At 37.4% G+C, this 126,061-nt stretch overlaps 3 long non-coding RNA genes and 1 pseudogene across 6 annotated transcripts; 3 read left to right on the top strand and 1 right to left on the bottom strand.

Annotated features, from left to right (window-relative positions):
* Positions 1–17,174: 17,174 nt before the first annotated feature.
* Positions 17,175–67,584, top strand: LOC144305100 (uncharacterized). 4 transcript variants are annotated; one of them, XR_013372126.1, is made up of 10 exons: positions 17,175–17,375; positions 21,844–22,081; positions 23,030–23,308; positions 32,108–32,163; positions 33,832–34,231; positions 39,609–39,657; positions 52,624–52,743; positions 60,588–60,659; positions 62,417–66,217; positions 66,329–67,584. It is a non-coding gene; the product is annotated as an uncharacterized LOC144305100 (long non-coding RNA). The 4 variants fall into 4 exon arrangements; XR_013372128.1 differs by lacking the exon at positions 23,030–23,308; XR_013372127.1 differs by lacking the exon at positions 39,609–39,657.
* Positions 45,619–90,111, bottom strand: LOC144305103 (uncharacterized). Its single transcript, XR_013372131.1, has 4 exons — positions 89,253–90,111; positions 86,566–86,655; positions 50,770–50,812; positions 45,619–46,750 (listed from the first exon to the last, which is right to left on the bottom strand). It is a non-coding gene; the product is annotated as an uncharacterized LOC144305103 (long non-coding RNA).
* LOC144305080 (non-histone chromosomal protein HMG-14 pseudogene) lies at positions 67,598–69,502 on the top strand (annotated as a pseudogene).
* On the top strand, positions 89,747–110,947 carry LOC144305101 (uncharacterized). The gene is made up of 3 exons (XR_013372130.1): positions 89,747–90,025; positions 105,569–105,830; positions 110,669–110,947. It is a non-coding gene; the product is annotated as an uncharacterized LOC144305101 (long non-coding RNA).
* The last annotated feature ends 15,114 nt before the right edge of the window (positions 110,948–126,061 follow it).

The raw sequence follows: 126,061 nt of genomic DNA, 5'->3' as shown, positions 1-126,061 counted from the left end.
GATCAGGAAAGGAGTTAAGTCATCGGCCTCTCCAACAGCAATCCCAGGTGATTCTAATAGTGACGTCCATTAGAATAGTTGAAGAAACAATAATTCAGAGTCTAATCCATAGCTTATAGGCCTGGAAACTTCATCTTGCCAGTAACCCCAAAGGTGATCAGGATCAGAGCAACAAATTCACAGTAAACTTGACCATAATGACAATATATTACCTTAAAATGGAAAATAAAACTACAGAGAGACAAATCACCTAGTTGGTTAATTTTCTCCCATAAGGAAATTAACATGAACTATTATAAAATTATAACCAGAAAATTGCTTTGCGAACCAGGTGAGTTATGTGAGTGATGTTCCAATCAGTGGCAATGGCCTATTTGAACTTGCTTTAGAAATATAAAAAAAAGTGATATCATTCAGTATTGTTGTAATTATTTTTATTTATTTTTATTTTTATAAATTTCCTTCTAGCAAAGAAATGTAAAGTGTTAAGTCCTTTCGGCAAAGATGTTCTAATTTTCCTACCGAATTTCCTAGTTTGTTTCTATGGAGTTGCAATATTTGGGAAGGGTGCAGTGCATTTTCACTTGGCAGATGAAGGCATTTTATATGCTTATGTACACACTTACTAAAAACCATGCCAAAGTTTAGAAAAAATGAAGCAGGATGCCTTTACACATTGCAGGGGAAAATTCAGAAATACAGAAAGGAGGCTGCCTATCTAGCACCATCATCATCAGGAACTAATTGGACAATTCTAATCAAACATTCACTAGCAACAGATCAAAAGAGCAGTGAATTTCTGTCTATGAACAAAATAATACGCTTTCAGAAGAACTACTAAAAGGTGCCTGATATACCCAGAAATAAAGATAGAAACTTGATTTGGGTAAGAATAAAAGAGTAGAAAACCAGGAGGAGGTGGCCCCCCAAAAAGGCAGCTTCATTCCTTAGGGGGTTCACACAAATGAGCTTAGAAAACACCTGTCTATTCTCACCAACCCTCACCCTCAACCCAGTGTAAAATAGATGTATGGAGCCAAAGACGCTAGCGTTTCAACTTCTGCTTATTGATATTTAAAATGGATTTTCATGAGTAAAATATATTAAACAGCCAAACATTTGTGATATCTCTTTGACATTACAGGTTAATTTTCAGAAGACAAGGGTAAACAGCAATTCTTTCCTGTAGAACAAAATCAGTACAAAGAAAATTATCTGTGCAGTAGCTTTTTGTAGCATGTCTCTAGAACATCAGAGACTAAAACATTAGGAGATTTGGAGATGGAGAAAAGAACATGCAAAATTGAGAAAAGATTTCATTTGCACAAGAGTTACTGATGCACATAAACCAGAATCTTTAAAATGTCGTCCTGATAGAATTAAACATTCAGGTTACAGTCTTCACTTTACTCAATGTTACAGTCTTCACTTTACTCAGCAACTGGAGGATCTGCTGCTTAAAGAATTAAAGGATTTATATATGGCTCTTTCTGATTCTTTATCACTAATTTACTGAAAGACCTTGGTAACAAGTCTCTTAACTGCTCCAAGCCTCAGTTTCTTTTTCATTTCCAAAACATAAATCAATTCTACAAATCTGGTTAAAATAGTGAATGGTTGATTAAAGATGGTTGCAGAAGCTTTGCTATTCCTCCCATCAAGAGGCAGAGCCAAATTCCCTTCCAGGCAGATGTTTGCTGGTCTTAGGAATTGCTTGAGTAAGGAAACATAAGCCAGCCATGTGCTCGCATAAGGAAAGAGCCAGGCAATTCTAATATCTTGTAGTCAGCCCAGGCCATGGGCCAGATATGTACATAAAGAAACCTTCAAGTGACCCCAGCCCAGCCACCATTTGACTACAATCACATGAGAGATTTTTTTTTTAAGATTTTATTTATTTATTCATGAGAGACACACAGAGATAGAGGCAGAGACATAGGCAGAGGGAGAAACAGGCTCCATACAGGGAGCCCAATGTGGGACTCGATCTCAGGACCCCAGAATCACGCCCCTAGCCAAAGGCAGATGCTCAACCTCTGAGCCACTCAGGCATCCCTCACATGAAGGATCTTAAGCAAGAACTACCTTGCTGACCCAGTCACTCAAGCAATGTGAGAAATAATAATATATTTTTGTTTTAAGGCACTAAGTTTTAGAGTGGTTTATTATGTAGCCATAGATAACTAGAAATGTGTACAAGCTTTGCAACAGTCTGGTTTCCTAAACCAGGTTTCTCAGCTAGGTTCTGTGGAACTGTAGAGCACTATGTCATCTTGCTAGGGATTCTACAATAGATAGTAATTGTTTTGAAAAAGCCTGATTTTGGAGCTTTGAAACTGTGCAATGCTTGTGCTCACAGTAATGGATAGTGACTAGGCACTTCTGCTATGAATTTCATTATTGACCCCATATGGAAGCAAACAGTAGAATTGTGTTTGTTTGACAAATTCCATTCTCCATTTTTGGCATGAGGAGCTGCTGACAGTGTTTTCTGTTTGGAAGAAGGGGATGATGTAGGTTAATGACAATAACCTATCCTTCCCCAATTACCTTCCTCAATTTCCTAGTATACATCACCGACTGACTTAGGGGCACGAACAAGCTCTATTAGTATAATGGATTTTAAAGGGAAATTTTCACTATAAAGAAGAAATTATGATGTACTCAACTGCACTTACCTTTTTTCTGTTGTTGACCACGTTGTAATACAGAGATTGTATAAACTAGAAATTAATTGTAGTGGGATTATTTTTAATTTTGTTTTTGCAATTTTCCTATGTAGTTATTTTTTATGCCCTTTGATTTTATGTTTCGTTAATATTTTCTAATTTCTGAACATGTCTGCAGATCCAATGTGGTGTTTTTGAAGAGGAGGTATAAAGAGGAAAAGGAGAATTTTACACCTACCCTAACATAATTCTTATAAGGCTCATGATGAAAAAAATGGAAAAAATTCCAATTACAAACTGTATAATAAGTCAATTTAGCAATGACATGTCACATGATATTAAAAAGGTTTTGTGTAATAAACTAGAGACCAATAGCTTCTCTCAATAGGTTGAGTTGTCAACAGAATTTATCAGTAAATGTTATATTTCAGCATTTGTGAAATTTGAAAATGATAGTGAAATACTTTACTTTTCAGTTGCGAAAAGGTGTCCCCCAAAAGCAAAAGCCAAAATATTTTTTTCTTCATTTTGGGGGTAGAACTGTCTTGGTATCTGTACTGACGGTACTCCATTAGAGGTTTTTGTCTTTCTTAGGGGAAAAAAGGTAACATGAATGTGTTCACAAGATACTACTTTCTTCACACCAGAAAGGTGCTAATGTCGAATAATCTTAAAGATGAAATGACAGATATCCAGGATGATGGTCAAAAAATGGTTAGTTTTAGTAAACAAAAACTATTTCACTTAAGAATATTTTAGAAAACTGTGAAGACATCTAAATACGGTATTTAAAGGATAATTTCAGGGGTGCTGTCAAGAAATTAGTCAACCGGATTTGGTGGAAATGCTTTGAAAATGAAACATGTCTGCACAACATTAGTCTATGAACTTGGCAGACATTTTCATCACATGAAACATTTGTACATACCTCTTTAAGGTTCCAGAGAATATGTTTTGACTTCAAATGACATAACTCTTGGATATATCACGTTGTAAAAGAAATCATTAAATGTTTCCTTTGCTGCTTGGGCCAGAGAGTAAGGAAAGAGATTAACAAATCCCAAGTTCCTATTGCAAACTCTTATGGCAGGACTTTACCTAATAGTCTTTACAGATGACTGAATGAAGGGAACTCTCTCTGAATATTCTTCTCAGCCAAAGAATGTGAATTTGAGAGACAAGGTTGAACTTTGTGGAGCTATATCTGATCACACACTGGAAAGGAAATGGACTGATCTCCTCTAGACAAGGTCTGGATTTCTGGGGGGAAAATGTATCCTTTCATTATAAGAAAGTTATGAACATTTTGCTGTACTTTTCAACTTCTTACATGTTTATGTGAGCTTTTTCTGGCTGACCAAGCATCAAAAGCAAAGGTAGAAACTGTCTCCTCTTAACTACAAATGTTATCTGTGTGCCCTTATATCAGTTTTAATCATAAGTTGAGTATTTGCGCAGCAAAAACACAAAACAAGAAACATGTTTTTCATTAAAAGGTAAAATTTTATTTTTTAAAACCCATTTTCAAATCTTACAGCTTTATGACATGTAGATACATAAATAAGATCAAGCAACCAACTCATAACTAATATTTCTAAGTCTATATCTGAATCTTATCATGTCACTTATTAGAAAATGTATTTTCAAAATTTGTATGAAGCTTGTGTCATATGCTATATTTTTCCTCATAGTGCTTTGGTTACAGCTTTATGGTTTGATTATTCTATATTGCCAATAGATTTTCATATTGCAAATATCATTAATAGCCAGTTTGTAGCTTGCATTTAAATTAAATCTTCCAAGCACACATTTAGAAGAAATAAATATGATATTTGCTTGAGTCAGTGGTTTAACAGAAATTTATTATGTATACCTTATGTGTGTTTAAGCTTTAGAAAATAGGAAGAAAAAGATTAAGAAAGCTTAAGAAAAAGTGATTTGAGAGAAACCCAAAGCCACATCAAGCCCAAGAGAAATGCAAATATGTTTGTGTCTTATGAAGAAAGGAACTAGAGGTCAGGGGCCCTGTCCTTGCCATTTTAGGAACCATTGAGTAGGAGAGGAGTGAGTGAGCCAAGAGGTTAGAAGATCCAAATGGCAAAAAGAGGGAAATTGTCATGCTGCTGACTACTTCAGAGAAACGAGTTCAGAGAAAACATGAAAAAATAGGTGTGGGACAGTGGGAGAGAGTGACACAGAAGAAAGGAGGAGCTTTGAAGAGATGTTAGCTAAGGCTGAGCCAGGAAGGCAGGGGATACAGAAGTGGTGAGCAAAGTGGATCATCCCTGATCTGGGGGTTGGGGAGTGAGGTAGACAGGATGTAAAGATGATTCCCCGGAGGACTATTGTAAGGGAGTATTAGAGAGCCTCTTAGATTACCTGAGGGATGTTCTTATTTGAAGGAAAAAGTTCAGAAATCTTCTCTCTTCTGTCTTCTAAGAGCTAAGAAGCTCTTCTTGAGGCCACAGATGAGGCAGAGACACAGATGGTGAATAAAAAAAAGTGGAATTAGAGACCAGACCATATTCAAATCCAAATTAATGCATAAAGTAAGGAGGTTTTTTTTTTTTTTTTTTTTTTCACCTCCCTCCCTAAAGGAAGGAATTTAAAAGAAGCTGTGGGGCACATGTCATGAGTAGAATATTTTTATTACTGTTGGTAATAACTCTCACAGAAGGACTGGATATGTGCAGGATTAAAGGAATCCTGTAGATAGAACAAGAGAAACATGAAAATGGAACAGCCAAGGTCCCAAGACCAAGGACGAGGGAAAATAAGCTTATTTCTATTTCCTTTAGTGGTGGCATTCAGAGTTGCTCACTCAGGGAATGGGAAGAGACTCTGCTGGCCCTGTTGACCACACCTTTCATATAGATATATGAAAGCTATGGAGAGCCTTTTTTCTTTCTCTGTGGACACAAAGACCAACAGTACCTTGAAAATAGTAGATTTCTGATAAATATTGAGATGAATGAATAGGGAACAATCCTACCCAATTGGTATTTGTTTCTGCTACTTAATTCTGTTTGGGAGCAAAAAATACTGTAATCTAAAGTTTGGTTTAAGATGGATTTAGCATTATATTCTAGCCACTCAAATGTATTCTATACCTATTTTAAGGTAATAATTATAAACTTATGAGTATAAAAACTGAATTCCATTGATTACCATGTGAAAAAAGTCTTGATAGTAAAATATCCAACAATAATACATTAAATTGACTCCTTATGATAAGAATTAGCTATACTTGGCTGTTCCTTTTTCTATATATACTTCCATTTCTCTACTACAACATAATCACAGGAGTTCGAGCGATACAGCTTTCCAAAATAGCAAAATACCTTATTGATATTTTTTTTCCTTATTGATATTTTGTAAGTGCTCTAATTAACTCTGTTTTCTTAATTACTTCTATGTTTATAATTTTAGAACTCTGATAGTTCCTATATTAACTTATATCTGATGACAAAATGCTAGTGTTTTATCTTAAAAACATTCCTGAACCTGACAATATAAGCCACAGTGGACTAAAGAGTGCCTTCTTTAATTTTGTGTTATATCACTTATTCTGTGTCTCTTTGTCCCTCTGTCATCGCTCAGATTTGTGTAATATATACTTTCTAAGTTACCCTGGCAATCACCTTCTCTGAAGGGCCATGCCAGATCCGTTAATCTTTCCCAAAGCTTGCCTTTCCTCAGGCATAATTAAATGATAATTTAAAAACCCTACATGATCCCAGAGATGGGCAATAAAATGAATTTTTTTTGCTTCTGATATCTGAACTTCTTATTGGACTGCTTTTAATTTAATCTAACACCAAGAAGGAAAAACCTATCTTTTTTGTAGATAAATTAATAAAATATAGTGATCTAGAACAAAAGTTTTTATTATAATCACAGCTTTCCTACTTGTTTCTGAAGTTAAATTTTCATGAAGCAAAAAATTTTTTTGATAAGAGACATATAATCTTTATGTCTCTGGATGACTCATGTTTCACTTCTTGTAATTGTGACCCACTGGTTCTGGGTTCTTTTACTGAGGAATATTGGAGCAAGACATAGTGTTTCGAGGGGTCCAGACACATGCAAATTTTTAAAATCTTCATGACTCAGTTGAGCAATCTATGACCAAAGATCAAACAATACTTTGAGGACAGTGTCATCACCCTTTGATGATGCTATAAGTTGAGTAAATTTTGGGAAGTCCCTTGGGTTCTGAGGATTCTGACAGAATGACATGGAAAAGGCTTGACAGTGGAGATTGTGGGCTTCGGTAGAATCTGGGCTGTTTGGATTTTCACTTCTGTGGACTGTGGCACATGGCTGAGCTCTCCCAGTCCCTCCCAGACATTCCTTGAGGGTGACTCATCCAGTTTTGAGTATCACTGACTATACGCCTCACTGCTTCTTTTCATTTCTATACAGAAAGCCTATGGATCATTGAGGAAAATGAGAAATGAGTTTCAAAGGAGGTTTTAACAAGTGAAAGGCATAGAGTTTGCACCATGGAGGAAGAAAAGTGGTGAGGGAAATAATTAAAGTGTGCAGAGACTCATTGAATTTAACAAGCTAAATAAAGCTATGGGTTGGGCTGTGTCACGGCCAGCATTATGAAGGAACACCACTATTTTCTTTCATTCTTCTCTGGAAGTGAACTTGAATCATATTCCTCCAGTTACTCTGCAGAAGGTGGTGCTTGTGGGAAATTATGTGTCATTGAGATGTGGGACATTGTCGTTGAGATGTGCGATTTGAACTGAAGTAAGAAGCCCTCAGAGAGTTTACTACTTGGATTATGACCTAGTCATTCTGACAGGGGAGTCTTAAAGGTTGTGTAATTGGAGATGAGATATATTCCTCTTCTTGTTGGTCTGTTTATTGGCAAGGCTGTGCACACTGAGCTGTGGTCAGAGTGTTCTTTACTCCCTGTATATCTGGTCATATCCTTCAGTGTTTCTACTCCAGTTACTGGATAGAGTCCAAAGCCCTTAGCATGGCCCCACATGCCTTTCAAAACATGACTTCTGGTTCCTCCATTCAGCCTCATTTCTTGCCCCTAGTGTAGATCCCAGGCTTTGTCATTCAGAATACCTGTAGCTCCCGCAAAATTCTCACAGCACATAGTGGAAGGCGCGTTCTTTCCACCTGGTTCCTTTCCTTCAACACACAGCACAGGTGTTACCTCCTTATGAAGACAACATTTCTCACATCTTATAAAGTTCTTTCCGTTCCCACAACTCCTACAGTTTTTCTAGCACTGAGCATATTTACACAGCCCTACCTTTTGAGCAAGACCATAAGCTCCTGGCAGACAGGGACTGTGTCATATTTATCTTTCCATCCCTTAGAGCATAGCAGGGCCTGGAATAAGACAGGAGGTCCATTTATTTTTAAGTTTGAGATGTTTAATGATTCTTCATTTTGCCTGTAAGGGAAATGTTGTTGTTAGCCTCTAAGATAACCTCCAATAAACTTACCTTCTGCATTATACTCTTATGTAATTCCCTCCCCTTGGATTGAATTTGTTGACTCACTGTTAGTAAAGATAATGCAGCAGATGTAATGTGCTATCACTTCCAAGTTAGGCTACAAAATAACTGTGACTCCCACCTTGGTCACTCTCTCTTGCTCTCTCTCTTTCCTCACTCCCTCTAAACAAAGTCACACATTTTATGATTTTTGTGTATTTCCAGGGATTTAGTTCCTCATAATTGCATCTGGCTCTGAGCTGTTCCTTCTCTTTACTTCCTTATTTCAATCTCTCCTTTATTCCAGTGTCAATGTCTTCTCTACCTTCATTCTGACTCAGGTGTCAGACTCATTCTACACAACAGTTTTTCCTAGATTTCACTGAATCCACTCATCTAATGCAATTATGTGTGTAGAAGATTCTATCAAAATTTAGGTCAAGGAAGAATTTATTGTCCAATAAGATACATAATTAAAATTGAATGTTAGATCTTTATTTTCTTAAGTCCTTAAGGGTTGCCCACCCATGGATCTGTTCAGCAGCATTTGTTTCTATCAAGTATCAGCTGAAAATGTGTTTCCTGATTCTTTCTCTAATTTTCAATCTTTTTTCCCAGTTAAGCCTATCTTTATCTCTGAGGACTTATTTATATGCTTTCTAAACAGAAGTATATCTACTCCGGATCTTAAACTTAAGTAGCCCAGAAAAATAGGCAGAAACTGGACATCCCCTTCTGTCTTTTTTCTGTCTCCTATAACAGTCTAAAATCAAAAGGATGAAGATATTTTTCCGCGCTGGTATGCTTTGTGTCATCCCTCAGAAGCAAAAAGTTATAATAGTTAACTTTCTTTTTTAAATATAATTGCTTTCCCCTGAAATGCATATAAAAATTTTAGCACATAAAAGGCATTTAATTGTTTTTTTGTTGTTGTTGTTTTCTGTCTTTCTTTAATAACTATTGGTCAAATTATTTCATCTGCCTTGGCCATGCCACCCATCTTGGCAACAGTCAACATTTTTTAAAAAAGATTTTATTTATTTATTCATGAGAGACACACAGAAAGAGAGGCAGAGACACTGGCAGAGGGAGAAGCAGGCTCCATGCAGGGAGCCCGATGTGGGACTCGATTCTAGGACTCCAGGATCATGCCCTGAGCCCAAGGCAGATGCTCAGTTGCTGAGCCACCAAGGCATCCTAACAGTCAACATTTTTTGAACCCACATTATGTACCAGAAAAAAAATGATATAGTGATATATAAGGTAGCCTCTTCCCTCAAACTATTTATTTCTGACTATAAAACATACTGACTGTTCTTTCCATATACAGATATATACATTACTCTTTGTGTGTGTGTGTGTGTGTGTGTGTGTGTGTGTGTGTGTGCTTCTGTATTGTGTGTTTTCTCACACTAGTTCTGCTTCTGCATGCTCAGACTCTCTCCATCTTCAGGACTCAAGTCTATGGTTATCTCCCCCACAAAACAGTCTTTAATTCCCATTTCAAAGTTTTGTTCCTCAACTCCATAGCACTTTGTACTTCTTTTATGGACTCTCACTTTCAGCCATTGATTCCAAATCTATAAATGCTTCAGAACTCCTTTTGATTGTTGGCAATTTGATGGAAGCTTCCCCATTTTGTTTTTTTTTGTGTGTGTCCCTTACAGTCTCTGCTGAAATGCTTGCCCCTTATAGATATTCAGGAGACATTGACATTTTTATCATCTGCTTCCCCATTTGGAATCTAAGAATCTTCTTAGACTCTGTATCTGTTACTTATTGTATAATTTGAACCAAATTCCATGTTTATTTTTTCATAGAAGATTTACAATTCTACTTTTCCCCCTTGTACATGAATCGAATAGAAATTTTAGTCCCTCCCTGTTCTATCAACAGTATTTTCTGGAAACTTATACTAGATTCTATGGCCAAAATTTTTTTCCTTTGCTCTCTTAAAAACTTCAACTGGTTCCTTGAAATAAATCACTGTTTTCTTCTCAGTGTTTCCATAAAGAAAAAGAAATTCCTTACTTAAGCTACCTAGCCATCAGTCTCAGCTACAGAATTAAATACTGTTCCTTATTCTTATTTGTATAGATATAAACCACACAGTAAAATATGTTTTACTAATTACTTTTTAGATTAATTTTTATTTCTTTTATGTTTTGCTCTCTGAGCAGAGGGGAGAAAAGAAGGAAGAAGAAAATCTGAGGCTTTAAGATTATGATAGAGATATAAAATACCATAACCATTACTTTAAAAAATAAAAGAAAAATTAACAGTATACACTGGATAATTATGATTTTTTATGTTTAGTTAATGTTAAATAGTTACAGAATCATCAGGATCATATTTTAGAATTTGTATATAAATGTGTATCTGGTAAAGGCTCAAAAATGTGTATTAATTAATGGCATTTCTAAAGACGTTATCTGAATTGATAAAAATGACATCACATAAATATGATGAGATACAAATATGCAACGTCTCAGAAAATATGGTGAATAACTCCAAATTCTCTGGGTAATTTGGAATACCATGGAAATACTATGCCCTAAATGAAGAATAGCATTGTGAGAGGTAGTGACAAAACGAGAAAATAGCCTGAAATAATCTTTATGGGAATGGTTTATATCAGTTTATGTGGTTTTATATTAGACAAAAAAACAAAAAAACAAAGAAAAACTACTTCTAGACTCCCTAACAGTCAATTAGAATTCCCAGGAACTTCTTAGATCATTGCTTTTTCCCAGGGAACCAGAATTTCTGTATTTTTCTGATATTGGAAATAGAACAATCATATAGTCTAGACTGTATAGGACCATGTCTATTTTAAAGACATTTATATAGCTAGATCATGTATCAAAATATATGTTCCAAAATATAATTCTGAAAAAAAAAAGGGAACTCTAGAATTTTCTGAAGCACAATCTCAGAATTCTGGTGTTCTAGTTTTAGGTTTCCTCTTTGAGGCAACTCTCCCTTCTCTAAACACTAGTACTTCTACTAACAGCTTGGATAGGTTGGGTACATAGAACAAAACAATTCTTTACTTCCAGCCATTGGAATGACCAGAATCTTGGGGCCAATCCATTAGCTCAGTTATCAGATTCTGTATCTCAAATGTGAAGAGAGACATAAAGACCCCAGGAAAATAGTTTGGGTACTTGACTGAAACTGCATATAGAATCAGATTTGCTCCTTCATTTTTTTTTTTTTATAATTTTTTTTTTTTTTTTTTACATTTTTATTTATTTGTGATAGTCACAGAGAGAGAGAGAGGCAGAGACACAGGCAGAGGGAGAAGCAGGCTCCATGCACTGGGAGCCCGACGTGGGATTCGATCCCGGGTCTCCAGGATCGTGCCCTGGGCCAAAGGCAGGCGCCAAACCGCTGCGCCATCCAGGGATCCCTGCTCCTTCATTTTTGACCACATGTACAATGATGAGAATGAGACAAAGCTGGTCTCTTCTCTGGTCTGTTGAAGAAAACAACGGACATACCAAGAACAGCTCCAATCTTGAAGGCCTTCAGGTTTTCAAACGTCATCTCCAGTGAGGCTTGGCTAAGAATTGCTTCTTATTCTTCTATATAGCCTTCTATTAAAGGTAGCCTAAATGAGGTCCTTATTACCAAAGCCCCTTGACTAAAGCACCAGTGTTTGAGCTGTAAGTTGCTATTACTGGGGAAGGCACTGTACAATTGAAGCAGATTTCTGGGTCATCCCAATTGAAATGTACTTTAAAGGGAGATCCTCCATAGAAGATAGATTTTTTCCCTTGACAATATTACTTCTCTTCCTTGCCCACCAGAACAAATATTCTAAGCAGAGCTCTCCCTCTAAAAAATTGAAAAGAGTATTCAAATTACAATTATAAACAATCAAAGAGAACAGGGAAACAACCAGATTACCTTCTTTCATGGTAACTTTCAACAAGCTAGCTGTATGGCTATGGGCAGGTCACTTTCTCAAAGCCATAGTGGTAATTAGGGGCCAGCTCCCTCATCTAAACACAAAGATTAAATTAGATGCTTCGAAGATTTGTGCATGCATGAAAAACCTGTAGTTCTAAATTCATAGGAAGTGGTACCCCAGAAAAATTATGAATAAGCACAATTAGATTTTTCCAAGTTTTCAATTAACTTGCTCAGCTGTGAGCATTGTGATAAGACTGCAATGTAATTGTGATTAATGTTGTCATCATTATGATAATTTTTATCATAACAAATCAGGAGGAGATATCCCATAGCCACAAAGGCAACAGTTCAGTACAGGTGGTTGCTAATACTAACAATGCCTTTCATTGACATTGAGTTTTACAGCTTAAGAAAATATATACATTATCTCATTTGATCTCACACCTACTCTATGGAATGTGTTTTGATAACATATGCTCACAGAAATTTGAAGGTAGAACAATGGAAGCTCACAGAAAGAGGATTTCTAACGTGGAGGGGGGGATTGGTATAATATATAATACAGATAAAATTGTGATTTCCAACATTTTAAGTGGATATGTAAGTCAAAGACCAAAAAATGTGCATGCCTACAACTATTGACACTTAAAGTCTATAAATTGAACTCCCATAAGGTCATGGATCTGTTGTGATTTACCTCTAATTCTAAATCTAGAATGTTGGCCATTTTGGGAAATCATCAAAAGGAATAGAAAAAAAACTTCTCTGATGTCTATAAATGTAGGTAGAAGGAGGAAAGATATTTAAATGGATAATTCTTATCCCATTTAAGTCTAATAATAACTCTATATAGTAAGAATAATCTTCAGTTTATAGTTAAATTTCAGAGAGGTCCAGTAATTGTCACACAATTAGAAAGCAATAGGGCAATTTAAAGTTAAATGCCTTTGGTCTGAACCAAAGATGAATTAAAGCTTTAAAAGAATTTAACTTTAAAATAATTTAAGATTAAGTGTCTCTGGTCTGTAGGAAGGATTTATTCTTTCTACTACACCATACAAGCTAACATGTTGACATACTTTTCAAGAAAAGAAAGTGACTGCTTTTGTTTAACTGTTCTTGTAATTGTTGAACTTAAGAATTTAGGTGGCCATCTTTTAGAATTTAGATGAATTAGTTCTTTTAGAATTTAGATGGCATAACTACATTATTAAAGTTCTTAACAAAAGGGGAAGAGAGATGGTATATATAGTGTATGAAAGATGATAATGTTGTATTATGTGTGAGAAACTGTTCATATTGCAAGGATACATTTGAGGTAGAGAAGACTAGAGACATGGCAAGATTGGTAAGCACATCTCAGGGCAGGCAGAAAAGACGCTTCAGTTGTGGCATCAGAAGCAAGAAGAGATGTAAGCATTCCTACCAGAGTCAAATGTAGGAAATGATAGGGTCATAGCCGTCACCTGGTCTTTAGATATATAAGCACTGCTTCAGGCCTAGAGCTCTCCCCAACACATTTGGAAAGATCACTTCTTGGGTATCCTTGGAGATACACCCTTAACATGGTCACACCTTACCAAGGGTGTGATCGTTAGACCACGCTTACCGTGCCTTTATTGGACTGGTCCTGTAATTCCTACCCACCCTCCTTTAATGAACTTCACATTGTCCTTAGCACCTTTCAGGGTCATCAATAATAGTCCATGAGTAAAAACGAAGCTCTTTAGCTCTCTGTCTCTTGTTTCCCTTCAGCTCATCTGTTTGCCAATGGATGGAACCAGCACCCTATAGTAGCTTCTAACAGAACACTCCACCAACGCAATTCTTGTGGGAGCTTCTCCTGGGAATCGGATGCTGCCATTATTGGGCAAAGAGAGGATCATTTCTACAGGGACTAAGCCCCTAGAACCCTCAGTTCTCTGCTTCTTTTTGTTTGCCTGTGATAGGCTTCCTTCACAATCTCCACAACAATGCCACATAATTCTCCAACTTGGCCAAGTATCAAATCACCTGTTGATTTCAGGATTCTATGCCTAGGGCTTCTAATTTGACAAATTTGGGGGAGGGAGTCCAGAAATAAATCTATTCATTCATTCATTCATTTATTCATCTATTTATCTATCCATGCATGCATCCACCTTTTTTTTGTTAACTCCCTACATTACACTTGTAATCAGTTTGGAGTATCTCTGTGCTATAGAACACACAGGAGCAGGTACACAATTGAGATTTTTTTACTTGGAATATCACCCAGAAACAAATACTTCAAAAATAATTTGGAGTCTAGAATATGTTCTAATACATTTTAGGAGGCATGATAATTTTTATTAGGACAGCTCAGAATGAAGACTGCATGCATATTTACTAAGTATACAGTCATGTGTTTTTCATTAGGTTTGGTTCAAGTTGCATCTGCCAAAATGGCCCTGCTGCTTTCCCTTCTAGTGAACAGACCCACCTCCATGCTTGAGACCCACCTCAGACTGAATCTTCTCTCTTGGTGTCACAACATCCAGAGAGATCAAGGCACCCTTCTCCTTGAAATTCGGATTTATCATCTGAGCTTCACGTCCAAAACACCCTCCTCAAAGTCACTTGAGCTTCTACTCAACCAGATCTTCTCAGCTTTAATCTCAATCTTAATGAGCACACCTCACATTTACTCCTATTCTGAATCACCTTTTTCTGTTTATAGCCTTAATATTTGCATCCATTTATAGCCCCTGTTTGCCCAGGAGGTGCTACTGTAATAGGCTCTCATTCCAGCTATCTGCTTCAGGATGGTGATTTCTTCCAGCTTATGAGAGTTAAGTTACATTTTGTTTTTACTAAATGAACCCCGTGCAGTAGGGATACCCTAACTTGATCTGGAAGATGGAGTAGTTTCTATAAGCCTATAGAGTATAAAGAAATCGCTGGGCTTCTTAATTTAAAATCAGCTGTATGGCAAGCATCACCACAGTGTTTTCAAAACTCCAAATGAAAACTAAAGAATGAGGATTCTACAACTTGCTATTTTGAGTTCTCCTTGAAGATACAGGAGAGAAGGCAAAGAAACAAAGGAAGTAAAAAATAAATAAAATTGAGAAAGTAAAAAATTAAGGTCACTTAGAGGATAAAAAACTATAAACAAAAAGAACAAATAATGGAACGCTAAAGATCCAGGCAGTGATTCCAAATCTCAGTTAATTCAGTTTAGTTATCTCAGCAAGTGTTTATAAGGTTTAGCCCATCTGGCTTCATACGGATTACCACATGGAGCTTCTGCTGTTTTCCTCTGTGAGACCTCAAATCTGCTATTTCCTGATCTCACTAACACATTTTCTTTACATTTCTGCAATTCCCAGTGATTTCAACTTCAGTTTAGTGTAGGCAATAATTGACTTCTGGTTAATTCTGAGCTTCATTCACAGGAAAAAGATCGATATTGTGTACTGTAGTTTCTGAGAATCACTCTGATTGTGCTCAGAGGGAGCCAGATCTTGTGTCTTCAAGACAGAAGTCATGGGGTCTGGTGAACATAGGAAAGCAAGAGTCACAAAATACAAGTTGGAAGTAAGTGCAGTTCTTTAGAGTCTGAGGCAAAGTCCACAGGAACAGCATTTTTTTGACCCCTTCTGAAAATCTGTAATAGAATTTTATACATTTTTGTTTATTAAATAGTTATAATTCGTGCACAAGGGCACATTTTGACAGTGATTCAGGACAGTGTGTAGATTATTTTCTCAGATTTTGTGTAAAAAATAACATTTTATATTGAAGCATTAAAATAAACAACGTTCTAAAACATTTTAAATAATTATATATAATTCAATGTGTTTCCAAATATACTCCATTGTTTTATCTTCATGGCAGGAGCAACATAGATCTAATCCACTATATTTTAAAGTGGAGAAGGCAGTATTTAGAATAACAAAAGATCTTGCTACAAATCATTCAGCAAGGCCATGGTGAAGACAGGATCAGAAATTAGACCTCATCATTTTGAGTCCTTGGGTCATGTCATTATCTACTATTATCCCTACTTAATTTATAGCAGGATTTAAGATGTATTCTTAGATAAAAGCACCCCAGGACAAAATATACAGGCAATATAAACTATATAAAATAAGCAATATAAAATATATAAAACAAGTAAAATATATAAAATATGACCTATGACATATGAAAATTTATTAAATTTGAGAGACAATAGAGTCATGTTTAAGAACACAAATGGTAGGGATCCCTGGGTGGCGCAGCGGTTTAGCGCCTGCCTTTGGCCCAGGGCGCGATCCTGGAGACCCGGGATCGAATCCCACGTCGGGCTCCCGGTGAATGGAGCCTGCTTCTCCCTCTGCCTATGTCTCTGCCTCTCTCTCTCTCTCTCTCTCTGTGTGTGACTGTCATAAATAAATAAAAATTTAAAAAAAAAAGACTCCACTTCTAAAAAAAAAAAAAAAAGAACACAAATGGTAGCTCACAATCTGCAGTCTTGCACTATGCTTCCATTTCTGTGTCAATAAAATGGATGTAATGATAGTATTTACTTAACAAAGTTACTATGAGGATCAAGAGTTAATACACAAAAAGCAAAGAACAGCTTGTGCAATGGCATTTTGCTTATAAATGCTATTTGCATAAATGGTATTTGTGTAATTATAAAATATAACAATATGTTAATTAAAATTTAACCTTAAATTTTTAAATGAAACATTTTAAGCACAGAAAACAAGATAACAGATATCTATATGTCAAAAACTCAAATTTATCAAGTGTTAACATTTTGCTGTATTTTTTCCAGGTCACTCTTTATTAAAAATATGAAAATAAAACATTACAGATATAGCTATGACCCCACTCCCCATTCCTTCTCACTCTCATCTCAGAGGTAACAATTATTCTGATGTTGATGTCTGTCAATTTCAACTATATATCTTTTTAAATTGTCTACTATCATTTATAGATTTTTAATTTACATACACATCATCACCCTGCAAAATGTCCTTTTGTCATTCAACCTGTGACATTTTTAGATAAACATATATTTTGCTGCATGAATCTCTGGTTCATTCACTTTACTTACCATGCAATATTCTATGTTATCAACTAAAATTACCCACTGATTAATTTCCCTTTTAAGGGATGATTTAAATAGGTTGTTTTATTTTCTTCTATTACAAAAACACTGCACATTTGGGAGAGTTTTTCTAGAGTGGATGTCTGGATATTTGCTACTATAGATGTCAAGTAGAAGCCATGGACATCTTCGGCTTTGCTGAATCCTGACAAGTTGCTTTCCAAAGTTTTGGTAGGAACTCACTCTCCTACCAGCCAGGTGATTTCCCCACACCATATTATCAGATTCTACATTTTACCAATTAAGAGTGTGTGAAACGGTATCCTATTACTTTTCATTTGGATTGCTCTGATTACTAGAGGAGTCAAGTATCTTTGTAAAGTTTCTTTATTTTTACATTTTCTATCTTTTTGTTAGTTTTTGAGGAGGTATGGGTGTGGGTAAAGGCACTATTCTAAAGTGATCCCTACCTAGTTAGAGCCTGGAGACTCGCAGTAATTGAATTGACCTCAACAACAGCATTTATAAACAGAAAAATAATCTGTAATCGCTAACATTGACTCTGCTGTGTTTGTATTACAGCATCCATCTTCACAATTCTCATGTGTTTCTGCCCTTCTTAAAATAATTGGCAACTACAGAGAAAAACAAAATCATAAAATAAGAATAATTGGAAATAATGTGATCTATTCCTCTCAAAATGGAGATGAATGGGTAAACTCCCACATGCCTAGATGGTATAAAATGACCCTTTGGATATCTAAGTGAGTTATGACTATCTGAAAAATTCGATCAACGAACAAGTGAAAAACAAAGGCCAACATGACCAAAGTCTCTCGGCTATTTCTGAGACAGAAAGACTAACATGACTATGAAATAGATTCTTCTTTTTAATTAAGGTTCTATCAGATTTTTTAATTAAGGTTTTATCATATTTTTTTTATGTCAGATTTTCCTGTGGGGCATCTTTCTAGAACAAATCATCCATTGTATCTCATGGAAAGTTGGAAATGAAAAATCTTCGGTTTTCCATTCACTGGAAATGTATTTGCTATTAATTGTCGTAGATGTGGATACCTTGGGTGGGTTTCAGACAAGCACAATTACTACAACAGCTCTGCATTTTATGATATTTCGTATTTTTCTCTGATTTATATGCTTTTAGGTTGCCATTAACATGCTTTGTTACATTCCATATAAAATGAAATGAGATCAATGCACATCTTAAACTCATTATGCTGATATTACAAATGCAAATTGCCTGCTACCTACACGGTAGTTAAATATCATCTTGCAGTTTCCTGTTACTTATGAACAATTTAGAAATAACATCGGCAATTTTAAATATGTTTTCTTTGTCTCCTCAAACTTGCGTTGCTCCCAAATATATGCCCTATCTTGGAGAAAGACTTGCAAAGTCAAACTGACTATGATGACTTTCCTCCTAGATTAGTGGGTTAAAAATAAAATGCACTGTCACTTGTTTTCAAGGAAATTCTGAACTGCTTTATTGTACATCTGACATTTCCATACGTCTGTTGAAGTATCAACACAAACACCTCGCTGTCCACAGATGGGGCTACACTTTCAGGGAGGCGGTTTTCATTCATTAGAGCCTCTCATGATAACGTAGCAAGCACTGGGCACCCCAAAAGCAATGCATTGTGAAGCTTGTCCCATAAGCAGCATCACAGAATGGTACTAATCAGAAAATGAATACCCAGTTTGGCCTCAGTGTGTAACAATGTTTTCCAGGACAACGTAGGCTTCAAAAGGACTAACTCTCATTTGAAAATGTCATGAGAGAAGTCTGCACAATTAGTATGAGGAATATATTCAATTTTTTTAAAAATATTTTATTTATTTGCTTGAGATAGAGAGAGAGCGAGAGCACGGGCAAGGGAGGGACAGAGGGAGAAGGAGAAGCAGACTCACCACTGAGCAGGGATCCTGAAGTGGGGCTCGATCCCAAGACTCTGGGATCATGACCTGAGCCGAAGGCAGATGCTTAACCAGCTGGCACTCTCATAGAGATTTAATGTTAAACACCTTGCTGAATTTGTAAAATGTATGCCAGCTGTATTGTCCTCATCCATTTAGAGTAGTAATTAGGAAATGCTATAAACAAACAAACAAACAAACATTTAATTAATAGCTTGGTTTGATTTGTTCTCTGTGAAACCATGCTGATACCTAATAATCCTTCAATGAACTGTTTAGAACCTTTCCTGAACCCCTAAATCGCTTCTCTGTGCTCTTCTTCCCTTTATACCTTGGCCTATTCTATCTTTTCTTCTCGAAAGCCCTGTCTTTACCCCTCCCCAATTTGTTTGTCCTCCCTTCCCCCTACCTCACAAACACTCCTTCACATCTTGATCTCTTAGTGGACTTTCTGCTAAGAGATTAAAATCTTTCACTTCAGGCTCTTTTGAATTTTTTGTTGTTATTTGTATTAATTACATATTTACATTGTACATAATCTCCACTGAATTATAAACTCTTTCAAGTTATGGACAGTTTCCATTCATCTCTCTATCCTCAACACCGAATACCATGTCTGGCACATCAGGTTTCAATAAGTGACTGAGTGAAAGAATTTGTCCCTGTAGTACCCATTGGTGGTCATCAGTCACTAGCAGTCTCAAGTTTATGAAATCTTCCTACTTCCCCTTTGTGCATTCCACAGTAACATTGCTTTTTTGCAAACTTCTAGAATTTTTTCCAACCTCTGGAGAGCACTTCCAATTCCACGCCAAGGCAGTAGCCTTAAATTTATGTAAAGGGTCCTCAGGCTCCTCTATTTTTTTCTGGACTTAAGTTTCCTTTCACTAATATACTTAGTGAATATATTACTTCATATATTTTTATTCTCTATAAAACCCAATTTGGAATTCATATTTAATCAATCAAAATCATGAAAGTCATTGCTATAATTTAAACTCTTACAAAATGAATACTTGATTTAAAATTTTTTAGAGTGAAGTAATTTTTTAGAATTAATACACACGAAGCCTTTGAGTATTAGCATCTTGCAAACCAAAAGAAATTTGGCAAAGAAATTTATCAACTGATTCCTGATAAATATTGACCAGAAATAATTAAATGATAATAGCAATAATCAGAATCACAAAAGTAACCAAGTCTGGCTTCTCTTCTCACATTTAAATGCTCTCAACTGTAAAATTCATTACAGACTGTGAAATTGCAATTGTTTCCTAGCAGAAGTGATCATTTGTGCTTGTGACCAATCTCTAATTTAAATAGAATTTTAAAGATCTGCCTCTGATTCATGGTATATGGTGAAAAACAGACATACAAAACTGGAATTTTATTACGTGCGTTTTCCTGGCTCACAAATACTAGATTTTTTCCTCAAATAATTTACTTAACATGTCAACGTTGTCTAATAAGTATCAACCATTTTATTGCCCAGAGGTTATAAAGGGGCTTGTCTGACATTAGCTCCATTTGCCCTCACGATTCCAAAGACTTTTTCAAAGGAGATAATCAGCGTAGAGAGATGTTAGAAAGGAGCATGCAACGCAGAGGTGAATATGAGGTCGTGCTAATGACTTTCTGAAAAAAATAGTAAAAGCAAAAGGAAAAAAGATGACAAAAATTTTTTAAATAGTCTTTTAACACAAGACCAAAAAAAAAAAAAAAATATATATATATATATATCGCTTCCTTTCCAAAGACATGCTGTTTAACACTGCCTCTTTGGGAAGATCAAATGCCTAAATTCTGATCCATAAATCATGGTACATATGTCTTTATAATTTAAATATATAGTCCAGTTAGTTCTGAAACACAAATATGTAAAATTCCCTCAGAAGGTACCTAAAGAGTAAATACTTTCTTTGACCATGAAAAGAGCCCTGAGGGGCTTTTGTGAGCTGTAGAACGATACATCTTACTTTTATTTCCACACTAGGCAAGTCAGTAGAGTCCATAACAAAGAAAAACATTCTCAAAGCAACCAAACAAATATGAGTTTAATAGGATTACAATGTGATCATTTGTTCACTCCTTTGAGGGATTTTGCATAAAAGAATAACCAGTTGGGGTTATGGGTAACTAAATGTCCTATTTTAAACTTTTCTCTATTCTAACTTCTCACAATTTTGATGTGTTATGCTTGCAAATGAAAAACAAGATTTTGGGCAGCCTGGGTGGCTCAGCGGTTTAGCGCTGCCTTCAGCCCAGGGCATGATCCTAGAGACCCCGGATCGAGTCCCATGTTGGGCTCCCTGCATGGAGCCTGCGTCTCCCTCTCTCTCTCTCTCTCTCTCATGAATAAATAAATAAAATCTTAAAAAAAGAAAGAAAGAAAAACAAGATTTTGCTATGAGTGCTGAGGGTGGGATGGCACAGCTAGGCTGAGGTATAAAAGGATTGGATTAAATTACAAAAACTGAGTCACAGGGAGATTGGAGAAAGAAATATCATCGGTCAGGAAAAAAAAAAAAGTACCTGTTTTTTGTTTTTCCAAATGTGGCTTTTAAAAAGTCAATTACTGATAAGAATAATTGATCACTTCTAAGTGTGGCAAAGGTAAAGACTGGGCTTCTTCATGAATAATTCTGGGATCATTTTTATTTTAACATCTTATAAATGATCTCAAGCAGAAACGCAGAGTAAAATCTCACAGAGTACTGGTGGGTACATGAGTCTTTTTTCTTTCTTTCTTTTTTTCTTTTCTTTTTCTTTTTTCTTTTTTTTTTAGGAACCTCTACAAACCAACATGGGTTTGAACCCAGGACCCTAAATTCAAGAGTCACATGCTCTACTAACTGAGCCAGACAGGAGCCCCAAGGAGCATACAAGTCTTACAGAGAGTGAATGACAAGTGAATGAAGATAAGCAGGACTAGGTTTTTCTGCATCTATGCAAGTGGAGAGAGAGCCCTTTGAAGGAGAGACTACAACCTGACTCATCTGTGTACCTCCAGCCCCAGTCATAAGGTATGAACCCTATATATTTGTGTAACAAGAAGAAAGGTTTGTAAGGTAGACAACTAAGAAGTTAAGAAGTCAAATAGAACAAATCTAACATGCATGTATAAACTGTAAAAGTCAGGTGCTATTCACGACCCCGCAAAGGGATGTGGGAACGGTTGGAAGAAGTTGGCTCAATATGCCCTGGCAACAAAATCAATTCAGTTCAATTCGGCAAACATGGGACACAGAAAACGAGCCAGGCACACACACAGACCTGAAGTAAAAGCAGGCAGAGAGGCCTGGATTAAATCATTCTACTCCCAATTGGAGCATAATTTAATTCGTTACAACTTTAATTTTAGCTAGCCATTGGCTCTTAGTACATAATCTGATAAATCCCTGTATTTGTAGCAAAGCAACTATACCCAAGACAATGACCTAGATATGTGTGGCGACAGAGACATTAGAACAAGAGATAGCGTTGAAAGAATAAAATTTCCAAGAAAGAAGCCCTGGAGGATTTGGGTGCTGCCTGCAGAAGTGACAGCAGGAGCAGACAGCTATTGTGTCTCGGCCAGGAAATGTTTGCTGGTATTTATGAAGTCTCCCTCATGTGCCTAGCTCTGAGGATATGGAGGTGGAAGTAATAAAGGATGACCAAAAAAATTCATCTTGTTCAAAATACACCAGAAGTTTACATACAAATATATTTAATCCAATCCAAATTAGTCCCCTGTGATGGGAATGGGAAGAGAAAAGGGAAAGAGAAGTCCGATGCAGGGGAGGGGCTGTGGCATATTCAGTGTTGCTGTTTCTAATGCAGAGGGTATTTTTACAATTCTCTTTGGAAAATGCCTTCTGAGGTGGTGGGCATTGTATTAAGTATTTTCAATTATGGCAGAAAAAAAGTTATGGCATGCTCCCTTCATTTGAAGACATATTTATTATTCAAAATTTTCTTTTCTTTTTAAGATTTTTATTTGTTCATGAGAGAGAGAGAGAGGCAGACACATAGGCAGAGGGAGAAGCAGACTCCCTGTGGGGAGCCTGATGCAGGACTCGATTCCAGGACCCCGGGATCACGACCTGAACCGAAGGCAGACGCTCAACCGCTGAGCCACTGAGGCACCCCAACTATTTAAACTTTTCATTGAAAATTTCAAACATATACAAAAAATGAGAGAATCACATAATGAACCACCATGTATCCATCAGTCAGCTGCAGCAATGATAAACCCATCGGCAGTCTTGGTAGGTTTGCCCTCGACTTGCGTCTTCAACTTCAGATTACTTTGAATCCAATCCCATGCATCATATCATTTCATTTTTATTTTTATTTTTTTATTATTTTTTATTTTTTTAACTTTTATTTATTTATGATAGTCATACAGAGAGAGAGAGAGAGGGGCAGAAACATAGGCAGAGGGAGAAGCAGGCTCCATGCACCGGGACCCCGAGGTGGGATTCGATCCCGGGTCTCCAGGATCGCGCCCTGGGCCAAAGGCAGGCGCTAAACCGCTGCGCCACCCAGGGATCCCATCATTTCATTTTTAATTTAAACTTTTTCGAATCACTAAGACATATTCTTTATAAAAATATAACCACAATACCATATTAACGGCTTAAACATAATAATCATTTCTTAATATCATTAACTAATCAGTGCTCAAATGCATCTATTATCTTTTTTTTTTTTTTTATAGCTTGCTTATTCGAATCAGGAATCCAAAAGGTCTATACTTTCGAAATACTTGGTATGTTTCCTAAGATTTTAAAAAGTTCTTTGATTTATAGGTTCTATCACCATCACCTTTTATTTTTCCCTTGCAAATTATTTTTTGAGGAGTTAAGATTTTTTTTCTTTTGTTGTGAGACTTTCAGGCTGGATTTGGGGGCTTGCATTCCCATGGCAACATTTAACACATTTCTCTATCCCCTTGATTTCCTGTAGGGTGAAAGAGGCTCCAGCAGATTCTGGTTCAATTTTTAGAAAAAATAGTATTTGAGGATATATTTATTTTTAATAAACACTCAAATGTCTTTCAGAGTCCAGTGTGATGAGAAAGATGGGGTATCTGTTTGAATAATATAATTTAAGGGGTTTATCTTAAAAGAAATGACACAAGAACAAAAAGATTTGTTTACTCAGAAACAGACCCATAAATACAAAGAATAAACTACTGATTGAAGAGGGGAGAAGATGGGGTCTGGGCAAAATGGGTAAAGGGGAATAGGAAGTATAGGCTCCCAGTATGGGATGAAGTAGTCATGGGGATGAAAGGCACAGCATCGGGAATATAGTCAATAATACTGTAATAGTGCTGTTTAGCTCTATACTTGTGGTGAGCATAGTGTAACCTATAGAGTTGTCAGATCCCTATGTTGTACACCTGAAACTACTGTAATGCTGTGTGTCAACTATACTTCAGTTAAAAAATATTTCTTTATTCATTTTACTCAAAGTATTCTCTCCAAGCAATTCTGAGAATAGTTGCCAAGACTTTTATTTAAGCAATAGCAATATCATTGAAATAAATATAAAATGATCCCAAGATCTTGTTACCTTTTTTGTGAGGTATGAGTTCCGTGTATGTTTGAAAAATATTCTTATCATTGCTTTAATATACTTTATTACCCTGACTCTCAAGAACTTACAACCAAGTTCCCAACACATAGTAGATGTAACAAAATAATCCAGGGGTACAAACTAATGCCTGAGAATTATTATAATATGTCTTTGGAAGAGATATAAACATATTTTCTATCTTTGGGAAACATAAAATACTATAAAGAGCTTGATGGGCAGCCCGGGTGGCTCAGCGGTTTAGCGCCTGCCTTTGGCCCGGGGCATGATCTTGGGGACCCAGAATCAAGTCCCAAGTCGGGCTCCCAGCGTGGAGCCTGCTTCTCCCTCTGCCTGTGTCTCTGACTCTCTCTCTCTCTCTTTCTGTCTCTCAAGAATAAATAAATAAAATCTTAAAAAAAAAAAAGAGCTTGATAAGCCCACTTAGAAGACCTATAGGCAGGGGCAGGAAGAGATAATCTAAGGATAGAGTCATCTGATGACTTTTGATAGAAACAGAATGACAGGGGGAAAAAACTGTTGAAATATTTTGGTTTCCCCAAATTCAAATGTTTAAACAAGTTACGCCTGTGCTTAACTTTAGTTTTCTATAGGACAGAGTTCAAACAGGTATAATCCTGTTCTGTTCTGTCGCATGTAGCAAAATTAACAGCAAATAAGGTTTGCTTATATAGGCTGTGGATACACAAGTTGGTTGTGATTTTAATAACTTAAGAAAATAGGTTAGGAAGTAATGGGTTAGGAAACATCATTGTATGTTCACAGAATGTTCAGAGTGTGTGAAAATGTGTTTATAGAAGTTATCAGTGGACTAAGCTGATCAAAAATAATCAACAGAACTTATCTTCTAAAGACATTTCTCTATTGAGATTTCTATTTAGGAATTCTCACATAACACATTCTGAAAATAACAAAATATGCCTAATCATATCATATCCTGATCAATGGAATCGTAAATGTATCATATGGTAAAGTGTCAGGTGATTCTGCAGTAAGACTCAGCTTGGTGAGTGGAGATATATTAATGAATACAATGTAATCTGAAAATTGCCTGATAAAGGTTTTGCGTGGATAAAACACAAACAATGTTTGTGTTACCTCATTTCCCTCTCCCATCATAGATACTAGGAAAAGCCCCTAGATTTTGTCCACAGGATATCACCTTATATTAGAGCAAAAAGAGTTGAGTATCAACCTATAAGTAATCATGACATAAGAAGAAAACATGTGGATATGTTTATGTGTGTATGTTTGTATACATAATTGAGATGTAACTGTGACTAATAAATCTTATGCCCTCTGGGAATTTACCTAAACTTTGCTTTCTGACATGTCATGTGGCAAAAAGATAGCAGGTGATTAATTTACCCTCCTGATATTTGCTCAAACATATTTTCCAGTGATCAAGGCAATGCATTTCAGCTAATACATCTTATTTGACCAGCAGATTTTGACACAGTTAATTTGAAACTCTATTTATTGAAATTCTTATATCCTGGCTTCCAGGACACGAAACTTCTCACCTCCCTTTTCATTCTCTTTTTCCTGGCTTCTCCTTATCCCTCTGACCTCAAAACATCAAAGTGCCCCAGAGACTGATCAACCCTGTTTTTTTCTTTATCTCCAGTCATGCCCTTGGTGATCTCAATCTAGCAACTTTTTTTTAATGATTTTTTTTTTTTTTTAATTTTGAGAGAGAGAGAGAGTGAGCACACGGGGTGAGAGAGAGTGGGAGTGGGGGAGGGGCAGAGAATCTTAAGCAGACTCCAAGCCTGAGCTAGGGTTTGTCATGGGGGCTCCTCATCACAGGGGCTCATTGGGAGGGGACTCACCCAAGAGCTCAAGGGGGAGGGGCCTGGTGGTTCCACTTGGGACTCAAGCTCAGGGTCCTGAGCTTATGACCTGAGCTAAAACGAAGAATAGGAGGCTTAACCAACTAAGCCACCCAAGCGTCCTGTCGATCCAGCAACTTTCAATACTATTTATATGCAAAGACTCTCAAGTTTAGACAACCAATCCAGATGCTTCTCACATTGCCTCTTCAGTACCTTGTCTTGGTGCAACTTTATTCCTGGTTTCCAGCCCCCACCTGCTCCCCCTGGAGTCTTCTCCACCTATTAACTGTGGCACCACCTTTCCAATTGCTCAAAGGACCATTAGAGTCAGCCTTGGCTCTTCTGTTCCTCCCAAACCCTAAATCCAGTCTCTCAGTAAATCCTTTTGGTTCTAGTTTCAAAGTATGTCTAGATCTATTTATCTCCACTTCCTGGGCCCTAGTTTGGAAACACTCAGGTCCAAACCATTGTCATCTCTCACCTGAATTGATTCAGGAGCCCTCTAACTGGTATCCCTGGTATACATTTTGGCCACCTCTCCTCCCACCCCATCCCAGTCTGTCCTCAGTTCAGGGGCCAGAGAGACCCTTTTAAGCCTACATCCTGGCATGAAAATTGTTCACTTTTGATCTTACCCAGAGTACCATCATTCTGGAGGAGTGAGGAAAGAGATGAGTCAGTGAAAAATGGAGTTGGGAGCAGATCATGGGGGCTTTGAAGAGGACTCGGTAAGAGGTTGGGATTTTACTGCGGAAGGAGAAGGGAAGCTTCCCAGTGTTTGAATGGACAATACATTGTATGTCAGATGATGATAACAGCTTTAAGAAAATAGAAAGTAGGGAAGTGAGGAGGAGGTAGTGTTGACGAGAGAGACCAGTTGTGATATGATGCTGGCTGTGTCAGGAAAGTCTGAAAACTCATGAGGGAACAAGCTGTATGGATATCTGGGGAATTGTTCCAGGCAGGAAAAAAATAAGTATAAAGAGCCTGATTTATGAACATGCCTTGCTTATTCAAAGGAATTTTAAGGACAATGTTTCTTCAACCAGAAATCCAATCTTATACCCCTGTGGAATGTAGGTTTTATTAGGTTACAGTTTTTTTAAAAAAATTTCCCATTTCTATATCCTTAGATTCTAGAAAAATACCTCACATGATTCACATTTAATAAAAAATTGTTGACTAAATGGGAAGATAGCTCTAAAGTAAGGTATAATTACATATACTAACTTAAACTTGAAAATCATATCCAGTGGTCTGATTCCATAATTAATGAAGTCCCAGTCCATAGCCCAGAATGCCCTGGCTTTCCAATGGCCATAGCTGAAGAGAACAGAGAACTATCTGAGGACACATAATAAAATCCTTTCCTGCACACTCCAGTCCTCCCAGTCTGGATAGAGTGCCCTTTCTGTGCTATTAGTCTACTCTCTATTACACTTAATCTCAGCACTCATTATCCTGAATGTACTTGTCTCTATTCCTGCTACTGAGATTTCAGGGTTTAATAAAGAAATTCTTCTTCTTTGCCCAAAAAAGATAGATAGACATAGGAATCAAACAGATGGAGATTTTAAAATGTCAAGGTTATTACTGACTTAAAAAAACAACAACAACACTGGAATGAAGGATATGCCTAAGGTATTTGAGCAAATAGTCATGATATAATTCACCAAGTTAGATATATGGCACTCACTCTACTAGTTGTCACAGCTGGACAATTATTGGTTTCTACCTACATGGAAAATGTCCCTTTTACCACATGACAGAGAGCAAATCTGAGCATTTGCTTCCTGTAAGCCAGAAATACTATAATCTGGTGGTTCCAGAAGGGTAAATCAAGGCATGCCCAGTACCCGAGCCTAAGCTCTCCATCAGATAAATCTCTTACCCTCCTCTGGGGAAGATTGGTAAAAGGGTAGAGAAATTCAGGATCGGTCATTTTTCCTCTACTTGAAAATATGAAAACTAGGAGAAAATTGGCCCATCTAACCTCCAATACCCACTGACCTATAAATCATGGATTTAATCCTCAGTGCTTACGACAGAGTCTGGTATATAGAAAGTGAAAAAACAAATATTAGATAAACTAAATTGTTGAAAGATCATGTTTAAGAAGCTAATATTATATCCCCTTCAAAAATTTTTTTTAAAAATTTTAAAAGTAAAATAAAATAATATAAATAAACCAACCAAAAATCATCCAGAGGAGACCGGTAGCTAGAATATATGCTTAAACTTCTTGCTTGGTTTCTACTGGACTCAGAAAAAATTGCCAGAACTTACTTTTATGTCTAGTTCAAAATTAATCACTAGTATAGAATTTCTTATCAATACAGAATAACCACACACTGAAGACAATATCAGGACATATTCTCCTGGACGAGTAAGAACCAAAAACTGGCCAGAGGATGTGGAATGGGCCACCAGAGTGATCCAATACACCATAGACAAAAGGGATGTACCATCCAACTTAGGAGCCATTCTAAAGAAACCAGGCGGAGAGACAAATACAATTTTATTTTTTTATTTTTATTTTTTTTCTTCACAAATACAATTTTAAAACAACAATTTAAAAGCTAGGAATGCTAGAATACAGCACAAGAGAGGAGGCAAGAAGACTACGAGATGATGCCTGAAGGGGATCCCACTCAGATAATTCAGGAATTTGTCCCCTCAACCTTCTACACCCTTACTATCATAATTATCAAAGATTTAAATCCGTAGGTGCTTGCTCCTCCACAAGGAGAGAAAGATCCAAGAAAAATATCTTTCTTCTAAAGATCCTTCTTTTCTTTCTTCAAGAAAAAGATCCACAAAGAAGGACATGTTGTTTCAATTGAATGATTACCGACACACTGGGAATCATTTTACATGTCTATGCGTGACCTCCTTTCTACCATATGGGATCTTATTTATGACAGGATGGCATGGGTTGAACTCTTAGCTTTCTTGAGTTTTATTTTTAGTTTCCAGCATGTCTGCAACTAAGCGTGTTAAGAAGTAATTAGGTAATCATCTCCTGGCATTCTTATCATTGCTATCCTCTATGAAACATTCATTCTGCTTTCCTATCTCAGCAACTTTAAGTTTTTCTTTTCATATTTTCATGATTTTGACTATGATGCACTTTGGTGTGGTTTTCCTTGCATTTATTCTGCTTGAGGTCTCTAAGCTTGGTGGATAAGTCAGTTGATCTTTTCTGTCAAACATGGAAAAATTTTAGCTCAATGTTCCTTTAAGCTATGTTCACCCCATTGTATTACTCCTCTTCTGAAACTTGAATTACAGAAATGTTTTGAGTCTTAAAACTGTCTCACAAATCACTAAGGTTCTGTTTACTTTTTTCAGTCTTTTTCCCCCCATCTGTGTTTTAGTTTAAATGAATGCTACTTCCTGTTTTCAAACTTATTGATTTTTTTATCTGCTGTGTTCAATCTGCTTTTAATATCGTTCAGTATACTTTAAAAGTTTCAGATGGTGCATTTTTAGATCTTTGATTTCAGTTGATTATTTTTATGTTTTAAAAATATCTCCTGAAATGTCCCCTGAATTCACTCATCCTACAATTCTTCATTTCACATACTTCTGACAGCTGTTTCAAATTCCCTGATTGATCATTTCACCATCTGGGTTATCTCTCAGTCTCTTTCCATTGACATTTTTTGGATTTTTCTTTTTTCTTTTTTTTAAATTTTGGTCCTTAGTAGTGTATCCAGAAGAGCAATAAAGGTCTGGGCTATGGCACACAGGCTTCTAAGGTGACCCCTAATTATGTCAAATATCTGGCATCTTTGCCTTAGTATAATGATCTCCTGTTAAGTATGGGCTTGACTTACTGACTTGCTTCTAATCAATGGAATTTCTGAAGGTAATGGCATAGCAGTTCCATGGAAGGAGTTTGATTTCCATCTTAATAGCTGAATTTTTCTATTGACTTCTTGTCTTGCACACTTTGATGAAGTAAGCTATCATTTAGAAAAGGCTGTTTAAGAAAGGTGCATGTACATGGCAAGGATTATTTTGGTGTTTGGCAATATTCTAGACTCAAAATCAATATTCAGCACAAAGATTCATCAACAGTTTGGATGGTTTCTTCTTTGAACAATGTCAGATAGTCCTTCTCCCATCTCCTCTGTTCACCCTCTTCCAACATGAAAAACTGGATCCAAACACAAAAGCATCCAATGTTGCTTACCTATTAAGGAAAGGTTTGTTCCTCTTGGAGTTTAACTACTTTAGATTTATTTGTGCACATAATTCTTCAGTGACATTTTTAAATTTTTTTTTTTTTGAGGGGGCTTCTCTTTTGATTTTTACTGTGTCAGCAAGAATGAAGGTCTTTCATGTCCTTCTCCATTATACCCAAAAGCAAAACACTTTGTATTCATTTCTGAAGTTATACGTTTATTAAAGTAAGTTGATTCTCTTTTATCTATGTTAACTACCTATACAATCACTAATTAAAGTAGATATCCAGAACACTATGTTAAAATCTTAAAATTAACATAGTCTCAGCTTACTGGAATATGTATTAGGTATAATGTTCTATTCGGGCTCAGATTTTGTACTATTTTAGGCTAAATAAGGATTGAATGCAATTTATTTTTCCATTCTCTTAAAAAGCTCTAGAGAACCCAGCAGAAGCTTGTGACTGGGCTTTAAACATGGAAAAGGGTCATAAAATATCTTTTGTCTGATTAATTAATCTCACCTTCTATTTGCATAACAGGACTGAATCAAACATAAAATAAATTGCACTACCATAATCTAGTTTCAGAGGTTTTTTTTTTTTTTTAAGATTTTATTTATTTATTCATGAGAGACACAGAGAGAGAGAAAAACAGAGACGCAGGCAGAGGGAGAAGCAGGCTCCATGCAGGGAACCCGATGTGGGACTTGATCCCAGGACTCCAGGATCAGGCCTTAGGCTGAAGGCAAGGTCTAAACCGCTGAGCCACCCAGGGATCCCCTAGTTTCAGAGTTTTTAAGTATATTACATTCTCAAATCAAATTGAGAAAATCCATTTCTAAAATTTCTCTGTGGAATCCTGAAATTATTGTGAAACCAATTTAAGGTTATATTTTAAATTGTTTTCTCAGTTTCAGATATTTATATTTATAAAGATTTTATTTATTCATGAGATATACACAGAAGGGCTGACACACAGGCAGAGGGAGAAGCAGGCTCTCTGCAGTGAACCTGATGTGGGACTCAATCCCGGGACTCTGGGATGATGCCCTGAGCCAAAGGCAGATGCTCAACCACTGAGCCACCCAGGTGTCACCAGATATTTGTATTTATAAACAAGGAATACGTTTTACATTTATTTAGTGAGAGGCGAAGAAAATTATTATTTTGGATGAAATATATTTTCTTTTTTTAGTACAATATCTTAATACCCTTTAGTTTGATGTAATTATGGTGAACTTTCTTCTAAAATGTAGTTTCATTCCAGCTTTTTTTCTTCAAAGGACATAGTAAAAAGGTAGAGAAAGGTCATGATTATGTAACTTATTTTGGAAACTATTTAAATTTTAAATTAATTATAGTCTAACAGTGGTCAGTGTTCACAAGAAAAAAAATTCTGATAAAATATCACAACATGACATTGCTTTTTTCCCCCTTAGGAATAGTTATTCTGAAGGTCCTAAACAAGAAAGGAGTACACTCCTATGATTATCAGGTAATTTTACTACTTTTTAAATTGCAAATTAGAACTGAATTCCGTACTAAAAACCAGACACTCGGATTTGTCAATTTATAATAAAAAACAGTGATAGAGTTTATAATATATGTTTGCAAAACCTATACCAAAAAAATCCATTCAAAAGATCAGTTAAATGGTATCATAAAACATGACAGACATTTGAGAAATAGCAAAGAATAGAGAAGAAGGACTCTTTGAGAACATGTATTTCAATTTCTTGTGAATTCTGGGAGATTTACTCATAAAATTATTGAGGCCCATTTTATTATGATGTAGGTTTGAACTAAGCTAACAGTAATAGGGAATCATGCACAGCATTTCAAAGGTTTTTGACTGCTAAGTAAGTGATCTATTTACTTCTTTTTCATTTTAATTTTTCACCAAGTGAAATAATTTATTAGGACTTTATCAGAAAGCTCATAAATAGAGAATACAAATATTGTTATCTTCTTATATGTGTCATTTCCATGATGAAACTTAAAATGAATGCACCACACTGTTCACTTAGTTATATAAGTATTATGGAGAGGGAAAATCGCTATGGTGGTCCTAAGTTGATTCTCTGAATTGAGCTCAGTTCAGAGTTGGCCCATGTGACAATTTCATAAAATGGTCTATAAGGGCTTTAAACTAGGCAAGAGTGGTTCATTATTTCTGGGCCTCAGGTTGAGAGCAAACTTTTCAATCTTAGCCTTTTAACCTTCTCCTTATTCTAAAGGACGTAATCACGCTTCAGTTTCTCTATACTCTAAAAGCACTTCTAAACTTACATACCGGGATCCAATGCCTGGATAATTTTAGCCTCCGTCTACTATTATTTGTGGGTCAAAGAGCCTTTCACTCTCATTGTCTTCTTCTTCTTTAATCCTAAAACTTTCCCTCAATCCATTTCCAAATAAAGTCTAGCCCCAGAATGACTTTACAGAAGGCTTCCAATTTTTTTAAAAGGTGAATAAACATCACCTTTGATCACAAAAACATCTGGATCACAAAACATATGGGGAGTTTTAGATCGAGGATTTAATTTCTAATACATCTGAGACACAGGCCTTCCTTAAAAAGTTAATCAGGGAAAAGAAAATGAGAAACTAGAATACACATTTGCATGTCACAATAATAAAAGCAATAAAATGTTTTCAAGCATCTCAGCATACATACCTCCTGTATTTAAAATGAAGCCCTGTAACACAGACAGCAGGAAATGTAAATTTTGCCACTGTGTATTGACAGCCTTGATGTTGGAAGCTACAATTTTTCTTAATAGCCTCAGATTCTGATTTCATGTGTCCCCCACATCAACAGCAACAGAGTGTGCACTGGTGAACTCAGAGGGCGATTTTCTTTCTAAATCAGCGATGCCCTCGGATGCATTGTCTACTACCTACTTCCATCTGTAAAGGCTCTCGAAATCCCGAAAAAAAAAAGCCTATATGCTTCATTTTCTACCAATAAGTTTTTAAAAGATAAAATCACATTCACTAAAAAGGACAGCCACTAAGGAATCCAAAATTTACAAATTGGTCATCTGAGGGGCTTTCGTACTGATAAGACTTATTTATACATAGCTTTATGCTATGGCATTGGTATGGCATTAAGTTTAATGCCTCAATTAGCATGTTTGAAGCTTCCTCTGTCTTTTTCTAGCTGATAAATCCTTCCTCTATCCTACACATTTAAGTCGGTGTGGTGGAATTTCAGCTAAACCCAACAGAAAAATATTGAACATCCAATGTATGCTGCAGCTACAGAAAAGCATGATACTGTTCTTGTCTCAAAAATACATACTATTTAGGAAGACACGAAATATTATGTATAAGGGAGACTTCAAGGCAGATTCAAAAACTGTGGAGATTCATCAACCAAGAGAGAGCCTCGTCTTTGTATTGGTTGACAAAGATCCTACTGGATTAATTCCCTGCTGACAACTACCATAAAATTTGGACATAATGCAAAAAGCAGCTCCTGGAAGGTACTGGAGGCAAACAGAAACAGGTTGTCTTACAAGTGCATAATAACCCGAGGAAGAAGGATAGAAGCTATACTGGTAAGTAAGTCTACAAGGCTTTTAACCTTGAACTAAATTCAATCCACGCTGCCTACACAGTGGCAACCAGGAAACACATGTTAAAACTCACGGTTCTTCTAACCTGAGAAACCAGAATACTGAAGCCAGAAAACCATAAATGTTGAAGGGGTTTGTGGAGGATCCCAAAGGGAGAGGTGATGTGAATTCTTAGTATTCTAAAACTCTTCTCTTTGATACCTGTCACTTGACTTTTCAACATTCCATTTCTATGAACACCTTATGGGTGAAAGTAGGGGCGGAACTGTAAAGCTGGGTTGCTATATCACACTTTACAATTGGGGGCTGACCTCTGATATTCCAAGCAGTAATTTTCTTAAACATGAGGCTTCTGATACCAAGATTTAAGACTGTCTTGGGAAAGATATAATTTTGTTAAGTATTGGGATATAAAGCTCAAGATAAGCATGTTAGATGGGATGACTAAGAGTTTTACAGTGCTACATAAACAGTCACTGGCCATTTATATATATCATACATTTTCCTAATTCCTCCAGAATCTTGACAGAATACAATCTGAGACAAAAAGGAATCATTTTTCAGCTGGTTCCCTGGTGATATCTCGTGTGTCATGAGTTACTTTATTAAAATTAAACCACTCATTGTTACGAGGATTAAGATGACTTGAAATTAAAATTAACCTCCAAGAATCTGCTGTTAGTTGTATTTATAGGCACTGGAAATCCTGGGAGCTTGCTAAAACCCACACAATAATACAGAATTTAAACCAACAAACATATCTCTGAAGTTACAACTCACATTTAAAGCTCCGTGGCTGACAGAAAATTTAATAGAATTGATTTTTTGTAATCCATTACAGGCAAGGAGCAAGGGCCCAGAGTCTGCTCTCTGCCCAAAACATACCTGGCTCTGTAGCTCACAAGAGCTATATATCCCCATTTGTACAAGAAAGGATCTGTACAAAAATGCCAGAACTAGAAGGTAGTTTTTTTCTTGTCCAGAGCATGTTGGAAGTTTCATGAGTCAAATATCTACGTTTTAAGATTAAAATTTGGCATCTAGGAACTTCCTAGGATGTGAATGATCTCCCTCAGGTAAGGGAAGGTACACGTATAGATGGGAGCAGACACCCTTGCAAACAGTGCTAAGTGGACACACAGCAGGTATTCAGTAAATTTTTGCTTATTGACGTATTCCATGCACAAAAAGCATTCAAATGAAGATGGAAAAGATACAATTCCACATCTTGAAAATACCTCACTTTACCGTAATATTTGCAAATAGCTATAAGGATGTGTATATAATATGGAAACATTTGCAAATTAGAAACTTTATTTAGTAATGCTTTTCTTAATTCTTTGTATAACTCCTCAGTGGCTTTCTAAAAAACTTGTATTTATAGCTGCTCATGAGGCCATTCCTTGTCACTACAGATTATAGAACATTTTAGAGACAGTTAAGGGGTTTAGTTTTAGAAGGAAAAGAAAAACCCACAGTACTTCAAATACTAATCAATTATATTTTAAAATAATTTGTTTTAAAGGTAAGCTATTGTTTCCCCTGGTGCCCCCAGCAAATGTTAGCAAAATAAATTATTTTTTTAAAAATAAGATACCCTGTCTTCCACTTGACACCATTGCTACCCCAACTATAGTGAAGAATATAATTTTCAGTGCGTTTTGAGTGAATCAATGCACTTAATCCTTCCATGCATAGTACTGAACACCTGCTCTGTGCCAGGCACCTTAATAGGGTGTATGACATTAATTATAAACCATTTTAAATTATGTATTAAAAGATATGCCCACGCGATTTTCTAGGCAACACTTTGTTAACTAATTATTAGAAAGGCAATACACTAATAATAAAGTGGAATTTATTTTGTAATAGTTTAAATTCTTCTAGGTCTTGCTCCTACCAGGGTGAAAACATGAAAGTATCTGACATCTCATGTCTTTCTCAGGGTCAGGGCTCCTTGGCCCACCTTCAATTCAATTCCAGTTTTTCAGGGCATCATCTTTGACAAAGTGTAGCATGATAACCTACTCTCAGCTCTAGCTGAATTTCTCACCTCTGTTCTTGGGCTTCTCTGACTCAGCAGCAAGCGCTCACACAAATGCAAGGGAGTTCATACCCCAAGGAGCAGTTAGGAATCAGAGGTCCCCTCCTCCATCCCTTGGGTGAGCATTTGGTGAGACAGCTCCTCTGACAGCTCCTCCTTCCAGCCTGACCCACCTCTGCTACCTTCTGAGGGACTGCTTGTACTGCACCCTGAATCGCCTTGTCCTTCTTTCCTATTCCCTGTCATCTCACCCCAGCTCTCCCAGTTCCTAGGGTGACTCCTCCACATCAACTACCTCCCTGGAAACCATTATCACAGCTTCTGTTTTCCTAGGGGAACTAGGCTAGGATAGACAGTGAGGGTTCTCTAAAATCACAAAGTGCAAATCCATGCACTGTGGCAACAGTTCACCTCTCCCCCAAAAGCTTTCATGAATACATTTTTCTATTCACAATTTACCCAATAAAAACCTAAACTTCCTGCCTAATGTTAAAGGTGCCTGATAATCTGCACCTTCACCCCAGCCTCCTCCACTCTCAATATCCAAGCTTATTTTCACCTTTTTGCTCAGCTTGAACCTCCTTCTAAATGTATTCCCACCACTAGTCAAGCATATCCTGCCTTCACCTCATCTCTATACTACCAAGTTTAAAACAATGGCATTGTCTCAAAATCTTATTAATTATTTGGAGGCTTTTTTTTTTTTACTCTCTCCAATTATATTTTAGCAACTTGAGGGTAGAGACACTAGTTATATTCTGCTTTTACATTTCCCAGCACTGAGCAAAATGTCCTTAATAAATGTGTAGTGTTGATTGATTCACCTTCCAGCATACTTGACAGGATACTAAAAGCTATTCCAATATCAATTGGCCAAGAAAGATAGCCTAGGTTTTCCCCAAGGTAAGACTCATCACTCTGCTTTTGCAAAAGATCAAGGATATGACCAAATCTGATAGAAATTAGCATGCACACAGGCAAAAATAACTACTAAGCTTCTGCTTCAAGTTAAAATGTCCTTATTTTTTTCCACAAGAAGTTTTTAATCAGTATCAGTAACTCAAACTGTTAGGGAGATATAACTTTTTAACTTTCTTGGGGGGTTTAGAGTACAAAGAAAACTGTATCTGTAAGGAATCACTACCCATGGGTCATGCCCAGACTCTAGTTATGGTGCTGTTACTGAACTCCCTTGGGCAGTAGCTGGAACTTGGTAGTATATCATGTAGTTTGGGGGATGACAATTTCTAAAGTGCTGAAAGTTCCCGACAGGCTCAGGCAACAAGGTCAAGATAAGTTTGCTTGCTGTAGCCTATAGTCATTGCCCTCAGACCAAGCCCTTACTACTCATTTTCTGGATTAGTAATGTTAAACCACTTGGGGAATGTCCACTGAGTAAAATCCAGTCCCCTTATTATGACCTCCACAGTCCTTCCTGGTTTGTTCTCTGTATTCTCTTCTAATCTGATCCTTCATGCGCCTCCACCCATCCACAACCTTAATTCCAATTGTTCAAAATTAATTGCAACTTTCTCTTAACTCTGCCTTATACATTCTGTTTCCTCATTCTGAAATGCACCATTTTTTTTCACTTGATTAACTCGTTTTTGGTGTTCAATGCTCAACTAAGTCACTATTTCCTCCAGGGAGAGACTCCCTGATGATTCTACTCTACAATTTATCGATGTGTGTCTATTGTAATTTTCATATCACACTGAATTGGATTTAGCAGTTTTTCCATAGCTAAGTCCCATTAGCCTACAAGTTTCCTAAGGGTTTGGACTAGTTCATATTTATATTAGTTTCCTCAACATATAATAAGCCTTCAAAAAATTTTGAAAGAGTAAATAAATTTATATTAAAAGATATTGAAAAAAATAAAAAATCAAAGATATTGAAATAATAGTATGTCATTACTGTTTAAAAAGAAAATTATAAAACAAAGTTCTTAATTATAAAGAGAAATTTGGCGGGGAGGGAAGAGACTAAAATGAAGTGAAAAAAAATACAGAGCAACAATGTGGGACTAAGGTAATCACATGAATCCATGACTGGTGATCCCCAAGATGGGCTGACCATAATGTCCCATGGAGGGACAAAAAGTCTCAGACAGAGATTAAGATAAAGGGCTCCATATATGTGTCTTGCTATATGATTTACAGAACTGAAATTCCTTAACCTGGGAAGCACCTCTTATATACTAGCTGACTCAATGATGACTGAACTTTAACTACATTGACAGGGGCATATTCTGGATCCAACATTCTGGGTACGGAGATCTTGCTGTATATGCCCAACATTTACGAATCTGTTTCTTCATCTAGAATGTAGGATGACCTGAATGAGTGGGTTGTAGTGAGGGTTAAGAATGATGCATACAAAGAATGTAATGCAGATCCTAACAGAGTATTTATTTGATAAATGGCAGCTGTGTTGGTCAGGGTCCTCCAGAGAAGCAGAACCAATAGGAGATACATATATATGTATGTATGTACACACACACACACACACACACACTACCAGCTGGAAACCCAGAGAAGCTAGTGGTGCAGTCTGAAGGCCTGACAACCAGGAGCACCAAAGGCAGGAGAAGATCAGTTTCCCAGCTCAAACAGTGGGTCAGAGACATCAACCTTTCTTTGCCTTTCTCTTCTCTTCAGGTCCTCAGTAGATTACATCATCTGGGGATGTAATCCATATAGACCTCCCACTGGGGAGTGCCAGTCCATAACTTCAGTTCTAATCTCTTCCAGAAACACTGTCTCTGACACACCCCAAAATAATGTTTAACCAGCTATCTGGGCATCCCCTGTCAAATTGACACATAAAATTAACTACCACTATTAGCAGTAGTCATAGCAGTGGTTATTGTTTTCATTTTAGTAGTAATAATAATACTAACTAAAGAGAAAAATCCTTAATTCTTTGGGTGTCTATAGCAGAACCAGCTGGAGACAAAGAGTGGACCCTTCTACTCTGCATTTTCATCACTGGATCTGGGTCATTTCCTCCTTTTCCAAATGTGCTGCTTTCAATCATCTGGGCTAGCTCAGGCATACCAAATTGTTGTATTACGGATGAAGACAAAGAGGCTCTGGCTTATGACTAAGCCATATGACTTATGACCATATGACTAATGAGATGCTTGAGTAATCCTCCTTCATTATGACCATTCCAGCAATTGAGCATCTTCTCACCCCTCCATTTTGTGACCACTTTAAGACTACTAGAAAAAGAAAGAGAAAGAAGTCACAGTAGATTGGATATACAACTACTTTTCATTTTTCTTCTACCATGTTTTACATTCTCCCTCAGCCAGTCTTCCTGCCAGCAGCTCCGGACACCTCTAAATCCCTGAGGCTGGGTGAGTGTATTTTCTAAATTGCCTGAAGAGCAAATTATTTTTAATAGCACTTCCCATCTCTCCTTCCAAGCAGAGCATCTGACTTAGAAACCACCTTCTCTCCTGCTGACAGCCATCCCTCCCTCATCTCAGGGTAAATAGGCCACTTTAGTGTTGATAACACTCCATTTATCTTGGGACTGCCAAATTAAAGGAGCACTCTTGATGTTTGTGGGGGTCCAATTAGCTATTACTAACAAACATGAGATTCTTTTTGAGTTTGATGTGCTATAAGAGTTTATACACAAGTAATATCATTGCTTTGCCAGGATCCTTCTTGTAACTCTCTTTTAATCCAAGTTTGAAGCAAAATATAATAATGAGACGCAAGGCTACTGAACAACATTCAAGTACCTATCTGATAGCAAAACTCATTAAAAGCCACAGGGCTCTTATGATGAACCAGTACTTTCCGCTTGACACCAAAACAGTATGTGCATGACCTTCTTAAAGAACTAGTTGGAAAGATACCTTATCAAAAACCAGGGTCAGATTATGAATTGGCCTACAAAGTACACACAAAAATCACTAGCATTCTGGGAGAGCCAAGAAACAACAAACCAACTGCCTGCAGTAGCATCCATTTAATGATTTATAATGATTAAAAAGAAAACACTGTGGTAATCCATCCTGACAGCTTTTCCAGCTCCCTAATCCTAAACCAACAGCTAGCGAATTCCAAAAATATAAAAGAAATAAATTTTATCTTTAAATTTATGCTGGATATCCTTTCCATTTTACTATGTTACTCTAGTAAACAGTAGCAATATTTAGAAATAAATATAACAGGGATATCTTCCCAATGATGCATTTGAATGTAGTATGTATATTCACAGAGAGAGGGCACTTTATAGAATTACACTCACTACTGTACAAATTAAAGCCCAAAATAGGACAACATATTATCAAAGACCTATACTTATTACTCTATATAATTCATAACATAGCAGCTTTCAGGAAAATTACATGTTTCTATAAAAAGTCAGCCCACAGTCTTTGCCTGAGAGTATTCCTTTGAAGCTGCCTGTTCTAAACTAAGGAATTTGGAGCTTTAGAATACTATACCTGTAAAATCAGATTCTGTTTTTCTTTTTTTTTTTTTAAGATTTTACTTATTTATTTGACAGAGAGAGCACAAGCAGGTGAGGGACAGAGGGAACCTGACATGGGGCTCGATCCCAGAACCCTGGGATCACCCAAACTGAAGGCAGATGTCCAACTGACTGAGCTACCCATGCGCCCCTCAGATACTGTTTTTTGTTTTGTTTTGTTTTGTTTTTTGATACTGTCCTTGATGCTACTGGCCAACGAGGATCTTGAATAATCTTCTTACCTTAAATTCCATGTATATAGCAGCATATTTTTCCTTTCATTAAGTATAATCATGATTATAACACTGACAAAAAATGTGTATTTTTTTCTCATAAGGACATTGAAACATTTATAGATGCATGTATTGTCCCATTGACTTGGTAAAATAGGCTGAAGCAGATTATTCATACTTTTCACCTGGAGAAATGGAGGTAAAAGGATTTTCCTGAGATTAGCTTTAGTATGACTATGTCATGGGTTTTTATTTATCCACACGTTAAATTCTTATAGTTTCTCTATCTGTTCCTCTCTCTATAATGGTAAACGTCCAATCAGAAAAAAAATTTCATACATGTACCTATACTTCTAATATCTATGGTTCTTATCCATGGTTCCAAAACACCCTCAAATCACAATGAGTTTTTCTAACTTAATATCTACTAGTGTTTTTCCTAACCACTTAATAACACCCACTACTTTCGTCTATCACATTTTTTCAAGCCATAGCATTTCCACTTGAGAGTCTCTCTAAGATGTCTTCAGTATGGAAGAGACACCAAAAGAAGGATGCTTAGAACACCAGGAGGGGCACCTGGATGGCTCAGTGGCTGAGCATCTGCCTTTGGCTCAGATCATGATCCCGGGGTCGTGGGATTGAGTCCTGGCATCAGGCTCCCCACAGAGAGTCCGCTTCTCCCTCTGCCTATGTCTCTGCCTCTCTCTCTGTATCTCTCATGAATAAATAAATAAAACCTTAAAAAGAAGAAAAAAGAAAATAAGGAAATTCTCCTCCTAAATACTAAGTATAGAAATATAGAGTCACATGTGGGTGAAGGTAACACTGGCTATCACAATGAGCTATAGTCTTTGGATTGTATTGAAAGGAAAACATGTCTAATTACGGGGCTAGCTAACAGATGGCAGTTGGAAGTACTCGGTGTGGTTTACAGATAAAAAGTTCACCATGCCTTTACCTAATTTTTTCTTCCCATTCTCTGACAACCTTTTTAATGGAATGTTGAGAATAACAGCCTTCAGAAGTGAGTGAGCACATAGCAGGCTTAACTTTTCCTAATGACCTTTCAGTGCAAAGCAAAAGGTCAACAGTTAGTGTTACTCACCGTGAGGCTAACAAAGGATGTGACTAAAACCCAAATGACAAAGCCTTACTGTTGGGGGTCACTTCTTAATTGACTTTCCTGACATTAATGCTTGTGATAACCCAGGCAACTAGTTTTAAAGCTGTGGTTCTCTCTTCAGAGCACTTCTTATTATAGGTTTTTGTTAAAGACACAGGTCACTGCTTACTCAGCTACATGGATAGTCTATAGACCTAAACCTCCAAATGTTGCTCATTCTTTCCTATTTTGGTACATTTTCTTTAAACTAAATGGGAGTGTCAAGGGACACTTCTGGAAACTTAGGTCATTGACCTCCCTCGGTGTGTCAGCTATGTTAATGCCCTGGGTGTGTCCACAGGGCCTTCTGGATTCCCGGGCTTTTTCAGAGGGTACTGCGGTGCCATAGATATGTACTGGGCACTCAGCTGACCAGTGCCCACTCTAACAGTCACCATTTTTAAAATTGGCATTGAGAAGATGCTTTGAAACTTCTGGGCTGCCTAAAAGTTTATATGGGAGTCTAGTAGACATGGGCCCTGTCACTCATTCTGTTGGCATCTCAAATTTTCAAATTTATAAATGTGGGATTTGCATAAATAATCTGTAATTGCAGCTCCACTGGGATTGTCGTGCCAGCATGTTGGTCCTCTGTCTCCTTATAACATCTCAAATATTCAGTAGCTGCTGGATATTCATAGTAGATTGAACACTTTGCTCTCCACCACTCTTTCAAATATGGCACACATGTTTTTAAAGTATTGTGGACAATCCAGGGCATGCTCATCAGGCTTTTCCCATCAGGGTGTCTCTCTTTCCTATGCCCCACAGAAGAAAGAACTATCCCGTAAGTTCAAGTTGAAAGATTAAACAACCTTAGGCTAGAACACAGCGTCACATACCTCCGCTATGTTACTCACTAACCATTCAAACAGTTGTGTCCCTGCCCAGGGAGGGGTCTGCTAGACCTGCGCTGTCCCATAGGGAGTCACTAGCCACATGTGGAGGTTTACATTTAAATTAATGACACTAAAATAAAATAAGTGTCCATTTCTTCAGTTGTGTTAGCCATATTTCAAGTGCTCATAAGCTGCTCCATGTGGCTAGCGGCTCCCATATTGGACAGTAGAAGTATGGAGCATTTATGTCACCATGGAAAATTCTATTAAACAGTGCCAATGTAAACTAAGCTATAATGCTCTCATTACAGCAAACTCACTACCTCCTAAGAGTATCTGTGATAGTTTTGGAATACTAATTCATGAGGAATTTTTTTTCCATATGTGTAACCAAACTTCTACCCATTTCTCCTTGCTCCCCCTAATATGAGCCTACAAATCATATGCTCTTCTACATAGTATTCTTTCAAAGATTTCAGGAAAGTTGTCCTGGACCTCCTCTTCCATTTTGTGTCCTCCCACATGGCTATCGCCTGTATTTTAGGTGCATGATAAAATGTGATGACTTGGCCCTAAAATTTGATGACCAGAGCCACGAATTTGCAAACCCAGGTGACAAGTATATAAATGAATAAACACTTTACATGAAAAGAAACAATTATGTGTCCTCCAGGTCCTCCTTCTCCACCCTGACTGCCAGGCATAAAATGGGTAATCAACACATATCAGTTAAATTAATAAAAGAACAAATTTAACCAGTGCCTGTTGCTTAATGCTTGCTTTTCACATGTAATCTTCTCCATATAGAACATTAAAAACTCTTCTGCTTATAAAATAAAAATATGCATTAAAGATAACCTTGAATATATCCAAGAAAAAATAACGAAGATGCTACTATTTAGAGTTAACTACTGTTAATCTTTCTCTTGCTTAGGTTTTTTTAAACAAAGTAGGAATCTATATTCATATTTTGTATATTTTCACCTAAATATCATGTGCGTTGTCCCATGTCATTGAGGAAAATTCTAATGTCTATATCTTTATTAGCTGTATTATATTAGATAATCTTATATTATTTCATTATGGATTATTTAACATTTACTTTGTGGACTGAATTGTGTCCCCTCCAAATTCATATGTTGAATGACTAACCTCCAGTACCTTAGAATGTGACTGTATTTGGAGTTAGGGCTTTTAAAGCAGTAATTAAGTTAAAATGAGACCCCTGGTATAGACCCTAATACAATTTGACTTGTGTTCTTATCAGAAGTGGAAATTAGGATACAGAAGACCAGGCACTGGAGGGATAACCATTGAGGATGTAGTGAGAAGGCAACATCTGAAAATCTGCAAGTCATTGAGAAGGACCTCAGAAAAAAACTAAACCTACTGATATCTTGATTTTGAACTAGCTTCCAGAATTTTGAGACAATTTCTCTTTTTTAAGCTACCCAATCTGATAGTTTCTTATGGCAGCCCTGGTGAATATACTTTATTTCCAATTTTTCATTTTATAAATAAATTAGTTTCAAAAAAAGTTATGCAAAAAAGTTGTACATATCTTTGATGAATTTCTCACATAAACTTTTTACAAAAAATTGTTTTTGAAAATCAATGAAAAAATCTTTAATATATATTTTTAAATTGTCTCGTTAAAAGTCATAATTTGCGAACATGCAGAATTTTTCTCAATGCAATAAGTGAAGAAAAAATTTATATTGCTTTATGTGTTTAATCGTACATTTTTTAAAAATTCAAGTGAAGTAGAACTGTTTTTTAAGAAGTTATTGGCCATTGTCTTTTGTGGCAGTGTGATATGCAAACTTTATAGACTTTTTTTTGGTGGAGGAGGGGCAGAAGGAGAGGGAGAGAGACAATCTTAAGCAGGCTCCATGCCCAGCATGGGACTTGATCCCACAACTCTGAGATCATGACTTGAGCTGAAATCAAGTGTCGGACACATACCTAACTGAGCCACCCATGTTTCTCTCAAACTTTATAGTCTTAATGCACATATAAATATATACTGATTAGTTTTGTATGTATTTGAACATATATGTTTTTACATGATGTATGTTCTCTGCCCTTTTATCATTCAACATTACTTTGATATTGATTCGAATGGTACAGTTAAACAGTTTTCACTATTTTATACTATGATTTTGAATGCTTATATCTCAATTATTCATCCATTCTCTTATCAATGGATTTTTGGGTTGTCTTAAATTTTTTTTTATTATCAACATAATTGCTGTAAGCATACTCATCTCTTTAGATTATGGGCAAAATTACACTATGGGATATGTCAGTAAGTGAAATTACGGGATTCACTAGTTGGAAGGGTCAGCATGATACAACAGTTAAGATGAACTCTGAAGCTAGACTGCCTGAATTCAGTGTTGGTTGTACCAATTAGCTGTTTTTTATTTATTTATTTATTTATTTTTTATTTTGGCCAAGGTACCCAACTTCTCTGCATCAGTTCCTTCATATATAAAATTAAAATGACAGTACATACCTTAACTTTTAAAGATAAAATGAATTAGTATTTGTATAGTTAGGAAAACAACTGGTACATAGTAAACACACTGCAATGTTTATTATATTTCCAACAGTATCAGATAATAATAAACTATTTTCTAAAATCGTCATATGAATTGATACGTCCACAGAGGTACGTATGAGTTCATACATGAAAAATGTTGGACATATGTCCAAGATAAATGCAAATGGTGATAGTTTTCACTGTCACTGTTGTGTAGTACTCAATTGTATCCATTTGTCTCAGTTTCATCATTCTCCTTTCAAAGGACTTTTAGATTGGTCTCAATCTAATGTTGTTATCATAAACATCACTGCTGTGAACATTCCTGTATGTGACTCCTGGTGTCCATTGACAAGAGTTTCCCCTTGGTATATGCAAAAATCTAAATATCTCAAAGAAAAGAAGGTACCTGAAATTTGAGAGCAAATCAATTACCAAGACCAAGGTGATGTAGCTATAAGGTTTAGACTCTAATACCCAATTCCCTAAGATTTCTAAAATTTCAGGTCCCACCCCCCAAATCAGCTTTGATACATACAGTATTCCCAAGACAGAAAAAGTGATTCATTTTCTCTCCTTAGAAGGGATTTGATTGTGGCTGAATTGTGGAAAGGAGGAATAAAGGGTTTGAGAGAAGAACTTCAGAAATGGAGGAATAAGTGCCACAGCATATACCCATAAAATATATATGTCATTATAGATAAATATGTTCAATAGCCTCAGGTTTGCAGAGATGGAATTGCCCTCCACCAGACATAGCCTCTGTTCATTGGACAGCAGCACAAAAGCACCACGGAATAAAGCAAATATTCTAAGCTTATTCCGGGTCAGGTACATGTAGCATTTGAGACTGAGAATAAAAAGATATTGTTGTCTGCCTTCCTTCCCTGCTGGGATGACACCAATCATCCTCAATTTCTTGCCCTTTTATTTAGTCACTTCTTTAGTATTCATCTCTAATAATATGTAACCACAACCTGTCATTATAATCAAAGGACAAAATCAAACATAAAAATGTGAATAAAGGCTACATAAAAAAAGAATCCATTTGCTCATCACAGAACCCCTGGCAGCTGCCTTAGTTCACAGTTGGCTCCATCATCCCATTGGCTCTTCCTCAGCCTGGGGCTCTCATTCTTTCTTCTGCAATGACCAGTCATTGGCTTCTTCCATCTTGTCACCTGCAAAGTGGGGAAAGAACATTCATGGGTACAAATGACCTTTCAATAATCACTAACTCTAACAAAACAAGATAGTAAGAATCTCCACTGGATTAGAGACTAAAGTCTGTCTTGCAAATTAATTCAGACCTAGGCAGAAATAAAGCCAGAATAAAAATGCCAATGTAACGTTCTTACACATATGATGAAAATGTAATGCAAAGTTAGTTCTCGTTTACAAAGTACTTGAACTCACTGCTTTCAAATTTCTCATGGTTATCATGCTGGCAGTTGTTTTAGAGATAAGCCCTCTCAGTTCATGTTAACATGGCTTAAAGCAATATGGAAAAGTGAACTGAGCACAAGAATGGAAATCAGGAGGCATGACTGATCTTTTCCAGGCTGTGTTACTTTGTCACTAAATTCTCTGATTTTATATTCCCACCTTGGTAATAATAAGCGTGCAACTCAATAATTATTTTCATTCAATAATTTGAACAGTTGCCTCCTTTATCCTTGTAGGAGGGCAAATGAGTAGAAGTCTGGAATGCTCCTCTCCGTGTTATCCAGAGCTAGTTTGATGTGTTCCATATATTGGATTAGATGATCTCTAAGGTGCTTTGCATGGTCTGTAAATCACCTTAGAAAACATAGCTATTGTTCTCAACCCTGGGTGCAAATTGGAATCTTCTTGGGAGCTAAGACAATCCCAGGGCCCAAAACACATCCTCAGAGATTGTGACTTAATTGGCCATGGCGGGGCCATGCCAGAAATATTTAAAAGCTCCCCAGGGGATTCTTTGCAACTAGGGTCAAGAACCCTGCTCCCAGCGTTTGTGATTACATGACTGGATTGGGACTCCTTCTGCTTTGTCCCTTTACATTAGTTCACATGCCAAGCACCCAAAATTATTCAGTCGGCAAGAAATGAGGCAGCAGACTTGAAAGAAATTGAATAAATATTTCCTCTATTTTTTAATCTCTCTGGCTAGACTTTTCACAGAGATAGATTGTTATAAAGTGAGTCTAAGCAGCAGAAGCTGGTGTATTCCTAGGCCACTGAGATGGTGAACAAGGGACTGACTGTCTGGGAAAAGCTTGAGTAGGATGAATAGATTCAATGAACTTCAGTGCACTTGCTGGAAATTTGGTAAGCCTTTCAGAAAACCTGCAGACTCCCTAAATCAATACCCCAGGGCAGGTTTCAGCAATAACCATGCCAATTTTTCCCACCATGTGTGGGTGAAACAGCAAGAATCCACGTATTAGTGGCATTTCCATTCTCATTCAATATACACCTAGTCTGCCCCAGTTCAACAGCTGTGGCCACTTAGCTGAGTCCTGTTGGCTCTTTTTAGCTCCAAACTTTGTGACCTGGAAAATCTATCTTCTGTAGATGCACAGCGGCCTGTTCATTAGTTCTACTAACATTCTTTCCAAGACATGGGATCAAGCTACATTTCATATTTTACAGAGATACTCCTTGCAAAATTTGTATCAGAGAGCCGAGTTAATTCCATTTATATTGCCAACAATGCAAAAATTTATTAATCTATTTTAGACAAAAATGAGAAAAACTATGAAAATTTCTTTGTAATATTATTAATATTATTAAAACAAGCTTGATTAAATGAAAAGTTGGCTTTTTATTATAATATGACAGCATACTGATAAGTGATGAATGGGAATAATAATTTATTATTATTAATATATCTGACAATATCTTAATTATCCATAACCTTATGTATATAATATGAAAAATAGCTTAATAAAAGTAGATCAATGATAGCTAGTGATTGATAGGTATTCATAAATGGGGTGAAATGGCATATATACTAAAATTGAATAGTTTGGCCATGGAAAAAACAAGAATTATATCAGACAACCAGTGCAAACATCCTTACTTTAAATCATAAGTGGCTTTAGGGTGGTGATTGGGCCTGATTCAGGCTGCTAAATACAGTGTCATTTTTTTTACTTAACACCTAAATGCTCAAATTTTAGGGTATATTGTGGAGGTTGGAGGAAAAAGTGGTTTCTCCTGTTTGAGAACAGAAGTAGGAGAAAGCATTAAAATGTAATAAGTAAATATAACAATAATAATGGCTGTTATTTAACATCACTGGGTGTCAGGCAATAATAGATGCTTCACATGCTTGATCTCATTGAATCATGGAAGATGCATGTTATTATCCTTGTGTTACAGGTGAAGAAACTGCCTCTTAGATGTGAAATAACTAGCCCAAGAGCATAGGACTCCTCTATGACAGAAATAAATTCAGACCCACTCTGTTTTTACTCTCCATAGGTGCCAATGCACACAGCTGTTGGAATGTATTGCAATTGATACACGAAGCTAGGAACTTCATGTATCAATTGGTGCCACGAATGGCACCAATATCCACTTACCTAGATACATGGAAGTCATCCTGGTCTCATACCTATGTCCAATTAGGTCATCAAGTCCAACCATTTGCCCTCCAAATAGCTCTCATATCTATCTCTTAATTTCTATCTCACCTACATGCATAAGTTTAAGTCTTCATCAATTCTCACTTAGATTATTCTCACCACTATTTCATCCATTCTTTTCATTACTATGAGAAAGATCTATCTAAAAGGCTAGTTTGATCAGTTACATTCTTGTGATTCTATGGAATTTCTATGCTACTATGTCTATAGTAATATAATCAATCGCCAGTTGATAATCTGGCAACTCAAGTTCTGTGAATATAACCAACAGAAATGCATTCATATGTTCACCAAATGACATATATTAGAATGCTTATAATAGTTCTGTGCAAAATAGCTAAAAATTAGAGATCACCTAAATGTCTACCTTTTGGATGGATGAAAACATTGTGGCATATTCACACAATGCAATATTATATATAGCAATGGGAAAAAACAAACTAAACTTTAGATAGCAATAAAATGTTTGTATGTATAAACATTCAAATGAAATTCAAAAACATGTAAAACTAAGCTATGCTCTTGGAAGTCAACTGTGGTTACTCATGGGAATTGGAGATAGTATGAGACAGAGGGTGATGGTAATGTCCCATTTTTCTATCTAGGTCCTGATTGAGTGTACATGTTCATGTGAATTTCTACAAAGAGAATTAACATTTATAATAGTTTACTTTTTTTAATGTGTATTATATGTCAGTGAAAAATAAAAAGAACAAAAGAACAAAAATCCTTTAATCATACTCTCTTGCCTTTCATCTTTTGTTTCTCTCCTATGTGTATCTGTACCAGTCAATCTGTTTCTCCAGAGAAATAGAACCAATAGGATGTTTAGGGAAAAAGAGATTTATGTCAAAAAAACTGACTCATGCAATTATGGAGTCTTGGCAAATCCAAAATCTTCAGGGTAGGCTGGCAGGATGGAAACCAGAAAGAGTTGCCATTCGGGTCTAAAGATGGTTTGTGGTAGGATTCCCTCTTCTTCAAGAGAGGTCAGTCTTTTTAAAAATTAGGGCCTTCAACTGATTGGACAAGGCCCACCCACATTGTGGAGAGTAATCTTCTTTGCTCAGAGTCTGCTGATTTAAATGTTGATCACATCTAAAAAGTACCTTCACAGAAGAATAATGTCTGACCAAAAATCTGAGTACTGCAGCCTAGGCAAGCTGACACATCAAATTAGTAGTGTCCCTACTATCTTCTAAGCCATATTGAATTCCTCAGAATTTGTCAAATGTACCCATCTCTGTAATAGCTTTTAATTAGCACATTTTTCCTCCCTAAGAATTTCTCCTAAAGCCTTTGCTTTATGAGTTTCTTATTCCCTTTTTCTGCTTCATTTATTTCCACTCATTCTTCAAGTCATAGTTCAGCCATTACTTCCCCTTTTGCCTTTCTAATGCTCCATCTTTTGTTTAGTCTTACCTCTGCCATAAAACTTACCACCACAGAGCAATATTTCATTGAATGGTCTAGTTCTTTCTTCCTCCCTCTAGATCATGGAGTTTTGTAGAGACTAAGGTAGCACATGCAACCTTAATTAAAATCAGAGTCACCTAGGAGAGAGTTACCTTGGGGTCCAGCATGCTTTGCAGACACTGAAGATGATTAGGTCTGGTTAAATGAAAGTGAAGAAATATATAAATAGAATTTGTATGCTGTAATACAGATTTTGTGCACTCTTATTGCTGTACAGAGTTTGGCTTCACCACCACCCCATGCTTGCCCATGCTATCTGACAATACAGCAAATGTCTAAGGCTACCCTCATATAGTACCAGAACCATCGCTGGATTCAGTCATCAGTAAAATCAAATGCAAACATCCGGATCACTTGTTTGTAAGATGATTGTATTAATTGTTACTTAAAATAACTGATTACTCCATTGAAGTTTTAACTTAAATTTCCAGTTACTCCAGCACATGTCCAGTTAAACTGGGAAGTAATTGGCATAAATTCATATCATTGGAGTTTTTATGTCCAAGATGGAATTACATCACACGTTAAGAATAGATGGAACAACCACTCTCTCCAGGATATTTTTTCCCCAAATAGGAGTAACTACTGGTTTGTACCCCATTCATTCCTCACAATTTCTGAACAAGTTAAGTTGCCTTAGGTCTTCCTGTCCCTCTACGAGCACCTCATTAATGATATCTTTGTTTTTGTGTTTAATATAAAATGTAGTCCGTAGGCATTAATGAGGAATTTGTTCGAAAAGTCAAAAGGTCATATTTAATAGCGATATTGCTTTTGTAAATTGCTGCTTCATGCAAATTATGCTCTGCTCTGAAAATGCTCAAATTGAAGAAAATATTCATTTGCTTGCTGAATAAAATCTAATATTTCACTGCTTAAAAATACAGCTTGTTAACAGTTTTTAAATCCATTTACTTTTATAAATTAATTTAAACTTTTCAAAGTCCAAGAAAGTGCTTACCAAAAAGGAATTCTGTGCTCAAATACCCTTAATGAGTGCTACATGCCACAGCTATCAACTCGATGAGATACACAGCACATGTTTCTTCTTAAAATCTTTGAAAAGTCATGCTGTAAGGAAATCTGTTTAACCTAGTATTTTCTAAACCTAGCCTGACCACAGCATTCCCCAGTTTTAGCCCAAATTGGCCATGGTTTTCATTTATTCACTTTTAAAATTCTATCATATTAATTAGCACTACTTTTCACTAATTTTTATTAGCTATTATAATGGGGTTACTCTATGCAGAGCACTCACCTAAACACAGACAATACGAAGAGGGAGAAGGCATGAAGCCTAAACTCAGTTGCAATAAATAGTAGAAGGGAGAGAGAAGATGCATGATAACACTGCAAACTGCAGAGTCAGACTAGAGTTTAAACTTCAGCTCTGCCACTTAAGAATTTTGCAACCTTGGACTCAATACTTAAATGATTTTTATATTAATGTCTTCATCTATAAAATAAGGGTAGTAATGTGTACTTCATATCGCTGTTGTAAGGATTATGTATTGTGTATCACATATTTTTTTTGTATCACATATTTAATACAGTATATACTATATAGTAGTGTTCAATAAATGGCACTGATAATGACAATAAAATGGAGAAAGAGGACAAAAGAAAGAGGGCAATTGGATGGAGACAAAGGGATAACATAACAGATTTTGTTAAAGGCCAAATTAATTATGTAGTTATTCTGATCACCTGTGGGAAAGATCAACTAAGATGGATGAAATAAATTAACCAAAAAAACCAACTTAGAAGTTATGCAGAAATTTGTGGTTGTATTAACAGTCTGCCATCTATATCTTTTCCTGTTTGAATGCAAAGCTAATGCTAATAATATTCAATTGCTACAATGTTTACATTTATTATCATATAATTTGTGATATGATGTGACCCTTGAAATAATCAGGCACTGAAATTTAATTTCTATTACATAGATGAAGAAGCTCCAGAGAAGAAAATAGCCAGTCAAAAACACAGAATCTCCTAGTCCCTGACATGGATTTACCCATTAGACTTCACTAATTCCAGGATCTAGTACTAGCCCCAGAACACAGGTACAGTACTATACTTGATTCTCTTATCTATAGACAAAATGGCATGACTTTCAATCCATTAGGTAATAGAATTTGCTTTAAAGCATTACAACTAATTAGCTTTGTAAATAGTAAGAATATCTACAGGGGTCAGCAAATGTTTTCTATAAAGAGCTAGATAGTAAATATTTTAAGCTTTGCAGGCCATATGGTCTCTGTCACAAATACTGAACTCTGCCATTTTAGCAAAAGAGCACACACGCACATGCACATACACTCACACATACACACACCACAAGCTGTTGTTATCATCTTAAGCTTTTAAAAAATGATTTAACTGCTCAATGCCTTTATTTCTTTCAAGGAATATGTTGTTGATATATTGTTGCGTTTTTGAAGTTAATGAATATTCACTGCCCCTATGACTACATGAATGATCTTCCTTGTTTTAATTTCAGTTTTTTTATTATAATACATCTAAGAAGGCTTTATGTATATATATATAAAATCTAATATTATTATATTATAATATATATATATATATATATATATATATATATATATATATATATATATTAGTCCTTCCTGGATTTACTAAACTTCTTACACTGTGGATTGATGTCTTTCATTAGTTTTGGAAAATTCTTGGCTATTCTTTCCTCAAAAATTGCTTCTTTCCATTTTCTTTTTATCTCTTCTTCACCTAGGATTCTACTTACACATATGTTGGACCTTTTCACATATCCTATAGTCTCTTACCTTTTCTTTTGTGTTTTCTACCTTTCAATCCCTCTTTAAGTTTGGTACTTTTTCTGGTCCTGTATTTCTGTTTTCTAAAACTCTCTTCTTTTATACCAAATGTACAGTTATATCACTTTTTAAATATCAATGCCCAATAATAATAATAAACTGATAATCTATGGATCTATTTATGTTGTTTTTCTCTATTGGTTTTCAGTCTATTCATTCTTCCTTCCCAGACTGCATGACTATTTTGAATAAATAATAGAAGAAGAGAGAAAATGGAATAATGTAGGGACTTTGGGGTTTTTATCTTTTTTCAAAGGGAATTTAATCGTTTTCTGAAAGGCATATTTTTTTTTGAAAGGCATATTATGATCTAAAACTATGGACAATATAGATTAAGACTCAGAGATATGTTAGCCAAACAAAACACAAGCCAAGTTAATTATATACTAACTCCCTAGCCATCACTAGATGAGGTTGCTTTGGGAGATTTGAATATTCAGAGCTCACAGTTTCCCCACACATGAGACAAATGCATTCCCTCAGGAAGACGAAGACTCTCAGGCAGAAAGCCATAATATATATATTCTCAACATGTAGAAGTGAGTGCACTGGGTAATTGGTGTCACAACAAAGGTGTATGCTATGACTTCTTTCTAAGAGCTTGGGTCCTCAAGTAGTTCTTTTTATTTAGAACCTACTTCCTTCCTGGACTTTCAAAAGTGTATTGTTTTCTTATGCCTTATGTTATCTATTCATGTATTTATTCCTACTTTAATAATTTTCTTGGTAGGAAAAGAAAAAATGCAGCCATAATAACCAGAAGTAGAAGCCAGGTATTCCTTTTGTGCTTAATTTAAAATAGAAACAGTGAAACAGAAACTTTAGGACACCACGAGATGTGTCTATGATGCCTTCTATAAAGTAATCCTCAAAACACTATGTTTGAGGTTCAAAGAAATGAAAAATTGGAGAAAATTCCAAATACTTTTAAATCAGCCAGCACACTTCTAGGTAACAAATGGGCTAGGGAAGGAATCAAGAAGGAAATTGGAAAGCAGTTTGAGTCAAATAAGAATGAAGATGAATTAAAATTTGTAGAATGCAGGGATGGCTGGGTGGCTCAGCAGTTGAGTGTCTGCCTTTAGCTCAGGTCATGAACCCAGGGTCCTAGGATCAAGTCCCACATTGGGCTTCCCACAAGGAGAAGCCTGCTTCTCCCTCTGCCCGTGTCTCTGCCTCTCTCTCTGTGTCTCTCATGAATAAATAAATAAAATCTAAAAAAAAAATTAGAATGCTGTTAAAGCATTGCTTAGAAGGAAAATTATAGCGCCTAATGATTATATAAGAGAAGAGGAAACATTTCAAATCAATCCTTAAGATTAGAAAATTAAAGCAAAAGAAACATCGGAGGATAAGTAAATGATTAGAAAGCAGAAAAACAATAGAGAGTACCAAAAATATAAACAAACAAAAAACTGCTTTTTTGGAAAGATCAGTAAAACTGATAAATACCAGACTGACTAAATAGAAAAAAATTAAAAAATATATATTACTAATATCAGGAATAAGAGAGGCAATATCATTACAGATTCTATATATGCTGAAAATAAAATCATGAGATTTCACATACAACTTTATGCTCATAAATTTAACTTACAAGAAATGGAAAAATTCTTTGAAATAAACATATAAAAAATTAAGCCAAATAGCCGCCTGTCTACTAAATAGATTTTTTTACAGAAAAAAAAAACTTGTCCACAAAGAAAACTGCACTCAGATGACCTTATTAATTAATTCTCTAAATAATTAAGAAGGAAACAATAGAAATTCTACAATAAGAACAGAATCCTCTGATATCCAACCAGACAAAGACAGTAAGGGGAAGGAAAACTATAAGACCAATATTTTTCATGTGTATAAGTATTTAAATTATTTTTAAAATTTAGTAAATCAAACCCTGCAATATATAAATCTTATGCAACTAGGGTTTATCCTGAGAATGCAAAATTGATTTAACATTTAAAAATTAGTCAATAAAAGTAATCAGATTTACAAGCTAATCAAAGAAAAAACATTTGATCCTTTAATGAAATGCAGAATAACTATTTGACAACCTCAAACATCCATTCCTAACAAAAACTCCCAGCACAAAAAGAATACAAGGAATCCTCCCTAATTTAGTATGGATATCTATGAAAAACATGTAACTAGGGATACCTGGGTGGCTCAGTTGGTTAAGTGTCTGCCTTTGGCTCAGGCCCGGCTCTCATGGTCCTCAGGTCTAGCTGGGTCAGGCTCCATGCTCAGCAGGGAGCTTTCTTCTCCCTCTCCCTCTTCCCATCTCCCCCCAGCCCCACTCATGTTCTTTCTCTCTCTCTCAAATAGCTAGAAAATAAATAAATAAATAAAATCTTTAAAAACAAAAACCATGGAGCTAATACCATACTTAATCTTGAAACACTGAATACTTTTCCCCTATGATGAGGAAAAATAGAAGAATGTTTTTTCTTACCAGTCCTATTCAACACTGTCCTAGCCAGTACAATAAGGCAGAAACAAAGGCAAACAGACAGATAGATAACACATATAGATAAATGGCATCCAGGTTGGAAAGCAGAATAAGATTGTCTTTATTCACAGACAACATGATTGTCTATGCAGAAAATTCTATGGTATGTACAAAAGCACTACGAGAAATAATAAGTGAGTTTATCAAGTTTGCAGAATAAAATGTTATAAAAAAATCAATTATTTTCCTACGTACTAGTAAAAAATTAGAAATTTCAATTTTAAAATACCATTTACAGTAGTATCAAAAATATATGAAATACTTAAGGATAGATCAAACAAAATATATTTAAGACCTGTTCATTGCAAACTATAATATACTGTTGAGAGAAATTAAAGAAATAAAGGGAACTATACCATGTTCCTGTGTCAAAAAACTGAATGTTTTTATTACCAATATTTGAAAAATTGAACTATAGATGCAACACAATCCCATCCTAAACCCCAACAGCATTTTCTAAGAAACTGACAAGCTAGTTTTAAAATTCATGTGGCAATGCAAAAAAGTAGAGAATAATTAAAATAACTTTAAAAGGACTTTCTGGTATTAAGACTTCTTCAAGTTATATAATCAAGACAGTGCAGAATTGCCATGAAAATAGATCAGTGGAACAAAATAGAGTCCAGAAATAGTCACACTCCTATAAAGAAAACTGATTTTTGACAAACGCAAGATCAATTGAATGGAGAATGAATAGCCTTTCAACAAACAGTGCTTGGATAATTAGATATGCTTATGCCAAAATGAAAACAAACAAGCAAAATAGGACGAAACCAAAAGCAACAGAAAAAAACTTTATACCTATACGTAAAAAATAAACTAAAAAATAAACCTAAGTGCAAAACTTAAAATATAAAACTCCTGAAAGAAGACACAGAAGAAAATGTCTATGAATTTGGATTAGGCTCAGACTTTTTCAAAATGACATTGAAAGTATCATTGACAGAACACAATAATACATAAATTAGATTTTATCACAATAAAAACTTCTGTTTTCTGGAAGGTGCAGTTAACAGAATGAGAATGTAAGCCACAGACTGGGAGAAAGTATTTGCAAATCATACATTTGCTAAAGGACTTGTATCCAGAATATATTTATAAAAGCTCCAAACTTAATAATAAGAAAACAAATGGCTCAATAAAAAATGAACCAAAGATTTGAACAGACACTTCACCAAAGCAAAAAACACATGAAAAGATGTTCATTTTTTCTCACCTTAACTTGTCATTAAGGAAATACAAATTAAAACCAGAGTAATATACCACTGTTCACTTACTAGATTGGCTAAATTAAAACAGTGACCCTATCAAGTATTGGCAAGCATGTAGAGGAACTGGAGCTATTATATATTACAGTATAAAATTGTTTAATCACTTTGGAAAATAGTTTTGACATTTCTTAAAACGTTGGGCATACACTTAGCATATCATCGTGGCGTTCCAAGCCTAGATATGTAACCAAGAGAAATAAAGGACTTTCCATACAGACTTAAGAGTGAATGCTCATGCATTCATGTATCTGTAATTGTAGTTGTAATACTCACGTGTGTATAATTTACAAAAACTAGAAATCGCTCAAATATCTGTCACAGGTGAATAGATGAACAAGGTATTGTATATTGGTACTATGAAATACTAATCAGTGATAAAAAGAGTGAACTGTTTATATATGCAATAACATGGATGAATCTCAATATAATTATACTGAATGACAGAAACAATTCTAAAATAGGCAAATGGAAGATCAGTTGTTGCCTGAAGACTGAGAGATGGGAAGAACGGAAGTAATGACAAAAGGGCATGAGGGAACTTTTGCAGGTGATGGGTAGGTTGGCTATCCTGATCGTACTGGTGGTTTCATGGGCGTATTCATATGTCTAAACTTATAAAATTGAATGTTTTAAATGTGTGTAGTTCACTTTGTACCTATTATCCTTCAATAAAACTGCTTCATGAATGGAATAACAAATGTAATTAACAAATTGCATATCATACATATACATATATATATTATACATACACACCACACACATGCACCCTAGAATATTATTCAGCTTTGAAATAGATGGACGTTCTGACACATGCTGCAATATGGATGAATCTTGAGGACTTTATGCAAAGAAAAAAAAAAGCCAGTCACAAAAAGATAAATACTGTTTAAATGTACTTATATTAGGTATCTAGAGTAGTCAAATTCATAGAAATAGGAAGTAGAATGGCGGTTGCCATGGCTGAGGGGAGAGGGAAATGGGGAGTCATTGTTTAATGGGTAGAATTTCAGTTTTGTGAAATGAAGGAGTTCTAGAGACCAGTTGTACAACAATGTGAATATATTTAACACTACTGAGCCATATACACTTAGAAATGGTTAAGATAATAAATTTTGTTATGTGGTATTTTGTACCAAAATTTTTAAAAACTGCCTTAAGAAAAGTTGAGGGAGTTCAAGGCATCCATTCACGCATCCTTGGGGACAGATGTGAGGCTCTACCTGCCACACTCACCATGGGTCTGTAATGAATACCCATGGAGGCATAATGGGAAGTAATCTCATTTAAGGCAGTTGCAGTGGGCTAGACTTTTTCTAGACTTTAATATAAGCATTAACAAATGAAGGAAGAATAATTTCTGTGCAAAGAAAACCTTTACAAAAATGTTGCTTGGACAACTTACTATATTTTGTACACAGCCCCATGCAATCCATTTCATTGTCATATTTATTTGTTGTCTTTCCCAAGATAGAAAAAAAGTTAGTAGGTGCATAGTGAAAGTTAAGAGAGGGATCTTTAGACTCAAAATGGGGGCCTTTACTTTTTACCCAAGATCATACCAAGAACCAAGGTGTATTATGAACTGGACTTTAAATGCTAAAATTTGACAAGGGACAGGATATTGTAGGTGTAGGAAGCAATGGTCAAATAATGGCTTTAAAATAAGAATAGCAAAAAATACAATATTTTTTTCAAATATCTACATTATTAGTTTTCCAACTTTTCAGATCTCTGCTGAAATGTCATCTCGTCAGGCAAGACTCCTGATGTCATCCTGCATGATGTTTATCCCTAACCCTCTTGCTCTATCACCTTACCCAACTTTGCTTTTTCCTTGGAGCTTTGTCAGCACCTGATTTACATTATGCAATAATGGAGTGTTTGTTTGTTTACCATGTTGCCCGTAGTAAAACAATATCCACGAGTGCAGAGACATTGTCCAGATGTCTTATTCACACAATGTCTTCCTAGGCTAAAACAATGCTTGGCATATAGAACCGACTGAAAAAGTATATATTTGTTGAATGACTAGAGTAGCAAAAAGACATTGGATTTGTACATCTCTCTTGTTACCACTGTGCTATGAGGGGGCTTAAGAGCCAATCAATGAACTCAATCCTATCCTGCCATTTCTCACCCCAAACCCAGAGCATCTTATGGGTAACAGACACGATCTAACATGATCATTCGGAGTCAAGCCCATACTTCATTTTTGTTCTTTTTATGTGTTCTCTATCCCAGGCAGATGAAAATGTCCCTTAAAATTCACATCCTAGAAAGATTCCCCATTATAGGCACTCTGGATATTCTTGTAACTAAAAAAAGACATCAGTGGAAAATAATTAAATTTGCATCACTGGACCAATAGACTTGTTTTAACTTCTATCATAAAAGTAGCTCCTGGAAAAAAAAATCCACTAGGACTTATGCAAGTCACTACAAGGAAACTTCACACTGAATAAAATTCTTAGATAAAATAAAGTCTTCATTAGGATGGCCAGGGAGCTGACAAAGCTCTATAATGCTTAGTGTATAGACAGAGATATGATATCTGCTAGGTGGATTTCCTGAATTATGGCACAAACAGGCACCAAGCACCCTCCCCTTGCCTTTCCTCTGGCCCATCCCTGGGATCTCTCCTCCACTCTGGACAAGCAGGGTGATTGTTCCAGCCTCCAGACTTCCAGGTAGCTCGGAGTTGAAGAACTTATGTGAGCCCCATAAGCATGAGTCTGATAGTGATATCTTGGTCTCATAAAATTTTGATAAAATCTGTGATCACCTCTATAAACCATAGAAGAAGGTAGTCTTGGAGCCACTTCTCATAACTTAGTTGAGTATAAAGCAATTAGAAGGAACGTGTGCTTATACCACTTCACAGCCACACCTCAAAATGTTGCTAACCTGGAATTAACCACAGCTCACCATGCTCAGTCATCCCCTAATATTATAGGTGCCAGAGATTTAAAATTCCTTAAGAGACAACAACAAATAGGAGGACAGATAAGAATCAATTTGTCGGGGCAAAATGCACCTTCGAATGCAGATATCACAGTGCACAGGAGCCGAAAGGACTAAAATTAATGAGGTGCTTATATCCTGGTCCAAATGACAAGGAGAAAGGGAAGTTCTAGAGGTTACATGATTCTCCCATTTTCTGGAAGGAGACAGAGCTAGAATAAACTTGTGTCCCCAAACCCCTATTTCAGTGCTTTTTCTACAGCTACAAAGAACATTCTGGATTTGTGGTGTTTAAATGTTTTTATCTTTTGCAGAAGAACCCCTTCCTCAAGCAAATTCCAATTCAAGGCTTGATGTCAGCAACAGAGGGGAGAGCTGATGACCCAGTAAGAGAACTGAGGAGCTGTACTCCCAGGGCCCCAGCTCTGATTTTCCTATGCACAGTTGAAGATCGGAGGGAACATCTAGGAAAGAATTGTGAAGTTGTTGACATCTGTCTTTAGTGCCTACAGCTCTATTGTTCAATTTTTCCTTTTCTCTCCTCAGAGTCTAGCCTGTCCCTGTTGTAATGACCTGAGCCCCTCTGCATATTCATATTCTCTCTCTCATTTGCAGCTGAAAGCAGTCCTTGGTACATTGTTTTAAAACTTTTCACACCAATATTTACCCAATCACAGTTCAATTTGCTTTCTGTTGGCTTCATTTTCTCTGAAATTGAAGATAGAAGCTCCCCTCCCATTGAACATTTCCAACAATTGGGAACGGGTTGGGGTAATCATTTAGGCAATGAGGTCTGAGTTCCTGGGTGAAGGCGAGCTGTCTAACGAGCTTCTGTTATTGGAGGCTTCCTGGGTAGCAATCAAGACATACTCTATAATATTTTTTCAGCTCTCCCTGCCTGGGTTGTAAAGCTCACTCTACTACTTACTTACTATGCGATGTTAAGTAGATTGCTGAACTGCTCTTAATATCAATTTTCTAATCTGCCACTTAAGCTTAAGAGTTCTACCTCAGAGGTGCCCGGCAGGCTCAGTGGGTTGAGCGTGAGACTCTTGGTCTCAGGGTCACAAGTTTAAGTCTCCCATGTTGGGGCTAGAATTAACTAAAAATAAAGTAAAACTACATGCAAAAAAGAAAAAAAGACTTCTACCTCGGACGCCTGTTAAGAAACATGAAAGGTGATAAAGATTACAGTATATCTTGCAATTGTTAGGGCAGCAAACATTGATTCCATTCTCCACTCCCTTCTCCCCTTTGGGAGAAGTTGATGGAGGTGAAATTGGCCGTGACTTCTGATGATTTATTCCTAGCAGCTGATGGAAGGGAAGGTGCTGCCAGCTTTTGGAAGTGAAAACTATTCTTCCCAAACAAAGACTCATCCACCCTGCTAGGCCCTTCCCAGGTCTTCCCAGTATTTGCTCTGCTTCTGCTTTGCCTTCTAGTGCAGAGTGGTTTATTCATTCAACAAATGCATAGTACCGGTTACACACACACACACACACACACACACACACACTGAATAAAATACAGGTTCATCCCCCAAGAAATCTATAGTTCAGTTACGATTCTGAATAGAAAAAAGCTACACACTTTTCCCTTAACCACACCTATGTAAGGGTTTCACAAATACTTACAGGGTCAGGGGTCAGGGAGCTGTTGATTAGTAGAAGGTCACAGTATGACAGTAGAATTATATCAATAATCACAGATTTGTCTGTAAAAGAGGTAGGTGCATATCATGTTCATCTTAGTTTAATGAACAGCAGCATACAGTTCATCCTGTAAAAAGGACATTTATTCTTATCCTTTTTGTGTTCTAAAATAACTTTTCAGAAATTGAAAAGAAAAAACTATGATAGATGGAAGCCTGGGACCAATGCAGGGATTTCAGTGTCCAGAATAGACAAATAAAGCTACAAATTTTCCTGTATCGGTCGTACATCACCTGAAAAGAGGGTGCCTATTAGTCTCCTACCTAATACCTTTTCCCCTTCCCTGACTCTGCTTTGTTCTGTGAGAAATATTTTCGAGGTTCTTCTGCCCCCAAGCTTCTGGGTAAACTCAGCCAATTGGAAGGCATTGGCCAAGGACTGAAGGACAGTACAAGCAGGTAAGCTGTCGTGTTTCTCTTCCTTCTCCATAGCATGTGGCGCCTTTGGCAGTGGCTACGTCTCCTCTGTGACAGCATCACCAACTGCATTCCAGTTGCTGTAGGACCACAGTCCACCTCCTTGTCTGGCTAGCAGGTGACGGGAGCTCCCTGCTGCCACTAAACCTCTCCGTTGTCTTGCCATCTGCCTTTTGGCTTCCTAGAGATTCTATCATCTGTGTAACCAATTCCTGATATTAAATTTCTTGTTTGAAATGTTTACAGTGATAGCTGTGTTCCTGTTTTGAGGAACATAATACAGAGGGCTTATACAGAGGGCTCGTCCTAATGTAAATAGGCCATACATTCAGATGTGCATTGTGTGTGTTTATATATTGTAGAAACAAAAATTAACTTATGTATGATACCCAACATTAACTGGTATACAGTAGCTATTAATGTGAATTGCTTGCAAATTAACTGGTCATGCTATTAGGGGAAATAACATAAAAGGTAATTCAAATATGGAAAATTCATAGTAACTATACATATTTTATGACTTAAAAACCATTTATGCCCTTCGCTGTTTTTGACAGTAATACACATTATACATGTATCAGAAAAACAATGTTCAAAGTTTCGTTTGACAAAGTATATAAGCTAAACATAGATATTTCCCTTCATTCTTCATGAATGAAGATAGTAATCTTCTCACTACTTAAATATCTATATATCACTTGTCATGCAGGAGCTCCCTTCCCACAAAATCCTGGCCCTAACCCTAATCCTAGATCTAAGAAGTGGCTTCTGGAACACTCAATAAGAGAAGTTGAGAAGCAGCCTAATTATCCTGGAGAAGACCCCAAACATTTATGAATTGATAGTATTTCTGAAAATTAGTGTGAAGGTAGAGACAAACAAAGAAGGACCAATTGAAATAATAAATACATGAATAAGTAGATAGATAATAAAATGTTATTCATATTTTGTTTAGCAATAGTTAATATTTTCATGGCATTATATCAGCACTCCTAAGAGTTTATAAAGCAAGTGAGAAAAAAAATTTGTCAAAAAGACATCATGATATTTAATAAAATGCACAGTGACTAGAGGGAGTTCATAGCAGTAGAAGCTGGAGAGATCTGGGAAGCTTCAGGAAGGAAGTGATCCTTCAGCTGGGTCTTGGTGAATGGCTGGCAGGTTGACCTCTCCCACATGCTATTCTCCCCTTCCCACTGAACTACCGTGTTTCTGCTTTTATCGGCCTGATATGCTGAGCTTTTACCTAAGATTTATTATGTATCTAAGAGCAGGTGGATTCTTTGATATGCAACATCCCTGTGAAATACAAGCACTCTGATTCATGGAAACAATTAGAAAATAAAACTTTAAAATACCTTACAATGGAAGAGAGTAGGAAAAGAAGTTAGAGAAACAGTTTTAGCAAAGTGCTTAGAATAAAAAACCCATATTTTGGGGAGGATTAATCAGTGATACGGTAAGGTAAATGAAAAACATACATTAGGAGGCTGTTACAAGAATTAACATGTGAGATAAAAACACACATGACAGTGGTCACCATGCAAAGAAGCAATGATGGGCACTTGACACCTAGTAAAGAACACATTTTTACAAAGCAATGGAGTCTTGATTAAGAACACGAATAATGCTGGGGCCCCTGGGTGGGGCAGTAGGTTAAATATCCAACTCTTTATTTTGGTTCAGGTCACGATTTCAGGGTTTGTGATATCGAGTCCCGCATCGAGTTCTGCATTCAGTGCAGAGTCAGCTTGTCCCTCTCCCTGCTCCTCCCGCCACTCACTCTCTCTCTCTAAAATAAATTAAAACAAATCTTTCAAGTTTCTCCCTCTGTCTCTGCTCCTCCCCATGCTCACTTTCTGTCTCTAATATATATAAATAAATCTTTAAAAAAAGAATATAAATAATACTAACATACATTAATGTTTTAAAAGAAAATAAGGCTACCACAATCACTCCAAAGTTTCCAGTCAGGACACCTAGAGAGATAGTCACAGCACTTACAGAAACAGTTAAGGTAGAACAAGGAAGGAAGTTAGAGAAACGATTGACTTGGTAGGTACATAGACTCTGAGATAACAGCAAATACCTCAATCAAATGCCCAGCAAGATGGGAAATTTCAAGCCTATAAAAACTTCAGACTGGATTGAGTATTTGCCAAAGGTACATTAAACCTAATTAGAGGTATATCACATTCTTGTCCAGCTAATTAGTTTGTCAAATAACTTAGATGGAGGAAAAAATAATTCACATAAAAATGTCCATTTAAAATTGTTTCTAATACACCAATGAGGAGGAAGCTCAAAATTTTGATTTATTCATATAATTGAAGGTAATGAAATGATTTTGTTCAGATAAGGTGAAGAAATTTAGGATTTCCAGAGCAGTAGCCAAGTAAGATTTGTTGGCTTCATCCATAATCTTCTACATGGGAGTCTCTTTTGGAGAAAACTTATGCTTCTTCCTCCTAATGCCTTTATAAAAGACTGGGGTTCATTTCACTACTTCCCCTTTGGCAGATTTAATTTTATTTTGTAGTTAACAATAACTAGTTTGGGAATTATACTGTGGTGTCTCTTGGTTTTGAATTTTCATTGAGTCTTTTTATGAAAAATTACAAACTCCTCAGAGGGACCGCTGTGGTTTGTTGCCATGGATAATTGTCTCTAAATAAACTCAGGGTAGTTAAGTGGATATGAACAGATGGAAATAAATTGATGGAAGTTAACTATTGTGCCTCTTGGCTCCTGTTGATTTGTCACCAGCAGCACATCTTTTTGTCTTGTCATGCCTGACATTTTACGCATTTGAACTTTAACAAAGTCATCCAGATTCCTCCTCATAGCCTGCATAAAAGTGAGCTCAAGGGTAGAGCCCTCTACCAACCTGACCAGAGCCATGGTAGAGACCAGTGGCCTAATCACAGTTCTTGAAGCCCTACAGAAAGGAAGTTAACCCACATTGGTATAGCTGCCTATCCTTGGCTGTGTTCAACTAACTTCAGTTGGAAATGCAAGCAAACTCTGTTTAGCATCACCATTTCTCCACGTTGACTTTACACACGGGGAGCATAAAGCCAGGGCAAAGGAGATGATTCCGCTTAGTGTCTAGTCATTCACTGAACTAATTCCACAACTAGTTATTAAGTGCCAACCATAAGCTAACGAGTGTTCTGGACACTGGGAAGATCATAGTGACAAGGCACAGGCTCTGCCCCAGTGAATCTCACAACTTAGTAGGGGAGAGAGACAAGTCATCAGGAAATTAAAATGCAACATGATAAGCATAAGGTCAGAGTAATAATATGGGAGCTCATAGGAGGGGCACTTAAAGCAGTCTTGGTGAGTGGCAAAATAGTTTCCTAAAGAAGAAACATCTCCATTGTGATTTGAAAGATGAGTAGATGATTGGTCAGGAAAACAACTCTCTGTCAAACTTACTGGCTATCCAATCAAGCTTGGTCCTTGGGTAGTTTCAGTATAAACCAATAAATGTTTCTAACACCATGATAGAAGTTTCAGGAGGATACCAGAGAAATAAAAATACCAAGATGCCTGCCCTCAAAAGATGGCAGTTTTGTTGGAGAATATGGAATCAAAGCAATCAGAACCAATAAGGAAATAATTTAGAAGAATATTTGATTACAAACAAGATACCTGATATAATAATATTGTTATAGGAGAAATCCTCAGAGTTGTTCAACAGCCTTCGGTAAGAAGGTGGAATTAAGCTGAGGCTTGAAAGATGGACAGGCGATACAGCTGAGGCTTTGCATCTTCTCTTTCGGATATCACAAATCTCATCTCAAGTTACAGGTAGGTTCTACTGTAATGCTAATTCTGAATTTTTTTTTTTTTCAGATTGGTTCTTTGCGAAGCCATTTTTTTCCCTCCAATCAATGCTTCTGCATTTATTGTGTTTTTCAGAAAGATAAGCTGAAGCCCTAATCCTTGGTACTTGTGAATGTCACCTTATTTATAATAGGGTCCGTGCAGATCAGGTTAAAATGGGATCGCACTGAATTAGAGTGCATCCTAATTCAATATGACCAGTGTCCTCGTAAGAAGAGAAGGGACACAGAGACATGCACAGAGGGAAGGTGATGTGAAGACACACAGGGAGAATGTCATGTGCCAACAGAGGCAGATGTTAGAATGGTGTGTCTGCAAACCGAGGAACGCCAAGGAGTGCCTGCAGGACCAGAAGCTAAGAAAGAGGCTTAGAGCAGACTCTCCTCTAGAGCTGTTGGAAAAAGCATGATCTTACTGACATCTTGATTTCAGACTTCCAGCTTCCAGAACTGTGAGAGAATACATTTCTGTTGTTTTAAGCCAGTTTGTGGTACTTGTTTATGGCAGCCTGCGGAAACTAATATAGACACTAAACAGGGCGCTTGAAAGAAATTTGGTATTTGTGAACCCTGCACATGAAAAATAGCTTTAAGATTGCTTGAAATATAGGGGCACCTGTGTGGCTCAGCGGTTGAGCTTCTGCCTTTGGCTCAGTTCATGATCCCGGGGTCCTGAGATCGAGTCCTGCAAGGGAGCCTGCTTCTCCCTCTGCCGGTGTCTCTGCCTCTCTCTGTGTGTCTCTCATGGCTAAATAAATAAAATCTTTAAAAAAAAAAAAGATTGCTTGAAATATCAAATGATGTGGGAAGACCAAGAATTCAGCAGCAAGATTCAGTTGAAAATCACCCAGAGTGGCTGCTGCAGATGGTGAGCTTCCCACATGAAGGGTTGAGCCCTCTGCCGCACGGGCTCACCCATGATGACTCATGGAGCCAGAGGACACCAGCCACGGCAGCTCCGGCTTGGTTCCTTGGGGTTCTGACCCTCTCTACCTGGGAATATCATTTTAGAATTAAAAAACCATAATATTTAAGTGTTAATATTTTGCTCAATGCATACCAAAACTGAAATAGTATTTTGTGTACTGTTGATCAGTTGATCAGTTTTACAGTAGTACCACATGGTTATTTTACAGCTTATTTTGAAAATGAGAAACAAAGAGCTGGCGTGGACAGGTATTATATAATCCACAATGTTTGCAAGTACTATAAGTAAAATATGTTTTGTTATTTTAATATAAAAAGATCTTGGGGATCCCTGGGTGGCTCAGTGGTTTAGCACCTGCCTTGGGCCCAGGGAGTAATCCTGGAGTCCCGGGATCGAGTCCCGCATCGGGCTCCCCACATGGAGCCTGCTTCTCCTTCAGCCTGTGTCTCTGCCTCTCTCTCTCTCTCTCTCTCTCTCTCTGTTTGTCTGTCTCTCATGAATAAACAAATAAAATCTTTTAGAAAAAAAAATATATAAAGATCTTCCGGGGCTGGAAGGACAGCAGAGGCCAGGCACCTGCATGCACCCACTGCCAGGCGGCCCAGGAGGAAGGTCTACTCCTTTGAGGAGGCCACAGAGGAGGAGGCCAAGAGGGAATCCATGAGGTTGTCAGTACCTGCTTCTGCAAAAGTGGAAATGAAACCCAAAAAGGGAGCAGGAAAGGACGAATCTTCAGACAAAAAAGTGCAAAAGGGTAAGGGGGAGCAGAGGGCAAACAGGAGGAAGTGACTAACCAAAAAATGAAAAGAGACTTCTCTGCAGAAAACGGAGAAGCTCAAAAGGAGAGTCAGCCTCTGATGAAGCAGAAGAGAAAGAAGCCAAGTCTGACTAACGTCATATTTCATGTCTTATCGGTGCTCCCTGTTTCAGGAATATTTTTATCAACTGGTTTGTAAATGCAGGTTTTAGTAGCTCAAGATACTTTTTTAAGAAGCAGAGAATCCAACCTCATCCCATTGTTTAAGTGTAAATGCTTTTTTTTTTTTTTAAAGAGGTAAATCATTTGCTGGCTGTTTATTTTGTTTGTACAACCAGAAAATTGTAGGATATGGAATACCAGAGGTTTTTGATTGTCTTGGGTGTCAGCTTAACATTCCATAGATGGGGGTAGTTTTTTATCCTGTAACACAAAGCATACTAACTGGCGATTCAGAGCCAGTCGTGCATTTAATATGTCTTGAATATTTTAAATTACTTTTATTCCTGTGTTATTTTTGGTAGATCGTTTCCTAAAGAAAACCACTCCTTGATCTTGGCTCTCCCTGTGAGAATTTCGTGCACTCTGTAACATCTTTGATCGGTGGCCCGCTTTTCCCAGTGACTTTGTTCGTGTGCTGGAAAAGGTTGAAAATTTGAACATGTAGTATATGTGATAATAAATAGTGAATTAGTGGGGCTTATAATGTACCAGCGTATCAACACTTGGCAGTATTGATGCTCGATGTCCTGTTAGGGAAGATTTGCCTCCAAATTTTAAGTTAGAAAGTCACTGGACTAACTGTTAAGAAAAGAATCACAGCCACATGGTTCTTTTGATGTAAGCACGGATGTTAAACATTGTGCACAAATTGAAATCTCTGCGTTCCGATCCTTAGAATGACCAATAACACCTCAATTATGAAAGAAAAAAACAACAAAAAAGATCTGAAGTTTACTGCGATGCCTGTGAAATTAGCTAAATGAGCCAAGTAAGATGGAAGAGACCATCTATACAAGAGGTAATATTACTAAATATGTGGGAGAATAATCGGATTTGTTCACGAAAGTAAAAGTAAACTTTGGAATCATTTTAAAAGTATTAGTATTTTTTTTTGGAAAAAACACATCGCACTACATATTTAGGAAGTATACATTTGTATTGATGGTGGCACTGTAAACATCCTCTTCCAGCTCTACTTTCAAATATCCATGTGGAATCCGACCACTTGCCATAAACCTCTCAGCTACCACCATGGTCCAAGCCACTGCCACCTCTTTCCTGTGATATTACAACCCTTCCTAACTGGTCCTTCTGCCTTAATTCTTACCCCATCACAGCCAACGCAGTAGCAAGACTAATTCTGTTAACAAGTCAATCCATATCGTTTCTCTGTTTAAGACTCTCCAGTAGGGGCGCCTGGTGGCTCAGTGGGCTAAGGAGTGGCCTTGGATTCAGGTCATGATCTCAGGGTCCTGGGACGGAGCCTCTGCATCACATAGGGCCCCTGCCCAGCGGGGAGGCTGCTTCTCCCTCTCCCTCTGCCCCTCCCCTGCTGGTGAGCTGTCTCCCTCTCTCTCTCAAATAAGTAAATAAATAAATAAAACCTTTAAAAAATAAAAATCAAAATAAATCTCTCCAAGGGCTCCCTATTTCATCTAGAGTTAAAAAATTCAGAGGCCTTACCAAATTTGTCAAAGCTGTAGAAGACCTGGACTCTGTTACCTGTCTAATCTCTCTGCTGTTCCACCCACACGGACTGCTTGCTCTTCCCAGGACCAGAACTGTGCTGGGCATGTCTCTACCCAAGGCCAGCTATTCCCTCACCTTTCCAAGTCTTTGTTCAAATGTCACCTTCTCATAGGACCTCTTAGACCATCCCTATCATGACATCTGCCACCCTCTACATTCTCCAGGCTCTTCCCTGCTTTACTTTTCTTCAATGCACTCATCACTTTCAAGATCCAACATAATTTGTTCATTTAATTTATTTTCTGTGTTCTTTCCCTGTGGATATAAGCTGGTGAGGGCAGGAATTTCCATCTGTTGATGCCTATATTTTATTGCCTAGAATAGTGCCTGAGATATAGTAGGCACTCCATAAATATTTATTCAGTAATGGGATAAGCTATTTATCTTAGCATTATTTGAAAGAGTGAAAGATTGAAAACCACTTACAGGTTCAACAAAGGATTAGCTAAATGAATAATGACACTTTGCAATAGAATATCAAATGCCCATTACAATAATTATATTAACTGCTTCCTTTGTATAAATGTTTACAGTACAGGAGGGGGGAGCCCCTGGGGGGCTCAATCAGTTACGCCTCTGACTCTTGATTTAGGCTCAGGTCATGATCTCAGAGTCTGCACTGTGTGTGGGGCCTGCTTAAGATCCTCTCTCTCCCTCTCTCTCTGCCCCTCTCCATATGTTTGCATACAGGTGCCCCCCCAAAATGAGATAAATGTTTATAATAAAATAATTTTAAAAGTAGAAGACAAAACAATCAGAACAACCACATCAAATTGCCTCTGAATATGTTAATATGATGGGTACATTTTGGGTTTTTAAATAATAATGTCTTGATGACCATGAAATGTTTTAAAATAAAATTGAGCTGTATTGAAATACTGAAAACAGTACTAGAGTTATATTTTTATCTAGTTGGATTCATTGTCACTTCTTGGAATTTAAAATAATAAAAAATCCAATTATATTCCGTTGATTAAAACTAACAGCTTCATTTCTGAGAGATGAAAATTAATTGATTTATTCAAAATACATTGATGAAATAAAATTTCTCTGTCCTGGGATACTGAGTTCAACTACTATGAAGTTTAATTTTACTCTGTAAATTATGAACATAGAGTTTTCCTATTGATACAAAAGTAGGAAGGTGCCATTATGTTGATAGTACATTTACATTCTTTGAATTTAAAGTAGCTTAGGGAAATTCAGGATTTTCAAATATCTTGATGTAAAACCTTATGTAACAAAGCCTGAACATCAACAAGGGAGTTCAGGGCTTTAGAAGAAACACTGCTCATGAGAAAAAAGTTCCCAGGATGGAGAAAGGCTGATATATTGCCAGGTAAATTTATGTTTAACACATAGGTGAAGATATTTTTTGGCTTTGTTACAATTACTGCCATATCCTCAATCTTCTCTAAAAGACTGCAACACCTGCAGTCTTGTATTAACACCATTGCAGAACCAGGTGCATCCTTGGAGCAACACAGGGCAGAAAGCAGAAAACAATCATGGGAGGCACACTGGACCTGTGGCTGTACATACTCCCGCACACCTCAGGAAGGTGACCTTTGGACAGGAAAGACCTGAGGGACCCTGGACCCTCCTCCCATGTGGGCAGAGACGATGCAGGTATGGACACTTCAGTCATACATAGTTCCTTTCTGATCCTCAAGGTTAGATCTTATTATGGTTAATACAAATTCATGAGACATCACACATGGCAGTTAGTTTTTTTTTTTTTTAATTTGTATTTACTTATGATAGGCACACAGTGAGAGAGAGAGAGGCAGAGACACAGGCAGAGGGAGAAGCAGGCTCCATGCACTGGGAGCCCGACGTGGGATTCGATCCTGGGTCTCCAGGATCGCACCCTGGGCCAAAGGCAGGCGCTAAACCACTGCGCCACCCAGGGATCCCAGCAGTTAGTTTTTTATACACACAAAAAAAGTACAAATAAGTAATTGCATCACCTGGGTGGCTCGGTTGGTTGAGTGTCAGTCAGACTGATTTTTGGCTCAGTCATGATCTCAGAGTTGTGAGATGTGGCCCTGCATCAGACTCTGCATAGGATGTGGAACCTGCTTGAGATTCTTTCTCTCTCTCTCCCTCTGACCCTTTCCCAACTCTCCTTAACTAGAAAAAAAAAATTTTTAAGTGAGTAATTAATATAATTAAATGAGTGAAAAAATAGATGAGAAAATGAGAAAGCAAAGAGGAGGGAACAAAAAGCAAAGAAAAGAAGTAATACTATCCCTATATTTGAAAATAAGGAAAAAGAAAATAAATGACTGTAAAATATTGGAATGAAATAGGTAGATAAAAAGGATTTTGGAAAGGGGAAAAATTGAACGAAGCTGGGTGTCTGGGAATGGAAACCAAAGGGGACAAAAGAAAAAGCCCGGGGGCACCTGGTTGGCTCAGTAGGTAAAGCATGCAGCTCTTGATCTCAGAGGTGGGAGTTCAAGCCCCACATTGGGCATAGAGCTTACTTATAAAAAAAAAAAAAAAAAAAGTCTAGTTGTTGGAAGATATCTAGTTCCCCCAACAACAGCATGTCTAGGTTTTCTCAAAATTATGGAGGAATCACACATGCAGAGGGACGGATGTCTTCAGCCTAGAGGGGATAAGAGAGCTGTCAGTGGGAAGAAAAACATAAAATATTGCTTTTAAAGGTATCCAGTGATACTTGTTCTCTTAACACTTTGTATATTTAGGGACAATCTTGCTGAAAGAATACTTCACTAATATTATATGCTGTACAACAAAACACGACTTCATATTTTAAAAATCACATATTACATCTTGAGGCAGATATCAAAGAATTCAACTCTTTTATGAAGGGTATTATTATTTTTCCATTTAAAGGCTAATATTTAAACTGACTAGTTTTAGGGGCACCTGGGTGGCTCAGTCAGTTGAGTGCTCAGATCATGATCTCAGAGTCCTGAGATTCAGTCCTGTGTTGGGCTCCATGCCCAGCAAGGGATCTGCTGGAGAGTCTCTTTCTCCCTCTGCCTATCCCCTCCCTATTCTAAAATAAATAAGTAAAACTAAAAAATAAAAAACAAAAACAAACAGACTCATTTTAAAGAGGTTACATCCTTTGAATGGAGGTTAAAAGTCTTGTTCTAAAAAAAATTCTTGAGATTAGTTGCATAACATTGTGATCATACCTAACCCTGATGAACTATATACTTCAAAATGTCTAAAATGGGGGCACCTGGGTGGCTCAGTGGTTGAGTGTCTGTCTTGGCTCAGGTCGTGATCTCGGAGTCCTGGGATCAAGTCCTGCATCAGGTTCCCCATGGGGAGCCTGCTTCTCCCTCTGCCTCTCTCTCTATGTCTCTCATGAATAAATAAATAAAATCTTTAAAAAGTAAGTGTATAAAATAAAACGTTTAAAATGGTACATTCTGTTATATATATTTTATAATTTTTTAAATAAAAAAAAATCTTAGATCATAGACCAAGATGGTAATGGTTCAGAGAGCAAGCACTTGCTTATACAAATTTGTTATAAATTTAAGTTGCAAAATCTAAACACCTCTCCTAAAGCAATGCTTTTACATTTGTAAATACCTTAAAATTAGGCAATATAGGGAATTGTGAATGTAATAAGATAGTTGCCTAGGAGATCAAATTCTGTAAGCCAAAACAGAGCCTGCATCTAGAAGCCACTAACTACTGGTAGCTTGATAAATAAATGTCCACAAGACTTCAAACCTTAAAAATTCTTGATTTTTGTGGTTTATCTCTAAGACCCAAATGCTAGAAATTCTGTGCATGCATATTTTGTATTCTACTCTCTATCCCCAGCGCTTTTTATTCCCTTTTTGTTAACCTATAACATCCAGGCATCTCCTACTTCTCTTCTCAAGGGCCTAGGCAAGTAAGTACCTACAGCTCTTTGCTTCTTTTTGCCTTCATCAATCATTGGGTCTCAGTTTAACTTCTCTGTTGTTTAAAAACATGTCACCAGTCAAATACTTAATTGGCAAAATGCAGCAGAAGCTTAATTGTGGAGAAAAAAAAAATGATACGCTGAACTTCAGAGCAAATCAGTACGTTATATGGACTGAACATAGGAAAATTCTCCTTTATAGAGCCCCCCTAGGACAATTGAGGTCTTGATGCTACCTATACACCAGGGCATGAAAAGGTTCAGCACCAATGAGGGAGAATTTCACATCATGAGATAGGACGTTTGGCAGATTTATACAGAAAATAGGCAACTGTCAGTCCTGTCTCGCTCCCTTTCAGGGAGCCCTGCCCTGACTAGCCCAGGGAGTAGTAATAGATGCACCCATCGGGGAGAGAGCAGAGGCCTCTAATCTGTATCACGTAGATTATAAAGGGCAGGCACTTGCACTTTGTGTTGGTTTATATGTGATGGAAACATTTAAATTATAAGGACTTATATTTGCCCTATCTCAGCCTTTTAAGAAATACAGGCTCACGAGTATCTCATTTATATATCATTGAGTGTGGTGGTTTGCAAGTGAAAGAAGCAAAATCCAGCCTGGCCCTCTTTATTACAAAAGCTGCCAATTCCAATGTCTAAGAAGGGGCTAAGTGGGGACCACTAACTCTTAAAGCATAGAGTGGGAAGTGCCATATGGGGAGAAAGTCTAGGGTCGGCAGATCTTCTGGCTTGCCAGGGGAAGCAGAGATATCTGGTTGTAACATGACATATTCTGACTTTCAAAGGTTGGCAACTAATTCAAATTTTTCAACACTCTATGAAGGCCAAACTCCAAATAGCCACGGGCTATATTCAGCTTGCGGGTCCTCAAGTGGTGACCTCAGCTTTACATACCAAAGATTGAACAGCCAAGGAGGGGCTGGGAGGGCAAGATAAGAAAGGAGCTTTGGATATCTGTCCTATGGAATGGAAATTTGGAAAGAGATGCTTAAGGGGAAATTTTAGGAACGCTTCCAGGGTGATGAGTGGTATGACCGCATTGTAAACTGAAACACCTTCAGTGCTTTAAAAATCGGATTTGTACTTCTTTTTCTTTGGGATGTGGTAACATGCTAGTATTGGCTGTAAAGTAAAAGGGAACCAGCCTGGCTATATATGCTTATATTTATAAATGATAAATATTGTATAGCCAAGTTTTTTGTGAAAAGATCATATTGGATTTCATGTCAGAGTTTATGATAAAATCACAGCTCTCAGGATTTAGTGAGGCCTTCAAAGCCATTTAAATGCAGCAGAAAGATGTAATGCATCGCCAGGTTATTACCATTTCCAGCCAGCACCTTAACCCCAATGCAGAGGATAAGTGCAAAAAGATGGACTGAAACAATTCCAAAACACCTGCCGGTTTTCTGATGTCCGCCAGACACACATGTGCATACGTGTGTCACCGAAAAGGTATGTGCAACCGGAGTCTTCAATTTACCTCCAAACAGGGGCAGAAATCTTTATCATCTAATCAAACCACTAGAATAGATTTTTTTAATAATAAATTTATTTTTTATTGGTGTTCAACTTGCCAACATACAGAATAACACCCAGTGCTCATCCCGTCAAGTGCCCCCCTAGAATAGATTTTAAAATCGGTCCTTAAATAGAGTGTCGTCAGAGAAGGCCACAACTGACACTGTCAGCTAGTTTACTCATTTAAATGCAGTTTTTAAATTTAGTTCTAGCAGTCTCCATAACACTATAAATATTGCTTGTAAAATCTGCAATCTACATCATGTTAAGTGAGAGAATGTAGTTTACAGAGGACAGGCTTTGAAGTTAGCCAGACCAAGGTTAGATGGTGACCCTACCACCTACTTACTCACTGTGTGGCATCAGGTACCTAATTTAACCTACCTAGGAAAGGCATTTCCAGCTCTCTGAAACGGGGATACTACTCCCTACCTGATTAAGTTGTTAAAAATATTAAAGTACATCTTAAAGTATCCAGCAGAGTGGAAACAATGAAATGTCTTCTGCCATTTTCTCTTAAAAATTAAGCTATTGCTTAAATCCAGCTTCACTGATTTCTAGAATCAGCCTTGGGTAGCTAGCTGTGAGGGGCTGAGTGTTCCCTAGGGGCAACAGCTTATTCAGGAAGAGAGAGTTAAACGCTAATAAGCTGATCAGAACTAACGGGACCAAGGGGACAAAAATAAAAAGATTGGACTCCAGGGCCTGCACAAGTGAAGATCTCTTAAAAGCTCCAAGCTTCAGGTTAGAACAATGAAGGACCACCCATTAAGTAGGAATGGACCAGAAGTAGATCAATTCTTGATGTAACTAAAGCCTATCACTAAATTAACTCAATTCCTGAGAATAGGTTAAGGGAATCTTAGCTTTCTATTATCCGAAACAGATTTTTTTGTGTGTGGATAGATAGATGATAGATAGATAGATAGATAGATAGATAGATAGATAGATGATAGATAGATAATCTCCTCTATGGATGTGGTTATCATTACTCTAGTTTGCAAATTTCTAGTTTTTCACGTGTACTATCTAGCACTCAATCAAAAATAATCATGGGTATGAAGAATCAGAATCCTATGAAAGAAAAAAGGCAAAGGGTAGCAATGATCTACAAGGGCTTAAGAGAGAAAGTTAAGTAACTTGGGAACAGTTTGATCCTTTCTGGTCTTGTTTTTAAAGCAGGGTTGCCTCATGGGCATGTGACCTGATCAATGACTCGAGGCCCCGGGCTTATAGAGGCCCTAGAAGTGTACTCCAGTACCCCAGTGCCCTGTGAATAATCAAATTTTCCAGTCAAATTTTCCAATCAGGACTTCGCCCATCCCTGTGTGAGTAACAGGCTTTGCTCCCTCTAATATACTCAGATGATTATCTCTCCAGCTTTAGGTAGTTTACTTGCATGCATGTACTACTATTCTTCTGTGTACTCAAAGGGAACCTTCAAGATTCCCAGGGTTCGGGGGATCCCTGGGTGGCTCAGCGGTTTAACACCTGCCTTTGGCCCTAGGCATGATCTTGGGGTTCCGGGATCGAATCCCACATCAGGCTTCCTGCGTGGAACCTGCTTCTCCCTCTGCCTGTGTCTCTGCCTCTGTGTGTGTGTGTGTGTGTGTGTGTGTGTGTGTGTGTATGTGTCTCATGGATTAATAAATAAAATCTTAAAAAAAATAAAAGATTCCCAGAGTTCTCTCCCTGTGCAACTCTCTCCTGTTCCATGCCCACCTTACAAACTCAGGGAGTCTATCTGGGCTCCCCATCCTGTGTCATGGCCTGGAAACTCTCAAGGAATCCGGAGTAATCATAGGGTCACCTTTCGTGTTTCACATCTTATAGGAAGCATCTTCCCTGTCCTTCATTGCCTGATGCCCAGGGTCTTAAAAACAATTACATATCTTGTCTAGTTTTGTTGTTATTTCAAGTGGAATGATTTATCCCATCCTGTTAGTCCATTTTGGTTCCAGGCAGGAGTTCATAGTATTTTTTATAATAGCCCCCAGATTGACACATCCCCAGTGTTCATCAGCAATAAATCCATAAATAAACTGTGATATGCTTATGAAATTAAATGCTATTACTGAAATAAAAATAAATGAAATATAATCACATTCAGCAATAAGGATGCTGAGTTTCACAGTGTTGAACAAAAGAAATCAGACATAAAATAATGTATGCTGTGTGACTCCAAAAACAAGCAAAACTAAGCCATTCTATCAGAAGTCAGGATAGTGGTTAATCTGCAAAAAGAAGGCTGGGCGGGTTGTGATCTGGAGGGGACTCACAGGAAGCTCTGTGCCCTGCTATGTTCTCTACTTGGGTGATGATTATGAGGTGATTCTTTGTATTAATTACTGCTGTGCAATGTTTAGTGCACTTTTCTGTATTCATGATAAAGCATAGCACAGATGATATGAAAGTTACAGTAAAAGGAAACACATAACAAACAACAATAGTATGTATTACTTTCACAAAATTCCGAATCCCAATGAGCACATTTGGAAAACATTTTTGTCAAGAGGTGTGTAACATCTTTGCCAGGAATATTCTAAAATTCCTGAGACGAAAGCTGTAAAATGACTTATTGAAGCAGAGTGGTTTTTGACATTGATATACATTGTTATGAAGTATGTTATATGTCAAGAAATCTCTCTGCTAAAACAAGCGACATTTCACCAAATTGTTTCCTTGTTTATGGAGATTTTAAAGTGTATTTATTTGCAATCATTTCCATTAGAATATTTTATGATGTATGGGTCCATTAAAATATTTAGTAAATGAACTAATACCTTACTTCTGGATTATTGATAGGTAGTTTGACATTCCCTTTGAAGTTCACAGGTACTGCTAAGAATAATTCCGTAGCCAGTTCAGCTCTGATGCCCAGATCCATCCACATCTGCAGCTTATGTGGCAGGGCTGGCGGCTAATAGAAAACATCGGCTCCGGCTTTATTCTACTATCAAATCATATGTGATAATGTCATGACCAGTAAGTTTTTGTTTTCAGATATGTGTTTGTACTGACAGTGCACCTAAAAAGTGAAATAGATATGAAGAACAAGAGAAATTCTAAATTCTCACCCTTCAGGAGTTTTGATATTATCAATTTGCCTTTGTCGCGCCTATAAAAAAAAATCATACAAAAATAAATCTCTTTTTTTTATTACCATTATCCTTTGCATATAGAAGATGAAAACAGATCCTACACAAGCAAATTAGTGACAATACTAACTCAAATTATTTTGGTCTTGATAAGATGAGATATTTGGATTTGTATTATTTTGGGTTTTCAAAAAGATAACGTGTAATCCCCACTGTCTTTCCACTACAGATAATGAAACAGTTTGAGATGAGAGTAAAGGGAGGATATTTGAAACTAGAAACTCAGAATTGGACCATTCACCCCACCTCTTCTAGGTGTCACCTTAATTAAATCGCTAAATTTATTTAATGCTATCATTATTTCCATCTATGAAATGATGAGAATTTTGACAACTATCTCACTGGGCAGTTAGGACTATAAGATGAGATGTTCTGTGGCTGAAAATGTGTGAATAGCACCTGTCCACAAGCCCCTTATGTTACGAAGTGTAAACTGAGACTCAGAGAAGTTAAGCGACCCACCCAAGGTCATGATTGATCAAATCCCTGGCATTTGTGTTCCCTTTTACTAAGTAAATTAAATCCCTCCTTCACATTCCATCATTGTACTGTCCCTGCCCCATGCCCTGCAGACTCCGGCTCCTGAGCTCAGAGAATAAGGTATTCTGAGTGGTGTGAGTGGAGGAGGCTTTCTGATGGGAAGGCAAGAGTCATTAACAGCACGGTTTGAATTTTCACTAAATAATGGGGCTGGATCGATGCCGGCAAACATCATATTCATTCTGAGTCTTCACAGACTTTAATCATAACTGACTTATCATGAGCAAAATCTCTTCAATCACATTCTGTCACACAATTTACTCATATTTACTTGATGTGATTCTCAGCAATAAGAGGCAAACAACCTATTTTTTAACATAGATGGTGGAATTTTATTTATGTATGTATGTATTTATTTATTTATTTATTTATTTATTTATTCATTTATTTATATTTCAGTATGGTTGACACATAATGTTACATTAGTTTCAGGTGTACAACATAGTGATTCAACAGCTCTATACGTTATGCTATGCTTGCCACAGGTATAGCGATTGTAGAATTTGAATTGTCAGTTTCCAAATGCCCATTGGGGTTTAGATCTACTGGAAGCTCCATCCCAGCTTTTCATCCCAAGAGTCTTTACTTATTCACAATAAACAATAAACTTACTTCACAACTCACTCTCCCAACCCCCAAACACACACACTTCACATGTGGAAATATTTTTGGGTAATGAAGTAAGGCCACCAGGTGGAATGAAAAGGAGATCAGCATTGATTAAAAATATATATGAGAGCTCTTTACAAGTTATGAGGTGTTGTATAAATTTAAGCATCTATTGAAATGGGGAAAGAAATCTATTGATTTGGATTATAAAACATTGTGTTGACTGTCTACTTCTATACTGTAGGCTATGGGAGGTGAAAAAAACTAAAGTTCCATAAGAGAGAGGCTCTAACTTCATAGAACTCATAATCTCATTATGGAGAAATATGTATATCCATAAAATATCAGCAATTCTAGGCATTTTATGATCAAAGATGGACTTACTTACTATAGGAACTTAAGGAATTATGGGCTGGAGGAAATGTGACTTGAACTGGAATTATGCTTATGGCTCTGTTCTCTGACTCATGGAGGAAATCTGACTTGCAAGAAGAGAATATAAGACCAACAACCAGAGAAAAGCAGAGAGGCAAAATGGCAACAAAGAGAGAACCCTGACAGCAGTCAAGTCCCCATTTCTAATCCCCAGATTAGATTTGTCTCACCCTTTGTCTCACCCTTTTGTCCTCACCCAACATTTTTTTCTCATTACTTATGTTCCCATAAGACTTTTTTGTTGGATTTTAATAACCAAGAGCGCTGAGTTGGGTTTTGGTAGCCAGGAGTGCTGTTCTTCATATACTTTCTCACTCCAAATTTTCTAACATGATATCCACCATTTTTTCCTCTTGAAGCCTAACTAAAAATAGCAAAATCTTTTTTCTTTTTAAAATTTTATTTATTTATTCATGAGAGACACACAGAGATAGGCAGAGACAAAGGCAGAGGAAGAAGCAGGCTCCTTGCAGAGAGCCCAATGTGGGACTTGATTCTGGAACTCCAGGATCACGACGTGGGCCAAAGGCTGATGCTCAGCCACTTGAGCCACCCAGGTGTCCCAAAAAGGCAGAACCTTTGCTGTTATAACATATTCTTTTGACTTATCAAGTAAGAGAAGAGTAGAAACAATAGTCAATTCTTAAATAAAATGAAAGAAAATGGACACAGAGGCATGTGTTCAATAAAGCTTTCTTTCTTGTTCACTCCCCACAGTCAGATTCTTGTCAGGAAAACTATTGCTCTTTTGAGTACGAATTTCAAATTTCTCAAATTGATGATGTCATGACCCCAAAATAAAAATACCATTCCCTCTGGGCTGCCTGTTGGGAATGAAGTCATACAGACAAAGGGTGACCAAGGTACTGAATCAATATAGACAGCTTCCAATGAAAAAACTATAAAATAATTTCAGAAATATGTGCTGAGTCCTTATTAAACCTGCACTTGAGGATTCTGTGACACTGTGGAGTTTGATACTTCTGTGGTTAGCTAACTCATCCCAGGACACACTTACCTATAACCATAGCCCTAAATCCTCCTTGGTAATAATAAGGCCATGATCTTCAGATTGTGATGGTCTCAATATGGTCCTATAAAGTCCCAGACCTATTAAAACAGAAGTGGTCTCTCTGCAAGAGCAAGGCAAATAGAGCTAAGAGGCACACCTTTTATTTTAGACCAGCTGCTAACTTTGATTCTCATCTCAGTGTTGTAGTTACTAGATGTCAAAAACATTTGCTCCATGTTTGCTTCCTTCCCACCACTAAAATTTGAAAAGGAAATTCATGTTTTTCTTATCCAGACTTGGAAAAAAGGGTATAGAAATAAAGAAATATGACTGCCTTTCCCTATTAAGAGTAAAGTAAGGGAGTGAAACAGTGATTACATCTTCTAATCCTTGTGCAGGGCCCATCTGAGAGTCTATCATCCTGAACTCGGTTGCTGATCCCCAGGGAAATGATCAGCAGTGGCACCCAGTAAAGATTTGCTCTATTTAAGTGGCAAAAATGCTGATGAGAAGAAAATTTTTATGACTAAATACAATAATTTGATTTAATAATTATTTTTGAAGGAAAATTATTAACTGAGTGGTGTGAGGAAATGGAAAAGTCTGAAACATGGTCTCTACCCTCGAACATAATATAACTGGGAGAAAGGAAAAAGCCAAAACATCTAAGGAATAATAAGAGATAGTGTATAATCAGCCTCATGGAAAAGCTGAATACATAATCATGAATAAACACTGGCAATATACATTTTATAATTTTTAACTTCTCTGGGTTTCAGTGATTTCACTGATAAGATGCCAGCAATAACCTGCCCAAAGTCAGGATTAAATGGGCTAAGGTATAAACTGCTGATGACGTTTCAATATACAACAGATCCTCAATATGTGTACTATTATTGCTCATTGACTTTGTAACACACTATGCTATCACCCCTAAGCAATTGAATGTGAAAACTCTAAATCTGTTAAAGTAAGATTATTGTTCAATAGAGTAAAGATTATTGCACTGGACAATCTATGTTAAAAGAAATAAGACACAGACTCAGAAACTTAAATGTAGTCGAATAAATTTCTGACTGTAGAGAAGAGAACAGAGAGTGAGTTGATCCATATTTCAGGGTTTAAAGAACCTGAAAGAAGTCAATTAACTGATCAGAAACAGATTAACTAGGATATGCTTAAAATGAACACAGCTGGTGTTCAATAAATATTTGTTGTGGGAATAAAACAAAGAATGGGACAAGAGACCTTCCTGAATGTGGAACCAATGATTTGAGGGGCTACTTGAATTTCAGTCCAGGCAAATAACAAACCAGTAGCTGCAGCCCCTCACATTTGATGGCTGAGGTTGCCCCTGAGAAATACACGAAGTAAGGAAGAGAATGCACTAGCTTAGGCAACATCGCTTCAGAAGACATAACCTGGTTCATCTTCAAAACAGGTGACAAATCTAAGACACTTCTCTAAAAATTCTGGCATCATCACTGTCTGTGTGTGGGGCTACAGAGCCCAGCCAGGAGGTATAGGGCTTGTCTCAGTCACTAAACAGAGAGAGTAGACCTTAGATTTGTATGTAGAAAGATCTTATGAGAGGAGATATTGGAAATGGAATGAGAAGTCTAATCATTATTTTAAGCTCAGTGAAGCAGAAAGGGATAACAAGACTGGAATTTGTCATTTTAGAGGTTTGTCTTTGCAAGATTTTTTTAGATTCACAACGTTATTTATGACAATGTAAGCAATTCTTACCAGTCGAGCCTTAATCTGAACTACGGATCAACGATACAGATGTAACCATGAATTTTCCTCTCAGTATCTTTTTTAAATGAAATTAGAAAACTTGATTGAAGCTGCTTGGAAAAATAGACGAAGTAGTATTTTTAGATGGTAAATTTGGGTGAGATGAGATTTTAAAAATATGAATCTGGCATTGTTATGTAATCATTTAATTCAGGAGAGTTCAACCTTCCTTGTTTACTTCCTTTTTATTTTGCCTGTAAGTCAGTAAGTAAAAAAAAAAAAAAAAAAAAAGTAAAAAGATAAGGAAGTGAGAGAAAAAACATTTAAATAGTAAGATAATTCCATTCTCCATTACACCCTTGTAATCTGTGCTAGTTAAATACAGTGAAAACAAAAACTATGAAATGTGTGGCTTGCTAATCTCCGTTATCTAACGTATAGTCCAAGATCTCCCAGTTAGTCGGAAGGCAAGGGCAGAGAGATGGAAGGACAAGCAGTGGGATCAAACTAAAATCAAGTCAAGAAGGGCAGTGCTGTGGGTAGCTCTGCAAACTGGAGGCAGACCTTTCACACCCACCTGACCCTTTGTGGGAGATATGGTCACAGACATGTCTCAACTAAAGATTCAGGCCTTCTAAGCAAACTCCAACCTGCCAACTAGCAGCAATTTATCCTCATAGAGAAGAGGTACAAAGTCTTGTAAAATGAGCACCTTTTCTTTTTTCTTTAAGAAAATATTTTCGATTCAATAATGGACAAATGCCAAGGAAGTCACTAAATTCCTTTCATCTAGTTAAAGTGTTTAGAACCTCAATTACCCTATGACGTGGAAGTCTCAAATTTTAGAATCAAACCAATACAGATTATGTGAGACTTTTGCAATTTTGTGTCAAGTCCCTGAGCTTCAGTTGCTTCATCTCTACATGGAGGATAAAAACTAGCCAGCTTGAAGATATGCTGAGAGTTTGAAATGAGATAACACGTGTACCTTCTAAGAATACCGTCTGCCAAAAAGTAAGGACTCAGTAGAGGTAACTGTAATTATTATTTATACTTCTCTTAAAATATGTATTTTTAAGCTTTGTTTCTAGATCTCATCTGAAGCTAGTACAGGTTGTAGCAGAGACACAGACTTTCACATCCACAGCTTCAATTATCAAGGAACTAATTACATATTTCTAGACCTACATGGCACATCGCCTTTACTTACTACCACCTTGAATTTTAAAGGTATTACATTAACATGAGCAAAGCAACATTGATTTCTAACAAGTTTACTATAATCACACACTTGAGTCCTATGTAAACACAAGTAAATATGTAAATGATGTGTTATTATCCCAAAGGGAAAAATAAGAAGTGATAGATTGAATTTTCAAGTACTTGTTTATTTTCAAATAACAAAAAAATTAAGCCACAATATTTAAATAACTGTTAAAAAAAAGAAGAAGGCCAAATCATTCAATCATTCGACATCAAGCTGGATACTGTTAGACAAAATCCAAGGACATATTTTCAAGTCATAAATATTAATAAGCCAGGTTTGACTTCAATTTTTAACGTGAGTGAATCAGCCAGATGTTCTTCCATTTATTTCTGTTATTTTGATTTCTGCACAGGTATTCATTCTACCATAAAAAAATGCTTTCAAAGATTGTGAAAATATCACTAGAAATTGAAAGATAGAAATAAATGGAATGCAGAATGATTCCTGATCCTTTTATTGGCTCCCATCTACTTTGGCTCTATTAATAATCCCATCCAGATGTCAACATTTAATTTTGAGAAGGTATGCGAAACAGTAGGTCAGGTAAAGGAACCACTGAAGGACCTAATGATATTCAGTCTCCATTACTGTACTGTCTTGTCTCTCTCCAGCAAGCATAGAGAATCAGCAGCCCTGGCTAAATATTGCACCTCACTCCCACAGCCCCCGCCGCCACCCCAACATCCATACACAGCATGAAGGGAAAGAATGTCATTTTGGTATTTGTTGAAATGCAACACAACTTTCAAAACTCGGTGTTGAAAGATGCAGTAATTACTGACCAAGCATGTCTCCTATGTTTGGTTTTTCTTGTTCCTTTATGTGCAGGAACTCATCTCTCTGTGCTGGGCCTTGACTGTGTTTGTCTTCTTTACCTCTCTCTCTATATCCAGACAAATTAACAAGAGAAGAACAAACAGAAGTACAGTAACATATACATGGGAGACACTCAGGGAAATGAGTGACTCTCAGGGAAGTGGCTTAGAATTCTGTGTTGAATGCCATCTTCAGCTAAATCAAAGAAAGAAGGAGTTATGGAAAGGTGATCGGGAAAATGTATGGCAACCAGGAGCAAGGCTGTGCATGCAGATTTAAGCTGCTGCCTTCTCTGACTCTAAGATCTTGTGATTGGCAATCATCCTTCTCTTCCATATCCTTACAAATGAAGAGCCTTACAAAGGGGAGAGAGCCTTATGAAAGGGTGACTTCTATTCTGTTTGCAGAGCTTCTCCTGCGTCTGTTCTTTCTCAAAATATTCCTTCTGCCAAAAATGTATATTTGGGGGTGGCATACTCTAGTCCCCTACACTCGGAGTTTGGGATGGCCTATTCTGGTCTCCTACATTTTCATGAGATAAAAATCAAAACATGACAGATGGGGAAAGGCAGTGACCGGAAGAAAAAATATTGATTACAGGCAGGATAAGTACCAAAAGCAAATGGTTACAACAGAAACAAGTACACATTACAAGGACTCAATATATAGTTATAGAATGGATATTTCATTTTAATCTCACTAGTAACCCAATAAAATATGGCTTTTTATTCCTCATAAATAAACAGAAAAATTGATCTTGGAATAGGTTGTGTAAATTGTCCCGCAGCAGAAAAGTAGCAAATTGGAATGAAAACTAACATCGATTTGGAAACAAAGCACACATTCTTGCCAGGATGTCACACCTGCCTTCCCACTGGTCTCTTTCTGTGTATGTATAGTTTGCTCACTCAGTCACTCTCTCTCTCCATTTTAACATTATTTCTATCTCCTTTGTCTCTTACTCCCTTAAAAAGAAAAAAAACACTATGCAAATGTTTAAAAATTTGCTGTGATTATAATAACTTTTTATGTTCTTTGGTTCTTATTTTAAAAAGAGATTGAAGGGCATAGGAGAAAATGTTAAATTTCTTTTATGAAAGAAATAGAGTAAGACCAAGACTCTATAATTTTTTTTTCTCCCCTGTGGATCAAGTCAATGAAAAAAAAAAAATGTCTAACCCTTCCTCTAACCTAAAACAATGTCTCACATTTTACTGCTACCAGCACTTCAAATCAAAGCAGCTCACATGTTTGAATGTTTATACTCAAGTAACTAACAATATAAAAGGAAATACAACAGATGTAGGAACAGACAAGATAAAGCCATTTTTAGCTAATTACATTTTTAAGTGGACACTTATTTTTAAGCCCATTCTGCTGCATTTATCCTGGTCACCCCAAAGGCAAGGAAAGAAGGAAGAAAAAAGGAAGCAGGAGCCATCAGAGGAGAGACAGCAGATAAAAGTCTTAGGTCAGATGAGGATGGGGCGGGGGGTGGGGGGAGTCGAGAATGGACTTGAGAAAATAATACTTTATATAAGGAGGATTCAGATATATACTTTTTTTTTTCTCAGAAAGATGTAAGGGGAGAACACAGAGCCCCAAAGCATCATAAGTCTCCTGCCTCCGCAGGAAATCCATTTCTGTCGGCAGAGCTTCCTCTTTACCATTTACCCTTGGTGACGAAGGTCTGCACATCTGAGCCAGACTTCACCTGTACTTTTCTGCTTCCTCTACTTCCCGCAGGTGAGAGATACATGAAAGGATGAAAACCATAGAGACGGTTCAGCTCGCCTTTACTCTAGTTTGTAATGCTTCCCTTCACTTCTTCCTTCGAAACTGTATTAGGAACTCACCTCTTTCCAGAAGTTTTCCTTGATGAGGTACACTCCATTCTAGTCTGTCCTTCTGCACGTCCTCCCTCACATTCGAGTAGTCCATTTGTGCTAGATAATTTAGAATGTTTTAATATAGGATGGTAACACCAACAGGGCACTTAGGGTGGGATTTAAGTTCCTTTCTGGTAATCTTTCTTATTTTGATCAAATAGGGACTGGAGAGGGTAGGCAGCTTGGAATAGTCACACAGTCAATTAAAGGAAAATTTATGCGGCCCAATCCCCATGCGAGGACTCCTTCTACTACGTTACATTGTTTGACTTATTTATTCTTCTGAAATAATTAACGACTGCATTATATTTTGGAGATTTGAAAAGAATCCTTTCATCATTTTTTTAAGATTTTATTTATTTAGGGATCCCTGGGTGGCGCAGCGGTTTAGCGCCTGCCTTTGGCCCAGGGCGCGATCCTGGAGACCCGGGATCGAATCCCATGTCAGGCTCCCGGTGCATGGAGCCTGCTTCTCCCTCTGCCTGTGTCTCTGCCTCTCTCTCTCTCTCTGTGACTATCATAAATAAATAAATAAAATAAATAAAAAATAAAATAAAATATATTTTAAAAAAGATTTTATTTATTTATGCATGAGAGATACACATAGAGAAGCAGAGACATAGGCAGAGGGAAAAGCAGGCTCGTTGTGGGGAGCCCAATGTGGGACTCGATCCCAGTACCCTGGGATGATGACCTGAGCAGACACCCAAACACTGAGCCACCCAGGTGCCCCTCCTTTTGTCATTATTAAGCTTTGTGCACTTAAATAGCCCCACATTCTATTTGGTATAAAATTTCATACTTAATGCAAAATTCCATGTTTCAAGTATAGCTGAGAATCCTAGCATCCACAAAGCCAAAAATTCCAATAACACTATTTCCTCCAAACTCTCATTAGAAGAAAACATTCAAGACATATATTTGTCTTAGATAAAATAACACATACACATACAGAATTAAAGGACCTTACACCCTCCCCAATCTGAAAAAAATCCTAAATTGAAATATTCTTTACCTTGACTTCACCAAAAGACCATTCTCAGCCCTTTGCCAACAACCATAGCTATGACTACCAAAATTTATAGAGCACTCCTGTGTGCTGCTATGCACTATGCTAGTCATTGAGGGAAGAAGGGGAAAAGAGAGATGAGGGTGGGGGAAGAGAGGAAAGAGGAGGAGGAAAGGGAGGAAAAAGAAAGATGTAGATTTGCTGGTTAGTGGACAGAGGGACATATAATCAGGTTTTTCATAGAATACGGAAAGCAGGGATGCCTGGGTGGCTCAGCAGTTGAGCGTCTGCCTTTGGCTCAGGTCATGATCCTGGGGTCCTGGGATTGAGTCCTGCATCAGGTTCTTTGCGAGGAGCCTACTTCTCCCTCTGCCTGTGTCTCTGCCTCTCTCTGGGTGTATCTCACGAATAAATAAAAAAAATCTTAAAAAAAAAAAAAAAACGAATACGGAAAGTGATGCATTGAGTCATGCTAGGGTACCCTCAGTGCCGTTGATATGTCAGTAGAGCACTCAGTCCAATCTGAGTAGTCAGAGAGAGGGGCATTCTGGAGGACTGCGCAGAAGTCTTAAAGGAAAAGGGAAAGAAAAGTAGGAAGGGCATCCTACACCAAGCAAAGAACTAGAATAACATGTCATATGCAGCGAGCCAGCAGCGATTTGAAGTTACTGGAATATAGCATGTAAGAGCAGTGGTTTGAGGTTTGGGAAACAGAAAGAGCAAGTTCTAGAGGGCCCTTCCTTAGCATTGAGAGAATTACCTGGAATTAATGGGAATATCTGCACTCATCTCTTTGTTACCTTATAATTATTGTATAAAGAGTTGTTTCTATTTCCCCAGCTTTCCATCACCATCAGCATTTCTCATAAAAAAATTCAAATGAAAAAAAATTAAAGTGAACATATAGGAGACGTGGCTAATCTTCAGATTCTTTCAAAGACAGCTGTCATTAAATGCATGCATTAAATGTTTTTATTTTTAATTAATTAATTAATTAATTTTTTGCATTAAATGTTTTTAGATGGAAGACTTAACCCAGAAAGATACGGAAACCCAACTGACTATTCCTAACAGCCAAAGTGACTATTTATATGTCTCCCACAGAGAAACCAATTTCGACCTTGTAAACATAGTGGTCAATACTTCTTTTGGTCACAATGAAACCTGGAAATGTCTTGCTTTTTCAGGTGCTTTTTTTTAATGAACAAATCTCAGCTAAAGCTTTTGGAAAGTTAGAGAGGTCCCTCCCAACTATGAGGCAGCCGTGTAGGCCTGGAGCCCTCCGTTTTTTTTTGTTTGTTTGTTTGTTTTTTGTCTGTTTGTTTTGTTATTTATTTATTTATTTATTTATTTATTTATTTATTATTTTATTGGAGTTCAATTTGCCAACATATAACACCCAGTACTCATCCCACCAAGTGCCCCCCTCAGTGCCCATCACCCAGTCACCCCAACCCCCCGCCCACCTCCCCTTCCACTACCCCTTGTTCGTTTCCCAGAGTTAGGAGTCTCTCATGGTCTGTCTGTCACTCTCACTGATATTTTCACTCATTTTCTCTCCTTTCCCTTTATTCCCTTTCACTAATTTGTATATTCCCCAAACGAATGAGACCATATAATGTTTGTCCTTCTCCGATTGACTTACTTCACTCAGCATAGTATCCTCCAATTCCAACCACGTCGAAGCAAATGGTGGGTATTTGTCATTTCTAATGGCTGAGGAATATTCCATTGTATACATAGACCACAGCTTCTTTATCCATCATCTGTCGATGGACACCGAGGCTCCTTCCACAGATGGGCTATTGTGGACATTGCTGCTAGAAACATCGGGGTGCAGGTGTCCCGGCGTTTCACTGCATCTGTATCCTTGGGGTAAATCCGCAGCAGTGCAATTGCTGGGTCGTAGGAGCCCTCTGTTCTTGATCCTCTTCCAGGCCCAATGACTTTTTCAGCCTTTGTAAAATGTGCAATCAACAAAACCCAAATCAAGAGACTCCACAGCAAGCACCTGATCTCGAGGGGTCTACGATTTCTTTCCACTCCACAAAGAGGACTCCTTTCAAATCCTCTATTCCGTGTCACACGTGCAATCTCAGGCCTCCTCGTGTGTTCACTTCTTTGGCTTTCCTGAGGAACATGCCCTGCTCCCGCCACACTGGGATAACTAAACACATTTTCCTTCCAAAGGCCACTTTTTTCTAAGCTCCAAGATTTATCCCAATCAGCACCCATCGACTTTTGAGTATTTCTGGATGTTGAGGCCTGGGCTGGTGGGACCCACCAATGCAAGAAGGGATCGCGGCCCGGCTCCCACCGAGGTCCTGATCGGGTTCGGGGAGACCAGACTAACGGACGTGCAACGGCTGGAAGCAGTGGGAGACGGGGTGTAATTAAGTGAGGAATGTAATACTGACTGTGAGTGCACAGTTCTTCACTAATTACCAATTGCTTTAAGGAATTAATACTTAACTTCGGGGATTTCAATCACAATTTCTTTATAAGGCGTTAATTCTTGTAACCAGCAATTCGATTCATTTCAAACCCTAGTTTTAGCGCATTATCAGCATTGTTCTCAGAAATGTGGCTCTTTGTTTTTTTTTTTTTTTTTTCTTTTTTCCATTAAGCAATTAATTTAAATCCTGATTGTTCTGACCTCCAGGGCCTGTTCGGGGGTGCTTACTCCTCAGACATAATTTAATTTTTCAAATGAATTTTATTTTTATTTTTTTGGCTGGTGTGGGATTCTGAGGGGAAGAAATCTGCTTTCTCCTCAGAAGCAGGAAAACAGGAGACCCTTGGGTTCCTTGTAGACCCACTCTCCCCTCCAGTGCTGGGCTACTTGCCAGGCTTCTTACCCTGTTTTCCTTTTTTTTTTTTTTTTTTTTAAGATTTTATTTATTTATTCATGAGAGAGAGAGAGAGAAGCAGAGACACAGGCAGAGGGAGAAGCAGACTCCATGCAGGGAGCCCGACGTGGGACTCGATCCCAGGTCTCCAGGATCATGCCCTGGGCCAAAGGCAGGTACTGAACCACCAAGCCACCCAGGGATCCCCCTATGCTGTTTTCCTTAATTCTCTTTTATCTCCTGTCCTTTCCCTCTTCCTGCCTCCCTTGCTCCCCCCCCCAACCCCTTCTCCTAACTTGTGTTGGTCTGGCGGTACCATCTGCAGAGAGGGTTTCCTCAGCTGGCACCCCTTCGGATGATGGGGAATGCTAACCCTGCCTCTCCTGCCAGCAGGTTGGAGATGGGCCCAGCAGGGATTACAGCCTCCGAGCACAAACTCAGTTCATCTTTTGAGGCAGCCAGCAGGTGCGCTAGAAGGATTGCAAACATATTTTTCAAATGTGCTTCCAGACAGAGGCCTCACTGGCTCCTCAGATCTTCCCTGAGCTTTCCTGGGCATTTACCCGCTTCCCTGGGACGGCATGCAGGGCCCTGGCAAGCGACCGCAGGCAGGCATAACCGCATCCAAACCTGCTTTTTGCTTCCCTCTAACCCATGAAGAACTGGCCGCTAATGTGCATGACATGACACTTACCTCCTTATCTGCAGGTGGTAGGGAGTCGGAGGCAAGTGCGAGTTACTTCCCTTCCTGAGTTCCAAGCCCTCCTCTATGAGAAAGCGACCCCCCCCCCATGGCTGCCTGTAGGGATTCACATGGCATGAAGGCCTGGACTTCCTGGCTTCCAGTCCCTGTTCTGCCTCTTGGCTGGAGGGCCGAAGCAGTTTGTCTAACTTCTCTGTGTTTCAAGTCCCTCTTCTGTGAAACTGGAATAATAAGAGTAGTTCCCTCCCAGACTTTGTATCTCAATCGGTTGAATCATGTAATCCATATACCTAACACTCCAAGGGTGTTGACGTTTGTTGGTTTGTTGTTTGCACAGTCCAAAAGAGGTTACATATATTATCTCACCGAATCCTCTCAAATGACCTCATTGAATCCTATTACAACCTTAATGAGCAGAAACTATATTTCTTTCCATTTCACGAAAGAAGTTATTCAGAAAGTTAAGGAACAAGCAGCCAGAAGGGTGATCCCTGCTAGTAAGAAGGCTTACGATGCAAATCCAAAAACACTTTGCAATGAACTTTGAAAGCAATTGAGTTAGGTCAGATTTTGTCGGTAGCTGGAGTTGCCTGTAATATAAAAGTCTGAACACTCATTAATTTTTATGGTAGTGGTAGTGAACTTAAATACCAACTACCTCCTTATTTGCAAAGTCATATAATTCTGCTCTGAGGAGCCAAAGACTAAGAAAACTCATGCGCTGCCACAAACAACCAGTTTCATTTATGCTGCACCAGATCCTTCCAATCCAATTTTAAACCAGGAATCCTTTCGCAATAGACAAGATCAGCATACAATTTAATCATTCCTTTCCTTTTATTAAAAAAACAAGTGACCAGGCTACTGGCCAGTTTACACAACAGGTACCATGGCCTTCAAATTCCTCACTGCCTTCTGGTTATCAAGAGAGTTAATTATTATCAAACCCCTAGCTCTCAGAAGGAGGCCAAAAGTCACCTTTCTCCAAAGCCCTGGCACAGAAAATAATGTAGGAGAAAAGTGGAAGTTTTGTTCTGACCCAACTCCTGAGGCTGTAGAAGTATAGATACACTTAGGAAACCAGATAAAACTTATAAGAAAAGTTGCTACATGGGGCTTGAGTGGGGAGGAAGGACATGATAGTAAATTACTTAAGAACCACAAAGGAAGATCATTCCGAGTAGATGATCAGCTATTTCTAAGGCCAAATGATAGAGCTTGAGTAATGTGTGTTAGAACATTGCTTAATGAAGAGCTAATCTAATAAGATCGATTGCTCTCTTACTGTGCCTAGAATCTTAAAAGATACCCTGGCAGTGACTGAAGGAGAAATGTCCATAAAAGATCTGAATGCTTCGGAATTAATGTCTTACGGAATCCCTTCCATGCCCAGACTGCTCGAGAGCATAGAATAAGGGCAAAGTGCACCTGTCCACATATGCAAGGATATGAAGAGAGAAAGTAGAGAGGGAAAGAGATGATAAAATAATGCATTTCAAAGGAAAGCCAATAGTCAAAATATTTTTTACTTTATAGAATCATTTGATTTTTTTTCCCTAAAGCCAAATGGAGAGTGAATTGTGATTTCACAAAGATTAAAGTAAAAGTAATCATGGTGGCCTATATCATTCTCACAGATGGCTCTCCTGACTCTGAACATATGGACTGATGTGGATTTAATAGATTGCAGGGGAATTCTAATTTATAAGCCCAATTTGTTCAGATGAATTAGGGGGAAAAAAAAGAAACTTGTGCAGAAATATCTCTCAGTGTAGTGGAGTCAAAAAATAAAGAACTTTGTGGTGAAGCTGATAACATTTATAAAGATTTTACTATAAAGTACTGATTCCATAAGCTACGCTCAAAAAAAAAAAAAAGGCAAAGAAAAAAACCATTTTAATTCATGAACAGAGGCGTATCTAACATAAAAGCACAATAGTATCACATACAACTTAAAATTCCAAAGTGAGGCAGCCCTGGTGGCTCAGCGGTTTAGTGCCACCTTCGGCCCAGGGTGTGATCCTGGAGACCCAGGATTGAGTCCCACGTCGGGCTCCCTGCATGGAGCCTGCTTCTCCCTCTGCCTGTGCCTCTCTCTCTCTCTGTGTCTCTCATGAATAAATAAATAAATAAAAATAAATCTTTAAAATAAAATAAAATAAAATAAAATAAAATAAAATAAAATAAAATAAAATAAAATAAAATAAAATAAAATAAAATTCCAAAGCGCGGTAAGAATTGTTTTCTGGCAAGAAGAGCCACAGAGTGTGGACTGGGTTTGCCACAAGCCCAGTTGCCTGCATGACCTGGAAAGCCTATGTATCCCATACCAGACTCTGAGAAAAAGGAAAAGCTTCTCTTAAATCGACAACTTCCCATTATCTCCTTTTGCAACGGTGATTACATTCGGTTTATACGTTATGAGTGTGATGAAGCTGAGATTTACTGCCTGAATAATAGATCAAAGCAAATCAGTAAATAATTAGTTGATTCAGCAAAGGGCTGCTTATCTGAATGACTTGGTTTATGGCACGTTAAGGAACAAAAAACCTTTGACTTAAGCTTTTGAAATAAAGAAAAGGAAAACTATACTGAGTGCAGTGTATCAGTAGAAAGGAAGTCAACTACTTCTAGTCTTTTTTCTTGCAAAATACTCCTCTTTCTGCCTTAGTATGAAACTTCCTAATCTGAGAATCTATTGCCCCTTTCTGCATATGTTCCTCTGGAGGCTGCATATTCATTTTCTGGGTATTAGATACCCTATTTACCACAGCCTGTAGCCCGGAGACATTATCTGTGCAGGGTGGTTCCCCTCCCCTTTCAGTGAAGAATTTTATAGTGAAAATTACTGGTAAAGCAAGTGAGTGACAGACCCCTGTTGGGCAGCCAGTGATCCCTACACATTTAGATTTTGTATTATTATTATTTAGCATATTAAGTGCCCGGTCTATCATCATCGTGGGTGACGTCTCAGGGGGTAGCAGGGCATTCGGCTTTGGAGGACAGAGTTTAATATCAGGTTGAAAATGGTTAACAACAGGCTGAAGGTCTAACGAAAACACATTTAAAAAGTCAACCAGAGGGATTTTTATTTTAATGAAAAAGAATAATGAAAAGCCCTCTGCAGGGAGAGCAAATTTGACAAGGTTATTTAAACATATATGTGGGCTTTAATGTTTCAAAAGTGGTTTTTAAAAATAATGGGATTTAATCTAATTTGTGAGTTTGGGCCGGAGTCTCTGGGTGGCTATAAGGTAGTCTTGGAAAGCGAGACTCCCTTGCCCAAAAATGAGAGTTAGGGATAGGTGCGAGGATGCTGGCTAGGGACTTAGGTTCTCTAACCTGACCCCTTCATTCATTGGACAAGACACTGAAGCCCAGAAATGTGAAATGAGTTCCCCAAGGCCATGGGGTTACGTGACAGCTGCACGGAGAGGGACCATATGAGCACTGATGCCTCCACATCTGTTAGTAACTTCATGGTCTCTATCTGTGATCCTCACAATGGACTGCGAGCAAGTATTGTCAGTTTATAGGCAAAGAAATGGAAACTCAGAGGAAATACATAATTTGCCAAAGGCCACAGAAGTAGGACAAGGTGAAGCGCAGACTGAACTTGTATGATCCTAGGCCACGTCTCCACTGTTCACTGGGGCAGAAGGCTGCGTTCTCTGCTGCTTTCCACAGGCCTTCGCGGAGTCTCAGCAGATCTACCAGGTTCTGTCCACCAAACTGGTCCTGTTTGCAGTTACTGCCAAGCCCTTGATGTAATATCTTAAACTTACTCTGGTTTCCAATTCAGCCCTAACTCTCCAGATATTAGATCCTCCTCCCTCCAACTCCTGTCGGGATGACTCCCATCCCTTTCCTCGTTCAGGTCCAGCTCCTGAGACCCCCTGTCAGGCCAGTGCCCCCGGCTCAGACTCAACTGAGGGCCAGGTCCCATGGAAATAAAATCTACCCAAACCAAATGGGAGAGGTCATGGAAAACAAAGTGTGACCTAAACCACGCTGTCTGGGGCTGGTCAGATCTTCAGCCATGACCCATCTGATAAGTAATTTAAGAACCAAAGAGAAAGAACCAAGGCTAGTTTTTCAAAGTGAGTTACTAAAGAAAAGACAAAGAGGCAACTATAAGTACCCTAGGAAGAGAATCAGGGAGAAAGGAAGGATCTGGGACAGATCTGGCAATCCAGGGACTCAGCTATCAATTGTATCAGCAGATCCTAGGCTGAGTAATAGAACAGAATCCAAAACCCTGTCCTGGGGGCAGAGTGGGGCAGAAGGTCCTGACCCCAGGATCATGCCCTGAGCCTAAGGCAGATGCTCAACCACTGAGCCACCCTGATGCCCCAGAAGCTCCTACTTTGAGGAGGGCAGCTTCAGGGAAATGGCAGCAGGGACCCTCGCTGGCCCCAGCAGTGAGGAGCTGGAGCAAGTAGAGTCAGGGGACCCGAGGCCTGGCTTGACACATCACTCCCCACCCCCTCTCATGATGGCATGGAGGGACAAGAGTGAGGGAGTCCCTTACGTTTATCAGTTGCAGTTGTTTCTGTGATTGACTTAGTCAATTAACTTAGAGGCTTAATCTTTTGTTTTGGTTACAGTTAATCTCTTTTGCTTCTAACCACGTTCATATTTCCTGCAGACGCTGAACAAGTCATGGCAGAGTTACCTTGGCCCCTGAGCCCCTTTCCTGGGCCATGTGGTATCTGTGTACTGAATATGGCCTCCCACTCCTCCTGCCTTTGTATTAATGGGAAATACCCGAAGGAAGCTGTGGGCATGGTTAATCATTGCACTTAGCTGCATAAAAGCCTAGAATTCGGGGTAGCCTGGGTGGCTCAGCAGTTAGCACCACTTTTGGCCCAGAGCATGATCCTGGGGACCCGGGATCAAGTCCCATGTCGGGCTCCCTGCATGGAGCCTGCTTCTCCCTCTGCCTGTGTCTCTGCCTCTTTCTCTCTGTGTGTCTCTCATGAATAAATAAATAAATAAATAAAGAATCTTAAAAAAAAAAAAAAAAAAAAAAAAAGCCTAGAGTTCCCTGTGGCTCTATGGATAATGCTCTCCAGAGCCCTGTTTCAATTCTTCTTCTCCTTCTCTTCTCTTTCTCTTTCTCTATCTCTTTCTCTTTCTCCTCTTTCTTCTTCTTCTTCTTCTTCTTCTTCTTCTTCTTCTTCTTCTTCTTCTTCTTCTTCTTCTTCTTCAATTTTTATCTATTTGTTGAGAGAGAGAGAGAGACAGGAGACAGAGAGAGCATAAGCAGGGCAGAGGGAGAGAAGGATCCCAGGACCATGACTCAAGCTGAAGGCAGATGCTTAACCAACAGCCACCCAGGCACCCCTTGATTCTTCTTTTATATTGCAATGTTGAACTGAGTATCATCTCCCTCATTACTTGAAAAGGCACCGGGACAGCATGTTGCATTGTCAGATGTGGATTACCTGACCTAGTTTACATTCAAGCAAATCTAGTCCATGATCCATCCCTCATAGTGCCATCTCAGTCCAGGCACAGCTCATGTGATTGCCTCTCCCATCTGCAGGTGAGACCAGTTGCAGATGGTCAGAGCTGAAAGGACCAGCTCCCCCACTTTCTCTCCTTATCAGCACCATTTGTGTAAGGGAGAATCATAGTTTTTGAATTTTCCCCCATTATAGCCTGAACCCACCCTTTTCTATCACTGTTATATTGCAAGAGCCTTTTCACCTTGTTCAGCCTCAGGTTTGTTACCTCCTAAAAGATGTGTGTGTATGTGTATATATATACATACACATCTCAAAACGTTGTTGTGAAGAACAAATAAGAATTTGTTTGCAGCTGTGGTTTCAGCTCTGAGTTTCCCTAGTGTAATGGCGTCACTAATAAGTCAGGGTTCTCCAGGAAAACAGAGCCAACAAAATGTTTATACACATTATATTTCTTAATTTGTTATAAAGATTATTATTATAGAGGCCAGTGAGCCCCAATATCTACAAAGTGAGTCAGCGAGCAGGAGATTCAGGAGAGCTGATGGTTCTGGGTTAAAGGCCTGGAACCCAGAGAGATGATGACAGGGTTCCAGTCCCAAGGCCGGTAGGCTCAAGGCTCAGGAAGAGATGGGATTCCAGTTCAAATCTGAAAGCAGGAAAAAGCCGATGCCCCAGTTCAAAGGCAGTCAGGCAGAAAAGATTTTTTGTTGCTCAGGGGAGGGTCAGCCTTTTTATTTCTATTCAGGTTTTCAACTGATTACATGAAGCTCATTCATGTTAGGGAGGGCCAACAGCTACTCCAATGTTAATCTCACCCAGAAACATTTTCACAGAAACACTCAGAATAAAGTTGGATCAAATACGTGGGCACTCTGTGGCCCAGTTAAGCAGACACATAAAATTAACCATCACACCTAGTCAAACATACTAAATGTGAGCCAACTTAGCCCAACAAGTACATGGCAATAAGTTTACATGTGTATTTCTGGTCTTTATGATGAATTTTTATGTCAGGTAGATCATACAATATAATTTGTAATTAAAATACACAATCAATGTGCCTGAAAACCACCATTAATATGGCATATATCATAAAAATATGAGAGCTTCCAATAGACTTCAAGAAGCCAGATCTTAATAAAACTAGTTTTCATTCTTAGATAAGTAGATCGAGAATTAAATTAAGGGCAAAACAATATTCCTGTAGTACAAAGTTTACAGAATCAAAGAAACAACTCTAAAAATAAATAAACAAACAAATAAATAAATAGCTTTGTCTCTAATCTATTAAATTCCCCCTATTTTTAATAAGATCTACTTATAGCATATTGCATAAGTGACCCAGGAACTATAATTTGCTCAGTTTTTCAAAAAGCTTTTTGATAAGTTTTCTTACAATAGATAACTAAGGGATCCCTGGGTGGCGCAGCGGTTTGGCGCCTGCCTTTGGCCCAGGGCATGATCCTGGAGACCTGGGATCGAATCCCACGTCAGGCTCCCGATGCATGGAGCCTGCTTCTCCATCTGCCTGTGTCTCTGCCTCTCTCTCTCTCTCTTTCTCTCTGTGACTATCATAAATAAATACAAAATTTAAAAAAAAAAAGAAAAAAAGAAGTCATCAGAGGATAAAGGACAAGCTCCTGCCAAAAGTTGCCATGAAAAGTCATAGCAGCAGTCTTCATGAACAGCTCTGACCGAGAAAGAGTAATTAGACACCAGGGGTCTAGCATTGTTCAATACAACATGTTTAATGCAAAGGAGGAGAAACTAGGAGGTGAGTTGGTAGAGATATAATCTGACTGCCAAATCTACCAATGACTCTTCTTTTGGTAAGTGACGGTAACCGGCCAAGAGCCATAAAAGTTATCACATGGATTTAGCACTTCAGGATTTCAGCAAAATTGAAAGCACTAGAAAGTCAACTTATACCAATAGTCAGGCCAGCCTAAGGTAGGTCAAACTGCTCTGAAATCTCTTTTGAGAAATGAACTGGTTAAAAGAATATCTAATATCTACATGAACAGACAAGAGATAAGACAAGAATGCAGTTGTAACATAAACCAGTTGTTCAGATAAGAAATGTAACGAGTTATTCATGAATTTCTTTGAAATTATGGTAACAAAGACAACCACTTGTTGATTTTGGAAGGATTCAGTACTTCCTGGTTTCAATTTGAAGAAGGAGTAGGGGATCCCTGGGTGGCTCAGCAGTTTAGAGCCTGCCTTTGGCCCAGAGCATGATCCTGGAGACCTGGGATCAAGTCCCATGTTGGGCTCCCTGCATGGAGCCTGCTTCTCCCTCTGCCTGTGTCTCTGCCTCTCTCTGTCTCTCATAAATAAATAAAATCCTTAAAAAAAAAAAAAAAGAAGAAGGAGTCACTTTAGAGATGGATTCACAAAGAAGGAAAATAATTTTTCGATATCAAGAAACAAAATCTCTGCTGTAAAACTGTACTGTAGGAAAGTTACTCAGTGCTTGTTGGATATTCTAATTAGCCTGCACTGCTCTAGGCCTTACCAGCCTATGACCCCAAAGAATTCACCTTAGCACTGATACACGATTTTTCATGGCTAATAATTGTCACTCACCTAACTGCCTCAAAATTTCAAGGTTTCTTAGGGTGCTGGATATAAGACTTGCATCATTCCTTTCTTGTTTTCTTATCTGGCTCCCCCATGATATCTTTGCCTAAGAGCCAGTAGACGTGCACACTTCACCCCCAGGACTGGTGCCTGGATGCTGCAGGAGAACCCTACATGGCTAATGTCTCCTTGGCACTTCTCAAACTGCTTAACCCTAATGAACTTCTACAATCTCATGAGTCTTTAGGGAAGGTTGCATTTTCCAAAACTACCATTACCTCTGGTCCCACGTGCTCTTCCATGATTTTGCCACTCCCCCATCAAGAAGTAGATTCTTTATTTATTTATTTATTTATTTATTTATTTATTTATTTATTTATTTATTTATTTTAGATTCTTTTTTCCATCTCCTTGAACCTGAGTGGCTTATGGATGTTTCAAACAATAGAGGGAGGCAGCAGTGATGCTATGTGACTTTGAAGACTAGATCACAGATAGGACATAGCTTTCTCCTGGCTCTTGGCTCTTTAGACCTGGGCACTTGGAACCCAGCCATCATGTTGTGAGGAAGCACAAGCCACATGAAGAGGCCATGTGCTTCCACCAACAGCCCTAGCTGAGCTGTCAATCTACAACCAGGATCAATTGCTAGATGAGCAAAAAGAGAGACCTTTAGGGCCATTCCAACTCTCAGATGCTCCAGCTGAGAGGTAGTTGAGCAGCAATGAGTTATTCCTGCCAAACTCTGCCCAAATTGCCAAGAAAGTGAGCAAAAGAAATGCCATCACTGCTTTAAGCCACTATTTTGGGGCAGTTTGTCATTCAGTGCTCCATGGCTAAAACAATCACAGAACTGAGGCAAATACCAATGTCCTCAACTCTATGTGGACATTTGGACATAAATTCTAAGCCTACCCAATATGCCTAACCCAAATACTAAAACTCCCTTCATGATCGTATGCTTCTCAGCTTCTACTGTAGACACTTCTAAATAAGACGCAGCTGACCTTCCTTGGCCAGGTACCACACTGCCTTCCTCATCTCGCTATGTCTTCCCATGGAAACATTAACCTTACATTTTCTCCTAGCATATTCCTCTCCTACATGCAATTTGACTCACGTAAATAGTTGCCTGGAGATTGGAGGTAGGGGTGAGGAACTGTTCCATAATTTCAGATGAAATAATCAGATGATTCAAAACCCCCCACTTCAGGCCCAAACTTACTTCTGCTATTTTGTACAAAACACCTCTGAAAAAGAAATCTTCTAAGAGGCTGTGATTTCATTTTCCACTGTAGTAACATCATTTTACATGGGGTAAAGTGACCAGGAAATACAATATGAAAAAAAAGAGATCTTGGAGAGAGAAAACTTTCTGGTGAGAAATGTACATTATGAAAATTATGGGCTATGATAGAAGAAAACTCAGAAATTTTATTGGCACTTAGGAAGCTCCCATGCTACCACTTAGTGAGTTGATGTGGGAGAGTTATAGAACAAACTTGTTATGCTTTAAGAAAAAGCACCAGTAAGAGGATCCTACAGTAGACAATTAAAGAAGAGCTGAAAGAGTATTTCAAATAAGGGAGCAGGAAGTGAACAAATCTCTTGCTAAGCAATGAACGGCATCTAAAATCAAGTGAAAAGCTGCGTGTAAACCTTCATCCTACCCCATAAGACTGTGCATGCCCTTTATAGCAAAGGACTCTTCAACACAAAAGTCACATTTCAAGGTAGTTAGCTGAGATAGTAAGAATTTGAGGTAGGCACAATAATTTTATATATTCCTTTTTGTTACCCTTATTATGCTAAGTATTAGAAAATTATAGATTTATATTCTAAATGAATACAAATTTGAAAAACATACGTAAATGCAATGCTTTCTGATGTCTTATAAGTCCATTTTAATAGTTCCATTTGAGGCTATGTTTGGCTTTTTTATTTCTAAAAAAATTATGTTTTAATTTTAATATCTAATTACAGCTAATCATAACTGTAGCTTCCAGCTATTTAGAGCTCAATGGAGCAAGTTGCTCTACAAATTGCTAACAGTATCTTACTTCAACTTCAAATAACCCTTTGAGGTAAATATTATTATTTATTGTCTCTGCACCAAACATCTTAAATAACTTGCTCAATACCCACAGCTGGTAGAACCAATCCCACAAGGCAGGTGTGCCTGGTCCACAAACCTATATTCTGGAGTCCTGTGACAATATTCTCCTGCATACAATCCTGTGAACTGCAGTATCAAAACTTCTTCTTTTAAAATGTCCTTCACACCTCAGTTTTTTAGGGCTAAGAAGACACTATGGCTGAATCCAATTCTGACTTTTCAATTCTTCTCTGTCCCTCTCCGAGAAGCAGCCAGCTCTCTTCTCTCTCCCTTGTAAAAACCACACAGCCTTCTGCCTCAATGGTCTTGATCTTCCTGGGTTATAGGAGTGTGATCTGGGACTCAGGATTCAAGGAGTATCAGGAAAAGGAATTTATTACTGAGGGGAAAAAAATATATTACTTCCATGCCAACTCTTACCACAGCCACATGCCTCAAAACTCTACCAACCTCCAAACTTCTCTTGCTTTATTTATTTTCTTAAGAAAATATTCAAAATATGTGCAAGCCAGTGCAATGGCACTGCATTTTACTTTCCTCTTATTTAGAAGTTCAGGGAATTTGGCTTTTAGAAAGGGAAGTAATGGTAGGCACATTCCGAACATAGAAACATCTAACTGGTTTGGGCAGAAAAGACATTCTAGTCTGTTGAATACTCAGCTACAGAATCACTGAGAGCCAGCCTTACGAGATCAGCAGTGCCAGAGACTTGAAATTAATGCAAATGTACATTTTACACATTATCAGGGTGACCACTGGGTCTTTATCTTATCTATTAGCCAGAACAATTCATCCTTAATATGCTGTATATTTTTACGATTGAAAATTATATTATTTAATGCACTCTCAGGTAACATTTGTAGAATGGCTACTTTAATCATTAAGATATAACTAAGAATGGAAATTCACACATAGAATAATATTAATATTATCAAGCAACCTGTTCAGATTTTCATGTCAAGAATAGCCTCTCAAATTAATAGACTTGTTTATGTTGACCTGTCAATCAGCATTCTTGTTCAATGTCAGATATAGACGAGATATTAGTTTTCACTCTCATCAATAATTAATAAAGAAATAACATTGTTACTCTAGTTCTATATTGATTGTCTTGACTAAAAGAATTAGTCTATTGCTTAACACCATGTTTTGGCTTTGGCGAAAATTATTTTTTTCTCTGAAACACGAATGTCAGATTTCCCCACATCCTTCCAGTAGATGAAAGGGAGATCCTTTATCCTTCTAAATCCCATCCTAAGTCTAAAAGCTTTAACTCAAACTCCAAGGGGGGTGGGTTTCAAAATTCAAAACCTTTAAAATAAATCCATGTTTCATGAGAAAGACAATAAATACTTGAGGGAAAAAAAAAAGAAACCTTCCACTGAATCTAATTTACAATCCAGTCACACATGAACTGCCAGTGTCACTTAGTTAAGAACTAAACACGACCTTGAGGGGTCACTGGTTTAGTGTTTTTTAAATGCTGTTTCTAATCCACTGATTTTTCCCCCTTCTCTTATGCCTTATTTTTCCCAATATCAAAAAAAGCCAAAGAATTCCCCAGCTTAATAATGACTTGGTTAAGAAGTATTTTATTCAAATATTCAAAATTTTGAGTGGGAGGAAATTTTACTTTTCTTTCATGTAATCTTTTGCAGTTGGTGTCCTGGCAAATGTTTAACGAGCAGCTCTCAGGAAAAAGAAATGTGTGCATATACATGTGCACATAATTTCACTACACATTTTAATGATATAAAAGATGTGTAGCACATAATTTACAAAAAATAAGAACATATGAAATACTATTGATTATAAATTCCATTTAGCCAATTGATCCTCAGAAAATGCTTTCATTGATTTTCATCCATTATTTTTATTATTTTTTTATTTTTTAAATGATTTTCACTCATTTTTATCCATAGCCAACCTATAGTGCAATTCAACCATGATTGGACAAATGGGATTGCATCCCGATCTGGGAATTCTTTTCTCAAAAACCTTATTGTCATTAAATGTGATATGTGATGTGCGATTAAGCCAATTCTCACTTTTGTACAAATGCTAACCATTAAATGGAAACCTCTTTCAGCCTCAGCACCAGACATGACATACTTTTAACTTTAGTCCTCATTATTAACATTTTCTTCCTCCCTTTCTTAAATCTAGACAATCAATGAAACAGTAAATCAGACCTTTATCATAGCATATGCTGATTTCCATGGGATAAATACTCTCACTGCAACTGGCCTCCAGCTACCAACATGACATCATTAATTCAGATTGGAAAGATGTGTGCAGTGGCACACTGTTAGGTAGCATTTCCCCACTCAAAGGTATAAATGACCGTAAGATGTCAGTAAAATAATTAGAAAGTTATGTGGCTTGAGAATTTATTACCTTTGTTTTTGCTATGATTTATTTAATTTTAACTATATAATTCCATTTTGAGTAATGAAATTATGATCAACAGCTGGTCTGTAAAAACTGGTAAACCTGTATCAGCTGGGGTCAGCATACATTGTTTAAATGCAGTTGCCTGGAGACTGTTCTTTTTGTTTTAGTTTTTAAAGAAACAAATCATTATCATTAAGGCCACCTCTACACCAAAGTCAGGCCAAAGCAGAAAGGAACTGCCAGGAGACTAAATTTAGTGAACAAAAAGTCACAGCCTTGTATGTGGTTATGAATTTTTTTTTTACCTTAATCTCTTAGAGTCCTTTTCCCTTATTCAGTTCTTTGTGGATATGAAAAATAAACGAATTTTGACATATATATATAAAAAATCTGTTCCTTACTAAGCTAATATCTGTTTGGCTCTGATAGGTAGAGTTCTTCAAATATGGTTTTATTTGTCATTCTCCAATGTGAAAAATCCTAAAAGAAGAAGATACAGATAAGCAATTTGAATTTCAGAAGATGAATGATATTTGAAAGGGAGTCGGGGAGAATGTTTAATGCATTTAACAGGAAAACATCTTCATTTCGATCTAATCACAGCGTGGATGCAGGCAGTGCTCATTCCTCAGAAACAAGCAGCCTCCAGGCTGACAGACCCACAATTCCAGAAACCCTTGTACTCTTCTCCTGCTACCTGATCCGATAAAAGCCCTCCAGATTCCCGGGACTCTGCTCCATGAGACAGGGAGTTGAGATGACTGCCTTTTAAACTCTAGCGCTGCAGCTATGCTCAGAAGAACTTCGGAAGGACTCGTTAACACATCAGGTTAACATCCCATCTGGCTGCTAAGGTATGCAGAGAATGCTCTTCTGTATTTACTGTGCAGACTCTCAGAACCTCCATTAAGAAAGTACATACTCAAGACTGAATTTTCACACTTAACTCTGGCCAAGTTCCTGGGCGATAAGCTAAGCACTAATTTTAGGTAAATTCCTTTATTTCTTTGACTTTATTTGACTGCAGGTACATGGTTTCTCTGGGACCTTCTTTGCATGTAAAATGCTGTCTCTGTTTGCAAGCCTTTTCTAGTCTTTACCTTAACTTTCTGTGTTTTGGTCTTTGTGTATGTGGCCAATCCCTCTTCCTTGACTGTAATCTCTTTGAGCTCAGGAGGGACGGTGCCTTATTCTTCCTCATAAGATCTGCCTCTAGTGGTCTTAGTGAAGCGTATTGTGCAAATCATGTTCAATGTTCTGTCAAATATCTTATAGGACCCACATAAGGCAAAGCGTGAGGTCTTTGTCTTCTATTTTAAAAGTGCACAAGAGGGAGCCTGGGTGGCTCAGTGGTTGAACATCTGCCCTCAGCTCAGGGTGCGATGCTGTAGTCTTGGGATCGAGTCCCACATCGGGCTCCCCACAGGGAGACTGCTTCTCCCTCTGCCTGTGTCTTTGCCTCTCTCTCTGTGCCTCTCATTAATAAATAAATAAAATCTTAAAAAAAAAAAGTGCACAAGACTGAAGAATACCAGACTCATTAGCTCCTTTTATGCCTAGGTAAAACAAGTACACCAATCAAGCAAATAAATTTTGTGTTTATGTAAAGGAATTTTCCCCATAACGAATAGACTTTTTTTTTCCTTTTAACTTGATAAGAAGGTGGAGCACAGTATCAAGAACCAGAAATTTCCAGCAGGTCAGTTACAAGTCTCACAAAGTTATAGGAAAACATAAATCACCCTTATAATTTAAGAGAGTGAATTTTCTTTTTTAGATGGTAAGTATTGCCACTGATTAATTCAGGAGGTGTTTTAGAGACGTTTACTTCTTTTCTTTTAGCTTATATTCTGAAGAAAAGGGTGCTTTCTGAAGAAAAATTGTTAACACAAGCTCTTGACGGTTCTCCATGTGTCTTACATGAAGCGCTGAGGACACAAAGATTAGGAAAATATTGGACCTACCTTTAATGAATGAACCACGGCCAAATGGAAAAAGAACTTTGTCTCTGACTGGGAAGAAGCCACCAACATTTCTGGGTCAATTTGGTAGAAAAGCAACCCACAGTGTATTGAACATTTATTCTGTGCTTGACACTGGCCAGGTACCGTGGACATATTTTCTCATTTCCTACTGTGCTTATTGTCTGCTATACCATTACCGTGTTAGCTCACATGGCTGTGGGTCTTACCTTCCCAGGGAGCTTATAAATCTCGGTCTTTAAATTCTTTAATGCTGCCATGGTACCTTTGCAAAGTATGTAAAATCTGGATGGAACATTTTCCAAACTGAATTTTATTTTTTACTGTTCAAGAATTGCTTCCTTTACTTCCTTTAGTTTTCTTTTTTTTTCTTTTTTTTTTTTTGGTCTGGTGTCTATTTTTATTTGGCTCTATAGTCTCCTTATCAATTCTATGCCGGAGTCTCCTTCTAAAGCCTCAATATCCCACCCACTTCCTCTATGCCACTAATACCTGTGCATTCATATGCACTGTCATGTTGTGTCCACCAGCATTCCTATAATATCAGATATACATTTTTTGATACCTATTTGACCTTCTCTCTATATTTTTTATATTTTATTTTATTTTATTTTTTTATATTTTAAATTCAAAGAATACTAAATAAAATATTTTAGGGGCAATCTAATAGTTGTGTGAGCCTACTACATCAGAAGTATTACATAATAAATTAGCTTTTGCTACTATAATAAACTTGCATATAAAACTACTCCAAACTCAGTGACTTATGAGTATTTATTTAATTTTCTTGCCACTGGATCTGCAAGTTGGCTGGGCCATCCCTGATTCAAGGTAGTTTGGATTTTTTTAAGACTTCCCCACATATATTCACTCCGGATCATTCTAGGTTGAGAGACAATGGCTTCCCAGGGCATGTTCTTTTTATGACAGTTCATAGCAGTGAAAGAGTAAACTCCAAGATCTCTTAAGGCCTTAGCTGAAACTGGCACACTACTACATCTGCCCATATTCCATCCACCAAAATGATCCACATGATGAAGCCCAGATCAATGGGAAGGAAGTATATGTCACTTACCCTTAGGCAATGCAAGACCACATGGTAGAAGAGAATAAAGACTGGGGAACAATCTAATCCACAATACATGGTTTATCTCATTTATTCTCCATATAGGGAGGTGTTAGTACCCCAACTATAATCTTGAGTGAACTGGGGCCTGATAAATTAAATAAAAAGATCCAAGTCACACAGCAAATGAAAGCATAAGCAAGAATTTGAATAAGGTGTAGTTTTTTACTTCATAGGCCCCATACTATTTTCATGACAGTAGCAGTCTCTCTTTTATAACATTCATATTCCTAGTTTTTTAAAAAAGAGAAAGGTTGAGATTTTGCAGGTGGAGTCTTTTTGCTATAAAATGGATAAAGATACAAAAACAAATGAAGGTACTCATGGTTGATAGCACCAATTACTCCTCTGTTCTTAGCCCTAGAAAAGAAATGAAATTGGCCTCAAAGTGACTCTCCTTTTCGTTGTTAAATAAATTATCTATTGTGGCTGCAGTCACTGGACTCCGTATAACATATGCTGTTAATTAGCCATGTGTGGTGGCTTAAAATAAAGTCTTTCATGAGGCTTGTAAAGTTAATTTAACTTTCTCTTTCTAGCTAAAGAGGGACCTATAAAGACTGACTGTCGTAATAATGATGGTAATTTTAATGCAGTTCTTCTGAAAACAATGAGAATCAATAGAAGGTGCATTTTGGAACAGATTTGATTTTCATTAATATTCTATGAATTTAAAAAAAATTCTATGAATTTAGGGATAAATCTATTATGATCAGTAGTTTGTGTTGGATGACCCATAAAGTCAGAGGGTCATCTTGGGCCAAGGCATCCACTCCAAGTAATTTCCCTCCATAGACAGCTTATGCCCCTGAATTTGACTTTTTTTTTTTTTTTTCTGACTTTGACTCTTAAGCAACACTCTATAATGCACTGTTTTTCAGATTTGTCAAATCTTACAGATCATCTTGGGGTGCTTATTGAAACTGCAGATTACCAAGTAACTTTCCTGGATGATCTGACTCAGTAGATAGAGTACATTCTGGAAATCTAAATTTTTACACATGATGATTCTCATGATCAAATAAGTATGGGGTGAGGAGAGGTTAATGCACTTTTTAAAACTGTGTATCTTTTTTTTTTTTTTTTTTACAAAACTGTGTATCTTTAAGGAAGAAATTATATCCACTTTCTACAATTTCTTTCAGAGGATGGGCATAGAGCAAATATTTCTAACTCTTTCTACGATGCAGAAATGTAGTCTATATCAAGTTGAGACAGTTCTCTAGTCATTGTTTACTATAAAATAGTAAACAAGGAAAAAACTATCAACTAATATCTTTCAGGAACATATATGGAAAAAATCCTCAACAAAATATTAGCAAATCAAATCTAATAATATATCAAAAGAATAATACACCACAGCCAAGTGGGATTTATCTCAGGTATGCAAGGCTGATTAAACTTTTGAAAATCAATCAATGTAACTCATTACATCAATAGACAAAAAGAGAGAGAGAGAGAGAGAGAGAGAGAGAGAAAGAAAAATCACATGATGATATAAATAAATATTAAAAAACTACTTAACAAAATCTAGTATCCATTCATGATAAGAACTCTCAGTAAACTATGAACAGAGAGGAAACTTTCTCAACATGATACAGACTACAAAAATTAAAAACACAATACCATTTATATTAGCACCCCCCAAAATGAAATACTTAGGTGTAAATATAACAGAATAAATACAAGATCTGCATGAGGAAAACCATGAAACTCTGATGAAAGAAATCAAAGAACGAATAAATAGAGACATTCCATATTCATAGACGTGAAGACTCAATCCTGTCAAGAGGTCAGTTCTTCCCAATTTGATCTATAGACCCACTCAAAATCCTAGCAGATTATTTAATGGATATAGACAAACTGTTCTGAAGTTTATAAGGGGAGGCAAAAGACCCAAAATAGCCAATGCAATATGGGAGGAGAACAAAATTGGAGGACTCAACTTCAAGGCTTACTATAAAGCTCCAGTAATCAAGATAGTGTGGTATTGAGGAAAAAAAGTAGATGAGTTGGTCATTGGAACAGAATAGTGAGCCCAGAAGTAGGCACCCATAAATACAGTCAACTGGTTGACAAAGGAGCAAAGGCAATACAATGGAGCAAAGAGGGTCTCTTCAACAGGAGAACAACATGAGCAAATAAATGAATGTAGACATAGACTTTGCACCCTTTACAAAAATTAACTTAAAATGTATCACAGACCTAAATTTAAAATGCAAATTTATAAAACTCCTAGAAGATAACATAAGAGAAAATATAACCGACCTTAGATATAGTCATGACTTTTTAGATACAACACTAAAGACATGATCTATGCAAGAAATAAATTGAACGTCATTAAAGTCAAAAACTTCTGCACTATGAAAGACAATACCAAGAGAATGAGAAGACAAGCCACAGACTGGGAGAAGATATTTGCAAAAGACACATTTGATAGAGGACTGTTACCCAAAATACACAAATAACTCTTAAAACTCACCAATAAGAAAACAAACAACCCAATTAAAAATAGGCCAAAAATTTTAACAGTCACCTCACCTGAGAAGATACAGGGATGACAAAAAATATACATACAAAAAGATGCTCCCATGAAAATACATAATCAAGGAAATGTAGATTAAAGTAATAGTGAGATACGGCTACACACTTATTAGATTGGCCAAAATCCAGAACATTGACAATATCAAATGCTATCAAGGATGTAGAACAATAGAAATAGAAACTCACATTCACTGTTGGTAGAAACAAAATAATACAGCCACTTTGGAAGATAGGTTAATGTTTTTTTTATACAACTAAACATACTTTTACCATATGATCCATCAATCATGCCCCTTGGTATTTACCCAAAGAAGTTGAAAACTTATGTTCACATGAAAGCCTGCACACAGATATTTATAGAGCTTTATTCATAACTGCCAAAACTTGGAAGCAACCAAGATGCCCTTCAGTGAGTGAATGGATAAACAAATGGTGGTATATCCAAACAATTCATTACTATTCAGCTCTAAAAAGAAATGAATTTTCAAGCATGAAAAGATGTGGAGGATCCTTAAATGCACCAAGTTAAAGAAGCCAATCTGAAAAGGCTACATGCTGCATGATTCCAACAAGATGACATTCTGGATAAAGCAAAAATATGGGGACAGTAAAAACATCAGTGGTTGTTGGAGATAGAAGTGGGAGGAGAGATAAATAGGCAAAGCACAGAGGATTTTTCAGGCAGTGAAAATACTCTGAGACTATAATGATGGATCTATGTCATTATACATTTGTCCAAACCCATAGAATCTACAACACCAAGAGTGAACTTTACGGTTAGCAATGGACTTCAGGTAACTATGACGTGTCAGGGTAGGTATATCCTTCATAAAAATGCACCGTTCTGATGGGGAATGTTGGTAATGAGAGAGGCTATACATGCGTGGGAAATACCTGTACCTGCCTCTCAATTTTAATGTAAACCTAAAATAGGTCATAAAAGAATAAAACCAAATAATACTTAAAAACTAAAAGAGAAAACTAAAACTAGATAAAAAACTCAGTAGTTATAATTTGTGTTGAAGGTTTTTCCTCACAACATTTGAAATTTTCAGGAAAGCTGATACTTTAAAAAAATTATCTCTATTTTCTAACAGATGAATTTTGAATTATAATTAAATTCTTATAATTCTATTTGGGGGAGGTGATAGAATATTCAAATTCTAAAGAAAGTTTTTCCTTTTATCCAAATGCTTGAACTCTCTCAAACTTCATTCTCTCCATTTTTCGGGTGTGTTTTTTTTTGCTTTTCTCCCTTCTATTGTTTGATCCTTTATTTTATTTTTTTAGGTAAGCTCTACACCCAACATGGGACTCGAACTCAGAATCCTGAGATCAACAGTCACGTTCTCTACTGACTGAGCCAGCCAGGCACCCCTCTGTTGCTTGATCCTTTATATCTTGGCCTAGATTCTCCTGCAGCACCCCTCTGATTCCTCTCCAAGGCACATGGATGCGAGTAGCCATATATGGTTGGTCTCTGTCCTGTGCAGCACATCCCTTCTTCAGATAACAGCAACTGCCTTTCACTGAATTCTCTTTCAATAAATTGGGGCCATGAGCTTCTTATACTGGTTATTAACTCAGAACTAATGGAGAAACAGGAAAACCTGATGGAATGACAGATAGTTCCTTACCTGCAAAAGTTCTATATCTGCAAAAGAGGTTTCAGAAAAATACTATAATTATGTCAGGATTATATAGAGATTAAATCTAAGGTAGAGCTCCGACTCAATTTATTTTTAAATCTCATGGCTATTTGTGGACTGCGTGTCTACTGAATGCCAGTTTGAAATGATATTACATATCTTCCGTTAGCCGTAATTGTAGAAAGTACTTGAATTTGGCTTGTTTTATAAAATGCTGATCAAAATAATCATTTTAGGTATGCATTCAGCTAGAATTTGGCCACACCTTAGTATGTGTCTGGTGAATGGCAAATTAGCCCGAATGACAGGAAGCTGAAAATCTATTTCCCATCTTGGGTACTGATTGGCTGCCACTGTGGTCAAGTCCTTCAACTTTTTCTGCCTCAATTTTTTGCCTGCAACAGAAATGAGCTGATGTAAAACACGTTCTCTATGAAACAGCTGTCTTCAAAATTCTAAGCATAATCACTTGTGATTGTTATCCAGGCAGTTTAGAAGCAACTGAAAAAGTCAGTCTTATCCTTCCATTTTTAGCAGAAGCAACACAAATTAGTAACGAGATGTCCAAGAAGGAATCTTGATGGTATATCTTTTTTTCATTCTTTTTATACTCCAAAAGATCTTTCTTCCTTCTCATTATACCAAGAATTTATAGAGAATAGGACATTTTTTAAAACTTTGCATCAGAATAAAAGAGATTGCCAAATCTTTAAATAATCCTGAAGAGTATAACCCCAGTACCTGTATCGTTGTGGCCATGGATATATCGTGTGGCAACCAACAGCATCTGCCACACAATTACTAAGTTTCATTGTGTTTTTTCCCCTCTAATACTGAGAGAAAATCTGTAGGTTTCATTCACTGGCTATTTATGTGTTGATGCTCTCTCCTTACTTAGGAAAACATACACAATTACATAGAATAAAATAAAATGTAAATTAAGCAAGTAAAAAAATTAGAGAAAATAGAAGGGGAAATAAGGTAAAACCAGAAAGCAAGTTATTGTATACAAAGGCCGTCCTTGATCTTGTACATTTGTTAAAAATGGGACAACAGTTTACTCTGAGATTTCTAACAGCTACCCGTTGGTCTGACTTTTGCTCCCTAAAGCTACATATAATAAATCAAGTCCGTTTTCCACAAGGAAGTCCCTTAAATATGAAAAAAAAAAAGTATCTGAGTCAGAATGAATAATATTACCTATTGCCCAGAAAACATTATTAATTTACTTCACCTTTGTATTAAAATTCTAGGCTGTTCTATTGCTCCCATGCTAATGGACTCTAGGGGACTTGACTGCCTAACCTCATTCCATTTAAGTTTGTTTGTTTGTTTGTTTGTTTAAGTAGAACCCATTTTTACATGAAATTGAGCCATTCATGGGTGAATAGTGGAATTGACTATAACAAGGCCATGGCAGTAGCCAAGTCCACCTTCAAAACTTTCTATCCTGACCTGGGTAAAATCAGGACTCATTTTGACATTTCCTTCTAGCAACCTACATAGCCTGCATGGATTGAGAGTCATTTTGCTCTCAGGGACTTGAATAGTTATTGATCTTCTTTCCTAGCTTGATAGAATTCCATTGAAACTATTTAACATCCTATTTTTTTTAAATCTGGCGAAGGGAATTATGTATAGGGACTGGACGTTAGTATGATCTAGCTCTGATATCTGTCATGCTAACAATGTCAACATGGTAGTTCAATGCATTCGACTGTTAGGTATGCTGTGACTTTTTCTCACACTACTCCACGTATGTTCCCCGCAAAGCCTACCATCTAGTGAAGAAGACATGGTTGACAAAAACTCACCTTCAGAAAGTGTGCAAGAGTGTCTGAACTCTCGTGTTCAAACCTCCATTGAACAAACTGGGAATATTTGAGAAAAAAACAAAAACAAAAACAAAAACAAAAAAACTATGAAATCTTTTAATCTATGGTCATTTGAATAAGATCCTCACTCAGATTTTAAGTTGTACAAAGTCTTAGAATATATTCAAGCCTGTCCACAATCCCACCCACCTACTACCATTGTAGGCAGGAATCAACCAGTGTGAACCAGTGATTCACAAATTTCTGACTCCAGCGATTCACAAATATCAATCTGAACCACATACCACCTGGCAACTTTAATAGGTTTAACTGTCCCTCGAATACAGGTGGCAATTATGCCTTACCCAGCTGTGATCTTTATCTAATTCATCACCACATTTCTCTCAGAGATCATTTGATTAGGCATTCTAGAAAGATTCAAGATGAACCAAAGACCTCAGAGATCAGAGGTAAATATGCCCCCACAGTTGTGCCCAAAGTTAATAGAGTTCAGGAGTCCTAAGAGATAAAAATATCGGTATGCCTGTATTGTGAACTAACAACAAGCCTTCTTAGCACCTTATTATCATAATAACTTTAGCATCAAAGGTTTCACAATGATGTCTCTTGAGATTTATTTTCACCTCTGACCTCTCAGAAGTAAGTGGCTCAGTGTTATAAAATCATTTTTTGATAGGCAGAGTGGTGATGGTACCCACAGTAAGTAAGGCAGTACTCAGCTGTCTTGGCAACAACATACAGAGGGAGCCCAGAATTCAAGTACTGCTCTTGCCTCCTGTTTTTGGTCCTGGTCCCCTGGTCCTACTCAGCCATGCAATTACCAGAACATTAAGATGCCAGTTCTTTGTACTGACAAATAAACATAATGCTTTGAGATATAGTTACTATACCTCTGACCAAGAGGATAGCAGGCTTTTAATATTCATCCAAAATACCTGGAAAAATCCTACAAGTGAAAAGACTGAAAAAGAATAAAATAAAGCAATCAGAACTCCAGGAAAAGAAATATAACTTTACAAGAAAGGCATGGTCCAAGTAAAAGGAAAACTATAATACAACAGCATGAGTTTGGGTGATTGGTGAAATATATATCAAAAAACAAACAAACTTGAAATTGATACCAAGACCAGTATATTTTGTGAGTCACAGAGGCTGTGACACTGGAACTGTAGAAAAAGATATGCAACCCTTATAAGTGATTTGGGGATATAGTGAGAATTTTTTACTTCTTCTTAGGATGTAAGCACACTTTCCCATTATACATTTTAAGATCAATCTAGGGACAAATTGCAGAAGTCATCGAGCTTGACTGTGAGTAGGTCATTGTAAGTTTCTAGGTGAAAGTGTTGAGAATAGGCCAAGGGACAATGTCCTCATATTCTAGGGTGAAGACCAAAGTATTCTATATGACTGATGTAATCAGAAATAAATATTTAAATTGATGTGAATAGAAGTGGAAGTGAAGGAACAGAGAATTGTAAAATACACATTCAGCAATAAGCTGGAGCCAGTGATGGGTAAACGAGAACATTTATATTTCACATAGTAGGAGGCAAATCTAAAAATAATTTCTAAAGTTAGTACATTGAGCAGTAGTTTTGGCAGCATGGTTAATAGAGTTACAGAGGCAACCACCAGATGAACCAAGTAGAGAAATGGTAGGAGGTGATTGTTTGGGGGAGAGCAGCTAGGAACAGAAGTCAGCATAGGGGACTATTGTTTTATGATACAAAATTGTCTGCATTATTTGTATTTACATACCCACAGAACTATATGTTTTCAGCAAATCTTTGGCTATTTATTCTGTGCATTCAACAGAAATCCAGGTAAGCAAGCCCCACTGAAGTAGAAATAGAACACTGAAGACCACTTCCTGAAAGTTCTAGGTACATCTATAACATTTATGTGAAGTGTGCGGTTGGATAATTTCATTTAAAAAAAAACTCATAGATTTTTGATTTTTAATAAAGACAGAGTTAATTTTAGTCTGAAGTTAGACGTTCCACTGCATTTCATATAAAACTTTCAAGATCTACAGATCAATCTGTGCTTCCAACTACCCCCGCAGAGCCTCTCTGCAATGAAATGTGACTCCACTTTACTAAAATTCTGACAAAGAATGTATTTAAGAATATAAAGATAGTGTTATCACTCTTTCTTTATTTAGCACATGGACTCTTAAAGATTCAGATTTCTTTTGGTTTGCTATTAATTGATCTTAATTCTAAGTGGAGGTGGTTGTAAAAGTGTAGTTATTTCTCTCAAAATAAGTGACTTCTGATAAGGTCACATGCTCAATGGAGAATGTAGGCCTCAAATACAAGTGATTTGACTCAAAATCAGTGTTTGATTTGCTAGATCAAGACCCACAACTGTAATATCTACCCTTTATTGAACACAATATGGTAAGCTGTATATACAGCTCATTTATTTCTTACCTTGTACTATTATTAAACCCATTTTACCATTAATAAAACTGAGGAACAGAGAAATACATTCACCTTACAAACTTGGCTAGCAAGCAATAAATCTAGGATTTGAACCCAGAGTTCACCTACATGACATAGGGTTAGATCAGTAAGGACCTATGAAATCACTTAGTCTAGCTGCTTCATTTTATAATGGGATAGAGCCTGGATCACAGAAGAAAATTAACTTGTCCAAAATTACACAGCTGGTTAGTAACAGAGCCAAGACTAGAACCCACGTATTCTGGCTTTCAGTCCAATTCTTTTTCAACCACAGAAGGTCAGAAAATGTTAAACTTTTTGAGACTCTGTAGCCCATCTGGGGTTTCATTGAAGTGCCAGAATTGTAAGTCTCAATACTAAGCTAACTTAGTATCTAAAGATATTTAATACCACCACACTTTCACATTTGGCACAGCCATGAGATTTCATGGAAAATCACTGCACCAAATGGTACTACAGCCTTCCATATACAATAGCACCACACACATGCGAAAAAATTCCATTTTCCCAGCTTAGTAGGAAAAAAAATCATATTATTTGTTGTTTGGATGTTTTCAGTCTTGAAGAAACACTTCTTGGAATTTACTAATGGTTGGAACCAAAAGTGAAACTTGGAGGGGGAAATTCCTCCACAGGAAAATTAAAACACAAAGTCAAAAATTGAATCCAGGCATTTTGCATTGACTCCTAGTTCATGATGCCCTGAAACTGATGGTTAATTCAATAACACAGCTCACATTTGTGGCTTAATTTACTCAAATATGATGTTACCATATCAGTAAAAAAAAAAAATCATGAAGTCTTCCATATTTATACATAAGAATTTGAAACATCAAAAACAGCAAATAAACACAAGGGACTCACAGTGATTACACTTTCAAAAACATCCTTAAATGGGTCTCTATTGGCAATGTTAACCACTGCAATGCCCACACAAACTTCCACTGCAAGAAAAGATTTGTGGACAGTTTGCAATTAATTTAATAGTGACAGTAAAGTAAGATTTTGGAAAAACTACTCTTTGATAAGAAAGAAAGAAGAAAGAAAGAAAGAAAGAAAGAAAGAAAGAAAGAAAGAAAGAAAGAAAGAAAGAAAGAAAGAAAGAAAGAGAGAAAGAAAGAAAGAGAGAAAGAGAAAGAAGAAAGAAAAGAAAAGGAGAATGCAATGAAATTAAAAGAGATTTCATGCAATTGTCTCTCTGTTCTGGGGACAAATGGATTCGGATTTGGGGAGATAGTGGGAGAAACACGCATGAAGACTTCCTGAGCAAATTATTTACATAAAGCTGTTTTCCCTTCAAAAATATCTGCTAGGCTTTGGATTATGCTACTGAACATTTACAGCTCAGATGTCCATGTATCTGCTACAGATTGCTTGAAGGAAAAAAAAAGAAAAAGAGACTGACAAGGCTGGATATGCCTCCAAGAAAGCAAAACAAAGGTATTTCTACACTTGATTCAAACACAGCCTCATGGAACATAAAATATCAGATGGTGTCAAGTAGCCTTCTTAAAAAGTCTAGGTACACCTAATACTTCCAAAAGCACCGGTTCGTAAAATATTATTTCTTCTTTATTATAGCATCCTACGTTTTTATCTTGTGGCCTGATTAAAATCATGTTTGAGATACCTGGCTATGTGGAAGGATCTTAATAAAAGTGCCTTAAGTTGGCTTAAACAGTAAACCAACAAAAGAAGCCATTTACCGCTTCCTAATCGAGCCTCCAATTTTGTGGATATCGACTTTTAAATAGTAGGATGCCCTGTGAAGTGTTCCCTTCAGCTCAGGAAAAAGAAAAAAAAAATCTATTGCTATTCTAACTGTATCCATCCAAGTGAAGTAATAATTATTGAAAGCAGGCAGTGGGAACTAGTTATTCACGCCAAATTTGGTCTATGGAAAAATATTTTATTGGATCCATAGTCTCCAGTTCACCATTGGCCTCACCAAATCCAGTCCATACTTTCACGCCCTATGCCTGCTGTCCATGGACATTTTCACTAGGGATTCAGGTGAGCAGTGTGCAGATCTCTTTCTCTGAGTTCTAGATTTAAATATCTTTGATAAATGTAGATACTAAAGATATTTTTAAATTCAGGGAAAATGGTCAAGGAGATGAAATGTTAAGCCTCTATGCTTATGCACCTTTTAGGTAGGTTTTTCTTTCTGTCTCAAAATACCTAGATCCCAGGGCCCTTGATTTTGGCCTTTCCTGACTCTGAAATTCCATATAAAACTTAATGGACCATTGTCCTAATTCCTAAGCAAACTAAACCTCTGGTTTCCAAAATCGACTCAAATTGATAAATTAATATACAGGATATTAATACATTGATGTTCTCATTCAGATAACTTAATTGAAGTAGAACAGGGAAACTTTCAAAACACACATCATTATCCCAAAGGAGTTCCAGAATTTTGGAAATTGTGGCAGACCAGAAAAGGAAATACTTTGTCATAAGAAGCCAGCCTACCCACTGGCCAGCCTGCTTAGTTAGGTGAGGTGCAAGAAGAACATTTCACAATAATCACTTTATGCTAATGATGACACAGCAGACCAAATAGTTTGTTCATATGAGCAAAGCAGAAATTTCCTCAGGATAATTTAATTTAAAAAATAAAATAAAATAAAGAGACTTCTACTACAACAGTTACCAGATGACTGACTTCTAGCCCATATCTGGTGACAGGGTCTTCTCATGTTTCTGCAACAAATAGAAACTCCTGCAAGGATATCAGTGTGTTTGGTGGGGAAGAGAGGGCAATGAGCAGGCAAGTTCCTAAACTTGAGGGTTACAGTTCTTTCACACCAATAAAGAAAAAAATAATACTATTCCAGATATATGTTACTATAAAGACCACACATTTCTTTGAATAAACTACTGGCCAATGAAAGAAGTGTTCGTTCATAGTAGGAGAACCAAGTCTTTATATCATGTTGCAATTTGTTTACAAATTGGAATTTACACTCTCCTTGGGGAAATAAGATTATATTTGGAAACAATATTATTCTGTAAGCAGGTGCTTATTTAGTGAAACGAGGAGCTGCTGAGGTTCAAAGATGAAAAAAATTAATGTGGCCTGGAACATTCATTTGCCCACACTAAAAGTTGAGGACTGACAGTTCAATACATGTATAAGAGAGTGACCAGCAGCTACAAGAAGCCTTGAACCCAGAGTTCATGACTTGTTTTTATCCATGGCTCTACCCTTAGCCCCGTGACTTCTATCTCGACCGGAGGTTCCAGTTCTGTTTCTTCTGTCTCCTATCCCCATGTAGCATTTTCATCCTTGACACAGGCTCCACACCTAGATGTCCACTGTTTTCTGCAAGGTCTGAGTAAAACTAATAGTAAGTAACTTTTTTTTTTGTTTTGGTTTGGTTTTTTTTTTTTGTTTTTTGTTTTTGTAAGTAACTTTTATATCTAGTCATTGTACATGTATTGCAATATAATCATCCCGTGCTATATCCAATTTACAGTTATTGAAACTTTAAACAGATAAAGGATTTGCTTAAGGTAATAGAGCCGGAAACAGACAGACTTAAGATTAAAACCCACATCTCTTTTGATTATAAAAGACACTTTTTTTCTATGGTATTATGACACCCTCCTGTCAATATGAAAGACACATTATTTCATTGTTCCTCCAAATTCCAACCCCAAAGTCCCCTTCATGTAAAAGGGAGTATGCAACAATCCAGAGTGGACTGGAGATGTAGCCAGAAGTGATACCAAATTTTATCTTAAAAATGTGCACAAATTGTGCTTCCTATTCAGTAACACACTCCTATTTGTTTTATTATACAAATAATTTTATGTCTTTATGTAAATGAATGTCCTGGAGCATATGACATGTTCATACTGTGGCTTGGCATAACTCCTAGAGATCCCCTTACAGACCCCAATTTCAGAATACGATCATTGGTACTATGTGGAAATAGGAAAAATTGTAATTCTAGGTGAAAAGAAAGTGCTTCTTCAGTATGGGTTTTCATAAACTAGAAACAACCACCTTACACAAACCCTTCCAGAGTCTGCAAAAGTGGACGGAAACACTTCCTGTTTTTATTAGTTAAGCATAACCTAGATTCTAAAATCTGCTAAAGACATTAAGGAAAGATCTAAACCAGCAAACTGAATAAGCAAACTCCAGGAGCCCAAAGATGCTCCTCTGAGGAGAGCCAGTCTCAGGTCCGACCAGTAAAAGCAACCATGCCCAGAAATGCAGAGACACCATAGGGACCGAGGGCTTCTGGACAAGCACCAGCAGTGTCCGCAGAGGCACTCCACCAGAGAAAATATCCACGTGGCTATGGGGTATTTGGAAAATTTTCAGCTTCATTTGGAAAATACCAATTAGAACTCAGTGAGATCCCACTTCATATCAACTAGAATGACTAAAATTAGGTAGACTAATAATACCAAGGCAGACTGTGGTGAACACACATACTGGCTGTGTAAATGAGGAAAACTGCTTGGTGAGAACTATGAACGCTGAACCTTTGACCTTGTCACTGCACTCCTGGGTATCCCTCCCGCCGCAATTCATTAATATGTTTACCAAAGGGATGCCCAGTAATGCTCCTGTTCCTACTATTCATAGTAACACTACACTGTGCAGTGTTACAAATGTTCATCAAAAGTAGAACAGATGCAAAACGGTGGCCCATCTACATAAGGAATTCTATAAAATAATGAAAATAAATGAACTGCCGCTGTGCACAACCACACAGATGAATCTTACACACACACAGTTTGATTAAAATAAGAGGGGCACCTGGCTAGCTCAGTGGTTGAGCATCTGCCTTTGGCTCAGGTCGTGATCCCTGGATCCTGGGATCGAGTCCTTCATCGGGCTGCCTGCATGGAGCCTGCTTCTCCCTCTACCTATGTCTCTGCCTCTCTCTCTGTGTCTCTCATGAATCAATCAATCAATCGTATAAAATAAGACAGTTAAAAGAAACACATATTGTATGAGTCTATTTATAAAAAGTTCAAAGACATACTAGCCTAATTGTGAGATTAGAATTAGGGAGAACTTTTATGGAGTTTCTTTTGGAGAGGGTGGGGGAGAGGGAGGAATTTCTGCTATGATAGCAATGCTATTTCCTGATGAGATTTGTGTTGAATCGATATGCTATTTTGCATATATTAAGATGTACATTTATGATTTGTACACTTTTTTATAGATATGTTGTACTTCAATTAAATTTACTTAAAATGAGTAACTTTGCAGAAAATTTTAACAGAATATGAAGCACTGTACTCATATTCTTGTAATTGACTGATGAAAAGTTTATTAAGTTACCAATGAAATTGTTGACTGACTAAAAATATAGAACATAAGTGGGAAGCGAGGCTTTTGGATAAAAATAATATGAAATTTGATATTACTGAACATTAAATTTGGCTCTGAGTGTCATGACTGCCAAGAGAGAAATGGAAACATGATGGTTTATATATTTGCATTTTTTGAAAAATGTTCACAAAGCATACCAATTCATCAGAAAGGATGATGGCATTAATTCCAGAACAAATTTATCATATTATTAATATATCTTGAACATGAAGTGTTCCAAAGCTTCAAGAGCAAGATCCATTGCTTTCTCATGATTAAAAATTTTCAACATACTGATGTCATATGAGATAAAGGATTGGGGAATATTTTTATCAAAATGATCTTGAACTTGGTAGCTATCAATATTCAGAAAGCAATCCATATTTCTTGAGTATCATTATATTCTAACCACACTATCGAAAACCATGGCAAATGCAGATAAGTATTAGTTATCACCTTTGTCCTCCCTGAGTGTTTACTTTAATTGACACAATAGGAATTAATTAAAAAAAAAACAAAAACAGACCCTGTCTATATCATGACCATCTTAATACTGTATAACAACCACTAAGTCTCAGCAGCATTCAGTGTAAGCACTAATTTAACTCACAAATCTGCAGGCCAAGTGGCCATTGTATGATCCGAGATGACTTGCTGGAGATGTCTGGTAATTATTCAAAGATGACCCTCTCACCAATTCCAACTCTTGATTTTCTCACCTCTGTAAAAACCTTCCCCTTGCATCTGGACTGGACTTAAAATTTCTTCTTCTTCTTCTTCTTTTGCTTTTAGAAACATTTCTCAATTCATAAGAGTTTGCAAAGAAATGTACAGAACAATGCCATATACCCCTCTCCAGCCTACCCCAATATTAATACCTTATCCAAATATAGTTTAATATTTAACCCAAAAAATCAACATTAATACAATCTATACAGCTTATTCACATTTACTAGTTGCACATGCATTGTGTGTGTGTTTGTGTGTGTATATAGCTCTGCACAATTTTATCAAATGTGTTGCCTTACATAACCACCACTGCAATCAAGATATTCAAATGTAACATCAAAAGACCCCCTCATGTTACTCCCCCCGTAGACCTACCAATCCCATTTTCTCCTAGTTCCCAATCACTAACCACCATTATTCTTCATTTCTGTAATAATGCTATTTTACAAATAATACATACATGGAATCATGAAGTATTTATCCTGTTGGAATTAGCCTTTTTCACTCAGCAGAATTCTCTTGAGGACCATCTGAGTTATTGTGTGTGTGAGTAATGTGTTCCTTTTCATTATTGAATCACATCCCATGATATGGATGTACTAGTTTGTTTAACCACTGACCTATTGAAGGACATTTGGATACCTTCAAGTCTGGAATATTATGAAAAGAAGTAGCTAGGGATATTTGTGCACAAGTTTCCCTGTAAAAGTCATTTTTCAGGTATAAATGTCCACAATATAATTGCTAGGTCTTGTGGTAGGTCCACTTCTAGTTTGGAAAGAAACTGCCAAACTATTTTCTAGAGACACTATAATATTTAACTCTCCAACCAACAATGTAGGAGTGATCTTTCTCTACATGCTTGCCAGCATTCAATGTTAACTATTTTTCATTTCAGCCGTTCTGCTAATATGAAGTACTATCTTACTAGGACTTTAATTTACTTTTCTCTAATGGCTAATGATGGACACCTTTGCATGTGCTTGTCATTTATATATATCCTGCTTAGCAAAAGTGTCTGTGTAAATGCTTTTTTTCTACCATTTTCAATTGATTTTTTTATACTGCTCACCCCTCAAAACTTCCCCAGAAGTAACCCTCATCTTGAATTTGTCTAATAGCCACTCCAGGTGATTCTGATGCACGCCAACATTTAAAAATAGAGCTCAGGGATAGAAAGAAGAGAGGGAGAGTCTGGGTAGACAGCCAGATGATCTGCTCTGAATCATTCAAAGGTCATCATCACTAAGGGATTGGAGAAGGGAAGATAAGTGGATGGAAACGGGTTTTAGGAGGAAAGTGAAAAGCTCCAAAGATAAATGTGATTCCCTTTGTGTTGTTATTCAGCCAACTGTGCTGCTACTGAAAATCACCCTTCGGAGGCTGCTCCTCGAGGTGGCGCTCCTGGGGACCTGGCCATGTTGGGCCATGATTTTGCTGAAGGTCTGAACCTGAACCAAGTAGTCTTTCAAGGTCTTTTCCATCTCAATGGTTATGACAGCTATGGAAAATTGGGGTAGAGGGTGTACTGAGCCAGAGCTGTTAGTGAGAACTGATTGCTGCCAAAACTGGCACATTAACCTTAGAGTCACCTCACACTCTGTTGAATCTTACTTTGCTCCTACAATAAGAGAAACTTAGACCTTCCACTGAAAACTTCACTGACGTTCCCAGCTGTGAAGGAATCAAGAGAAAGGAAGGGGTGAACTCAGACATTTCCTTCAAATGTCACAAGAAACAGAGTGGAACTTTGGACTGCAGGAGGGCGAGTGAGCCAACTGCTGCTCTGGTCTTGGACAATTAGTAACCAAGAGAGCCCCCTGTGCACCAGACATGCCCACCCCTCAGAGTCGGCTTCGGTTGCATGAAGTAGTAATAAACTGGGCAGTTTCCTAGAGCACTCTAGCAGTTTCCTAGAGCTGGTCTGGAGAGTCTCCTGGTGGTATTTTAAACAGCTGATATGGATTTCATCTAAGGATGCTAACCAGCAGGGCTTAGATCTGCTATTTCCTTTGTCAGCTCCCTTTCTGGTTCTACTGGAGTCAGAATTTGATGCCCAGAGCAGATGGGACTCACCTAGGCAGGCTTGGGAGGGTTCTCAGCAATTCACAGGCAGTTATATGTTTTTGTCATGTTTTTCTTACACATTTCAGTCAGGTAGGAAAAAGTGACCTTTTAGGAGGCCAACTCTCCTAAAGACAGTGTAGACCAGATGTCCCTCCTGAACAGTAATCCCCAGTCGAACCAAATATACTTCAGAAGTTATTTCAGCAGAGATTTAGAATAGAGCAAATCCCCAAGCCTGAGGGAACAGTATATCAAAGTTTAATGAGAAGTATGAGAAGTTAAGGCATCTTTTTTTATTAAATTTATGCTTGAAAATGTTTTGATGAGTCCAGTTTGTTTTTTGTTTTTTTAAATAGCCTCCTGGCTTCATCCAACCAGCCGCCACATTGACCAAGTTCAGCATGATTGCCACAAGAGAAGAAATGCCTCTAGCTATCAACAGCATTAATTAACTCTGACTATAAATTTTCAAGCAAAAGTTATCATCATCATGTAGGGCAACAACTTTTGTTTCTCTTTAAGGACAAATCATGCAGCCGCTGAGGGAAATGTAAATCTAATCCATTGATGTGAACATTGCTTAGTGTCAGAAAGTACTGAAAGGGAAAGAAAAAGTGTACAGACAAAAGATAAGGGGAAAAGGCAAAGCAGAAACAAGAGAAGAGAATCGATTTTAACATTGGAGGTTTATATTAAATAAATTATCAGTTTCCAGGAGCCTTGCAAATCTCCACAAATTTAACGGGCCTATGCTATGTATCTCAGTAGAAAACCATACCCCTCTGATGTCAAGATTTCATTAGAATATCAATTATCTGTCATCTGCCTCATCATAAAGAAAAAATGGAACTGCTTACTACAAACACATTAAATGCATGGGTATCACTGGGGAGGAAGAGAGAAGGTTGTTTGGGCAGACATGTTAGCCATTGATCAGAATCTAAGAAGCAATTCTTCCTCCAAGTCAGAAAAGACAGCTGAAAGGATGAGAGACAAGAAAGGGGAGAAGTGATGTGCTCTCAACACAATGACATTAAGGAGAGTGGTTGTGGCATATGATCCTCTGTTCAACAGGAAGAGCAACTCACATCATGGCTTCCGGAAGACAAATGCCAAGAGATCTGGCTCAAGAAGGCAGGCTCTGGGTTGGAAGCCCTGACAGAGAAGGGCAATGGGCATCTGCCTTCACTACTAAATTCCTGGCACATAGAACAGGGCCTGGCATGCCATAAGTATGCAGTGGGGAGAGGGGGACTGGTTTGACCTAGACAAAGCTGAGAAATAATTCCTCTAAAAGTCAGCCCATAGCACCTGGGTGGCTCAGTCGGTTAAGAGTCTGACTCTTGATTTTGGTTCAAGTCACCATCTCAGGGGGGTGAGATTGAGCCCCCCATTGGGCTCCATGCTGGTTGTAGAGCCTGCTTAAGATTCCTTCTCTCTCCTTCTCCCTCTGCACACCCCACCCTGCTCAAACTCTTTTGATCTCTCAAAAAAAATTAAAATTAAAATTAAAATTAAAATTAAAATTAAAATAAAAAATTAGCCCATACTCATGAGTCCTGGGGAGCTTGAAGAAGGGATGGAAGAAGTAAAAAAAAAGAACTCCATGCTATTCAGGAAAAGAAATTAAGAGTTACTGATTATAAAGTGATTTGAATAGATTTTACAGACTGAAGACCCGTAGGTGTAATTAATGTCTTCCTGCATTTAGTGTTTCAAATACTATATATAGGCATACATATACACAATATATACCACTTATATATTATAATATGTACTGTATACAATATTAGAGTATTTGCTTATTCTCCTTCTATAATAAAGAGTATTAATTACATTAGAGTCTTTTTGTTAATTAAACTTAACATTCTTTTGTGGAAAGACTGCTTGTTCTTTGTTTCAAATGTTACCTAGTTTGGGGAGAGCTGATTCCTTCACCCTGAAATACCCCATGGAACAGACCGCCTGGAGAAATTGATATACAGTTAAATGGATTACAATGCTAAAAAGGGAAATTTAAAAAACGTGGTGCCAAGGGAAATTAAATAGAGCTGAAAGTGAAGACAGGGTAACTGAACAGAATCCCTAGGTCATGACCAGCAAGTGCACAGGTTCACCACCGCCCTTACATTCTTACTAGTGGGAGAGTAAGCAGTGGGTCACAGCACTCTTCCCTGGAAGCTTGCATGCTGACACCTCACTCCCCAGCCAGAGCTCCAGACCCCCATAAAGAATTGATAAAGGCTGCTATGCAGAATGAAACTCCGTCCCAATCCAAGACTTGCACCTTGAGATATAAATAGATACTAAAACAAAACAGAACAAAACGAAACTCAACAACAACAGTGACAACAAAAACCCCACAAATTTGGCCTTACGCTTCTTAATAGCCTAAGGGAAAAAAAAAAAGTAAGGTATACAGTTTTTACTGGTGAGATGAAAGCTGTCCCTACGGAAGCAGCACTTTTTCTAATACTTTTTTCTTTCTTTTTTTTTTTTTTTTACTTTTTTCTATAAAAGAGATTTCTCATGTAAGCTTTTTTTTTTTAAGATTTTATTTATTTATTCATGAGAGACACAGAGAGAGAGAG

The sequence above is a fragment of the Canis aureus genome, chromosome 35, assembly GCF_053574225.1.
Source record: "Canis aureus isolate CA01 chromosome 35, VMU_Caureus_v.1.0, whole genome shotgun sequence".
Lineage (NCBI taxonomy): Eukaryota > Metazoa > Chordata > Mammalia > Carnivora > Canidae > Canis > Canis aureus.
This window is presented reverse-complemented; position numbering and strand designations above follow the sequence as displayed.